Source organism: Epinephelus lanceolatus, chromosome 9, assembly GCF_041903045.1.
Source record: "Epinephelus lanceolatus isolate andai-2023 chromosome 9, ASM4190304v1, whole genome shotgun sequence".
NCBI classification, from domain to species: domain Eukaryota; kingdom Metazoa; phylum Chordata; class Actinopteri; order Perciformes; family Serranidae; genus Epinephelus; species Epinephelus lanceolatus.
In genome coordinates, this window is record NC_135742.1 from 9,330,079 (window position 1) to 9,435,930 (window position 105,852).

General features: G+C 42.5%; 1 protein-coding gene across 2 annotated transcripts; it reads left to right on the plus strand.

Moving 5' to 3' along the window:
• The first annotated feature begins 11,040 nt into the window (after positions 1-11,040).
• kremen1 (kringle containing transmembrane protein 1) lies at positions 11,041-103,380 on the plus strand. 2 transcript variants are annotated; one of them, XM_078170524.1, is made up of 9 exons: positions 11,041-11,419; positions 41,016-41,178; positions 54,983-55,074; positions 79,803-79,927; positions 83,365-83,518; positions 86,582-86,914; positions 95,265-95,504; positions 96,100-96,184; positions 98,295-103,380. In XM_078170524.1, exons 1-9 carry the CDS (start codon positions 11,335-11,337, stop codon positions 98,452-98,454), a joined length of 1,437 nt encoding a protein of 478 aa, XP_078026650.1. In that variant the 5' UTR covers positions 11,041-11,334; the 3' UTR covers positions 98,455-103,380. The 2 variants fall into 2 exon arrangements, with proteins under 2 accessions (XP_078026650.1, XP_078026651.1); XM_078170525.1 differs by having other exon boundaries at positions 95,265-95,462.
• Positions 103,381-105,852: the final 2,472 nt, after the last annotated feature.

A 105,852-nucleotide genomic window follows, 5' to 3' on the forward strand; every position in this document is an offset into this window, starting at 1 on the left:
ACCTATGCTCACGAGCTCTGGGTAGTGACCGAAAGAATGAGATCGCGAGTACAAGCGGCCGAAATGAGTTTCCTCCGCAGGGTGGCTGGGCTCAGCCTTAGGGATAGGGTGAGGAGCTCAGATAGGGTGAGGAGCTCAGACATCTGGGAGGGACATCTGGTAAGGATGCCCGAACCACCTCAACTGGCTCCCTCGATGTGGAGGAGCCAGTTGAGGTGGTTCGGGCATCTGGTAAGGATGCCTTCCGGACGCCTCCCTTGGGAGGTGTTTCGGGCATGTCCAACCGGGAGGAGACCTCTGGGTCGCCCCAGAACACGCTGGAGGGACTACATCACCCGGCTGGACTGGGAACGCCTCGGGGTTCCCGTGGAAGAGCTGACAGAAGTGGCAGGGGAGAGGACTGTCTGGGCTTCTTTGCTGAGGCTGCTGCCCCCGCGACCCAGACCCGGATAAGCGGAGGACGACGACGACGACGACGACGACAACAACGGCGTGGCTCATCACATAAAGGTGTATAACATCTCAAGGGTTTCACCCATCACCACGCAACTTTGTAGGCATATGACCACACATAATCTGAGGGGACCCCTCCATTATTGACCCCATCAAACAAAATGGGGGCGCTAGAGAGCTCATTTCTTATCTAGGCCTAACCGCCATATGGATTTTTACTAAACTTGGTAGATATGTAGAACAGGACGTCTCAAGGTGACTGGAGAAATTTAACTCTAATTGGCAACTGGGTGGCGCTATAACAACAGAAAAATGCTTAAAAATGGCTAAAATGCTTGTTTTGTTTTTTTTTCCTAATTTTTGGTATGACTAAGTCATGGTATGGTATGCTGTACATAATCAAGGAAACTGTCAGTGTGTCATTCTGTCTGTCCCATGTGTTTCAAAAACTCTGTCTGAATACATTGCTCTTCTTAATGGGTTCAGTTGACTATTTAATCTGCAGTTTCCTATGACCTGTATCCCAAACACACACCATGTGAAACTGTACGTGGGCATCTGTGCACTCAATGGGTATGGACTAGTATTTCATATTTATCATATCAGTGTTTGTAAAGTAATGTATATGAGCTGTTGTTGGGAGTCAGTGGGGATGGTGAAGGGCGTGTCACTTAGGCGAGACACAAGATGCCTGCCAAGCTGCAGACCACTGTTCGACACCAACAAACAACAAATATGGTTATGATCTAGTGATTCATTGCTGTGTCTTCAGCAGCTTTTTAGGCACCAAAAATGTGTGTATTGTAGTAACCTGTCGTGGTGTTTCCACCAAGGAGAGTGCCATTAAAACCGGATGTTTTTTGCCAAGTCACTGCTACTTTTCCAGCCGCAATTGTGCCCCCAAAACGAGGTATTTTAAATGTCAAGTGCTTATGGTTGAGGGGCATGTAGCAGCAGAAATGGTATACAGTTTTCATAACCAACATATCGTTGTATTTTGTGACCTTAGAATGACCTTTTATGTCTACATACAGTCCAGGTCTTCTTCCATGGAGTCCGCCATGTTGTTTCTACAGTGACCCAGAGCCGACAATTCAAACACTGGCTCTAGATAGGGCCATTCTCATTTTTTCATCAGCCACCATAGTTCTCCTACACGCTCGGCACATGGGAGAAGTTTTAGTGTTGCAACTTCACCACTAGATGCCACTAAATCCTACACACTGGACCTTTAAGGCAAAACATGATCTCTTAGGCCTGTAGACTGTAGTGAGACCGTCCTGATGATGTGAGCTCAACATTCTGTTTTGCTCTCCACATGTTCAAGGGATAGTGCACCCAGAAATGAAAATTCAGCCATTATCTACTCACCCATATGCTGAGGGAGGCTCAGATGAAGTTGCGGAGATCCAAGGGGAGAGGGGGTAGCAACAGAGCTCAAATGATGTTTTTCCAAACAACTTTTAATATCGGGGCTTCAGGACACTTGGATCACTACGGACGAGCAGTATGGAGATATTTTGTGGTTTCAGTTATGTGTTTTTGGACGTTTGAATCTGGGGCGCCGTCAGCCTCCATTAGGTGGAGTTGTGTTGCTACCTACTCTCCCCTTGGATCTCCGCAAGTGTTGTGAGGACACTAAAACTTCACCTGAGCCTGCATCGGCATATGGGTGAGTAGATAATGGCTGAATTTCCATTTTTGGGTGCACTATCCCTTTAACCACAGCATTGTTGAAATGTTGAATTTAAACATATCCACTACATAATAACCTACAAATATAAAGTATTTGGGATTTGCAGAGACGTACAATACCAACATTTTTCTGGTGATTTGGTTGATCATAAAGACTGCTGTATACTACATTTGATAGGCCACATTTTGCGTGTTTTTTGTTGTTTTCAGACTCATGGTTTCTTAGAGGAGTTCTCCATTGGGACTTCAATTCAAAATGAAATCTAAGTAATCAAATCAAACAATAAATCATTTGTATCATTTTATTTTCATTATTTTTCTATATTTTTTTTAGTACTACTGCCACTGCTGCCACCCTGTTTCACATAAATTTTACTGCATCGCCCAATAAATCAGTCACTTTTATAGATTTCCCCAAAATGGAATGATCTCTTGTCCAGGGACCAGGCTCTGGTTTACAAGGACTGAGATGCCTTAGGTTTGGTTTTTGGTTTGGTTTTGGAACTTTTGAGGCCTTTGGTATTTTTGCCCTCTTTGATGCTGGTGGACAAAGGCGTAAGAAACATGAATGGCTGGTGTCCACTGTGGTCAAAAGATGGCTACTGGGTCAATGCTCTACCAGTCATTTTCAGCTCAAGAATTTCCTCCTCTTCCCCTCTGTTCAAACTACATGAACACGACAACCAATGCAAAGTAATCGCATCAACCCACACATGCTGCCTGGTATGATAGGATAAGCCAAACTCACTTATTTAAAAGCTGCGACCGTGTTTTTTATTTGAACTCACCAAGTTAACTGCTAAGATCTCAGAGCACTGTCTGTAACTTTGCTAAAAAGAATTCTGCCGGGACAAGAAAGGCGAGCAGTTGAACCCTGAGGGCAGCCAGGAAGAGAAAACAAGGGCTAACCGTAAACTTACCACTCAAACTATCCTTTGCAAACATCCATTGGTTTACAGACAAACTTTCTGCTTCAGCTTTGACCTTTGAACATACTGACAGAACCATATGTGTGCACACTGCGCAATGAGAGATTATTAGAGACAGTTGTAACGCCAAATAAAGATCATCTAGATAAACTACCTGTTTGATTGCCGTACTGCTTGTAATTCTTTCCCATTTGATTTTGCTGTAGCACTGACACCATGTTGCCAGATCTCTGCTGTAACTTTGATAGATAGAAAAGACGGACAGCGAGACAATGCAACCCAAGTTGTGATAAACTGTAATGAAGTAATTTAGTCCTGATAAATATCTTGGTACATACAGAAAGATGTTCCATCCATTTCTTGTCATTTCTCTGCTTCTCGGTCTGTTTTCTATTATTTCTCGTCTCTTTTTGTCTCTCTTTTAAAGGACTGAGCAATGCAACAATAAACATTCCAGAGGGTGTCACCCACCCGGAGCCTAATTAGAGACCCAGGAGGCCGAGCAAGATGGATGACTGCTGTGTGTGTCAGTGAAGAGAGGCGGAGGAGGAGGGGTTGTGGTGCTGCAGCGGCTGCTGGTTACGTGCAGGTGGCTGGATGTAAATGTTAGCTTTTATCTTGGCTTTGAACATGGGTAAGCTCAGGGGCCTGCACAGGTGTGTGTGTATCTGTGTGTGTGTAGGGGAATGGAGTTGAGAGAGAAGATGGTGGTTGGGAGGGGGGTTGTTAGCAGTACAGATAGGGCCAGAGGCAGTCATTTGTCAAAGGGAGTCCACTTCAACAAAGCTTTGCTGGGGTCAGAGAGTGACACCATAATGTGTGTTGTGTTGTGTGTGCAACCACTAATGATGTGGATCATATAGACACTGATGTGGCCGCGTGGGGGGTTGTTGGCCGGGTTGCACAGACTTCAGACAACAACCAGATGCTTTGGTTGAGTAATCGCATTGACTCACTGTGTCCCCCATAGGAGTAGATGCAAGAAGTTGTGCGTCAATGTGTGCCAGCGCGTTTTGTTTTTAATTAATGTAATGAGCCGAGCGACGGCAGAGATTATTTTGGCACTGAGGAGAATGATCCCGACACCAAACAGTGACTCAGTGGTGATGTCAAAGAGGAAGACAAAATCGGCATCCTAAAACAGACAGACAAAGAGAAAAACAGTCAGGGGGAAAGACTCATGTCCACAGTCCCCTAAATTTAGCCTCAGATGCCAGGTGGTCCATATTAGTTTTAAAGGATCAGTCCACCTAATTTACCAATGCACATGTTTTATCACTTTTTATCTGCTCAGGTTTTAGAATCTGAATCTGAGTCTGATTTCCCAACGTCTCTGTTGGAAAAGTTCCCATTGCACAATGATGAGGAGTCTTTCCAGCAACAGTATCTTGGTATCTCTGAATATGCCTCAACAACCTGATCATCAGAATAAATATTGGCATTGTGCTTTTCTCCAAACCACAGATATGTTACATTCTTATGTTATCATGTAGCCGATATGTTGAAACTTGACATCTCTTGACATTTCAGCAATGCTGTGGTTAACGTGTGGTTAAGTTTAGGCACAAAAAATACTTTGTGATGGTTTAGAAGAGATCATGTTTTGGCTTAAAATACCTGGTTTTGGGTGCACTATCCCCAGTGGAAACGCAGTGATGTCTTGGTAAAAAACAACTGCTTTTGGTGGCACTATTCCCCAGGACGGCCCCCGACTAAGAATTTTCCAAGACGACCGATTGTCATTATTGAGGGCCATTAGTCGACTTGTCGCCCGCATGTTCACGATACTAATTTAATTATTGAATTATATATTTTGGGCGGGGCAACACAATGGTTTGAGTTGAAGGTGTGAGAAAGAATAGTATCAGTAACATTGTTAACACTGTGCTACATTACAGAGAAATACAAAACCGTACTAATGAACCTTCATTAATATAGGCCTATATTTTATCTACAAGTGCACGTCACACACTGAGCGAGCCGCCTGTTAATGACGCTGTGGGCTAATGGGCATGTAGCTACTTCCATGTTTCAGATGATACGTCATGTTTGTAGTCGACCAATGAAGATGAGTTTACATATCACCTTGGGTTCGTCCTTCACCTTCTCAAAATGATCCCACACTTTGGATTTCCTGCCCGACATGTTATTAACTAGCCTGTGGAATAACTGCAGGTACCAGCCCTGGAAGTTAGGGGCCGTACACATGCTGTGTCTTTACCTGCTTTGAAAATGCGAGGTCTGGAGCAGGTTGCGTCTGAGGTTGCTATGCAATCTTAACAAGCATCGTATAGCCTGTGTGCAGAGCTGATCTTCTTCCAGGAGCTGTTTATAAGTGTGTAGGCCTATCGTCTGTGGGACAGATGTAAAGCTCTGGGTAGCCCTGCACTAACATGATCAACTTCTATTTATCAGACTGAATATTTACAGAAGAAGGGAAAGATATCTGTCAGCTGTGATTGGTTTGTAACCTGACTCCTGTCTGACTGCTGAGCGTGGCCACTTCTTGCATCTGTCCTTTCAAATGAAATTCCCACATTGTCCAGTCATATAGGCCGACTAATGACCTTTCTGGTCAACTAACTTTTGGTCAACAAAGCGGTCAAAAAACGACTGCTTTGACGGTCCCCTGGCAACAGCTGAAGTATCCTCTTGGTACAAGTACTCCACATTTGGAGTCACTGCCATAGTGTGCCATTCAAACAATTAATTGATCATCAAAATAGTTGCAGATTAATTTCCTGTGAACACTGCTCACAGTTTGATCTGTGAATGATCCTCAATAACCAGGAAACCGCTTCTGGAAAAACACGCCGCTGTTGAGTTTCTAAATGTCATTTTTAATGCTTTGAGCACCACAAATGAGTTTGCCTTCAGCTTTTATTGTATTGAAGTGGTTGCTGAAATGTCAAAGACTTAAATCCTGGAATAAGAAACATTAAACCGATCTGCATGGTTTGATACCACTAAAGGAAAGTGAGGAAAAAGTTATTTTTTTCTTTTTGGGTAATACAGTGTAAGTGACTGACCCTTTAAATTTTGAGCCTCTCTCTCAGATGAAATGAAACAAAATGACATCTCAAAAAAGCCCTTTTCATGCTTAAAAAAAAGGCTTGAGAGCTTTAGGTACAATGCAACCAAAGATTCTTTTGGATGCCAAGAAGGCGAGAAAGCGAAGCATACAAGGAGACATAGTTTTGACCACAAAGGAGAGAAATGTTGCATTAAAATTCATGGCCTGGCGCTCATGTTTACTCAAGAGAAAACAAGGACATGACATAGTCTTGGCTCCTGAATTTGTGAATTCAAAGCATCTGGGCCAACTTCTAATTCAGCTATGCATAGCTTCCCATTGGCAGGCAGGTCAGGGATGCCAGAGTACTTTCTAATACATCTCAGTGGATTATTCTTGCTGTGACCTCCAGCCTCTGTCTTGCATAACTCAGCAGGCAGGACACACCGGCAGGGTGAAGGGCTCGGTTCTCGCTGCGGCCACCCGTGGTAAAAATGTACATACATGGTACCGTGAAGGACTCTAGATACCCGTTATCTGATGTTCTCAACCAAATGAAAAACAGTCGGACATAATAAAAGGCAAAATGCCAAAAGAATTAAGTGTGAATGTCATGTGTGGAAGTGCCGAGTTTTATCTGGAGAGAGCAAAAAGACAGAACAGAATTACAGTAACTCCAGCAGACCACAAGGAATGTGGCCAGGCGGCGTGTACAGACAAGTCCAACATGTGATCACACACACACACACACACACACACACACAGAGGGAGACAAAGAAGACAAAGGAAGCTTTGCTACCACAACTGCAGCATCACAGACTGATAGCAGAGAGATGGGAGGTAATGACAGGACTCCAACTCAGATTAATCTTCATATGGACACAGTAGTTAATGCTCAGTTTGAGGGCACTGAGACTGCTTTGTATGAGCGCATTCTCATGACATTTCACATACTAAATAATAATAGCGATGTATAGGATACAGCAGGGGTACATTTATATATAGTGTATTATATTCTAGTCCTGTGCCCAAGTAAAAGTACCTGATGTAAGAATACTCAATGACAAAGATGCACTTCTGCATTCAAAATCTTACTTCTAGGTCCAGCGTGTAAGATTCAGAGGCGTATTTTGGTAGAAATGGTATATAGAAATGGTATGTAGCCCTGAACAGAAAAACCAAACACTGGCTCTAGATAAGGGCATTCACATTTTTGTGTTTTGCCTTTCCATATTTTCGCAACATACTTTTGCATTTTTGAGTTTCCATGTCAACCTCCGTAGCTCTCTGTCATGGTTGGCACACAGAAGAAGTTTCATTTGGTTGCAATCTGCAACCACACCACTAGATGCCGCTAAATCCTAAACACGAGATCCTCAAAACTGAAGTGCGGGACTTTTACATATAACTGAACGTCCGTTACATTCAAGCCTTTGCCAAACAAGTTTGCAGATTTCTCACTGAGCCTATCACTGCCAGGGAAAGCTCTCTGTATTTCGGAGTATGCTGGAGTTGTGGTGTCCGTGGCGGCTTTCTTGCACTGGCACACCCAAAGTGATGTGTGTTATTTCAAGATCACAGATCACAGATCACAGAATTGTCAGGCTGCTGTTAAAACAACCAAAGAGCTACTGACACAATGGCCAAGCGTCAGGCAGAGGAAAACACTGAATTTGTAAAAAAAAAAGAGGCCTATTAAGTATGTATGATTGGTTAGAAAACATATACAATACACACATCATGCAGACAGCAAAAACTATAAAAGGTTACCAAAAATATCAGGAAAACGAATCTCTGGTGTAATATTCACAGGAAGTCATCTGCTCAAAATCAAAATTTCCTACAGTTATTGCATTAACTATTTGGATTAATGGTACAGGTTATTAGCTGGTCTGTGCTGTTATGGTAATATGTCTCTATAGCCCTTTTTAAATAGGAATTGTGCAAATTTGCAGGAAAGCCCAATCAGTCTTTTTTCAGCATTGGCAGTATAAAACAAAATTGGGGAGTGCAGCAAAATGCCGCCTGCCTACTTTTGTCTATACAGAATGCGCCTTTTTCGGGGCAATGGGGGGCGTGAGCAAGTAACAAAACGTGTAGCTCAGTGTGTGACGTAAACAGTGACGTGCTCCAGGGACAAGGAGGGCGCGCAATTCCTTGTCTCCCCAGTTGCTCATCTTTACAGTGTCTGTCAGGTTTGTGTTTCCCTCTTGCTACTAGCTGCTCATTCCTGCTATCAGGTGTTTCCTGTTTATCCACCGCCAGTGGCTCGCACGTGCGGGTCTTCAACAGCCCCTCCTGTGGCGGAAGGGTGCCTCGGTCTGTTTAAACCAAAAAGGTTCCGCCAATATGTCTACCCTACGAGGCGGAAAATTGGGCACCCCGGATCAACTCGCCAATCCGGCTCTGTGTGTCTAAACGCTCGCAGCTTGCCGGCAAAGCGGCCCAACATTTGCCGAAAATCTGGCAGCGTAAAAGGGGCTTTAGTCAAGGGTCAGCAATTTACTCAGTAATAGAAAAGAATGTTTAATCTGTAGGATTTAGGGGGATATATTGGCAGAAACTCAATCTGATAAATTTGTTTTTGTGAGTATATAATCACCGTAAAATAATAATTGTGTTTTTATTGCAGTAAAATGAGATGTTTATACCTAAATAGGGAGCGAGTCCTTGTCCACAGAGATCACCATGTTACACCACCATGTTTCTACAGTACCCCAGAACAGACAAACCTAACTCTGGCTCTAGATAGCTCAATTGACAGTCCCTAGTTAGCAGCCACTCCAAGACGAGAGCATTGGAAAACCATTGATTTGATTTGGTCTCATTTATAAACATTGTATATGCACATAACTAACCCTGAAAGAGGTGTACGCCACTTCCCACAAACAGACTTCGTAGCAGAAACTTTGACCCATGCTTACAAACAGTTTGGAGACGGAAATTGCCGATGCAGATGATGAGGTGGAAGCCTGATTGTAGGAATTGTTGAACGACATTTTCTGCTTACAAACATTTTTAATATGGATCCTGCGCGCTGTTTAATAAATGAGATCCCAGGTCTGTTTGTTTTAGAAAGGAAGAGGCCATTGCAGATATTTCGGCCCCCTGTTAAAACCTCCTGAACAATAAACACTGAAAGAATTCTAACCAGGAGAAGTTTCAGCTGGCTGCAATCTGCAATCCTCACCACTAGATGCCACTAAATTCCCCCTAATCCTACACACTAGACCTTTAATGACAAAGGTGGGAAGCCACTGTTGTAGATAATTAAAGCTGAGCTTATCGAAACTACCTTACATTCTGTCTAATCTATAACAAATGGCTGTATTTCCTATATTTTTGTATGTAAATTTCAAGTTACAAATTAATTATAGCGGCAAAATAAAGTACAATGTTTCCCTCTGAAAGGTTGTAGAGAAGTATAAAGTACTCAAGTACCTCGAAACTGAATAAATGCATGTAGTTCTTCCGACACTGGCAGGACATCCAGTGTATATAATTAACTGAATTACTGAAAACCAGCTGTCATGCAGTTTCAGAAAAGATTAGACATCACAGTAAAAGCCACAGTAAACTGACAGTGGGTTAAATTATAATAAATCTCTTTCTCTCGAACAATCTCGCCTCCCACTGTAATATAAGTGGAGTTTTTACCAGCCAGTATCTTCAGGCCACACAGTTACATTTCTCAAAAGGGCACACGTCATGCTAGATTACTTTCCCAGCGCACCCCATCTCAACCCCGTCGGTTTTGGCAAAATAAATGTTGGGCTCTTTTTTTTTCTTCAACAGTGGTGAGCTCATACTGGATTTTCTATTTTTAGGCGAACTGGCTGCTTGGACTCTTCTTTACAGTGCTGCATGGTGCTTACATTAAACACATGAGGGTGCTGTTTCACACCAAAGACACCAGTCTGAAGTGGCAGAGGTGAGCCGCAGTGACAGTGGGGTCAGTGCACCTGTTTGTATCCAGTGAGTAACATAAGCTTTGATGGAAACATGTGCAGGGACAGTCAGCAGAGAGGTCACATCACATCCTGATTTTATACTCTAATCTGTTTCCTCTAGGAAGAACATTTATGCCGACATGCTCCCAGCTTTAACATCTAAACATACTGTGCTGATTTGTGTTAGTTTTCAACTCAGTTTAGAGATAAAACATCTCACACATTCCTGTGGATTAGAGCGATCTTGTACAGGACATCAACAATTCTAACTCACACAGAGAAAGAAGTCTTTGATTCCCAAAACTCTGCCCAGGGACTTGCCTCTATTTATTAAATGTTAGCAAATACAAGCAGCAAAATAACAGAGCAGAAATAGTTTGTGATCACATGTTTGTTTGATCACAGCTCCAAATACTGATAATTTCCCTCGCTTCATCCACGTCTCCATTGTATCAAACCACAGGGTTACCTCTTGTAACCACTGCTCCATCAGGATCATGTGCAAATCCTTCTCACTCACTTTCCCCCTCTTGCATAATGTAGCTATTAAAATGATGTATTGCTGGGAGCCTTTGACTTCCCTTTGTGTGCAGTTTAGTATGTCCTAGCTCAGGGGTTTCCAAATGTAATGGACCCCAAATTAGATTATCATAAAAAACAAGACAATCCTCCCATAATATTCCAAGAGGGACTTATATTGTGTGTCTGTGGGACTGCAGTGAACTGTCATGCTTTATGGTGTGTGTGGCTTCTGCGTGCACAATGACTGCATGGTGCGTAAAGTTTGTTATTAACATCTGGGGTAGTTTTTGAGCAGTTTTGCTGTAATATTAGATGCATTTTCAGGTTGTTATTGTGGGGAAGGTGTTTTGAATTCTGTCTCTGATGAAGGAAAATCAGTTTGTTCTTCATTAACCTGCTCTTCATTGCACCACTGAGTCCACCCTCCAGCTCCAGCCCCAGCACCGTCACCCTCCCTCCCTCCTCCTCTTTTCTTTCTGCTGCTTCCCCAGCGCTGCAGGTTGAATCTATTGCCCCTATTTCCTGTCACATGGGTTGGAAATAGGATCCCTGCTTTCTACTATCTGTTCCCGTCTTTGTGGTGTCAGTGTAGTAGTGGCTGTAGGACCTGCCTTGAAGTTCAGGGACTTTTAACGCCGGCGAAAGAGCGACTCCTGCACAGACCCGGACAGTCAGTCAGTCAGTCCGTCAGTCCACCAGCTCCGCCGGTCTGCGCATCCGTCCGTCTGGCTGCACTTCACCTGAGAGCCAGTTCAGACTCTTTAATCACACGATGGATTCCTGGACAGTCACCTCTGCTCTTCTTCTTCTTCTCGCTGGGGTTATTTCTTCTGCGGCTTTTAGTGTTTTCGACACCGGTGAGTCAAACTTTTCTACTCGCCTTTTTTTTTCTCCGAGGATGCATTCCGATAAATACGGTCGGAAGCGTCTCCAAAGTTGCTCCTTTTACGCACTGCGTTGTTGTCATGTCAGAAACTGACAACACACACCAGAAAGTGCGTTGATTTTAATGTTATTGTGATATTTTCTTGTTTGGTTTATCGAACATGTCACATATTGCAGTCGCGGTAACTTCATTCATAGTTCGTGGTCCAGATCCCACAGTGTTTCCCAAACTGCGTGATGTCTTCGCTCGGGGTGTTTACGGAGGGCGGCTGAAGCAAAAAGGAGAAAATGTTTGTTGTTATTTGATTTGTGTGAAGACAAGAGCGTGAGCGTGAGCGGAGCGACGGGTTTGATTACACTACAGTTTCAGAGTTAACTCCACACCTACAGGGTAAACACTTGTGGTCCAGACCGTATCCAAAGGTGTCCTCGGACCTGTGGAGTCCCCGCGACAAAATCCGACCAACAGGGTTCGTGTAAATATGGAAAATGCTTATAAATCATCTGGAAGCGATGGTGTGTTGTTCTGGAAGCTATGTGCTGATGTAGTCAGTGAAACGACCGGGTTGTGAGCCAAACCAGCAGCTTTTACGCGCTGGACTCTCCGGCACATCCTGCGCCTTCAGACCTGATGTGTTTACCTGTTCTGCTCCAGCTGCCTTTAGCTGATTAATCCCACTTCAGTCAGAATTTTCTGATTTTGGCACAACATCTTTGTGGTGTTTATCATATCACTGTGGTCTGCACTGCATTACTGGCTATTGTGTATTTTATTGAACCACGCAGACATCAGTTCCCCCCCGAAATGAACTCGAATCCCTCAGTCATCTGATATCATCCATTTAATTTACCATCAAATCCAGATTAATACGCAGGGACATGCCTGCGTCTCCCTGCAGCACTTCAAAGTTACAGCCGGATTCCCGTTCAAAGCTAAATATTTTTGTTTTAATGTGAATATCTAATAACTATGACCACACAAACCGAGCTTCTCCTTGCTGTAATTTGTGCCGCGTTTCATGTCGGAGCAGCAAATCCTCATGCTTTCCTTTTTAATTTTTTTGTCTCTTAATTATACCCTTGGATTTCAAATTAGAGGGTCCGCCATCTGGGCTAGTGCGTAAGTACTCCCATGTGTACCTATGTATTAACAAAGTATTTAAAGCAATGGTATTCCCCCTCATAACACTGGGGAGAAAAAAAGGGCAGAGTTTATGTTTAGTTGAAGTCAGCTGTGCCATATTTACTGTACAGTAAAACAATCATTTCATGCGTCTACAAGAAGAGAGTGTCTTGTTGTAAATGCAAAGACTGTTTGATGCTCTCTTTGCTCTGTTCTCCCCTAATATGTTTGGACTGTGCAGGTCAGGCTGGATGTGAAACCTCAGAACAACTAAAGGAAAAACCCTGAAACCCTCTTGTCCTTATAGTGTTAGCTTTTTATTAAAATCACAGAGTATTTGCTGAATGTCTGGAGCTACTAAAGAGCTTAGAAATTAGAAAACTATGTGTTCGGTGTGAGTGGAGACAAGCGGAGATTAAGTTTATGGTTGATGCAAAATGTTCATACTCTGGAGACTGGTGAAAGGCATTCTGGTAAATGTAGGAACCTCAGGGGACATAGATGAGGCAGATTCAGGGGAAGTGGACAAAGGGCTGCACATTACGGAGAAAATCAAATATCATGATATTTTTGACCCAATACCTCGATGTCAGTATTGCAGCAATGTTGTAAGTTTAACTATTGTTGCTTAAACAAAACATTTACAAAAGAGATTTCTGATAAATAACCATGATAATTTGGATATAATTACTAAATGCGACTAATTGAACAGCTACAACAGTCAGAATATTACATCAATTTACTGTGATGCAGCCTTTGAAACCAGGAAAAGAAAACCCCTATGATATTACAATATCCACAAGATGATATCTAATCTCATATCATGATACTGATCGGTACTGATATATTGCCCAGCCCTAGTTGCATATTACAGCTGCAGTTGCTAAATGTTTGGAGCTGCTAAAGAGCTCAAAAGCAGGAAACAGGTCATATGTTTTTAATGTGAGTGGAAACATCAGATTCTCCTCATTAAGGGGGTTCGTCCCAGATGTATAATTTGTGCTCATTAACAAGAGAAATCCAATCAGAGGAGATTAAGTTAATGGTTAATGCAAAAATGTTCGTGCTCTGGAGACTGGTGAAAGGCATTCTGGTAAATGTAGGAACCTCAGGGGAAATAGATGAGGCAGATTCAGAGGAAGTGGACACAGGGCTGGGCAACATGGAGAAAATCAAATACCTCAATATCGATATTGGGATGATATTGGAGGGTGGACTATTGGTGTGTTCAGAAAATATGTACACAATGAGATTTTTAGCCTTTAAAACCAGGGAAAGACAACACTTACGATACTACGATATCTATCATGATACTGATCAGTATTGAGATATTGCCCAGCCCTAGCTTCATATTGCAGCTACAGTTGCTAAATGTCTGGAGCTGCTAAAGAGCTCAAAAGCAGGAAACAGGTCATATGTTTTTAATGTGAGCGGAAACATCTGATTTTTAGTGTCGGGGCCTCGGAATCAAAGATAAGGAGGTTCTTTCCAGATGTACAGTTTTGTGCTCATGTGTAACAGGAGACACCCAATCAGAGGAGATTAAAGCTTTTTTTTTTTTTTAGCAATTATGACAAAAAATCTATATTTTTAAATAAATTGGTCACTAAATCCAGACAGTGTACATGAGGCAGATAATCTGTGACAAAAATCATGCACCTATGCTTCCTCATAGTGCTCTCAGTGGCATTTGCATGAATCACGAAAACGACCAGTGAGTTCAAAGGAGTCCCCAACGCAGCTGCCAATCATGTCGATCACTAGTCGTCAACTGCAGTCCAAACAGTAAGCGCTGATCTAATAGGAATCCACATTTCTGATACTGCGTTGCCTCTCAGAAACAAATTTTAGTGAACTGTTTAGCTGTAAAATGAGAATATTTATTGCGACCAGTGGGCGGTGCTTCGTTTCAGCTTGACTGTTTTTAACATGGTGGCCGGGTCACAAATATGCTTCTAAAAACATTTGAAGGAAGAAGTAGGCATTGCAGATCAGCGCTGCCTCTTCCAACACCTGTGACTGGCCCAAGTCTCCCATCACTAGCTAGATTTTCTAAAGCCTGAAAACAGAGCGAAGAGGAGGTGCAGTAATCTAGTGTTCTCTCAGACCACTTGAATTACAATATACTTAAAAGTTATCATGGGATATTTGCCCAGTGATGCCAAAATTAAACTGCCTACCCCAGCTTTAAGTTCACGCTTGAAGCCAAATGTTCATGCTCTGAGATTGGTGAAAGGCATTCTGGTAAATGTAGGGGGAAATACCCCCCTCATGTATTTCCCCACAGGGGATACATGAGGCAAGTTGAGGGGAAGTGGGCACACTGAAACAAGTAGTGCTGCAAACAACTCCTGGATTGCATTTAACATGTTTATTTTGATATTATGAGTGTGCTTATTCAACATGTTCCATGTTACTCTTATGGTTTAGCATCGTCCAGATACACTTTATGAATGTCAACTCGATCAGAAGAATCAAAGGCACATCTGTGATGTTATTACGAAGGAAATGTGCAAATATGAATTCTTAAAAACAGCAGACTTTGCCTTTAAATGCTGAGCCAAGGTCATGCAGTAGTTTATTAATGCTCTGCAGAAAGCCAGCCACTGTTGCTTTTGTGACAAGTGTCTAGAATAATTATGCTGGAGTGCTTCCACTGTCCTGGTAGACTGCAGCATCGCATCAAGCAGGAGTGTATTAACAGCAAAAGTGTTATTCATCTTGTGCTGAGGGATAATAATGCGCTGAGTGATACCGCTATGCACACACACATACATACAAAGAGGGAAATGTAGCTCAGGGTTAGAGATGGCATATGTCGGTTGTAGTGAGAGCAGCTAAGTGCCTTTATGCAACTTATAATATGAGAATGGGCTCTTCTTCTGTACAGCACCCTTCATGCTCCCGGTATAGAGTGTTAGTTAACCACAGACTCTTATCTTTAATGTGTACGGTTTCTCTTGCACCTGAACTCAGAGGCTTTATAAAGAAACCCATCCAGACTCCCACATGCTGTTTTGTCTGACTGCGGCCTGCCGTTGCTCACTTGGCAGCTGCATAGGCCCTTCACACAAACGTACACACAAGTGGAAGCTGAACCCTGTCAGAGCTGTCAAGATGAGGCGTAATTGAGTTGCTCCGTAAGCCGGTAATGATGTAGCTGATGGTGTTGTTGTCGTGAACAAGCTGAAGCTGGTTAATCAGCAGGGAATTATTTTGTGCTTGATGTTCCTGGTACCCATGAGCGGCCTCACTGGCAGGTTGACAACGGGGGAGCCGGTGGGGAGAGTCCCACTGTGCACCTACTTGTATGACTTCTCTCTATGTAAATGATGCATCCTCGTATGTAGGCTGAGGCAGCTTCTCCATGAAGCTGTGAGGTGTTGTAACTGTGCAGTGGCTCACCTTTAAAGTGATACTTTTAAGATTCAGTGGAAGGGTGCGCAGGCTGTTCTCCTGTTAGTACATGCACCTACAGTCTATCTTCCCCACCGAAAAGCGGGGGATGATTACAGGAATGGTCTGATGCTTATTGGCTTTCTGCTGAGAGTAAGATGTAAAGATCAATACCACTGTCATGGTCGTCTTTTAAAGAAATACTTCACCCACAAATGACCATTTGTATATTTATAAGTCGCGTTTATAATAAGAATTAGTGAAGAAAACTGTTTCTCACATGCCTTCATGGAAAACTACAAACGATGTGATTTATTGATTGGGGACCACCTTTAACAACTATTGCTGTGTCTCAAATCGCGTACTTCTGTACGTACACATAATATTTGGAGTGCATAAGTGCGTTCACACTGAGAAGTATGGAAAACTGCAGTGCACTATGAGTACCCAGATGGTGCACTCAAAATGGTCAAGAAGTTGAGTGTGGAACTATGGACACTTCTCACCCTCAATGGTCGCCATCTTGGCTACGTAGCGGAAGGGGAGGGACCACTTTTCAAACTGGAAATAGTGGCCGAGGACTGTGCAACCGTGAACATCGCTGCATTGTACAAATACATGTGTTTTTTGCACTAAGCACCACTAGGCTATACTGTTGTCGGGTATAAGCCAGCAGTATGTTTATTGGGTTAATTTAGCAGTCTGTAATGATTTGGTACCGCAAACGATAACGCAAATGCTAATGCTAGTTTGCTAACTAGCTAATTTGCGGTCGTCATTTCTGGTGAGTGCACAACGGCTGTGTTTGGTTTTAGACAACACTGCCCTGTCGAAATTTGCGCACTATGCCAATGAGTACATAGTGCACACAGTATACTACATAGAAGTGTATTAACGGAAGTATGTGATTTGAGACACACCATAAGTCTAAGGGGGTGATCACACAGAAATGAGACGCTAGAGACGCAGACGCTTCAAAGACGCTTGAAATGCTGGAAGCGCTTATTCAATGCGCCCTAGCTACTGGAGTCTGACGCTCAAAAAAGGTGAAAATATTATAACTTACCAGCGTCTACGCGCGTCTAAAAAGAAGCGTCTACAAAAACGCCCGTCTAAAAAGACGCCGGAAAAATGCCCGTCTAAAAAGACGCTTGAACGTCGGTCAGACGTGTCGTATCATAGTAAAACAATGGTTTTACTGGCGTCGCGTTTCTATCGTTTCATCTCAGTGTGATCGCTCCCTAAGCCATAACCTTAGTATTGTAGTCTGGCTTTGAAGAGAGCATAGATGAGTTTCACCTTCAGTTCAGTTTTAATTGGTAAGATTTAAGCAAAAATACATGTGTTTGGGAAGTACTGAGCATACAACCAGATACATGAGACTAGGATTATACTGCACAAGTGATGTGAGAGTTTGTAAATGGATGTTTTGATTTAGTTACTGTTGTTAAAGTGGTCCCCAATCACTAAATCAATATGTTTGCTGTTTTCAGTGAACGCATGCAAGAAAATATTTTCCTCATGATTTCAAGGTAACACAATATGCCACTGATCTACAAATGGACATTCTGCAGGTACAGTGTTCCTTTAAATGTAAAGCTACAGCCAGCAGCTGGTTAGCTTAGCTTATCTTAGCTTAGCTTACCACACCCCTAAAACTTGCTAATTAACATGTCATATTGCAGTTGTTTAACCTGTACAAAAACTAAAGTGTAAAAATGACAACTTCAAGGCCAAGAAGCTGTCAGGTACATAAACCCCCACAAAACTTTTACAGTTTAGCTTGAATAGGAAAAATTGTTGAGAATTTCACAAAATTTTCTCAGTCTGGAAGACTGGAGAAAGATTCACTCCTACAACGGTAAAGTCGCCTGATAGTTCAACATTTTGGGAAATTCGCTTTTTCAGTGTCTGGCCAAGAGGTAGATGAAGAAGACTTACAGTATACCACTCTTGCATCTCTTCATTCATATGAAGCTACAGCCTTGTTAGCTTATCTTAGCACAAAAAGTGAAGATGGGGAAACAGCTACCAAAGGTAACAAAATCTGTCTCTGTCTATATACATACACACATTAGGCTACATGAGACAGTCTGTGAAAAAAAGCATGTCCCTCCTCCCACTTGTTTTGCTTTCAATGGCATTTGCAAGACTTCGCCACGGCTGTTGGAAAACAATAAAGGCCGAGGAATTTCTAATGTCAGTCATGTCCATCACTGTTTGTGAACTGCATTCAAACTGTCAGACTGTCAAACTAGGCAGCGCTAATCAAATATGAATCAAGATTCTGTCAGTACATTGCTTATTTTTTCCCTCAGTTATTTTTAGAAACATATTTTAGTGTACTGTTTAGCTGTAACTTGAAAAAGTTTGCTCCAGCTGGTGGGCATTGCTTAGTTTTGGGCTCTACTGTTTCCAAAATGGTGGCTGGGGAACAGTCTTTCTCCTTTCAAAGCTAAAAAGTACACTAAAATATGTTTGTGAAAACATTTGAGGGGGAAATAGGCAATGCAGTAACAGAATCTTGATTGATTTTTGATCAGCATTACAAAGTTTGACAGTTTAAGCACAGTCCATGAGCAGTGATTGACATGATTGACAATCCTTGGCTCTGATTGGTTGTTTTCCTACAGCAGCAGGGGAGTCTAGCAAATGCGATCAGAGGCAAAACAAGTGGGAAAAGGAAGGACATGATTTTTTTTTTTTTTTTTTTTTTTACAGACTATACCTCACATTTTTCTGTATGGATGTAGTGACAGTTTCAGCAAATATGATACAAACTTATTTTTTATAAATGTTACCAACTGTATCTTTGAAGAAGTTATATACAGTGTGATGAGTTGTAGAGGTGTTGGTAGACTAGGCCTGCAGTAATATTGAAACTGAAATTGAAAACTACTCTTTCGTGAGCTACTCATAGTCACATGCAATCTGTGACAAGGGATTGCAAGATTGATTTAGAAGTTCACAAGGCAAAAAGGTCAGCAACAATTGATGTGTCTGATCCCACTTTTTGCAGCCATGAATAACAGCAACATGAAACAAGTGGAGTCACAACCTGTGTATCGCCGGACTTTCTTTCTCCTGCCTTTAAGGAAAACAGTTAGCTTTGTGTGTGTCAAGCTGAGGCTTGAAAAGGGCAGGCTGTGACATTTTGGCAATATGGAATGCGCTGTCATTATGTGATCACTGAAGACAGAGCTGTCAGAAATAAGGCCAGATGAAGAAAACATCAGGTTAATATCAGGCTGTGCACGACCGACTGAATCTTGGGACTGATCGGAGGAGGCGAGAGGTGCCTTATGGGCTTTCTTTTCATCTGCAGTCTTTGCCAAGTCTCTCTCTACTTAACTAGGCATGCATGAAATAACTTGCAAGGCCACACTGGGAAGATTTGCAAAGGCTGAGCTCTGTGCAGTGAGGTATCTTATCAAAACTAACTTGCCGCAGGTAAATCGGCTCGATTATTTCCAGACCAAACGGCAGTTTTTTAAGCTTTTTACCCTCCTTCAAAACTGGCGCTCTTCTTTATTCCCTGAAGCATTGCAGGCCCCAAATGGAGTGATTTGGGGATGAATGACAGCTTGTGTTTTGATTTCTCTTTGTAGCCTGACATGCATATAAGCTGCTGCACAAACTGGCAACCCTCTGTTGTATCTGGCAACCCGCTGTTTCTCCTGCTCCCTGTCTGATCGCTGTCCAGCAGGGCATGATTCTGGCCCTGGACTCTGTCAGAATCATCTCACCCAGCCGCAGATGGAACTGGGCGATGCTGTGTGGTGCAGCAGGCGAGGCGGCGGGAGCGTGGTGTAATACGCTGCACGAACCCCTGAACAATAGCTGACACAGAGGTCTGGATTGTAGTTTTTGATGCTGGCAACAGATGTGCAGCTTCTGTGTTCACGAGGCTGACGTGTGATTGATAGCAGTCTATAGTACACGGGCTGTGTTATTCTCAGATGTGTCCCCTAACATCAAGTCAGAGCGTGTTGATGTTGTGTGTGTTTGTGTGTGTATATACTCACCTGTCTGTGATAAGCAGGGGAAAGGATGCCAGAAGCTTTTCAACATTTCCATGCATGTGATTCCAGGATTAGAGTGTGTTTTTGTGTGTATTTCTGCTTCTGTACCTGCCCAAGTGTGATTGGCTGCAACTTGGAATATCTTTACTATCAATTACTGCAGTCTGTTTACGTTCAGAGGTCTTTTTTGACCTTGAAAACACAGTTGAGAGAACAATTCCACGGCAAGGTCCATTAAGAAATTCTTCTGGAGCCTTTGATCATATCATATGACCAACAATCTTGAAATCCATCTGCTATCAGTCTGACAACGATAAAGCCTTTTGGGGCGAGGGCCAATACTTTTGGCTGATCCAGTGTAACCAAGCCAAGACTTCCTCTTCTGTGTGCCAGTCATTCTGGCTAATCTCTATAAACAGATATCTGCGTATGGATACAAATCAATTAAAATAAACAGCTGATATAAAGGAAACGTGTCATCGTGATTATACCAGTGGGGTCTGAGCAGAGGTGTTTTACTTGAGTCAGACTCACGTTTTGACTTTCAAAGACTTACATCTCGACTTGGACTTTAGCACCAATGACTCGTGACTTCACTTAAAAATACTTGATGTCTTCCCCCCAAGCCTAAAGATTAAAAAGTTCAAAACATGCGCCACAAATTGATTTATTTCGCTGCATTTCCTGAACCATCTAACATTAATGCCGCTCATTCTCAGCAAGGCGAAACTTAATTCTCCAGATCCACTTTGTTGAAGCCAAACAGACAGCATCCAATTAAGTTGCATGAGAAAACCATGACAAACTAATGTTATGTCACTGAGCACCAGTGGGGAAAAAATGATACCAAAGATAATTTTGTTTGCATACAAAAACTACCAGGGGGTCAATGAAAAAAGAATATGCAAAACATGTTTGTCAAAAATTACAGAGAGACACAACAACTTCCAACTTTGTTAGTCATTTGAAGTTGCACAAAAACCAGCAAGCCATAATGTTAGGAATAGTTAGCAAGCTAATGTTAGCTTAACAGCAAAGTATCTTTCAAACAAATTTGTTTAACAAATGAATGCAAATTTTAAAATATAACCATAATTTATGGGAATGTAATCTGTTATTACTGTGTTGTTAAAACGGCATTACATTTGGTGAAGAGTGCAATATGTTTTGTTTAGGATTCGAAACTCAAAGTTTAGGATTTGGACTTGGACTTGAAAGCAAAGACTTGAGACTTACTTGCGACTTACAAAACAATTTTGTGGTCCCACCTTTCATTCTGAGATTGCATTTTGGCCAATGCACTCCAGCTTTCTACATGGACTGATTATATGCCCTTCAAACATGACTGATTAATACTACTCCGACTACAAAGAGACACCAGAATATTTCCAACTCCTAAGTCTTGTCCTGTCACCCACAGATTCTGCAAACATATGCAAAATCTGTTTATAGAGATTACGTGACAAACTTTGTCAGTGGATAGAGTTTATCCAGTTGTCATAGAAGATGTTAAATTTCCATTTTTTCTTTTCACATTTATGACTTCTGGCCAATTTTGGATTAAAAACAGAGGTTCAAAGTTGATTCTGTCAATTGTGCATTACTATAAATCAATTAAAAGGTCCAAAAATTGTCGGAAAATACTAAAAAAAATTGTTATCATGGCTGGTCAGAGCCCGATGTAACATCTTTGTAACCATCTCAAATGATATAAAACAAAAACATTAGCACATTAGGTAACTAAAAATAACAAATGTCTGACAATTTGCTTTAAGAAAATGCTGATTAATTTCCTGTCATTTGCCCCGAATCAGTTAATCACATAATAATGTCAACACTGCTTGTGTGTGAGTGAAGTTCAAATGTGAGGCAGCCGTTGCCATCTGGAGCCTCAATAAACTGCCAACGTTCCTGCTTTCGATTTTAAAGGGGCCACGTCAAGTGTCAGACCAAGAGGTCTCACATCCTCCATCTGAGGCCCCTCCTCCCACACTCACACACACACACACACACAAACAACTATCTGTCTTTGCCCAATCCACAACTCTCCCTCAATCAGCCAATCACCGTATCTGTCTCGACTTAATCCACTCTCAACTTGTAAACGCAGTCCATACAGTGCAGTTTATGACTGGCCTCCATCAACCTTTCTAACCCCTGAGACAGAGGGATCTTTGTGTGTGTGTGTGTGAGAGAGAGAGAGATACTCTGAATCGTCTGCCTCAGAGGAAAATAACAGACCATCTTCAGCCACGATCTGAGGAAACACGAGCTTGTGTTGGCAGAGGTGATCGCGATGGAGCGTTGGTTTGAGGAGAGACAGCGGGCTCTTAAAGAGTTTAACATAAGGGCTTTCGGTGTGCGGGTAAACACTCTGTACTCAGTGTGGGGAGTGTCAGAGGGCATTATGGGAAGAGGGTGCATGGGATCTGTGTCTCAGATGTGGGCCGTGTGGTCCCTCCCGCTTTTCCGGTTCAGAGATGGAGATGGAAACCTCTCCTACCCTGGTGAGCTTCTGTGCTCCAGACGCAAGTCCAGACAAACCACTTGGGTAGATTACTGTACTGTACTGTACTGTACTGTACTGTACTGTACTGTGTGTGTGCGCAGAGCTACACATCTAAGTTACTATGTTCATGATTAAAACCCAGGTCGGCATGAAACTGGAAAAGAAAAAGAAACAAAAGGCAGAGTTTAAAACTACACCTCTTACAGCTCTCTCCTCTCAGTCCTAAGCCCCTCCCACCAGATGACCACAACCATATGCGTGTGCATCACACAGCAACCCAGTGTTTCCCATACATGGATTTTTTTTTAACCTTATTTCATTGCAGAGTTGCGCATAGTGTATATCTTCAGCCCCTTCTCGGACCACTCTCTGTCTCCGTTTATCAGTCCACATATGAGAAAATAATTAGCTAGCTAGCCTGTCATGGTACCTCAACCTCGCTCACCACTGTGGACCGCTTCCCCAGGGGGAGAGTGGACGGCAGCTCCAGAAATGGAGCTCTGGTTGGCAGCCGTAGCAGCTCGAATTCAGCGAAAGCCCCCCAGCCCTGGCTGATGGACAGAGTCTAACCTGTGTAACAGCAGTAACAGAAAGTTTACTGATCCATTAGGGAGTCTGGTCCCCCAGAGCTGGGGTTTGTGCTGGCTGAATTCGGGTTGCTGCGACTGATGACTGGGGGTCTGCCTAGCTACACAAAGGTGAACTTGATGACGCAACTGCTGATATTGGTGTATTTTGTTGCTTTTATTATCACAGTCTCTTTTTGATAAGTGGGGTTTGGGTTGCATCGCAGTGTAGGCAGTTTTTGACGATGCTGGAACAGCAAATTTCTTAGTAGGATTCTCCACCTCTGATAAACTGGATTCATTGATATTCTACATTAACAACAGATTAAATGATCACCGTTTTGAAGCTTTGATGCCCATTAGTGTTGTTTCGGCTGCAGCTGTTTACATAAAAAGCTCTAAAAACCAACTGTACGCTACCTGTTACACCAAACGCAGATAAAGTTAGCCACTAGCTGGTGAACACAGCGGAGCATTTAGCCGCTAAAGAGGCAAATTATTCCCTCGGGAGTTGATGGAAATCAAATCAGAGCTAAAAGAAGAGTGAAAATTGGGCTAACATTTATCAGGTGGCGATAAGCATGACTCTAAATAAATGCTTATGTTGGTCTGTTTCTGCTGGATAAATAGGCAAATGTTAGCTAACAAGATTTCCATAGCTTCTTGAAGGTGATAATATGTCAATGTTTAGTTTGCAACTTTTTCCACTGATCCAGTGGACAAAAAATTGATCAGTTAATAGTGATGCCTGTATATAACATATATTCATTTTGCTTGTGTGTAAAAGTAATTTTATCTTCCTACAGTAAATTGCTGTGGTTCTTACTTTTGCATTTCTTGTGTCCAGTGACAGTCAACTATTAGCAAGGCTGATATTTTGGTAATTCATCGCATTCATCTCTATCCCACCTTTGCAAACTAAGAGGAAACATCAGTTTTGTGGCAGTTCTCCTTTCTGACTGTTGAGATAATGTGAGTCCTTTGTCTTTCACTCAAGGGCACGCAAAAGTGTCAGCATCAATCACAGCACAGAACAATCTACCGGGGACACATGGTTGCTTTTACTGCTCATTTTCTCATCAGTCATTGGGATCATGAGTAAGCTGACAAATGGGCTAATCTCCCTAAAACTTTTGTACACTCTGTGAAACTTTATACTCCCTTTAAATGTCCTGCAGGTTGCACACAGGTTCAGTGACTATGTCCTGGTTGTTTTCACAGCAAACCCAGTCAGCATGGCTTCTCTTTGTGTTGCGTCCATGCATAATCAGCTCCACACCAGCCCATATGGAGCCCTCATGAATCTTCAATGGAATGCCCCAAGAGGTTAAGTTTAGCGAGACAACGAAACACATCAACAAAAACCAACTGCGCATGTCGACCTCAACCGACACTGGGACTGCAAGGTGACCGACAACAGACCGGGCTAGTGGAGAGATGCTAAAATGCCACTTTGCCCTCAGCTCTCCTTGCTGAGGGGATATGACATGCGCTAAAGCAGGCAGCTAGGACACTTTGCTAACAGCGTCACCCAAATGACAATGGCAGGAATTTGAGATCAAATCATTTTAAAGTGTACCAGAAACATGGGTGCTTAGACAGTTGATTTACAGAAAATTTATTACAGTTATAATTTTGATAATTGACTCATTGTTTATGAAGCAAAATGTTAAACATTTAAGGTTCCAGCTCTGCTGCTGCTTCCCTCAGTTTTATATAGTGTGTCTGCAGGGCCTTACAAAGACTGTTCTTAATCTGTAAACCTACCACTGAACTTGAAACTGTCTTATTACTTTATGCTTGAACCTACCTGTTGGCAAAATGTAGATTAACTCCCTCTAAAAAAAACCAAACAAACATATTTCCTCATAAAACCTATTTCTGCATGGGACCACATATTTACTACTTACCTTGATACTTACCTGCAATGCTTGAGTAAGAAAAAGATCATTTGTGCAAAAATACATCTTTAATTCAGTAAAAATAACTTTAAAAGGTCTTAAAAAATATTAAATTCAAGTGTCTGATACCTGTAGACACCCTGTTATATTATTGTGAGTTTAGGTGAAGGACTGTTTGTTGGACAATACAAGCAAAATGTGATGGGGTTTTTAACCTTTAAAGGGATAGTACACCAAAAATGAAAATTCAGCCATTATCTACTAAAAACAGAGTTCAAATGACGATTTTCCAAACAACTTTTTATGTCGGGGCTTCAGGACACTTGGATCACTACGGACGAGCAGTATGGAGATATTTTGTGATTTCAATTATGTTTTTTTGGACGTTTGAATCTGGGGCGCCATAAGCCTCCATTAGGTGCAGTTGTGTTGCTACCCACTCTCCCCTTGGATCTCTGCAAGTGTTGTGAGAACTCTCAAACTTCACCTGAGCCTCCCTCGGCATATGGGTGAGTAGATAATGGCTGAATTTTCATTTTTGGGTGCACTATCCCTTTAAGACATTTAAAAGACTGAACAATTGTTCAAATAAAATCTGAAAAATATCGCTACCAGGTTCATGTGAAGGAGGAATAACTAGAAAGATTGTCTTCCGCATCATTCAATACTGTTGTACGTTTGTATCGTACTTAACTGACAAATAGGTAGATTAAAAACTAAGCCGCAGCTGATTATACAAACCTCCACATCTAGTGCTCCAGTGCCAGTAACACCAGCTCACAGCAGCTAGCTCGCAGTGATAGATGAGGAGACAGAGAGAGAGTTGCTCTCATTGAGAAACCAGACATACAGAGAAGAAAGTCTCAAATGGAAGAAAATAGAGCAGAGCATTTTCCTTTTTGCATATCCCAACACTCATGATACTCAGCATGTCTTAACTTGTGAAGACAGGCCAAAGTTTTGAAGAATTCCCTCATTTACTTGGCCGAAAGTAAGTTGAATCTGGCTCACAGTTGGCACCAGATGAAGAAGGAAAAAAAAAAAAAAAGAAAAGAAGCTCTAGGTCAGAAATGTGTGCCGCTGCTGCCCATTTACTTCCTGTTGACCTCTGGGTGGTGCCCTGCGAAGGTCAAGTTGCGGGCAACGCCCTTGTGCTTCCATGCCAGGGGATTGGACCGCCCACAAAACCACCAACCACTAAGACGGAGAAACAGACCTAGTTATTATAAACACAATCATGCTTATTATCGTGCCACTGTGATTCGCGTCCTGTCGTGTTCAAAGGCTCACATTTGTTTTATCAAAGGTACCTCTCTCTGTGTCCTTCCCCGCTCTCTCCATTTCTCTTTTTGAACTTCCGCTGTGTGCAACTCTTTCTTTTTTTTTTTTTCTCTCACCTTGTGCAAATCACCACCTGCTCAGGCGGTTGGTCGGACAACCCAGCATGCAAAGCAGCCAGGCCAGTTCCAGCTTCAGGTTCAGCGATGGTGATGGTGGTGCATGGGTAGCCCCACTCAGAGGTGATGAGGCGTGACGGATGCGATAGTCGTGTAAAGCACAGAACAGCAAGAGAAACGGGTGTCACCAAACAAAGTGGTGCAAGGTTGAGTGTGTCACTCCAGTCCCTGATCCTCGGAGGCGGTCCCGCGAGACAACATGGAATTAAGCTGTCAAGCCGCTGCTGGCTGTACACAACTGTCAGGCTTGAAAGAGATAAACAATGTTTAGGTGGGAGAGTGCACTCATGTGGCCGGTATAGTGGTTTGTGAGGTTTTGTTACTCAAAGGTCAGTCAAGACCAGTCAGAGTATTTTTCTGAATGAGCTGTGACATGTTGGTTTTGGATGGAGCTCTGTAAAGTAATGTAACCTCTTTACATATTATTTCACAACTCTCTTCATCTCAGACTATCTAGACAGTTCTCCAAGTTTTCTTCCTCCCTCTCTTGCATCCGATTCACCTCTCTCTTGCCTTTCCCTCGTTTGCACATTTTAATACTATTATGCATGAGCTGTGTTCCCTGGCCTCTTCGTCTACCTTGACATTTGCGTATGCATGAGGAGACCCACTCCAGTCAATGCCAAATGACATTCTCTCTCAGCTTTGCTGGTGCTCTCTGCAGCAGTCAGAGCCCATCAGCTGGAACACACTCCAGGGCAAGGGGGTAAATCAAATAGTGAGGGAACAGTAATGAAATACCACAGAGCCTTATGTTCCTCTATGAATTCTATTAACTCTCAAACAAACAATTGTTTTCATTATCAAAACTCAATTTAATTCAAAGAGAATGGAATTTTAAAGGAGGTTTTTAAGGCCCCAGGCAGGAAGTGGCTGATGCATGAACACATTACACAGAATATAACTTTCTTCCTCAGCGCTGGATTTATACTGACGTGAAATCAAAGTAGAGTGTTATCAGCTCTGGGCGTGTTGATAAAAGGAAGTGCAGCTTTGCTATTCCTTAACAGCTCATTGGCTGGTGTATTGTTTCAGCATTTCAAGGGGAACAGGAAAAAAACGATTAGACTTTGGTTTGATTTGTTTTGGTACACGCTCAAAACCATTCTGGCTTCCTGTCTCTGTATTTCTCCTTTTGTACATGCTATTAATAAAGCTTTTGACATAGTATGATTAAGGTAAATTAGCTGTTATTCTTTCTTTGATTCAAACATGTAACATGTTCCAAACACCTCGCCAGTGATTGGTTGGGTGTTTTTGCAAGAATCTCCACAGGCTGAGTTTCAAAGCAACCATGTATTTTTGTGGTGTCACATGCAATTCTGAGTTTTGAGAAGCGTAACCAAGAACATAACGGGAGGATATTGAATTGCTACTGTGTGAGACATGACCTGTCCGGCGAACCTAGTTCTTTTTATACTGCAGTTATGGTTGGGCCAGGGCCACTGAGGTCTGTGCGCTACTGCGGTAGAGTAATGGCAACCACTTTAAATAAATGGAGAGTAATTTCGCTGCTGAGCCCCAGGGTCTGGTTTGTGTCCAGCTGCAGCAGTTTGTGGCCGAAGAGGCAAATTGTCGCCTTTCCTCCTTCGCAGGAAACGCCCACAGACAGCACTGATTTGACAAGGCCAAGCAAGTGGACATGGCTAAGTGGACAGAGCAAACATTTAGACAAGTGAAGGGAGCAGACGTAGCTAAGTGGACAGCAAACAAAGGAACAAAGCCAGTAGCGGGCAGAGCTAAGAAGCCGTGACAGGGAAATGTGCAGTGGATCAGAGAGCGCAGATCAGGGTTTGGGCAACAAGTTTCAGTATGGTCGTTTCTGAACGAATATGGAAATAAACGTCCATTAACTGGAGCTGTGATACCACGGTGATAGTTAACTGAGCTTAACAAGTCCATGGACCCTACTTTACAAATGCAAAGGAACATCCCAGTCATCCATTTTCACAAACAACCATTGTCCCTCAAGCTGCGGAGCCAGTGATATCCCCTTGCAATGTGAAGCCTTTTGAAAGAGGCTTGAACTCAAAAGGGGTGAAACCCAAGTCACCAAGAGGCCCTGATTTAGTTGTCTGTCCTGCATCGAAGGTGAATACAGCTCCCCAAGGTGAGCACAAAAAGGGCTGGGTCTGCAGCAGCCTACGTGGCACCAGCCTATGACCAACGCCAACCGAGGGGTGGTCACACTCGGCCGATGCCATGAAACAGAATCTGCCGGCCCTCAATAGATCCTCCGTAACGGATCCCCTTCTCAGGGAGGCCGATGGGATGCCCCCTGTCTTTTACCAGAGCCATCTGGTTCCCAGTACTGCTGCTCTTCCCACAGCCACACAAACCACAGTGAAAAAGGATCGCTTTCACAATCAAGATCAGGAACTGGAGATGTGGCTGGTTAAAAGGGGTCTGAATGTTGAGCGCTGTGGTCCCCTCTGCAGCAGCCTATTGTGCTGTTGTTATTGTGTCCTTAGAAGTGTACTCTGTTGCGGTTTATCTGACAACCTTTTGTGATTTGATACAGTGGAAATGTGTGCTCCGTTTATGTCCTGACCAGGTCACACAGACAGGATAATAAAAAAGAAAGATTTAAACATGTTAGGGAATAAAAAAGTACAATCCACAAATGTAGATGTTCACTTTAGTGATAATGATCGAGAGTTGTTCTAAAGCCAGCAACAGGCATAAAGCGATTCACTGTGGTGAGAGATTAGGGGAAAATGTCTTGACGCAAAGGAGATTTTCTCCACAACATACGTGGATTTAATGTGTAAAAAAATCTAAACAAGCCAAGGAATGCTGGGGGAACAGACCAATGCCTCCATCTGTAGTTTACAAACTTAGACAAAACAAACACGCTGGGGCCTTTTTTCCTGATGTGTTTGCCACTCTCTCCAAATGAGCACGCCGGAGATTCATTGGATGCAGATGGGAGCGTATTTGTACTCCACACATTGGGTCTGTTCCTCCACCACTGCAAGCAGGAAGTAAAAGTTGATTAAACCGCAGCATTCAATATACATCTATTACTGCTCTTTCGATGTTGCCTCCCGTCCATCTAATTCCCTGCACTGCCTAAAGGGTGAATGAAATTCCACCATTGGTCTGCTTTAGTTACATTTAATCACAACGCATGGCTCTAAGCCTCACCCAGACATTCTATCAACTTAAGCCCAATTTCCAGTCACCATGTTGTTCCCCTTTCTGAAAAGGGGCTTCAAAGCTACCTTTAAAGCTGACGATTCCCAGGCTGGTGTGACGCTTGGCCTCTGTGATCGGATTCTAGAGAATAGTCAGACAGATTGAGTGAAGTCTCATTGAGGTTGTTATTCTTCTAGTTTTTACCATTTATAATATGATAATAATATACTTAGTGATGTTTTAAAAATGATTGAAAAAGAATTTCTTAAGTGTCTGGATCGATATAATTCAAAGGCGGATGTGAAAGAACCTTTTTTGTGAGTCCACAAAGCGCACACACATGAGCGCGGTGCACAGAGAGGCAGTCAGAGCTACAGGCTACAATGAGGCTAAAAACAGAGTTCAAATGACGTTTTTCCAAACAACTTTTTATGTCGGGGCTTCAGGACACTTGGATCACTACGGATGAGCAGTATGGAGATATTTTGTGGTTTCAATTATGTGTTTTTGGACGTTTGAGATCTATGAGTAACATGATGTCATATCCATTCCAAGGAAACAAAACCCAAGCAAGAAATCAGAAAATGGTGCTTTGAGGACCGTGACCTTCATCTGCTCAACTAGCAACTCGAATTCAGCCAGCCCAGTGCAAGCTTCCTGCCAGATATTAGCAAACTTTCTGTTGCTGCCATTACACAGATTAGACCCAGCCAGCTGTGCCAGCATTGGGGTTTCAAGTAACCAGAGTTGCTACTAAACTTCTGTCCCCGGAACTTCAGCCCACTCTCCTCCCGGGAAATAGTCTCCTAGCACCCAGTAGGAAGGTGGTGGAACCATGGAGTGGCTAGCTAGCTAATTCTTGTCTTACTGGTTGCCTGGTAAACATAGAGACAGGGGCATGGATGTATAAAGAGAACTGGGCACAGCGTCAGTGGCAGGGCCCCATTCATTCCTATGAAAGTCCCAAAAGTTTGTCTTGCATGTGTAAAAGTAACCAGATCTTCTGCTCTCTTTCTGCATCATTGAGCCTATAGAGCAGGCGCACTGGGGGCTTTTGTCAAGCCAAGCAGCTAACTTCCGGTTTGGCACTCAACTTGAATGGAGATAGAATGATTTCATCTTGCAGCTGTTCTAGACTTTCATAACTTTACCAGACTGGATGGATGAAATCCTGATAGTATACAAATTGATACATGAGAGCTATGATGCTCAAAAGATGTCTGCACTGATTTATTTATGCACGTCTTTTTAACATTGTAAGTTTATGGAAAAACATCTTTTGGGTCCAATTGCATCATGTGACAGACCTGGATGATACAATTCCACAGTTTGGCCACTATTTCAAATTTGCTTCAAAGCCCAGCCCTGTTCCTGGAGGGACTGAGCTCAATGTCCTGTGAGCAGCTCTACAGTGAAATAAGATTTTACCCATTTAAATGATAAAATAGAAGATCAATATGTGGTGGGCAGTGTTGATAGTGTTGCAGCTGCCACAAATAAATCAATGTATAGAAAACACTGCAGGTCTAAATGTAGATGTGTAACATAACTTCAGAAAGTATATATCTTTATTTTAATTTTTTTTGTATATGTACATTTAAGAAAAGTTTATTTAATATAGCAGCTTCCTCAGAGCAAGGTCACAAAGTGCTTCATGGTAATAAATTGTTAAAAAATAAGACCATAAAAATGTGTTTGTGCTGAAGTAACATTCAGAACGACTGACTGACATGAGATGTATGTTTTTGGACATATGCCTCATGATATATAGTCTGTGTACAGTATGATTCAACTTTTCCCCATGGTCCAGTGTTAAAAAAATCGCAATAAAAATCAAATCGGCACCCAAGAATCGTGATAGTATGGAATGACTCAGCAGATGAGCATATTGTCCTTAATCGTCCACCGTCAACAGCAACTATTTCGATAATTAATCTTACAGTTTATTCATTAAGCAAAATGTCAAGTTTTTAATGGTTGCAGCCTCTCCCCTAGATGAAATGCCACTAACAATGACAGTTGGCGGGAAATCTCTGCAACAGGAAATAACTAATCAAACTCTCTTCCAAATAGCATCTAATGGGAACTGAGAAAGTTGGATAGTGTTTGAAAGTTCCTCTAAAATGATTTTCAGCAACACCTGCACCCTCATCCGCTGCTAAAGCCCAGAAATACACATGAACATGAACATGGGAAGTGTGCAGTTTACTGAATGTTCAGATCCTCAAGACCAAACAAAAAAAAAACGCCATCTGCGAAAGTACTTTTGTTATCAGATCCTCTAAATCTCTTTTACACCACGGCTTCAGCTTCTCTTGCCTGGAGTCTTGTTATGATTCACTCAGGCATCATTCTGTTTTAATAATGATGTCTGTTAAACAGGAAAAAGAGCTGAGCTTTTGATCTGGAGCTGCAGTGTGTTTTTTTGTTGTTTGCACTAGCCGGGCAGGTCACATCGCTCCCTCCCCTCGACCCCGAGGCCTTTATTTATCCAAGTCAGACCTCACCTTCCCCGCAACCCTGTATTCACACAGGACCTCAGGAAAGAAGAGACAGAGGAGGTGGTGTGTGTGTATGTGTGTGTGTTGGGGGGGGTGTCTATAATGGTTGCACTCAATCCCCTGCAACAGCACTGACAGAGCTTCAGTCGAAACCACATATAATTTACATTCCTCAGATAGCAGCTAACCTGAGCACAAACAGGACGATCGAAAACAGGTGTGTTTAGCGACAACCCCTTTTCTTTCATGCTTCACCTTTCTTTGAGGTGCTGTCCAGCTTTCATGTTATAGCCTGAAGTAGCTTAACATGCGGGGCAGAGGGCCTACATGTTGATCTGAGCTCCATCGCTGTGTGTTATCAAAATGTTATCATCGCAGCTACGGGAAACCGTCCTACGAGAGAGCAGACAGGAGGCCAGCTGAAGCCGTACAGGCTGCACGGCTTACATAACGTTACCTCAAATTGATTACTGCCTTTGAGAGGCTGGCCCATTGTGTGGAGAGGAGTTAGGGACTTGACAGACGTGCACTCACACACACATGTAAGCTCACACACACACAGCCAGTGGGCGATATCAACAGTACAGTGATGAGTGGGTGAGAATGGCATCACCACAATGACACTGGCCCCACCACTGAGGGAACAAAGGAGCCTGTGTGCATGTCTATGTGTGTGTGCGTGAGTGTGTGTGTCCTTTCCCTCCACATCGGATCCATCTTAAAATACTGCGGCTGCTCCACTGATGAAAATTGCTCTCTTTCATTCGCACTGTAAGTGCATCTCAGGAGGGGGGGGGGGGGTGTATGGGTATGAGGGGGGAGACGGAGAGAAAAAAAAGAGCTGGAATGATGTGGGCAGGAGTGCAGATTAATGCATGTTTTGTCACTGCATATGTTTATCAGGACATCTGACAGTGCAAGTTGACTGAGAGATCATTTTACCATCCATTTGCAGGCAAAACAAAAAAGAAGAGAACAAGCTTAAAACACCCCCATGCGAGGCACGCACGGCCATTAGCAACGGCGAGCCATCATGACTTGTATCACAAGCCGTAGATCCTCTGGTTATCAAAGGCTGCATGCGATGAGGAACCCATATGGGGTTGTGTTATTTTCTTCACAGAAGACACGCATTAGCAAGACATATTTTCTCTCCCTTAAGCCCTGCATTGGTTGTTTGTTTGCTGGTGAAAAGGCCCCAGCACACAGCTGTGCCACAGAGCTCCTCTGGAATGAGATTTGTACCTTCATGGCGTTGGAGACGCTTACTCCATGTTCGCTGTTAATTTTACAAGCCCGGTCTTCGTCGGCCTCGTCTGTAACATGGGGAAATGTGCAGTGTTCACTTCATTGGTGCAATGCACAAGAAGGAGAAAATTAGAGCCTGGGTTAACAATCTGCGGGATCATAAAAACGGTCTTTGTCCCACCCTGACTCACTCTGTGTTTGCCTCTCTTCTTTCTCTTCAGCTTAATTTTGCTTCCCCTGCCATCACTTTGTCTTTCACAAGCTTTTCCTTCAGTCTCAGTGCTCCGCTCCAATTTGTAGTTAGGTTTAATTTAGGATGGATCGATCCCAGACACTAACTGTGCACCTTCAATAGCTCTGAACTAAACACCCTGAGCCCATCTTGGCTTCTCTGTCACTGCTCCCTCCCTCCTATCTCCACTTATGCTTTCTCCTAGCTGCACGAGCCTTGTTTACTCTGGTGTCAGAGCTGGTTTAGAGCAGGTTCAGTGACATGTGTTGAGTATGCAGGAGATTTCCCCTTCTATTTGTTTAACCCCGTCACCCCTGTCGTCTTGGTGTGTGACTGAACATGTGTGTGAAACTACAGAAAAAAACAAGGACAGTGCTGGAGGTGAAGAAGTTTTAATCATGTTTAGAAATATGGCCTCCTTGTTGGCAGATGTTGATTATGACTTGAGGAAGGAGGTGCCAGAGGGACGTAATTGAACGCGACACCTCGTCCGCCCTCATGTCAGGTTGGCTGGTGGGTCTCTGATGTCGATGTTTTTGCCAGCGGCTTTTTTTCCCCCAGGGGTTGAGCAAGTCCCTGAATGTCCTTTACGTCATTGTCAGAGGCTGCAGCCCATCAGTCACTCCCTGAACGTGTGCCAAGTAAAACTCGCAATCGTCCCTCCTTGTTCCATCCTGGTCCACTCACAGAGCCACCCTTGGTCCATCTGTGCTGTGATTTGTCAGAGATCATGTAGGAAATCCCACAGAGGTCAACGTCTTATCTGCTCCGGTAAGTTTGCTGATTGATTTTTCAAAATCCCTCAGGACATAACACTTAAATTTAGGGCCAGAGAGCAGCTTGTGGCGAAAAACCTTTTCTGCTTTCCATTTTTGTGACAAGCAACTTCAAACAGAGGGGTTTTTTGGCAGCGCGTTTAACCCACAGCAGATTAGACTCTTTCCATTACGGAACTAAATAATAGGGGCCGCAGTAGAACGAGATGGGGCCATGTTTTATAGGTGCTACCAAGCAACTTTGGCAGGGAGTCCTGTGGGCCTGTGGCTACTGTGGTAGTGAACTCAGGAGGTGGTGCAGCGGAGGGTTTTTGCAGGGGAAGAATGGTGGTGATGGAGGCTATTTTGGGACTGAATGAGGTCTTGGTTTATGGCCTGGTTATCAACCTATGACAAAAGCATGAAATGAAAAGAAAGACTGTAAAATCCCATTGAGAAGTCATTGTCTGCAGATTTAACTAGTTAGACGCATCTGTTTTCATCACAATGGGATCACCGTTGCTTTTTTTGTTGCACTTTCAGTGACCCTCTTGCATGAGGGCACTGCTTAAAAAAAAAGCTTTTACAGGATAGGAGAGATCAGAGTAGCAGGGAGGAGAGGTGTGGTCCATTAACTTCCGAGTCCCACCCTCCCTCTCTGAGAAATCACTGACGTCTGCTCAGCGACTTCATTAAAAGAGCCTCACTGAATCTGTGACTATCTGTGAAACCTGGATAATAAATGTGAAGCAGTCTTTCCTGTGATCCTCTGAAGTCTGATGTGGTTTTGATGTGGAAATGGATGCTGCTGGGGAAAAGGGGAACCAGACTTGTGTTGCAGCCAGCTGTGCCCCCCTCCTACCAAAAAAGAAATCTCTAACCCGCTACATCTGGCCTGGTTTGGCCTGGCCCTGGCCTCCATTCTTACTACACTGACATTAATGAGCCCCACAACAGTAATGGCTACCAGGACACAGTGGAGGGGAAACATATTGTGGCAGGTTGTGCATTAATAATCTGCTGTTCCTGTCATCTTTGTTTGTAGACTTTGGAAGCTCTCTGAATCCTCAGCGTGCAGCCTCCAGTTTTCGGTGGTGTTAGTGCCTGTACAAATTAAGTTTTTTCATGCATAACACTGTACATGCATGCTTCTATCATGGACTCATTCTGTGTAATTTTATTATAGTGGAAATATTGCCCATGCACTAAGCCTGTTTTGCTGTCCCCAGAGCTCGAAGCATATAATAAAGATGGAAGGAAGCTCTTTATGTCAGCCCTCCGCGAGGAAGCAGTCGTCTGTAATTATCGCTGCTTTTCATCCCTCGTAGCAAACACAACAAATAAGTGCTCTTGTGTGACCTGGCAACGCGTCTCAGGGAAACCATTTGTTTTTAAGCGTGTTTGTTTGTGTTCTTGACATCACATGACCAAAGCCCCATACTCTTTTCCCTCGCTCTGTCTCTCTTTACCCCCCCTCTCTTTTCCCGGAGCATCAAGTGCATTTGAAGTTGCAATGTGGAAGTCATTAGCCACAAATCCCAACAAATATAATAACAGGGCGATTAGCTCTCTCTCAGCGATCCTCTGCTGTTTTTCTTTTTTTTTTTTCTCTCGTCGCCGGGGTGGTGCAGTATTCTGTAAGCGCAGGGCTTGGTCAAGGGCGAGTCCTCCTCTTCCCTTTCCCGGACTTTTTCTATTTGTAGATCTGCATGTATTTTATAGGAGGCTTTTTCCCCCCCCTTCTCTCCGTCTTTCATGCGGTGGTGGCTCTGTTTCCCATCACGGCCTATGATGAAACCACAAGAAAGCCCAGGCCCATGTGACGAGAGCGCAACAGTTGCTTGGTGACAAGGAAAGGGGTGTGAGATGGGGGGGGGGGGGCTGACCATGTTCGGAGGGGAGTGGGCCTGGAGTGGTGACGGTCCAATCAGCAGATGAGCTCTTCATTTCCTCCAGGACAAGGATAAAATGCTCATATCCACACCGCTCTTAAGTAAAATTGTCCTTTTCTCTTAAGCTTGATAGATGTGTGGCCGTCCGCAGGGCTCTTAAATGGACCATTCATCTTTAACGATGGCCTCACTTATCGCTGAGTCCTTGCAGATCTGCTACTTCCCATTCCCACCACAAGCAAATGGTGCTTTGAAACCACCTGGAACACTCCCCCCTCCCCTCCTCCCGGTGGCAAAACGCTGCCATATTTACCATCTCATTCTGGAAACTAACTTGGCCGCAGCAGGGCGGGATGATTGCCAGCAGCAGCTCGTTCCAAGCGGACCATGTGCAGACGAGCCGTGCTTCATCCCGAAACTCCAGAGAAAAGTTTCCTGAAGGAGGAGAGGAGACATTTACAAAGTCATTTGGCTCTTTCTTTTTGATACAGTGCGTTGAGCAGCGCTGCATGCAGCCAAGTTCAGTCATTTTAATACCCGCTCTTTTTGAGGGGAAGATATTTGAAGGACGTGAGCTCATTTGGGATGCAGTCGGCTGCCCTGTCCCTGCCTGATGTTATCCTCTCTGACTGGGGCAGTAACAGTCGTGATTGCTTTTGGGGAGCAGTGACTCATGATTGTGCTTGTGCTGCTGCCAAACTCTCAATAGCAGTGTTTCCTTCTCTTTCTTTCTGTTGCCGTGGTTGCCGGCATCCAGCAAAAATGTAGATGCACTAAAAATTCATCATCTGATTCCTGTCTCCCCAAATAAGTAGAATATATATATCATATTATACAAAGCATATTATATGCCATCATTCTTGGACTACACCAGAACAGCTGACACTAATGTCGGTATAAACAGCACCCTCTTATCTCCAAAGTCCTCTGCAGGTTAAACGTCTGCATCCTGTGCACATTGCAACATCGACTCTTTCCAAATGTGCATTATTTAACACGCCTCGGTTGTCCTCTGGGTATCAGCCTGATGATAACGTGTGTCCTCCACCACTCTCATCGCTCCCACGTGTAAAGGTGGCAAGAGCATGACCCCTGTTGTAACACCATTAAGCTGTTTTTCCAATTTTATGGAGTCGTGTTCTGCCTCAGACACTCTCAAGTGGATTTACGATCCGGTGGTTGATATCCTTGCATGCCGACGTGGTATTAATTTGCTAAGAGAGAGCGAAGCCATTTACTGACAATAGAGTGCCATCATAATTGCAGGAACCTGACACCCTGCAGCTCCGTGCTGCTGTCGAACTCCTGTCAGCCGGGCGATGGATGGCTGACAAGCTTGACTGAACAACACAGCCGAAACAACTTTAATTAAAAGCAACTCTGGCTGACACACTGAGAACAGCCGGGGCCTTTGATTTACTCTAAAATTAAGTGTTAGCAGTACTTTTGTGGTGGATGCAAGAGAGGCTGGAATGTGTGTTTGCGTGCAAGCTAACTGCTGTAAATATTGCAAAGCATAGTCGAGAGTATGGGAAGCTAATTACTAAACACATGAAACTTGCACAACATTTATTTCTTGTTTAGGCCCCACAGTTCCACAGTATGCACTTTGTGAACAGATGTTTAATTTGGGAGTTTATTGATCTTGAACAAATAAAAAGAACAAACATTTTTAAGTTTTCTAACTGCCATTATTGATGCTACCTGGCTCCTGTAGACCTGTGAAACAGCATCTAGAGGCTGCCATGTAACGAAGGACCTGGCAACAGACTACAGAAGTTGCATAACTGTGTGGCTAAGCTATCCCCAAAGAAATGTTTGTCTGTCTACGAGTTGAAAGGGGATGACAGAGAAAGGCAAAAGCAGCAGAGGGAGGAAGAGTGAAGGATGGTGAGAGAACAGATGATAAGATAGAAGAGAAAGAGGAAGTTGGGAAACATTCTGGACTCGAAAGAGAATGAGAAAGAGTCTTGGAGCACAGCTGGCTCACCAAGGGGTGTAATGACTGTCATATTGCAATGCATTAGCTCATACTCAGCCCCGACAGCTTGACTTGATGAAAGGGGCCGGTCATTGGCTAACCGCGTACATAGCAACAAGACCCCATGGAGACGAGCCAAACAAGTGAGTATTGTTCTTTTTATTTTTCTTATTAGTGTTTGATTGACAGGTGTGAGGTAGAATATTTGTAACACTTCCATGTGCTCTTGCCTCACATTTTGAAAAGCAGATAAGTCAGCACTAGAAAGTGTTATTGCACATACTGTGTGTCGGAACTTCAAACTGGTGCACTTGATTTGCATATTATCTTTGCAACTTAAAGAGGACCTATTGTGCTCATTTTCAGGTTCATACTTGTAGTTAAGTGCTTTCGTGTGTCAGAAACACTTTACCTCATATTGTCTGTACTGGAACCATAGACTGTATAAGATGGAGGACTTGACCACTCCATAAAAGTGAAGCCAAAACATCATCAGCCTCCTGGCAACTGGCTGCATCATATGTCTAAACTTAGTTCTTATCATGCTGATGGATGTCCAAATGTTCATTTTTTTATAAGTTTAGTTGCAACTAGTTACTGGATTCTATAAAATGGGGTTTGACATTATGGTTGACAGCTGTGTGTGCCAATCAGTGTGCTTGTGGTCAAAGGTGTTGCTTGCAGTTGGTGGGACGGTTGTATGGGCGAGAAGACGATACTGCAGAGATCTCTACTGCGCAGACTCTGGCTCCAAATTATGAGGGATATTTTGGCTTCATTTTTGTACAGTTAAAAGGAAGTGGAGACGTGTCGTACATCTTTATATTCAGAGTGCTTTCAGACCTAGAGTTCACTTGCTTTGGTCTGAATCAAGGACTAACTTTGTTACAAAGCTGTATCATTACCTTGGTTCATGTTCTCACGGCAGCATTTACAAGCGGACCAGATCAAATGCCTTGCGCAAGAAAGCTGCTCTTGATTGGTCAGAATTTCCATGTGGGAAAAATCCAGGAAGTAAAGCAAACGTTGAAGAAGAGTACACTTGCAAGATAAATGTGACACTTTCTAATGTCACAATGGAGGGACAACTACGCAGGTTGATTTTAGCGCTGCTCATCGTGGACTATATTGCTGTCATTGTTCATTTTAGTCAAACCATACAGTTTGAAAACAAGGCGCGGCTCCAACTAGAAAACAATGTTTTGATGCATTGGATGTGCTGAATGTGCATATTAAGGCAGTACAGGAGGAGGTGCACATTAATAATCCTCCAGGACTGTAACATGCTCATGTTTAACCCAAACAATGTGTCATGTGACTGCAGTTGGTTCAGATCCAGGTCGGAACATGTTCTCACCACAACGAACCGCACCAGAGTTCATTTGTAACCGGACTGAGACCTGATTGCTGTGTTCACACCTGCCCAAATGAAACGCACTTAGAGAACAAATGAACTTGAGTTTGATTGAACCGAACCAAACAGGGCAGGTGAGAAAGCACCATCAGTCTATGGCTGGAACACCTGTGTTCACCCTCTGTCTGAGATGCTCTGTTTTAGCACCTGTCCCTTTAAGCGCCCTCCTGAAAAATCCCGGTCTAGTCTGATTGGTGAGTGTTTCCAGGTCTCCTGTATCTTGGTGTCTCTGCACCATCATTGCAGCTGAGGAATGGCTCTAACAGAAAAAGAGTCATTTTCTGCCGCAAAAAGTCCCCAATAAAATCATCTAAACACAACCAGACATACAACAGCAGGAATATCATCCAAAATCAGGGAGAAATTTACGCCATCAGCAACCAAGTTTACATGTTTCCCTGACATTAGCATGCAGCTACATGTAGCAATGTAGGCTTTGTAATATAAATACTTGCAACAGTGTGCCTGGAGCAAAATCCGGCACACTATGACTCCATACTGTAGCCAGAGTATGCATCTACCTCATTATTTTAGACTTTGGCAACATTTAATATGAACATACTTCATTGTAACACTACGAGACACAAAATACAGAAAGGCATAATAAGTCTCCTTTAATGACATATATACATGGTGAAAAGACTGTTTTGATCCCCGCTGTTTACACTGAAGGGTATCCTGCTCTGTCAGCAGTCGCTGCAATTATGAGCACCTGCAGTATGAGTAATCATAACAGTCACATAATAAATTAATATTTTCCATCCTAATGCAATCAAAAGAGGAATTCAGTTGTAGCTGTTAAAACTCTCTTGACGGGAGCCCCCCCCCCCCACCCCCGAGGCTGAGAGCGATGAGCGGTGATGGCTCATCATGCTCCCATCAGCCATTGTTTATTTGAATTCCCTCTTTCAGGGAAGAAAAGCCCTCCACCAGCCATTGTTTTGCCTTGGGAAAGCAGCTCTCTGTCTTTCTCACTCTCTCTCTCTCTCTGACTTGGCCATATGGTTGTCATACCCTTCCTGGAAATTCAAGCCATGTTTGCTTTTGGTTGTATATCTGTGGGCCATGTTTTTTTTTTTGTTTTGTTTTTATGTGCTCCTGCATTGACATTAATTGAAACAATGCCGTGATTGATCTTGCTTTACCACGTTTGGCCAGAGCTGAAATGAACAGAGCCTGGGCAAAGAATACAATTATTCCAAACGTATCGTCTATGATCATTCCAAACACATTAAAACATTTTAATAGCACGAGAGTATTTCACTGAATCCAGATTCTCAATAAAGCAGGTCACATATGTGGCTGCCTTTTATACATGCCTGTTTGAAAGCTCTCGCCAAGCTTTTGATTTCCATCGTAATGGACGTCTAATCCCTTATCGCAGACACCAGTGATTTTTTCTCATTTTCTCCATTTCATTTCTGTCTTTGCAGAGTGCTACACTGCCAACGGAGAGGACTACAGGGGCTTCCAGAACCAGACCAGCCTGCACGGTGGTAAACCCTGCCTCTTCTGGAATGAGACGTTCCAGCACCCTTACAACACCCTCAAATACCCCAATGGAGAGGGTGGTTTGGGCAGCCACAACTACTGCAGGTGAGTCCTTTTTCAGATGTTTTAACCCATATAGACCCCAGTCAGACAGAGCACATTTTAGTTTTCGCCTTTTAGTTTACAATGAGAGTGACATCTTTTGCTCGCTGTTTTTGAGTTACTGAGTGCCTCACATTTTTGCAGGAGCACCCTGAACAACTCGAGTCGGAAAACTTTCAATTCAGAGTGTAAAAGCGCCAAACTTCATTGCCGTTTTTTTCTTTTTCCATTGTCCAATCGATGAATTGAAAGGCGGGCTTTCTGTGGTGGCAGTGACAACAAATGGTAGCTTACAATTCATGGTTTGTGTTAAGCTAACGTTAACTCACTTTTATTGTCACCGTACTAGGCAATATGCAAACTGTAGCCTCAACTACTTTTTGAAATTTCCCACTCCTGGACGCAGACTGGCCAATCATAACATAGAATCGGGCCGGCTCATACCAGTGTCCGACAACAACACAGCTGTGCTCCATTGTTTTCCGATTTCCTTCATTTTCAGGCTGGTTTTGTGGATTTGGAGCTAAATGTTGTGCCTGGGGCACGTCGTGTATTAATGATACTCGTTACCTGGAGAGGTTGGAAAAATACGTTTCTTCCCTGTTCCAAAACCAAAATCAAAGCCTGAAAAGTGTAGGGTTAGCTAGCTAGCTACTGAAGATATAGCCTACTGAATGTATACACATGCTGCTTTTGCTTTTTAATGATTATAACAGTGGACCAACCCTGCTGATTTTCAACCAGCTGTGTGTCATCGCATTGTGTGCAGATGAAAGTTGTTTGATTTCCCCCAGAGATCCCTGCCCATCCAGCGGCAGAGGTCTGAGTGCTGACAGTGGCACGTGGCAAGCCAAACACCGTTCATCTGCACACACACAGCTGGTTCAATAATGGCAAAGTTTCCCTTTATATTCATTGTCTTGTGTGGCGATCAGCAGTGACGTGGTGGTTCACTTTTACAATGTGATCTGTAGCCTATAGATCAGAGCTCCATTTCCTTGTCACCAACGTACTATTTGGGAACCGAGTCTCATTTTCAATCAGAGCCGGAGCCAGTGCCCTCTGCACGTCCGTTTTTAAGCTAAGGACAAGACATTCTGTGGCTGCCTTGCAACAAGAATTAAAAAAACAATAACAACGCAGCAGGTTGCAAAAACTATTGGATCGGGACAGGCTACAACAAAAAAGGCGGTGGATGTGCCTTTCATTTTGCAACCAGTAGAACGTGCTCTGTCTGATCAGGGCCCTAAGCGTTTACTTTTCAAAAATCATGATACCAGATGTTAATCAACCAACTGTTTCCTGAGTTTTAATTTGATAGTGTGGATGACCTGACATGACTTATTTTAAATCTTGTTTTTGCTACAACAACTTCAGCTCAAATTGTTTCAACCAAAGGGTTTTCTCAGCAGTTTATGGGACTGAATATTTGAACTTAGAGCTGGGAAACAGGACAATATTGTCTATAGTTACTAACTATAGTCCATAAGTTAAATCAAGGGCAGATGCCTCTAAAGCAGAGGCTCCTGATCTTTTTGGCTTGTGACCTCTTTACGCAAAGTGGAGCCAGTTTCTGGAGGCCTTTAGAGAAACAGCTGTCCAGCGTTTCACAAGGAAACAATCACAGATTAGAGAAACGTGGAAAAACCTTTTTGGAATGTCAGAGACAATTTTTAAAACGCAGCATCAGATTACTTTTCCTCGGAGGTTATACTCAAGAGTTACATGTAGCATTTTAACATTTAATGTTTTTTTTTTTTTTAAATTGATTGGATTGTGTTAATACGATTCCTGTAATCAAAGAGACCGTCACCGCTAATATCTCACAAAGATCGTACAGTCTGACCTGCTGTCGCTTCTGGGCATATTTTCACAGAGGCTACAGATACAGCTAAGGGTGAAAGTTTAGTAAAACATTATTCTGAAAGCGTTTCATTCTCTCTGCACTGGAAGAATAACTTTTCCCTCTCGATTTTTATTGTCAAGGCTTTCCCTTTGTGCTGGAAATCCATCCAATTTACCACAGAATCCTAAGCAGTGGCTCATGGTGTAACGCTGACAGTCTTTTTAGCAGTTATCTTGTTTGTTTATGACAAATATGATTGATGTTATTGATGTCAAAATGCTTTGAGTAGCACCTTTAAGCTCAGATGGATACTGATGTTTGACAGAGCTTTGAACTTCCCAGACAAAGCATTTGACTTCCTGAATAATTTAGAAGCAGGTCGTTGTCGTTTTTGCAAAGAGTTTGAGCACAGGGGACCTGCTCAGACATTCGCCACTGAATATTTTATTGGTGGTATCCAAAGCGAACGTTTAGCCCTGTCATCACAAGGACGCAAACATGCTTGAAGAGTTTGTGTAAGCAAATCTCCATCCCTCATCCCTGGAATGTGAAGGGACACGGTGGCTTTGGGTGTCTAGAAAACCCTTTCTATCCGTCAGTCACACTCCAAGTACGACTGTCAGTGTTGTATGCGCGAGTGTCAAACTTCTGTATTTGCAGGGATCCACTCTCTTTCGTGAGTCAGTTCAAATTCACCGAGACGTCCAGAACAGTGGCTTGGCCCTGATCGCCAAGCCGTAAGAAACAGAACACCCCCTCCTCCACGGCCCAAAGCCTCTGAAACATTTCTCTAAGTCATGGTTGTAAACTCATAACGCAGCAATGCTTTGAAGTGGCACTGGGCAGATTTGTTTTTACTTGAACTGGATGGAGATTCGGAAGATTTATGAGCAGGATACATGAAGAGGATCGTGGAAGGCTTTCCCTGCACATTAGGGGTGTATTATGTCCAACAAGCGATCCAAAGTGGACATCTTCATTGTTTGGATTTGGCTGTTTTCTTGGCCACAGATGCAGCTAGCTTTTCTAACTCACTGACAGCTCCTAGCATTGTTTCTTCCTGACAGAGGGATTTCTGTCACTTAGGGCTGTAGCTACAACTACTCTCAGTCTCTCTCAGACATCCTCCTTGTAAAGAGTCACCCATCAGCGGGGCTATAGGGACCAAAGTGGCCGCTTCATTGTGAAAGATGAGGGATGGCATTTCTGGCATGTCTCCACAGGGTCAAGTATTTGTGCATGCGTCCACCCGCGTGTATGTTGGTCTGTGCACACAACATGTATGTCAGTGCAGAGTAGATGGCTATCCCACCCAGGGTTTCCAACACATTCATTTATTTGTGGTGGCTGCCACAATACCAACATTCGCTGCCACATTTGATTTTCTATTATATGAGCTGTACCCCTCTCTTTATCTTGCCTTATTAACTCTAAGCGACAGAGCACACTCACCATTTTGTTTTTTTTGGAGCTCGAAGTGACCATATTTGGGTGAGCGGCTGGCACTGTGGAGTAGCGAGGGGTGGATCTGACGGAGAATTTGAGGACACTATTCGCAGACATCCCGTCATTCAAAGTGGCCCTTCCTTGATTATGTGTAACTTTAAGCCTTAATAAAATATTAACAGGTGAGTTCTATTAAAATTTGCCCCCGCACAGTTGTCATGAATGGCGATAGTAGCCATAGAGAGCAAAAATCGTTTTTGTATCAGTCTGTAAACATGTTGATTTCTGCTGTAAAGTTGGGCATTTCAACATGGGGGTCTATGGAGACTGTCTGGCTTTTGGAGCCAGCCTCAAGTGGCCATTCAAAGAACTGCAGTTTTTGACACTTCCACGTTGGCTCCATTATTCAGCCCCTGAGGCTGCTGCTTGGCACAAACTGGACTGTTTATTCAGAGCACGGTCAGAATATTTATACTGCTCTGAGCACCACCACATACAGCGCTCTCATTCAAGTGTTGTCCATCATTTTTTCAGCCTACTTTAGATGAAACCAGCTGCGTTTTCATGGTAACTGTGCACCCTGCGGTGCAGCGCTGGGTCTAACCTGTTTAACGTCAGCAACAGAAAGCTTGTTTTCACTCGCCTTAAGTAGCAGCTGCCACTCTAACCCATTTTGATCTGATAAACTCCGTTTGACTTGACCAAAACTGATCAGCTGACTCAGAGAGAGTTCGCAGAGTGAATACGCCCCCCCCCCCCCCCCCCCCCCCCCCCACCCACACACACACACACATACACATACACATAGAATCCAATTCTGTGGGAAACGCCGCACCACAAAGCAGGATGTGTAATGTTTGATTTTTTTGATCACAGAAAGTTGGCTCATGAGAAGGCCTGGACGTTGTTGCTCAATTTGGATTGCAAATCTCTTTTTTTCACATGAAGTGCATCTTGCAATTCAAATTCTGTTTGTTGAACCTCAGAGTTCTTTCTCGTCTTCCTACTCATGCTGTATCTGTCTTTCATCTGAGGCTTACATTTTTTGTGTCTGAATAGAGCTCCACAATAGGTGGTAATTCTGAGACAGAAAGGGGAAGCAGCAGAATAAAAGGAGGGCTTAAAAAAAAAAAAAGGAGAGCCAGGGCAGTTTTTTGGCATGTCTGACCCTGAGGCCAATTGTGGTTTTATGAGATGAGAGCTGAGGCCAAGGCACAGGTGGATAATGTGACGCTGCATGTCTTAGCTTTTACACATGGCTCTCAGCACGTATCAGATGTTGCAGGGCAGAGGACTACAAGCTCACTTCTTGTCCCATCACTGGTGTTTTCCCGGTGGTGATTTAGTCGAGAGGGCATCACAGTGGGGCTGGAGAAAGAGCCCTAACAGCCCCCACATTTCATCTTTATAGCCTGCTATAAAAAACCCCAGTGAAAACGGGAAGAAACTGGGCAGAGGGGAAATGTCACATTGTTCCCCTGCAAAAAAGAAGGAGCACAAAGCCTCAGGAAAAGGACAACGGCTCTCGTGTCTAAGCTGAGACTTAGCAAGACTCATTTCAACAGTGAATATCGCATTACTGATCATCGACTTGGTTCGATTCAGAATTCATTTCATGGTATATAATGATCCACTCTTAAATCTGGTATTGAGCTATAGGACGTTGCTCAACAGTCATTCTGCAGTTTTACACTTAAACAAGACGCTTTTTTTATTCCTTAAGTACTTGTTTGACCTTTTCTGAATACTTCACGACATTCATAAGAAGAACATCTCACAAGTCAAAGTCCTGATTTATATTTCATTTATTGTTCCTTCCAATCTACTGTTCCTACAGGCTGATATTGGACTCTCCCCCCCGTGCATTAGTATGAGGGCGTGAAGTGCATGACGGTTCAGTGGGTGGTTGAATAGCTTTGCCAGCCATTTCCTGGCTATTTATATGCAGGTGTGTGTGTGTGTGTGTGTGTACTGTACAATTTATGAGTGTCCACTATGGCTTCTAATGCTTTTTCCCTACATAGATGAGATAATGGAAATGCCAGAGTGAATAGTGTTCCCCAAGTTGATTGTAATTGAATCTCCATGATGTCAGGTGCAAATCTGAGGTCAGGCAAACTGCAGCCAAGTCGTCCACCATTTGTACGACTGTATTACAATCCCAGTGCGCTGCTTTGTTAAATTGAAGAAGTTAATAGAAGTGTCCCGCGAGAAGATGTACTATGTGGCGCCACATCATCCGCCATCAACATTATGGTTGGGACTAACTTCATGCAAGACAATGTACCCATTATATGTTTGTACATTTGTCTTTGAAAGGCCGTTTCACCCAAATTATGAAGGAACGTGTTTTTGAACTTGGATTTTAGTCATGCTAATAGTTTAGGTTTTATTTGTTTACGTTTGAGGTATTACTTTCTGTTGCAGTTGTCATGTTATGGAACATAGAAGATAAGAGTCTCCATAATAGTGTAACGATTAAATAGATATATACGAGGGCTGCCCCGAGAGCTGAAGATGTGTATCATCAGTCGGAGACCCCTCAGTCCACATTCTACAAGTCAAGCAGTCGTGGGTTTTTGTCAGTCAGTGTGCAGTGTACTTCTGGGATGTTTCAGTCCCTAGATTTAGCTCCTCAGTACAGGCAGTTGCAGACATTCAGACGGAGGCAGCTGTCCAGAGGAAGAGAGACTTCTCCTGATGAGGCTCTGACACAACATACTCTTCTGCCTTCTGCTTCGAAGTGCTAAATCTACAGCTCACAGCAACTCAGTATAATACAGTCTCTGGCTTTTCTTTGATATCTAGTGTCGGCAAACAGTGTTGTTGCACATTTCCGATCCGTCGTTAGCGTAGTTAGCACCTATTTGCTAAACGCTGCTGTCAGCCTGAATGTCCCACTGAGCCCTGCTCAAACTTTCAAACTATATATGGGAAAAAAAGGAACTAACAGTCAAATCTGATTCAATTGAATTAATTCTGAGTCGGGTACAGCCCTAATATATACTAGTAAATAAGAACGCACAATAATATTGGCACATCATTGGTATCGACAGTTAAAGAGGCAACAGATAGGATTTGGGTTTTTTTTAGCTTGGCGCCACCTAGCGTCAGTGGTGTTGCGTCGCACTGTCGCAATGACCAAATTGACCATGGGGATCAGAGATAATCAATAAAATGTAGGCTGTAAAGCCTAGCGATGCTGGCCAGCTAGTAATTAACTAGCAGCCAGAACAGTACAGTCCTCTCTCGTCTAGCTAACATTTAGCTGTGTTACTGATCCATTAGAAAGAAAGCTAGCTGGACATCGGTTTTGAAGCCTCTTTGGTAACGGAGCTCCCTCCATCTCTTGAACGCCTGACTGAGGTTTACTCTTGTTTTTCCTCTTCTTTTATCACTCTCCTTTTTGCTCTTCTTTGCCTCCTCACACAGAGGAGCTGGTTTTCTTTTGCTAGGTCGTTTTTCACTTGTTTCCAAACTTTGTCTGTCTGCCATTGTGCTTAACTATCTCATGCCCAACTCCTCATAAGGACCAGCTTCAGTCCCTGATTGGCTCACCGACCAATTTCGCAATACATGACGCGTTTCCTGCCGTAAAGCAGATTTTTTCCGCGAAATTTCGGCACCGGTGGCAGAAGCTTATTGCAAAGCCACTAAGTAACCTATGTAAACGCTGATAGTCTGATTTTACTGTGGCCACTACCCTGTGCAATCCACTTTATTTTCATAATGATATATTTAGGAAAAGATGCTATCTGTTGCCTCTTTAAGGCTTTAAAATTAAAATCATCATTGGCCCAAAACATTTCTGTCGATACAACAGGGCGATAAGATCACGCATCAATTATGGGACTTTGATTAGTTCAAATAGGTCAAATGTTTTCTGGGTGCGGCCATTGTCAGGATGGTCTCAGGAAACGCATCATCCGAGTGTGTTAAAGTAGGATAAACTTTATAGTTCTGTTGGAAAATGTTACATTCAAATAAATAGCATGTTTTACACGTAATCTAAGATGAGACAGTTTAGGCATAGTCCTAGGCATAATCATAATATGTTCATCCTACAACAGGAGAGAGTTAGAAAACATCGGCATATTGGCAAAAATACCCATGAGCCTCAGCTGCTGTTGAATTTGTTGCTTGTCGTTGATTTTGTGAACAGAACAAGGCCCCATAGTAAATCCAAAATTGGTGCACAATCCAGAGTCATTTTTCTAAACAGTCCAATCTTTAGGTTTCATCCACCAATACTCTCTTACTTGCCTTTATGAAAATGCAGAGAGCAAACACGCATGAAGGGAGATATCGTATTGAAAGTGATGTCCTTCCGTCTAACCGCTGTGACCCCGGCCATCCAACGCTTGTTTGTTATCATCTCTACCTGCTGTCCAAAGCTTCTTTTCCAAGCAGGAAACCTTAAAAATTTTACATTGTGGTCAACTTTCTTTCGTGTGACTTATTATAGCAGTCTTTCACACAACATGAATGTCCCATTTCACCAAAGGTAATGCTCTCTGTTGAGTTGTTTACAACCTCCAAAATGGCAATTCGACCCACAATACACTGCAGCTATAGTGAGCGTTACGTCACCTGACAACGACAGATAGTAGGACACATCACCACGCTCTAGGGTTTGTGTTTGGATGTTGTTTTTTTTGCTGAAATCCACCTTGGGAGACGTAGTCAACTTCTAACTTGAGTGTAAACCTCAGCTTTCATTCACTGTTAGCTGCACACGTCACCTACTTGAGTCGATATTTCTTGCTGAAATGCATCTTGGGAGTTGTAGTTAACATCTACCTCTGAGTTTTTATGTACACAGTCTTGTACCTTCGACTCTTTTTCAAAGACATAGACCCGATATGTTCAGATGGCGATCTCTAGGAGAGATTTATGCCAGTCCAAGCAGTAGAAATGCTCAGACCATGAGTCATACCATGTTGTCTTTTTACTTTCTGAACCAGGTGTGCCCAAAATAGCTCCTCCCATTTCATTTGTTGTGCTGAAAAAAAGTCAGTATTATCTTCTCTTCCCATAAACATTGTCCTGGTTACTGTTGATTATCCTCAGGCCTCAACAGTTTTCACCAGGCTTACTTTCTGCTGAAGAAATAGTTTCAAAGAGAACTTAATAACAAAATTAGGATAATTTATCAATACTGTGAGTGCTCCAGATGAAATTTAATTAATCTCCATTGTATTGTGGTGGAGACAGGAATCTCATAAGCAAACATCTGAAATCCTGAGTGAATGAAACCATAGTTATCGACATGGCTACATACCAACAGAGGTAGGTGAGAAAAAGTCTCTTGTAATTTAGGTGTTTTGATTCTTTAAAGTCGTTAGTCAAGAAACGTAGTGGTGTGTAGACGAGCCACGCATGACACTGTAACATGACAACCTCCTATTTAGCTCAAGTGGACCGTAAGAGAACAACAGCAGACAGTAGACTCTACATATCAGCCCTCGTCCTCAATACATGCATTCATGCAGCGCAGCAGCAGGCAGCAGTTTGCATGCTAAATCATCCAAGTCAATTAAAGAGTCTTCTCTCAGGCAGTAAATTGCCAGACTCTGATCTGCTGTTGACCTCAAATCCCAATCCAGACAAGCCTTTCACCACCACTTTCCAATCAACATTTCTCCTCTCCCCATTTCGGCTAAATTAGCTTTCATCCTTTTTGTTTTTTTTACGCGTCTACTAGTTTAACTAAACAAAAGTGCCGCTAGACTCTCCCTCTCTGTTTGACTTGTGAAAAAAAAAACAGCTAGGAGCATGTTATTTCCAGCATTTGCACACATAGTTCCATGTAAATGATTTTGAGGTTTTTAGATGTATTTTAACAGTGCCAGGCTTTTTAAAGGTGATCATAAATTTTCTGATTAAGGTACGTGGAAAATGGTTATTAAAGGAAACCTTTTGAACAGCAGCCAGCCAAGAACAGCTGTTTTTCTCTGTGCTCAGATGCAAGCCACTCTTGCCTCCAAGTGCAGGACTGTAGAGCCTCTGAGGCAAAAATGCAATGTGGCTATAATTGGCTCTGTACCGGAGTGTGCGGCTTACTCCGAGCAAAATGAGTCAATCAGCGTAATTGTGCCAATTAAGTGTCCAAACATCTTCTGTGATCTACCTCTGGGTATGGGAGTGTTTCAACAAGCTGCTCTACTCAGAGCCAAGCGGGCCATCTCTGACGCACATGGATGTAAATGCAACCCCCCTGACACACACACATACACACACACACACACACACACACACACACACTGACAGCAACTTTTATCAGAGCGTCACCACAAGGACTGAAGTCTTTCTCTGTGCTGCCGGGTTAAATGAATGGATTTCCGTCCATTGGGGTCTGCTCTTATCTGCGCTGTGGCACCTCGGCTAATCTGACACTGTCTGCTTTCCACCATCCCTCCCCTCACACACACACACACACAAACACACACACACTCTGGCACCTCGGGGCAGGATTTATTATGTTTCTCTGTCATGTGGGCTAGTCTGCTCACCTTAGCCCTGTGGATGATGTTCCCATGCTTCTGCTGAAAGGGTGTGTGCAGGTGGGTGTGTGTGAAAGAGAGGGATGAAACACTATTCCGAAACCAGGGACTGGTTGCACAAAACACCTCAAGTTTTCTCCTTAAGTATGACACTTAAGGATTAATGTCTCCATAGGGATTTACAAAAGGGTAAAGCACAGAATCCCTTAAAAGATTGCCTTACAAAAGGAAAAACAAGGCGTTGACTGCAGTGAAAGACATTTTACAACAGTAAAATTCTGCTGTTTCCATGGAGATTGTTTGTTTGCTTGTGATACCTGTTGTCATCTCACAAATTCCTTGAGATCCTTAAAGGGAAATTTCGGTTTATTTCAACCTGTCTCCTATCGTCCTAAATTTGTTTCAAGTGACTAGTGACATAAAAATAATGGTTAGCATGTTAGCCGTTAGCCTAGATACAGCTGGGGCGCAGAGTAGCGTAAGGTAAGACGACACGTTTCCATGTCATTTTCTATATGTTCTCTGACATTTATCCTAACGATATGAGGCGGTCTTTGTGGAAAAAAAGCTTGTTTAGTGGACTAACTTTGCACTTGAAGTGTTCACTTACGTTTTAACAGGTCTGACGCTACTATGCGCCCTGGCTGTATCTAGGCTAACGGCTAACATGCTAACTATTATTTTTATGTCACTAGTCACTTGAAACAAATTTAGGACGATAGGAGACAGGTTGAAATAAACCGAAATTTCCCTTTAAATGAGGGCAAACAGAAAACAGAAAAAAGGAAATTGAAATGAAAATTGATTTGAGTTGAATCTAGTGTTAAATCACAAGCGTATCCCTTGGGTTCTCCCGGTCGCTGAACACTCATTCATGCATTCATTGTCTTTATTTATCGCCATAACCTTGGCCATGTTGCGGTTAGGATGAAGTCATAAATACAACTTTTCCCCCTTTAGTTTGCTTGTAAGGCCTTCTTTGCAATAGTTTTTAAATACACAGCAAAGGCTCACTTAAGCTCCCTGTATGCAGGAAAATAGATGGCAGCGTTGTAGACGCGGTGGTTGAACACAGAGTAGGGATAGAAGCCTCCATCTGCGTCTGTGTACATATCCAACGTTTAGCATAAATGAGCCGAGATAAGGTGAAAACCTGAAATACGTACTTGAAGATTTAGAGGAAACCTTAAGGAGAAGACTAATGGGTGTTTAGTGCAACTGATTTTCTTGTGAGGCAACCTTAACTCTTAACCAGACTTTCAGGTGTTTTATGCAACTGGCACCATGTGTTGAGAGAGCTTAGAGGGACACACCACGTCATTTACTGATCAAAGATGCCGGTGGGTCAGATGTGGGATGGGTGGTCTGCTGAGGATGTGAATGCTGATGGTTGTAATTCATGTCTGCCTCCTTAGGGGGTGATTAAGAAAGTGCAGTAAATTACATAAGTGGCTATAGATGAGCTCTTAGGAGTCTTATTTCAAATAGGGCCATTACACGTTGACAGGCATGAAAAAGAGAAGGGGAGAGAGAAATAGAGAAAGGGTATATAATCCAATGTTTTGATGGTTGGACCCAGAATTTGCTCTTTTCATTTCAGCAGTAGCCTCAGGCTAAACAAACAGGTGTCTGCCTCCAATCTGGGTGGAGCAACAAACAGATCTGGGCCTGCGATACGGTGTCGAAATTTACTGGAAAACAAGGCTGGATTCCTGTGAACATGGGAAAAGTTCAGGTTGAGTTCTGGGTTGTTTTATGCAAGAATAGTAAAATGAAGAATGAGCAAAACTGCTTTCAGGTTGATGACAGGCCGCAAGAAAGAGAGCGATAACTGTTTGCCAGATATCAGTAGTGAAATGCTTTTAGGCACTTAAACTTGAGTTCAACCCAAAAAAGTCTTTACAACGACATCTTTGTCAGTGCCTCATTCTGAGTGTGAAAAGAGAGGAGGAAACTCAGGATAGTGTTTTTGATAGGGGAAGAAAAGAAATGGAAACGCCCTTCACAACTTTGCTCACAATAGGCGAAACGGGATAGTGCAGCACCTCAGGGCTTTTTCAAGATGCTACAATGAGGTGTGTCAAAAGAGAAGAGAAAAGGTCTCTGGCAATTATAGTCAGGCCTGAAAAAAAAATAGCAATGTCATCTTAGAGGGCTTTTTTAGTAGACAGGCTGTGTATTTTTACAGTTCAAACTAATCCTGAAATAGAGCTTAAAGCGCTGAAACAGCACCAAGAAGATCTCCCTCTGCATACTACCTGCTTTGATATCATTTATCATCAGCAATTTAGAAGTTGCCATAAGGGTCATGATGTACAAAGTTGCACGATCACCCTGGAGATATGGAGCCTGCACAAAGCTTTTAGGCATTTCCATCTTCAATCCCACTTCATCATTGCTTTTGTCAGGGAGACTGAAAAGCAAAAGCACCGAGGGGCCTGTCAGCCTTATTATGATGGGTTAAAAGTGCCTTGATGAGGTTCAAAAGAGGCCTCAGACAAAAGCATTGCCCCATCATCCCCTTTTTTTTCAGGTCTGTGTCTGGCCCCGGAACAAAGAGCCCCCCGCCCCGACCTCCAACCATCTCCACCCATCAAAGACCCGTTGGTCTGGCCCTTGACTGACATGCATGGTCAAGCCTCCAGAGCGCAGAGGAAGAGGCTAAACCATAAAGCGCCGAGGGGTGCTACTCAGGATGATTGACACAGCCAAGATAATCCCCCTCGGAAACATTATTGAGTATTCAGCCATCTGCAGCGCGGTTTTCAGTTGATAGCTGGGCTTTGTTTAGTTGTTTGCCCACATATCCCTGACATCACCCTGTCTTCCTTTCCTGTCATCCCTTTTCCTTCTCTTTCTTTTCTTTTCAGCTCTTATGTCTCCAACACATCTTTGCTTCCACACTGAGACAGACTAATCTAAAAAAACGATTTGCATCTACACTAGTTTTTTTTTCATGTCATTTTTGTAAAGAGTTCTATCCACTCTGAAACCTCAAATCAATTGAAAAATGGCTAAATCTTGCCCTTTATACCAAACAACCAACCAACAAAACAGACACAAACCTGTTCCTCTGTTGAGTCTTTGCAGGTAAACCTTTGTCCCCTTGAACACAGCTGATTTCATGAGTTTGTTTTTCCAGTTTACTTTGTTTTCCACCACTGTTTCTGTTGTCAGACAACTAAACGAGCAAAGAAGAATAACATCTTCACCTTTGAGAAATCTGTGTATCTTGTGGCCTGAGGCGTTATGTTTTCAGGTCATCCGTCCGTTTGTCCCATTCTCATGAATTTGATATCTCAGGAACGCCTTAAGGGAATGTCTTCAAATTAGGTCCACTCAGACTCAAGAATGATGAACAGATTAGATTTAGGTGGTCAGAAGAAAAGGTCACGGTGACTTCGTATTCTATTCTATTCTCGCGAACGCGATATCTCAGGAACGCCTTGAGGAAATGTCATTATATCTCGGACAAAGGTCCACTTGGACTCGAGGATGGACTGATCAGAAGTTGGTGGCTAAATGTCAAGGTCACTGTGACCTCACAAAACATGTTTTTGGCCATAATGCAAGAATTAATCAGCTAATCATGATAAAAAAATTTCAGACAAATTATGAAGTGATGACATTTTATATCCAAAAGGTCAAAGGTCACCCTCACTGTGGCCATTATTCAACCTCATATCTCAGGAACTTGAAACTGTGTTGATTGTATGGTCTGTGCTGCCGGGTTGAAGGTGTGTGTGACGCATCCATGTTTTAGCATTCCTAGCTTTTTTGTCGCACATCCATATTTGAAGCATTGTCTACTGTCATGGCTACATTTAAGCCTGGATAGACATGGATGTAAACTGCAACTTGACTGGTTGGGGGAGGCATTCAACCACGTGGTGTGAAAACTCTGCCTACTTTTAACCAGAAGCCAAAATGGCAAGAAAAAGATGCATCATCAGATTTAACCAGCGTAGTTTGGAGTGGACATGGTCTAACATTTACCCCTCTGTGTCTGTAGGAATCCTGATGGGGACGTTCAGCCGTGGTGCTACATTGCAGACCATGAAGACGGCATCTACTGGAGATACTGCGACATCCCTACATGCCAGAGTAAGAGCTTTTTGCCACTCCTCTATCTGTCTTTCTCTCTGTTCTGCCCTTCCATGCCCTCGAGGCCATATCATGGGCACACGGACCAGTCATTTTCATAGCTATGCTCATCTGCTCGCCTGCTATGAATAGCTTTTATAGGCTGTATGGCTTGTACACAGCTATTATCATCTAAAAAATGCCTCTAATTGCCTCCCGTCACCCCTCCTCCTGCCATGCCCGGGCCTGCCCTCACTTTAATGCAAGCTGTCAATCACTGCCTCTGCGTCTGTGTGTGTGCATATATGTGTGTGCGTTCCTCATATGTTTCCCCTTTGGCTTTGTAGCTTGTTTTGACACGTTTTTTAATTTGAGTGATTATGAGCATCTACCTGATTGTGGATACATTTGTGTGTTTTGTGCACATGTGGGCATGAGTGTCCCTGTACAGTAATTCCTGGATGAGTCGTGTGTGATGTGACTGTTTAAGTTGGGAGATTTCGCGCTTCTGTCTTCTCTACCGGTTTGGCACACATTTACAAAGAGCTGCCTGTCTTTAATCCCATTACTTTCATTCCCTCCACCTTTTTAATCACGGCTGTTGAAAACCGACTCAGGTGGATCAGCCTACACTGTTTTGATGCCAGAGATCAGGATTCCTGCAGAGGAGGTTCAGATATAGAGATCTGCTGCCAGCGTGTTTTTGTTTTTTTAAAGTAACTGTCGCACATGCTTTTATTTCTGAGGTAATTTTCACTTAATGTTATTCCAACAATTTCCATGTGCTCTTTACTTTACAAGGCAGATTAGGTCAAATGTGTTTTTGCATACTTTAAGTAACTGAAAGAAACCGGAGACTGTACACAATGTGAGAGATAAAGGAGGCGGCTGAAATTCAGCCCAGCAGAACTCATATATTCTGTTTAACTGGAATAAATATTTCATTTACCTTTTCAAACATGAATTACATTCCTCTTTCTTGTGTAATCAACCTCTACTTTTTTGCTCTGAGGTTAGATATTTGTCCCTGTCCTTATCTTTCTACAATTCTGTTTCTTTTCCAAACCCTTATCTGTCTTTTCTTTGTTGGTTTGCTTTTGTTTTTAATCTCTGCCTGTATGGAGGATGGAGGTGGCCAAAATCATAAATAAAAATAAGATAAGATAAAATAACATGAAATAAAATTAGAAATAAATAAATAAATTAAGAATTAAACATGTTTTAAAAAATATATTTAAAATAAATAAAAAATAAATACAAATGAATAAATACTTATATAGTAAATAAAAAAAAAAATTGCTAAAATAAATAAATAAATTCAAAAATTAATAAAAAAGAAATAAATGAGAACATTTAATAGCAAAGTAAATAAATAGGGTAATTAATAAAAAGTAAGAAAGAAGCAAAGTAAAACAGAAAAATAATTTTTTGTCACATTTTATCAATTAATTAATGCTTATATTTATTTTTAATATTATTTTGGTACATTTAACAGCATATTAATTTCTTTATTGAGTCATTTATTTTTATTTTATTTTATCACCTTCTGTCCTGCATACACCTGACCCTTGCATTCTTAAATATTTTACGTAGAAATTACGCCTGGTCTCAAAGCCTGAAAGATAAAATGCAGCATCTGTTTGAACTCGCGGTAACCTGGTGGACAGTGGTGCTCAGACAGTGCAGGTGCAGAGCTGAGGTTTAGAGATGCTGTGACGTGTCACTGCAGTAGGTACCACCAGGCCTCTAGACCCTCCCAGCCCCTCCAGCTATCCCACCATTATCCTGACTGAGCAGCATGCTTGACTAAAGCCTGCTGTTTGAATAGCTTGCGTGTTTATTTGTATAGGAGCTCGTGTGTATCCCATTAGACTTGTGACTGACCTATTTCAAACAACTGTCCATTTAGCTCCATTTTTCTAGGCCGATATCCCGAACCTTTGTGGTTTGGGAGGAAAGAGGAGAGCAGCCCGCACTGCCTCCGTGCGGAGCCGGGCTTGTCCCTTATCTTTGGTGAAATTAGGCCAGCTTTTGTTCCAGATGGGTTTGCCATGTGCTGGTTCAGCCTTGTTTTTGTCTAGGATCCAGTACTGTGCAGCGTGTAACCCATCCTTGCGACATGTGGCCCATTTCTAACGGCTGAGAGCTTCGCCCGTATCAAATGCTGTCTTACATGAACGTTCTTCTTTCTGTTTGGGTATTTAAAGTTATCCAGAGCTCTGTAATGTAAGAAAGGGAGATGAGGTTTGCTGTGAGACAGGCATCCAGTGTCATGAAAACATGCCTGCTCAGTGGAGACAGTTTCTCCCTGCAGGGATACCAGGGAGCTTTCAGACACAAATGCTCTGTCTCATCTATTGTGAAACCACAATCGCCACGTGGTGCCTCACCTTCTGGCGGTGCCTGTTCTCAATCTGCTGCGTTTGAAAGCTTCAGCTGCCAAGTGAGAGAAGGCTGATGCTCTCTCAGTGTCAGTGTTCTCAGTCTGCGGCTGGCAACAAAAGGCTGAAAAACACAGTGGTGTGCCAGGGAAAGGGCAACAGTGGTCTTTATTTTCATTTAGTCTGGCTCTTGTTTTGTCTGCGCCTTTCGTTTTGTCTACTTTTTTGCTTACGTTTGATGTCGCGTGGTTGGTAGTTGGTGGCCAGCTCGCCGAGGCACCTGGAGCCTGCCAACGGTCGGCCTGTTATCCAGCTGGGTTCCCTGTCATCTAGGGTCATGCCACCCTGGTGAGGGTGACACACCCTGCTGGAGTGTGCACTGCCAGGCGGGTCACATGAGGCCAGAAACACATAGTCTGACAGGGTGGATTATAGTGTAGGTCACGACTTTTGTTGATCCTAGTAATCCCTCATGGCAGCGGTTATCATGTGGTGGAATTATGTAAACATTTCAAAAAGGCGCGCTGTCAAGGCACATCGACTACTGTACAAATTGACATTTCCACAGTGTGTCTGGTTTCGAAGCCTTTCTCATTCCCATGCAGGCCACTAAATGTTCAGCAAAGCGTAACCTCGTCTCGAGTCTTATCATTTATTAAGGTCTAGTTCCTGTGTTGCAGACTAAACACTAACAGTTTTATTATATTTAACTAATTAATTTAAACTATATCAAAAGGGAAATTGTTTTTCACACTTTTATTAATGGTATAATTCAGTTTTCTCTTTACTGTGGGTCAGATTAATACTGATTTATCTACATCCAGCCTCAGTGTTTAGACCAGACAGGGCTTAATGTTGTCTGACTGAGCAGAGTGTGAGGATTTGGAGCCTTTGGCCAAACCAGTAGGTCTGAAGGGGTAAAACTCCAGCAACACTTGATTGTTATGTAACCGGTGGATTCTAGTGATGTCTGCATTGTGTAGATATAAAGAGGCCCAGACTGTGGATTTCTTCGGAGGCGATCTCTGTTTATTCCTCTCCTGACTGACAGCAAGTGGCATAAACAAAATCCTCCGTTATACACAGCCATACAAACTCCAGCCCCTACTAAAATTAAGCGACACAAGATTATGTTGGCATAAAATGAATTTATGAACATAGCTTAACAGCACTAAGACACAGAAGGGAGGAGGCAAGGCGGGAGACACTCCTTTATAGGTGGGACGCTCCCAAAGGTGAACATAGGGGTACAAAAACTGGAGCTCTAAGTATGTCAGGTATAACAACTGGACCAAATTTTGTTATAAGTGTTGAGAGTTATAATACTCAACATTAAAGATGTACATTTGACTTTTCACTCATATTACTGCTGTATAATTGACCCTGTTACAGTTAGACCAATGCCTTCCAGCTTGCAGCCTTCATTGGGGTCACTGTGGGGAAAATCAGTACTCTGCTTCTACAAACCAGTAGGTTTAGCAGATAAAAACTAGAGCTGACAGCTCAATTCATAATTGAGGGACTTTTAGTTGAGCTGAGTTTTTAGTGTTACACAAGTTCAGAAGTCAGATGGTTCCCAGGAGGTCTCGAAATTCAGTTCTGTGGTTACTTGTTTTGAGGCCAATTCCTCTTAAAGTAGCTCACTTTGAAAGTACTTGTGATAAACTATCCGTTGATTAACACAATTGCAAATGATTTGTTGCTGAGATTTTAAAGAAAATCCAGTTAAAAGATGTTTAAAAACATCTTAAGTTACAAATTCCAAGCATAGCTGTACTGTATGTCTCACTGCTGTGACACCCACAGATGTCAAAATAACTGTCGACTTGACCGATGGCAACGCGCTGGTTTCTTGTTCCTTTTTCAGCGTGTTCCACACTGGAAGGACATTTTGTTTTGGTGTGGCTCCTTTAAGCTGACATGCATTTGCTTCACGATTTGCCCCAGCTGAATCTGATTGACACAGAGTGAAACTGTCAGGGTGAAGTCCTTGAGCGTTTGCCAAGACAAAGACGCTTTGATCTGTGCGGGGGGAGCTCATCTCTCAACAGCGTACTGTATAACCAAGAAAAACTTGTTGTTCCACCGTGTTTTTCTGCAGAAAAGAGACTTGCAGCAGCTGTGAGGCTTCCCCCTAATGACACAATGCCTTTTAGGAAAATGCTAATTTGGAATATATATTTTATGTGGAGGATAATAAAAAGAATTGTTAAGTAAAACCCAGTAATAACAGTGGGTGATAAAGGCATTTTTATCCTGCAGGAATCAAATTTAGCAACTTTTTCAACATCATTTTTTATGGCTTTAAAGCAGCACTCAGCAAGATCCACAAAAGAACATCTCAGAGTTCTCTTTTACCATTTACCTGACAAAATGTTGATATTTCTGGCTTTCAAAACTCACTGTACATTATATCAGTCAATAACAAAATTATTTAGACACAATAAACACAGGGCCTGTTAAAAGGATGGAAAAAATAAACATTTTCTATTAAAAGAGTGTGGTGCCATATGTTTACACATCGTTATTGTGGCTGACAATACCTGCTGTGTTGGGTAATGAGTCTCATTATCTGTATGCCAGAATTCCCGTAAGCCACTTTGTGATATTTAAAGATGTTCCTCTCTTATAGTGCTGTCAGTGTGTCCGCACCTTCAGTTTTAAAATACTTGATGTATGACTTGAATACCTCACTTCCAGTAGGCCGTTCTTCTATTTGAACACTGTAGGGAACGTCTGATTAACCTTGTCTGTCACCGTGGCACAATAGTCTCAATAGCAGAGGCACCACATCCATCTGGCAAGCTAACCAGCCACACCTTGAAGACATTAACACAAAGTAGTTATGTGTTTGGCTCAAGGTTTTATCACCGAGCGCTGAGGAAAATATGCAGTGATGAGATATTGCCTTCATTAGGAGTGATTTATGAAGTCGCTAAATGGCACTTTGAAGTTGTGGGACACCTAAGTAGAATAGATTATCTTGAATGAATACAACCAGATATCTGTGTCCAAGTTGTTCATGTGCAACATTTTTGGATGAAACTGAGCAGTTTGAGGGTCAGGGGGTTACAAGGGTTCACACAAGTCTTTATATTTCAAATTCACTCCACCTTGATTGCTGTGAATGTCCATTTTCTTCACTTAAACACAAGCTGTTAAATTTACAGCTTTATGAAATGCCATGTTGGTGATGGCAATGATCAGTTCTCGCCCCTTTATAGAGCCTGTTCATGGTGAAAATGTTGCACCTTTATTCCACCTTGCTGCTCTGTATAAAACAAACAAACACAGAATGGGAAGGCATGGTTGTTCTGCAGTTAAACCAGCAACAGAGGTAGTGGGTCACCACACTAGACGCCAAAGCTGTTGTGTTACACGTCACGCCTTGTTTGCTTCATCAATCCGCGGCATGCCATTTTTGGCTCAGTGTAAAAAAACAAAGCCTGCGTAATGGCAGATTTTCCATATGATAGCAATGTGGAATCACTGTCTCAAGGGCTATTGACTTTGAAGATCCCTTGACTCTTCTCCACCAGCACCGTGAGGTTTATATGTTTGATGTGTGGTGAAATGTCAGTTCTTGGATGGATTGCCATGAAATTTGGTGCAAACGTTCATGGTCCCCACAGGAGGAATCCTAATGACTTTGGTGATCTCCTGACCTTTTCTTTAGCTCCACCACCAGGTCAAAGCTGACACTTACCCAGTGAGATTTCACAATATCTACAGATGGATTGGCAAAGAAGTTTGTATGGCATTCATGTTGCCCAGAGGATGCTCCCTAATGACAGCAGAGAAACACTAAAGTTTTGCAGCGCCACCAGCAAGTTGATATTTTTGGTTGAGTGAAATATCTTGACAATTTTTGGATGTAGTGCTTAGAGGTGGTTTGTTTCCCTCGAGATGATTAGTTATCTTCATCTAACTTTATGTAGCGCCAACATCTCGGTCAAAATGTGGCTATGTCTAATGTTATAACCCGACAAAGGAAACATATTCCCATCAACCTCAGCTATACTTTATCTTAAAGGAAATGGGCACTTTAGAATGAAAATACAGACAGTACTTACTGACCCTCATGCCGACAAGAAGTCCAGTGTCGTTTTTTAATCCACAAAACTCGTTCGGGGTATCGGAGGATAACAGCTAGCCGGAATAACAGCTACACTTGAAGTGCATGGAACCCACATTTTGAAAATGTTATAAAACTCCACTAATGCATTTCAAAAACGCAGCGGCATGCAAAAATTGACTTGAAAAGAGCATCATTTCTCTCTGTGGTCAGTTGGCCTGCCCTGCAAACGTGCTGTGTTTACATGGCAATTCATGCGAGACTAGCTGAAGTCTTTTGGTTGTGCTAGTTCTCGAGTCTCACACGAGTTGCCATGTAAACACAGCACTCCTGCAGGGCAGGCTAACTGTCCATGGTGAGAAATGATGCTATAAAAGTGGAGTAAATTACATCTTTTCAAGTCATTTTTGCATGCCGCAGCTTCAGGACACTTGGATTACGATGGACGAGCCGTTCTGATGTTTTTGAAATGCGTTAGCGGAGTTTTATTACATTTTCAAAACATGGGTTCCATGTACTTCAAGTGTAGCTGTTGTTCCGGCTAGCTGTTATCCTCCGATACCCCGAACGAGTTTTGTGGATTAAAAAACGACACTGGACTTCTTGTCGGCATGAGGGTCAGTAAGTGCTGTCTGTATTTTCATTCTAAAGTGGCCATTTCCTTTAAGTGCTGTCGCTTAAAAATTTAGTTTCTAAACCCGAAAAATGACCGTAAAATTGTCTATAACAAGTTTCAGAACCCAAAGTTATGTCCAGAGTGATTAAAATTCTTGGCATTTAGTCTTGATAAATGACTCAGAATTGTTGTCTTTCAACTGAATATTTGGTTTTGTTTGTGCACCGGGCAACACCAGGCACCACTTCCCACACAAAAGTTGTGATCTATAAAAACAGACATGATGGCAGAAACTTTGACCCATGCTTACAAACATTTTGGAAACTGGAAATTTGCGACACAGATGGGGAGGTGGAAGCCTGATTGTAGAAACTGTCGAATATTTTTTGGTGCACGGCAATTTTGGCTTTTAGTATGGATCCTATGCACTGTTTTATAAATGAGACCCCAGATCAGTTCCAGGGTCAGGCCTGGTGGAGCTGGAGACAAGAACGGGTCCAAGAGGTGTCAAGACCAGACAGAACAGCAATACCAGTCAAGTCAAAACCAAAATGGCTGTAGGCATTACCCTCTTAAAGGTGGTGTCTCTGCACCAGCGAGGTGCATCCAACCAATGGATACACTTATTGTCAAATACAAACAGGTGTTATTCCTTAAATTGCAGTGCTGTGGTTAGGGATGGGTGTTAAACCAGATATCATTTTTCAGTTATGATTTCAGCTTCCAAAGATTATGTAAACTAGATAATTTAGATAAAACCATTATTTTGCCACGTTTCATTTCGCAATCATCCTCTCATTTTGTCTTGTGTTATTAATCCGGCACACCCCTTTCCTTTACAGCGGTGTTCTCAAAAGTCCAAACTTGCCCCTTAAGAGCTCAATCTCACGCCAACGCTTCCTGTTTACATTTTAGTTTAAAAGCCCTCTGGCATTTCTGTGGACAGAATCTCTTCATTTGTTAACACAAGGCTTTTATTGGAAAATATTTGCAGGACCATGTTGTGGGAAATGCAGAGACTTGCACAGCTCTAAAAGGCAAACTCAGTATACAAATACAGGGCTGGCAGAGGGACGCATCAGCAACATTGTCTGTATGAACACTACAGGTGTGCGGACTGCAGCAGCTCAGCAAGGTAGCCGTCATGCACAAGCAGAGGTAGGCCCTGTGGTGTCCAACCTTTGGTCAGTGAGAAATCCTGTTGAATAATCGTGATCTAAATATTAATCTTTGAAGACTTTATTATAGGTAGGAAAAGTCAAACGGCTGAATGAGGGCCTGACACAAGAACAAGTGCAAGTCAAAATAAGCAAGAGGCCGAGACGAGCCGAACATGTCGGACATGTGGTCTGGAAACCGAGCCCAGACTGAAGCACCACAGCCCTGCCTCGTGGCTGTTGTGGTTGCCTGAACCAGGGATGCTTTCAGGTTCTGTTATTACAGTATTTATCTCGCTCTCTGTCATTGTTTTCAGAGGCGGAATATTTTTCCTAGGTGGTCTTGTACCAGCTTTCACCACAACCAAGCCTCCCAACCAGCACACTGAGGCAACTGAGGCAGGTTCAGGCATCACTGAGCGGAGAAGGGGGTGTGTGTGTGTGTGTGTGTGTGTGTGTCTGTGTGTTTCTGGGTATGTATGTTTGTTCTGGTACATTTGACGGGGTAAAAAACGGTCAGAGATTGAGGCCTTCAAAGTGAGGACATTTTTGTGAAGTGAGCTCATTTTGGCCATTCCATTGTTTGACTGCTGCAGGTTAAAATTATGAGGATTAAGGGTTAGGTAAGGTCGTGTTGCAAATCTGAGCTATAGGAGATCGTGCTGTTGTCTTTATTTTTTCCCCACACATTTTAGAATGGTTGAAAAATAAGTTCTGCTTTCTTAAAACTCAAAGACAGATTTATAATAGATGATTCACTAGGACCAAAAAAGATTATCATGTGCCTCCCTGTAAAAGAGCTGCATTCATAAAAGCTAATGAATGTAGTTAATAGAAAATATGTGTGTGCACCTGAATGCAACCAGTATCCAAAATGATCTTTTTGGTCTCACTGCCCCGGGCTTGTAAATTAAAGAATTACCTGGTGAGATTATTTCCGACCAACCAAATTAATTATTATGCATTTTTCATAGAAATATGCCAACCTCCCTCTTTTAAGAGCTATTTTATGTATAGAATTACCACAGGTGCTGTGTGAGTAGATTTAGAGGTTTAATTTAAAACCTGCACACTCACACAATGGAAGTTTTTGACTAAACGTTACGTACCATTAGACTTGTTAACCATTCACACACTGGAGACACAGGAGAGATGTTTATGCACTACAGATTTAGAGCAGCGATTCTGGAGCCTGTGATTCATTTGAAATAAAAAATAAAGATCATTCACATTTTAGCAGGATTTGGTGCGTGACAGGTGCTAATTTTGGATGGTTTGTGGCGCAGATGTCTGTCAGTTTGACGTGTCCCCTTTCACCTGCATTAGGCCTGTCCTAGTTTGGGAGCTTTGAACCAGCTCATTGTTATCTTCCTCTGACCTCTGACCTTGTCACAGCTCCACCCACTCCTCCCCTCGGGGGAAATACCTGCCTGCAGTGATGTGAGAAAACTCTCAGACAGAAACTAGAGAGTAGAGACTTTTGCAAAAACGAGCCGCAGGACATCAGGTAGATTTAATCTCTCAGCCTCTCTCCCTCTGGCTCCTTCCTCCTCTCAGCATGGCTTGGGTTAAATCAGCCTGGGCCATTAGGGAATTAAAGGTATTGATTACGAGGCGAGCCGGTTGTGTAGAATGTTTGCTAATGAGTACAAGTAGATGGCCATTGTTTAGTGCTTGTCTTGGGAAAGAGGAGGAGATGAATAGCGGGTCAACCAATTAAGCTTTGAGGAAGGAGGGCTCACAGCCAAATGTAGACCCGCCTGGCTCTGCACAGGTTCAATAAATGTAATGTTATTTTTGGATATTGTTCAGCTAGTGTAAGTTTTGTTTTCAGCCTAATGTGAGCAAAGTGTTCTTGCATAATTAATGTGATTTTTAATTGTGAAAGGTGAGACAGCGATAACACAACTCTACAGCAATGCTACCAGCTGTGAGACTGTACTGAGCTGTGTTTTGAGCTAAATGCTAACACCAGCATGTTAGCATGCTCACAGTGACAATGCTAACATGCTCATGTTCAGCTGTAACAATGTTAAAAATATTCACAATCTGAGTTTAGCATGCTAATATTTGCTAATAATGACTAAACACAAGTACAGCTGAGCTAGATGAAAAGTCTGGGATACACAATTTTTCAGCTCATCCTGAGTGGGGAGGTTGGATGTGTGTACCAAATTTCACGACAATCCATTCAAAAGTCACCAGAATCATTAGACTTCATCCTCTTGATCATAGCACTTGAAAAGTTCTCTTGCAAACTGTCTGCAGAGTTCTAAGAAAGGCACATCGGATGTTAATGGTTTAAAGTAGAGAGTCATTTTTGGTGTCTTCCTGACGAGTGCAGCGTGCAGGCCCAAATTTCCACGAAAGACACAAGAAATATTAATGTCTGTGGCACGGTGGTGCAGTGGTTAGCATTGTCACCTTCAGCAGGAGGGTTCCTGGTTCAAACCCCGGGGTGGGGGAGCCCTTTTGTGTGGAGTTTGCATGTTCTCCCCGTGTCAGCGTGGGTGCTCCGGCTTCCTCCCACAGTCCAAAGACATGCAGGTTAATTGGTGACTCTAAATTGTTCGTAGGTGTGAATGTGAGTGTGAATGGTTGTCTGTCTCTATGTGTCAGCCCTGTGATAGTCTGGCGACCTGTCCAGGGTGAACCCCGCCTCTCACCCAATGTCAGCTGGGATAGGCTCCAGCGTGGTTATGGAAAATAAAAGAATGAACATCAATATCTGCTGGTTAAACTGCCATTCATTTTTTTCTTGTGCAACCTTCAAGGTCCAGTGTGTAACATTTAGGGGCATAGATAATATTCATAACTATGTTTTCATTAGTTTATTATCATTTCAAAATGCGAGGTGTTGTGTTTATCTACACACGGAGTCCGCCATGTTGTTTCTACAGTAATCCAGAAGGGACAAACCAAACACTGTTTCTAGATAGGACCATTTGTGTTTTCATGTTTTCATGCCGCCATCATAGTTTTCCCACGTGCTTAGCACATGGGAGGAGTTCCAGTTTTGCAACTTCATTGCTAGATTCCACTAAATTCTACTCACTTGACATTTAAACCAAAATGTCAACTGTTTACCCAAGATGCAGTTTGTAATAATATAATGGGAGGATTTGTAAATGTAATTTACAGTGCACTTCAATACTCTACCTTCTAATAAGGCCCTTTGATTAATGATCACATACCTTTTTCTCCTGCCCTTTCCTAGGAACAAAAAGTTACATGTTTAGTTTGAGGGCTAATTAGGCTGTAAGAAAACAACCAGCATGCTGTTCTGGTGCTCACTGCCAGTGCTAGTGTTTTCAGCAGCTGGTCACGTGTTACCTACACTCACCATCGTTTCAAACAACGTCTGGAACAATGATTTTTTTCCCCCTCACTTTCCACTGTTGTGTCTCAGTGTCCTTTGTGGTAACATCTGCAAAGCAGTTTTCATGCCAGTTGTCCCAGATGAATGATGTAATAATGATGCACTTTTACTTTGTGATTTATATTGTGCAACTTGCATTTGAATGATCAAATGAAAGCTGTGTGTTTGTTACATCTCCTAATTTGAATTCCAAAACAAAAAAGATTTGAATGTAAGTTTTTCTCTGGTTCGCAGTGATTAGTAAACATGTCACATGTGAGGGTATTTTCAAGCTGCTTTGTCAGTCGTGACACATTTTCTATATTTGGCAGACTGTGTTTGCATGTTGCTTGGGACTTTACCGCCATCACTGACATCCAGATAACCAGGACAACCTGCGACAGTACGCAAACAAGAAGTCGATCTCTTTATGAGTGAATGATGATAAATGGAAGTGCACAGCTGCACGTATCCAGCGCCTGAGGTGGTCACAAAGTGTTTGCTTATCTTTTCATCTCTCAGTCGCCCCGATATCAAGTCCCCTGGGACTCCTCGGGACACAGACTATTTGGTTTGTCGGCGCAGGCAGAGTGATGCAGTGTGGCGGCCATTTTTCATCTCGTCCCCGCATTGTTCGGCCCGGTCTCTGAGGAGGCACTAATTATTCATTTAAGGCTCCGGCTCTTCCCTCTTCCCTCTAATTAGATGGTTAGTCACTCTCCCAGGGCCCCGGGCTGGGGCATTGATCTCCTCCATCTCAATCTTGTTGTAACACAGCCTCCACCACACACACGCACAGAAATCTTTAAATGGGATAAAAGAGGACATACAGATACAGTAAACATGCACGTGGTATACAACATACAGTAGAGGCCCTCTCTATCTCTCACACACACTCACGACCCAGCGTGATTTGAACATCCCACTTGCAAAGTCAGTCTGTTGAATACAAATACTTCTCTCATTCCATCCAATAATAAGTCCCTTATTGTCTGACTGTAAACTGTTCCCATTTACAGGCTGGATAATTTATGATCTTCACGGCAAAGCAAAGCATAAACCCCAACAGAAACACATAACAGCAACTCCCACCTCCTCACAAACAATACTGAGTTTCCAGAAATGCTCCTCCGGAGGGAGTTCGTGGCATATTTCTCTGTTTCTCTTGTGCTTTCGCGGTGCAGTCGACAAGACTAATCACAGGCTAGATGAAACGCAGCAGCTGTATTTGTTTATGTATTGAATATACTGTACTACAAAAGGGGTAATAAATGGAGCTGAGACACAATGAAAGGGAGATGGAGCGAGGAATAAAGGCAGAGAGACAGAACGTGATGGAAGTGGGGGGAAAAAATTCACATAAACACCGACTGTGATAAGTGTTGTTTCCTTGCTTTGTTGCACTTATCATTCCTGGGAAGGCAGCGCATGTTCCAAGTGGTGTGCGCGTGTTTGTGTGTGCGCGTGCATCTGAATTGTTAACCTGCTGGCGGTGCATTAATGGCTTGGTGGGAGTGTTTCCAAGGCTTCAACATACCTGTGTTTTAAATTACTCGCATCAAGGCTTTTAGCACTTGAGGAATGTGCTTATAAAATCCTGCTTCTCTTTTGACCTCACGGCTTTAACAGTCCTTCTCTAATGTGGAAGCACTAATGACTTTTAATGACTAATGTCTCTGGTTACAGTGTAATTGGATGTTAATGAAGCAGTGGTGCTGCTTAAAGGATGATTTTGGCCGCAGTGAATCTGAAGGTTTATCCATTTATTCCTTAAAAACTTTTGGTTGGTTTGGTTTCTCTCGTGCTTCTACCAGAGATACTTAGCAGAGATTCCATAGTATCTAGATGCAATTTACACCCTTTTTCCTCCAAAATTAATGTGTGTATGTGGGTTTTTTAAACAGGAAAACCCGCTAAAAATAGGCGATAGGCTTCTTTCCCACTGACAGTAGACTGGAGCTGTGTACACGGCTCAACAGCACACGAGTACGTCTTTCAGATTCTTTTGTTTTTGTTTTTTAATTTTCTAGCGTGTCAAATTCAACGTCACGCCAGTGTTGTATCAAAATGTGTTCCCCCACCGAATAGTGTTTCCTTCCTCTTAATGTGCAGCATCTCCCTTGGTGGACAGGGTCAGGGCTGAGGGTTTTGGTGAAGGTTAAGTTGGGGGGAAATGCATATCAACAGGGAAACAGACTTCAGCACAACACCGGTGAGATACAATGACAAGTCGCCACAAAATACCATCCGTCTCTGTCCAAGCCGTGCTCCAACATTGTTCCAAATTACTTGGCACAGAGTTTGAGGGAAACTGAGTAAGAAGTCTAACAGATATTTCAATGGCCTCAATGCTGCTTTCTGCTGTTTACTAACCTGTTCTCCAGTGTTGTGTTGAAGTCTGTTTCACTGTAAACGTGTGCTACACATTAACAGGAAGAAAACACATCTCGGCAAAGGTTGTTGTATTTTCATCACTACCAATCGGAGCCAATAAACACCTTTGACTAGTGACTAGTGACTAACCTTTTCCATTGAATGAAAAAGCCAGATGTTAGCGGGTGTTTTTTGCGCAGTGGAAAAGGGGCTTTGCTGTATATTTACACACAAGCGACATCAAAACTAAATCTCTGAGATGTCAAACTCTATGTGAGAAAAACATGAAATATACTATGAAAGAAATCTTTGTCTACAAAAAGCTTTAGGCATAAAAGAAAAAACCTTTCCATGTTTATGCATTCACACCATCAGAAGACAAAGCATGTGATGCTGGATATATGTGAAGACTCCAAGAAGAAGAGGGCGAGACATTGTCGCAGCACTTTGGGATTGATGTGTGACTCTCTGCAGGAGGATGAAGAATGAAAATATGTTTTCCTCAGCTTTGCCTCGTAAGTTTGAGACATGTATAAGTAGATATGAATAACCAATAGAGGAAACTTGCCAAAAGGTTCAACATGAAATAAGAAATTTCATCAAGTGTGACATAAAAGCTGGTGAGGAAGATAACGATTTCAGTGACATCCAGATGCATCGATCCAGACTGATGTATCTAACACCCATAATTCTCAGTTGACAGTTTTGTCAATAAGATGTCAGAAAATCGGGGGGGGGGGGGGGCTCTTAAAATTTCCCAGGGTCCAAAATGATCTATGTTGATAGCTTTTTTGTATTCGACCATCAGCCCAAAACCCAAAGGTGTTCAGTTTACAGTAATATATGACAAAGAAAAACATCGAATTCTGACTTTTTAGAAGCAATCCAGACTTTGAGACGCTAATACAGCAAATGTGAGGCAACAATCAACTTTCAAAATAAGTGGCAATTCATTTAAATGTCAGTCGGCTACTCAATTATCATTGGGATTCTATATGAAATGGATCAGCGCATATAAAAAGAAACAAATCAGCAAACATCACTAAAATGTAAAATAATTTAATGTACAAAAAAGACAAGAAATTGGGAATGCAATGGAAAAGTTATTCTGCGTCATCATGACTGTAATCATTCATTAAAGAAAACCCACACCTTCAGCGACACAGTGAAGCCACAGTGGCGATATCTTGTATGATCTGCGTGGGCTCTATCAGCCAGCCCCTTTAAACTGACCTTTCATGCGCCCACGTCCAGAATTCATTAGACGGTAACTTACAGCCCAGTCAGTGTTTTCTCATTTATAGAACAAATAAGCATCTCAATAAAACAACATCACCTGACAGGAATCGTTTCTACCAGCCCAGATAAGGAATATGAATTCATTCAGATGTATGTCAGTGAGGGGAGAAGACGATTATGGAAGCTTGTGTAGTTTGCTCAGTGCAGCCTAATAGGCCACCCATGTGTGCATTGTTTAATTGTTTATGTTGATTGGCTCAGCGAGTAGTGGCGATTCATCAGAAATATCCAAACAGTAAAAACTGTTAATAATGGCTACAGAGTGAGAGCCAGATGGGATAGAGTGACGAACACAGGAGAGCCAAAACAAAAAAATGACCATCCCTTGTCCTGACTTTGTTCAATTTAATCTTTCATATTAAAACATTAAAAACATGTGGATGATAATATACTTATTTCAGCTTTAATTTTGGAAAGAGTTTTGGGTAACACTTTACTTGAAGGTATCTACATAAGGGTGGCATGACACTGTCATAACTATGACATGACACTGTCATGAACTTGTCATAAACATTATGTAAATGCCATAAATGTTTATGACTGCTGTCATTAAGTGTCATTCGGTTTTTGTAATGACAAGCTGACATTGTTTGGGTTGTCTTGATTATGACAAGTTGACATTAATCAAAGTGACATTACCAGAAGTTGTCTTTGTCATGACAAGTTGACATTAAATTTGTTTGGGATGTCCTTATTATGACAACATGACATTAACCAGGATGACATTACCAGAAGATGTCTTTATCAATCATTATGTCAACTTGTTATAAGCACAAAAAGAGGTGCATTTCTTGTTAATGTCAAGTTGTCATAATAAGGACACCCCAAACAAATTTAATGTCAAGTTGTTATGACAAAGACAACTTCTGTTAATGTCACTTTAATTAATGTCAACTTGTCATAATCAAGACAACCCAAACAAATTTGATGTCAAATTGTCATGACATAGACATCTTCTGGTAATGTCATCCTGGTTAATGTCAAGTTGTCATAATAAGGACATCCCAAACAAATTTAATGTCAACTTGTCATGACATAGACAACTTCTGGTAATGTCACTTTGATTAATGTCAACTTGTCATAATAAGGACATCCCAAACAAATTTAATGTCAACTTGTCATGACATAGACAACTTCTGGTAATGTCACTTTGATTAATGCCAACTTGTCATAATCAAGACAATCCAAACAATGTCAACTTGTCATTACAAAAACCGAATGACACTTAATGACAGCAGTCATAAACGTTTATGGCATGTTCATAATGTTCATGACAGGTTCATGACCATGTCATGTCATAGCTATGACAGTGTCATGTCACTCTTATGTAGATACCTTCAAGTAAAGTGTTACCGAGTTTTGCTATAGGTAGATGTTTTCTGATACTAGTGTCGATACAGTACATGTGATGTGATACCAAATGAATGCTTTATTCAATGCCTTGCTGTAAGGAATTTAAAAAGACAAAGTTCTCAAGTGTTAAATATTATCTGAAACTGGTGATTATGAATCTGACAAGATGTTCGCTGTCAGTTTTCGACACTCTGTGATACAGAGACATTTGAGTTTGTACCGAAACAGTGATGCGGTTTGATGTGCACCAAAGCCACCAGACTCCGTTCAGAAAAACAGTAATTTTAGTTTGCTGCACACAGGAGCTGCTGGTCTACTGCATCCTCATTCAGTTAGTCAACTTGTGTTATTGTGTGACTTTGGTGAATCCAAACTAACCCTTTACAACACCAGAGTCACACAATAACACAAACAAAGCAATAGTTGGAGGCAGCGGTAGACCAGCAGCTCTTGTGTTCAGTGATGTTAAATCACTGTTTTTCTCAATGGAGTCTGGTTTTGAGGAGAGCGATTAAACAGCTTCACTTTCCCATTGCATATCACTGTCTGACATTATGGTACATTAACATAAATATATTCTTAACGTAACATACACTCAAACTAATACTGATTTTTTTTAGGTGGCTGAAATTTGTTTTGTGCTGATCCCTTCACATCAGTACATTGCTTAGCTTTAGTGTCAGACTCCGGCCTGCTTCTCCAAACTGAGGGCGTGCCGACTGATATCTACTGTTTGTAATATACTGTCTATGGAGAAGTACCCCGTACAACCTCACTTCAAAAAATCTGAACTATCCCTTTAAATTTGGAGCTTTAATAAATGTTTTTTTCTTTTTGGTGCAGGCTCTTGTATTTACATTTTTCAGTGTTATCATGGCTTCTCTTGTAGATTACAGGATTAGTTTCTCTGCTGCAATCCCTCAGTGTATAACTGTGGTTGTAAAGCAGAGACTTTAAAGGTTCATTGTTCCTCAAGGCTTTATATTCTCTCTCCCTCTCCCTGTCTTACCTCATCTTTTAAGTAAAAATGTGGCACACTGTGCTGGGTGGATGCAAGCAGGCAGAGGGTGGCTGTTCACAGTGAAGAGAGAGAGAGAGAGACACCCAGATTCCCATTAGAAAAAGAAAAACATTTCTTTAACTCTCGCTCTTCATGTCTTTCAAATGTTTTTCTTAGCTTTCTTTTGCACTTAAGATGTCATAGAAATTTATAACTGTAATTAAGTTTCCTTAATTACATGTTTGTCCTACCACCCCCACACCCCCGCTCGTCAACCTGCTCGCATGCGCTCCCTGCCAAGTGCACTTGCCGAAGCCTGCTGTACATGTTTGATGTTGTTTGTTATATCCCTCTGTGTTGTTCTTTTCTCTTTCTCTCTGATGTGTTTTGGGTCGGCGCTGTTGTTGTGTCTGCTGCGTCAACAGAGGTGTCTCCTTTTCCCTGCTAGACAGACACCCATGAACTTTGTTGTTTCGCCGGCTGCCTCCTGTCTGCATTGCACGGTGTTGCATTGTGGGAAGACTAACTAGCTGCTCCTTTCCGAGCTAAGGCAGCAGGCTGCCAGGTTTGTGATGATTCTGGTTGCAGTCAAGCCTTGTTTAGCTCTCTGTGTCTGTTTTTTTAACTTTTTTTTTCCTCCTTTGTGGGAGTCTCGCCACCCGCTGTGATCTCCTGAGGTTTTCAGAGGTCTGGTCTGGGCTGACTGGAGCATTTATGCACCTTGTGTTTCCTCCATTTCTCCCCTCTGGCTCGTTAAAGTCTAAATTCCACCGACAGCTTTGAAGTGTGTTGAATGTGTTTGTGTGTTTTTTCTTTTATTGTACATGGAGATATTTGCACTTGTTGCGCCTGCAAAGCAGATGTTTTTAAGGAACACTGCTTTGCTCAGGAGTTTTCATTCAATTTGACACTTTTTTTGATAAACACTGCATGAAGGGAGTGCGCAGTGCAGTGGCTGCAGTCTTCTTCGTCTTCGGTTCCACACAAACCTCCAGTGCTCTGGTGCGATACGATCCCACCACCTGCTGCTCTGCAGCCAGTGCTTCACAGCCCTGGGACGAGAAGAGGGCAAAGGCTGATAAATTGACTGTACTCTGCAATCTTCTTGTCAAAGCAAAATGAAAAAGGAGCACTGCTGCCTTTAATCTGGTTGTTGAGCCCTGCAGTGGCATTTTCTCCTCCGTTTTTCAAAGGCTCCATTGAAGTGGTACCTGCCTGCCTTGCTCGGAGGGAGGTTGCTGGTTCCCAACCAGGTGTTTATCTCTCCTCTCTTCTCATCTCCCCTCCTGCACACTACACTGAGGTTAATCCAGTGTATACTTAAATCAGGGATAAAAAAGAAACTGCTGTTACAGCACTGCCCTGTCTCACCCTGAAAATATGAAGTACCTCGAAGATTCTTATTACCGTCATGTTTGCCTTTAACCTGTCACATAATCCAGCCCTTAATTCTGCGGGTGTGCAGCGTGGAGTGTTGCTAAATGATTCAAACATGCGTGTTAATCCATTTATAAAGCTTTGGCATGGTTGTTGCTAAAGGAGGGATATTGCACATGATTTATTGCTCTTCCGATGGAGTCTGAGGACTTTGTCTTCAAGTGTTGAGTCATCTGTCAAACACAGTTCTGCGTGGCAGCGAATCATGGCTGCAGCCAAAATTTCGCCGGTCACTTCACGGTCAGCAAACGTGGGTGAAACGTGGGTGAAACGCAGGGAGCGGCCCTCTCTCTGCCAGCCTGTTTCACTTCACTTCCCCCTCTCCCCCTCCCCTCACTTCTCCAGTCTGTGGCGGACATTCTTGTGGACAGCAATTTGCATGGAATCTAAAACATGTCACACTTTCCCCCCAAAAGCCTTTGTGCCTCACTCTTACATAAACAGAAAGAATCTGCAGCATCTGTGTGCATGTAAGGGAGCTTTCGTGCCAGCCAAAAAGTTAACACTGGCCACAACTGGCACCCCAAAAACAATGCACATGTGTGGTCTTTATCGAGGTTACCTCAGTTCATGAGGGTGGGTTTGAGTGATGCCCCTCTACAGTGATGTTATTATGCATAATTCAAACTGAGGTTGCATGCTAATCCATACTTCTCTCTGTCTTTTGCAGAATACCAATATATTCCAAACTGTAATCATGACAAGCTTGTAAAAACGGATGAAGTGTTTTTCTGTTTCTTGCTGCCAAAAACTGGGTGCCAGTTGTTCACTGGTGGAACTTGCTGTCATCCGACGAGCAGCTTTCAATATGCAAATGTTTGAGAAGACACACAACAACCGAAAAGCTCCAGAGATATTCAGTTCTAGGACAGCGCTGGTACACAGAATCAGGGGACGAACCGCTCAGCAGTCTCTGTGCTTGTTGTCAGACTTGGCAGCAGCCACAAAAGCACACAAATAGACAAGACAAACTGCTGTGCAATATCAAACTTATGATCGAATGCTCTCTTTCACCAATATGTGAGGAAACTGCACTGCTGAGTTCTCTGCTAAATTGCATTTATATTTAAACTTTGCAAAGTAACTCAACACATGCAGTTAGCTCCTGTCATGGGCTGACTTTTGTTGTTAAATTTAACACGTGTAACAACTATAATTTTCAATGATTCCAGTATTGTAGAGTCAGTACAGAATTAAATGCCTGACTTGACCCTCTCCTTTAGTGATTTGATTTCCAGTTCTGAAAATTTCAGTCATTTCGAGTTTACAAGACCGCAAGAAATTCAATTTGAAACAGGAAGCATCCATCAGTTTGACCTCTGTATTAAAGCGGTTCTTTGCATCAGTTAACTTGCATTTGGAAACCCGCATGAATTTGGAAATCAGAGATGCTTGATAAAGAACAAGGGTGTTTTGTAATGTCACATGCTTTTGATTTCTGCGTCCGTGTTGTGTCTCAGAGCAACGTTGACAGCTATTTTGGACACAGTCTTGTCTGTGCTGTCTTTTCCTAATGAGCGTGTTTGTGCCCTACGGTCAGATGACACCACTTCCTATTAGACTGAGGAGGTTTTTGGGGTGACTTTTTTTGTACTTGCAGGGGAAATTACTTTCAGATTGTGCATTTACTTCTGTTTGTCAAATTCGTTTCACCTCAGAAAATGGAAATGAAACAAGAGTGAGTCTGTTTGAATCGCAGTGAAAAACAAATCACAAGTGGGAGATAGACTGCTGGAGGCTTTGTTGGCACTTCCTGAGCTATTACGTTGAATTTAAAGGCTTTGGAGTGTTTAATCACTGCGCTGGATTCAGAGAGATTGCATAGTATTTGATGAATACACAGCGGATTAAGGGAGGTGGTTCTACTCGTCTGACTCGAATATGATCTGAAAGTTGTCAACATCCATCTTCCATCTGTTTGGTTTATGATCCATCTGCGATTGTTGGCCTATTTGTGTCAAACATCCCCAGGTCTCACCTAACAAACATTTTAATGTTCAGTACTTATTGATGTGATGGGTTGCAACAACGGTCAAACCAGGAGGGCATAAAGAAGTAAAACTGACATGTAGAGAAGTTGTATGTAGTTGCTGCTTGTTTGGATGAAAGCCTGACCAAAGTAGGTCTCACGTAGCAACCCCCGAAACCGAAAACTTTGGAGCATGAATTTTCACTTATGCACTACTCTCACTTTTGTACGGAAGCCCTGAGGGGCAAGTGAGATAAAAAAGTTGTAGTGATCCATTTTCTAAGTCTGCTTTCTGTCCTTTTTTTATAGTCTGAGTGGGCGGAAGTTCGCTGCATAGATCAGCCTCTCATTGGGCGGAACGAGCCACCCGCTGAAGTCCCGCCCTACCACCTCCGGTTGTGTAGCAGTTTTCAACCATTTTCAACACGTCCTTTACTAACTTTTGCGGTGTTTGATCTTGCGGGGATGTAACCATTTTTCGGCCATGGTTCGCGTCCTGTAGGTGATATTTTTGTTGGCGTGTTACACCAAAACCTGTTTCCCCCCGGCAATTTTTTTGCAAGCGCACCGTTGCTGTGGCACCGCCCAGAACGATTGTGATTGGTTGAAAGAAATACAAGCAGCCGGGGCGTTTTTTTCTCCAATCTTAAAGTGAGAGTCGGCCCAGCCAGACCTTTGTTTTCTTGAGAAAGGTCTGGTGAGCGAGACTATTTTTTTATGACTTAACAGGTGAAAAAAAAAGTTTTGCCAGGATTTCTTTGTAAGCGCCTTTTTAAAACTGCAAGAAAAAAAGACAGGAAAAAAAAAACGTTTCACTATATGGGAAAAAATCAATTTTTTCTAAATTAGTATTTTCATCTTTGAAAACAGGTGGAAAAAAATGCTTAGATCATGTTTTTGTCGGTGGTTGTAATATTCATTTCGACCACAAGAGGCATCACTGCCCTTCATTCTAAAAAGGACCAAAGATTAAAATACATTTCTAACCAAAGAAATAAATGGCAGTAATGTTACATAACTTACTAACACACAATATATGTACATTGGGTCCTGATTCAAGAAATGTTAGTAAATCTGTGTGTAGATTTGCACATAAAAACCTTGGCAGCTTGCTCCCACTCCTCAGCAATTAGCATGCATTCTCACCCATGAAAAGCCTGTGACCGCCATATATGGAGGTGATAATTACTATGGATTGGTGCATCCTGTAAACCTGCGAACATGGAGTAAGCAAAGAAAGTGAAAGAGAGACAGAAGAACTTTTCTGGCTCCAAGATTTAAGTTATTTTGGATGAAGTGGGGTTTAGAAAAACATTTTATTTTCTTCTGTTATTAGTGCTGTGACAGGGACAGGTAAAACAAATGCCTGGAAGGAGGTAACGTGGCTGTTAACTGCGTGTCATCTGTTGTAAAAACCATCCAAAAAATTAAATGAAAATGGTTCGACATGAACCTTGCAATGCAAAAAATACACGAGCACACACAGTCACTTCTCTCCGCTGCAGACGGGCTTACTTGTTGTTAAGTTTAACAACTAGTGAGACAGTGTTGCATAAAACCACACCCTCTCCCTCCAACTCTCTGCCAGATTAGAGTTCAACAGCTGCCCAGTGTGAGCAGAGACAGATGCCGAATTGCTTTGCACGTCCACAAGTCTTATTAAACCAAAAGTAAATTTCAAATAATGTTTACATCTCCTACATCGTGTCTCTGATAATTAAATTAAACAAAAACGACATGCAGTTTGGGGCTGCGGTGCATAAAGATTGCAGAGGAGGAGCGCGTTGGTTTGTCATTTTATTAATTCAGAGAACAGCATTTTCTGATTTTGGAATCACGTTTCTAATAACCCTCATCTGAAGCTTAAATCTGCCAAATGCCGACAAACTAAATGTGTTATATTTTTAAGCTCTTGTCATATTTAACTCACATGTTTCAAAAGCATCTGCATATTGTGAACATAACAGAGCACAATACGAAATAAAACTGTACCTTCTAATTGTGACAAGCAACATTAATGTGCAATATCTTATTTACTCAAGCACCATGAGCCGTTAGAAGCAGGTGTAGATTTTGATAGTACCTACGAAAAGATCGGAGCTACTAACATATTGATGAATACCGAAATGCATAGAAATTTTACACAGATTCGTCCTGCTTATGTTTTATGAATGAGACCCATTGTGTCACCAGCAGAAATTAAAACTCACCTGGAGAAAAACACGAATGCTTTTAGTCCTGGTGGTATGGTATCACAATAACAAACACAATTTATCCACACAACTTACAAATAAACCTGCCAAAACGTCATTCCACCTGTTGTCACGGATAAAAAGTGACTGATTATGAAAAAAAAAAAAACCTGGCAATTCTTTCCTCATCTGTTTCACAGATGGAAGAAAAATAAAATAACAAACTTAACTTTTACCTGTTTTTAAACCCCAGACAGAAAACAGGGAAGAAAATAACGTAGATCAGATTTTAAAGAATAGATCACCACAGTTTGTTTCTCGCTTGCCCTGCAGGGCTTCCGTATTTTTGTGCTCTCGACGGGTTAAACTTGAAACAGTGTTTAATGTAGACCTAAGGTGTTGGACTTGGCCTCCTTCCAGACATTGCAATTTGTCAAATACCTTCTGGAAAGGTGCAACATAAGAATTTCTTTTTCAGCTCTTGGCACATCAAACTCTCACCACACGCACACAGTCACACATGTAGAAAACGTTATACCCCTAATCTGATGCAACTTGTGCTCACATCTGACAAAGTACATTTTCTAGATTCCAGCTCTCTCTCTCTCTCTCGCAATGACTCAAACATCCATGTCCCCTTCACCCCTCTTCCCTCTCACCAACTCCTCCTCCTCCTTTCCTCTTTTCTTCAGAGGCCAAATTGTTGGCTTGGCTGTTGGCAGTTCACACCAAAACATTCAAACATTCTAGAGGCCTGAAGACTTTTTGAGTATTTCATCACAGATTGTTCTTTGGGGGCGGGTCTTTGAGGCAAAGTGTTAATCACAAACATGATTTTAAAGGGATAGTGCACCCAAAAATGAAAATTCAGCCATTATCTACTCACCCATATGCCGAGGGAGGCTCAGGTGAAGTTTTAGAGTCCTCACAACACTTATGGAGATCCGAGGGGGAAGTGGGTAACAGCACAACTGCACACCTAATGGCTGACGGCACCCCAGATTAAAATGTCCAAGAACACAGAATTGAAACCACAAAATATCTCCATACTGCTCGTCCGTAGTGATCCAAGTGTCCTGAAGCCCCGACATAAAAAGTTGGTTTCAATTCTGTGTTCTTGGATGTTTTAATCTGGGTCGCCGTCAGCCGTTAGGTGTGCAGTTGTGTTGCTACCTCCTCTCCCCTTGGATCTCCGTAAGTGTTGTGAGGACTCTAAAACTTCACCTGAGCCTCCCTCGGCATATGGGTGAGTAGATAATGGCTGAATTTTCATTTTTGGGTGCACTCTTTCCCTTTAAGACTTTGACAAAGCTATAATAGCGGTTCAAGGCCTGCAGCGTATGATGTGTTTCATAAAATAGAAACCAGGAAGTGATCCCTGCAAAGGAACTAAGAGGAAACCTGGATGTGAAACTCTAAATGACGAAAAACACCTTTATATTTGCACAGGAAATGCTCATAATCAGCATATGATACCGATTCCAATCAAGTTGTGTGTAACTGATTGTTTTTTTTCACCCTCATCTTGTCTCTCTACAGTGCCTGGGAACTTGGGCTGCTTCAAAGACAGCGGAGACCCGCCCACTCTGTCCGGCAGCAGCGAGACCTCCAACAAACTCACCATCCAGAACTGCATTAGCTTCTGTAGGAAGCAGAGATACAAGGTGAGTTTTGACAACCTGGTGTCATTCCCAACTTGTCAAATATCAGTGCTTGGTCAGTGGCCTGTGGGTGTCAGACACTGATGCACAGAGGCACCCTTTAGCAGCGGTTTGAGACGCCCTGGTTGGCAGCATTTGTTGACCCTTCAGGCATGTACCGTAGTATAAAAAGTGAGAAAGTCTGAGAGGTTAGGCGAGAGGTGAGGTGAATGGGTCTGACAAACTTTGGACTTTTATCAACCAGCCGGCTGTACGTGTCCCATGTGAAACCAAAAGTCAATGAGTTTTTAATAACGATGTAGTGTGCTAGAAAGTGTAAGCACACTATGTTAATCACGTAGGTCACATGACATTATATCATATCATTACAAACAGTTATTTTAAACCAAACCATGATGTTTTGACTGTATGAATTTAGTGAATGGAAACTGTATATTACCTGTGGAAACTGAAGGTTAGTTTGAAAAGAGACGATGCATATAATGAGCATAAGATGACACGCCATTTAGTCCAAAACTGACGTAGGAAGGGTGCCTAAGGCGTCATGTTTTGACGTGACAGGCCACTGATCAAATGTCCATATTTGAGGAGGTGTGAGTGAGAATGTGTTGGATTTGAACCTAAAGTTGAAGTGTATAAAATGAAAAGAAAACCTGTACCTTAAGAGCACTGTACAGTGTTTTAACTTAGATTAAAGCTGGCAGCTTCTGTCGGAGAATTCATTCAAAACTAAAAGAGAAAAAAGACTGCTTTATCTGAGCACTTGTACTGGAAAGTTAAAATGTGTTCCCCCATTAGTTTAAATAAAAGTGTCTAGTCAGTTGCCCGTGTCAAGTCTAAAATGGACATGAGCTGGCTCTCGCAACAGTCAAGCTTTTATGCAAATCATCTGCATTTACGGGCAATTTCCTGACAGTCATCACCATGATGTCCAGTGCAGTCTATGCCCTCTTTATTCAGCCATCAAACGTCGTGTTTCAAACCAACCAGCGGATGACAAATCATCACGGCAATCAAGGCTGACAGCTGGAAATGAACGATTATTAGCCCAGTGGGCACCTCCTCTTCAATGCATTTTCCTCATCTCCGTGTCTGGCATGCCATTGTCCCAGCTATAAACAGTGCCAGGTGTTCATTTTCTGTCTCGGCAGATCCGGTTCAGCTCTGTCTGCACTGACAGATACTGACAGCTCCCTCCTCCCCTCTCAATTCAGCAGATGTTACAGGATGTGGCGGCAGATTGGCATCCTCTGCCTACCCTTGGACTGTCACTGTCCTTAATGCACGTGTGAATCGTCGGTGCTCGGAAATATGGATCCCGTGTGACTTTTTGACAAAGAGCATGCCTGATGAGTGAGACAGCGATCCATCGCTTGTTTGCGTCTGCCAGAAGTATTCACGTTGGTGTTACTTCATCAGATAGAATAATGCAACAAGGACGGAGCTTGATACGTCTTGGCGAGAGCACGGGCTCCATAAATTCCTATTCCATGAGAGAACACGCAGAGTGGGAAATGATGCAGTACCTTCAGTTGTGTGAATTCATTTAGGGCCCGAATATTGGACAATGGTGTCCTTTTGAATGAAGGACAATAGCTCTTTTGAGAACAAGCAGCCAGCGGTGGCGAGGTCAAGATGTGTGAAGGTTTCTGATGTTTTGCATTCCTGCTCCGACGCCTTCAGGAACAGTTTACTAACAGTTTTGATTTGGAAGACAGATAGGTGCTATTTCTGTGAGGTTTACTCTCTACACCCTGTGTGCAGCTGTGTGTTTGAAAGGAGGCTTCTAATCAGCTAAGAGGTTGTGGTTATCCAGACTCAGGCTGCAGCATCTTGTAATCATGAGAGAGAGAGCAATTAGGGTGTTTTAGACTCAAGTCAATGCAATTTCAAAGAGAGAAGGAGCTCCATGCAGTGAACTGTTTACTAAATGTTAACACAATGTCACATAGTGCTGAGACAAACAACCTATAGAAGTAGCTTTATTTGAATGTGTTATGTGTATTTGCAAACTTATTTTATTAATGCAAACTTTATGTGCAACAAGCAGGTAATTACTGTGACATAAATCTGGACGGGGTGATTGCTTCAGTTGTTCTATCACCCTGAAGCAAGGCTGGGCGATATGGAGATCCTGCTTATTACACAGCTTCTCACGACATTAATTAATAATTTGACACAGTATTGGTTTAAAAATGATAAGCTTCCTTCCACTAATACCCTTTTTCCACGCGAGCCAAGCCATGCCTCGACGATTTGTGTTTCAATTGCCAGTTTAGACGCATCATGCAGCGCCAAGCCTCACCTGAGATGGACCTTCTTAGGAGTAGATCCAAAAGCTGAGCCGCCTGCCCTCAAGCGGGTAGCGCTGACGTCTCGCCAACCGTAGCTAACCCCCAAAAACCTCCCTTCTCCCCCCAAAACAAGCATGTGTTATGAAACTCTCCTCCCCTCTGTCTGCAGGAGACCAGAGAGAAAGTTGCTTTAGAAGTCTCTGTGTTCAGCTCTCAGTAGTTTAGTAGCTTCCATCTCAATCTCAGTTTAGTTTCTCTCCTGCGTCCTGTTTTTACTTAAGATATCTGCTTTATTTTACTGTTTCATGTTCACTTTTCGCCGTATTAGTTGTGCAAAGTTGCTGCCCAAAAACTCAACAATTCCTTATTTTAGTGCGTCACAATAAAGGTTTATACATAACAAGCGGGAGGACTTTTATTATGAAGAATCTATGAAATGTGTTATTACTGAATCAGCAGAAATTTGTTAGCAGCTTCTCTTCAGTAAAGGCAGGTCTAGTAGTACGGTAGGAAGAATGAAAGCATAAACAGCCACAGTGAGATGTTGATGAAGAGCTGCAGACAACAGGCTCTTACCGCACCTCTGCAAACAGCTCACCTCCAACAGGTAAACTTCTTTTAGCTGCCCTGCTTTACTTTTAGCCGTGGATCGTCACTCTGATTTTAAATGTAATCACCCAAGACAAGCTGTCAACAGTTTAAGACGCACCTTCAAGTAGGTAGCCCTGTTGTGATGGAGATGCAAATCCTTGCTGTGCTGAGCTGACGGCCCAAGCCAAGCCAAGCCAAGCTAAGCCAAGCCAAGTCAGCCCATGACTGTTAAAAAGTGGTATAAGCATCTATGATCAGAACTGCGTCCATAGCAACGCTTTTTATCCATCCAGCAATCTGCTGCTCAGAAATAACAGACCATAAAATGCCATAATTGACCAATTACAATCGAGTATTCAACAAAGCCGTGTAATAATCGTCTAGAATTTATGGGGGAAAATTGCCATTGTGAATTGAGAATTTCCCAAATCTTCATGTTTCCTCCACAGAGTTTGTTCTCTCAGTCGTTGGACTTTGGCATTAATGAATAGCATTATGGGAAGTGTTTTGAATTGCTGATGCGATGATTTGCATAACTCCTTTTGTGTTTTGCAGCTTGCCGGCATGGAGTCAGGATATGCCTGTTTCTGTGGCAACGAAGTTGACCAGCCTGACCACGGCGAGTCCCCTAGCATGGAGTGTAACCATGTTTGCTTCGGCGACCACACCCAGCCCTGCGGTGGAGACGGCTGGGTCATCATTTTCGACAGTGAGTGTTAACTAGTGGCGCTCTGGGTCCGACATCTGTGATCTTCTCACACCTGTGCTGGGATTTGGTTTGAACTTTACTGAATTCTACGGGGAAAATACTGTGAACTTGAACTTTCAGATTTCCAAAGTAATATAAGGTAAATCACTTGAACAAATAGATCTGTATCTGTAGTGCTCTGTGGGTTAGTGCCTGCAGTTATAAACCTGAGGTGAGGGCAGGTCTGTCACTGGTGTTAATGCCCTTCATCAAAGATGTTTTGTTGAGTCAGGCTCCAGTTGATCTCCAGAAGGCACACAAATAAATTTGCCTGTCAGTAACATCCATGGCTGCCAACACCCGGACATCACCGGATCAGTTGTCTCGGGCCCTGAGGGCAAAGAACCTTTAAAGAAGCTGCTGGAATAATATGTCGAAAATACATATTTGTGATGGCCAGCTGTCAAAAGTCAGGTGCTCAGAAAAAAGAGAGAAACAAAAAGGAGAAAATAAGCAGAGGTGTGAGGGACTTTATAAGTTGTGTAGGATCGGGTACGCTTATTAGAAAATATCACGGATTCAGGCAGGCATGCCAGGGACTAAGCAGTGTTCCAACAGTTATTAATGACCTACATACATAAACATTGTGTGCAATAGTCCACCTTCTACCTCCCCTCTCACTTTCACTCAAAGAGACACACACACACACCCTGGAGAGTGCTGCAGCTCTCAGTCCTTGTCTCTATCCTTTTCAGTCCTCTGTCTTGACAGCTCTAGCTACTATAATGCATAAAGTTGGCAGTTTGTTTCGGGTAGTTGATTAATGCCTATCTTTTGGATATCATCTTGATCACACGAGCCAGATACAGGCGCGCCTGCCAACACCCCTCCTTTCCTCACCCACCACTGTGATCAGACCTCAAGCTTTCCACATTGCTGCTCATTAACACTAGTTTTGATACAGTATTTTACATATTTTAACATCTAATGTGTAGGATTGTGTGGCTTCTAGTGGTGATGCTGTAGATTGCAGCCAACTGAAACTTCTCCCATGTGCCAAGCATGTACATAAACTACACAGGCCGATGTAGATCTTGAACCAGTGATTAGTTTGTTTATTCTTGGCTACTGTAGAAACAATATGGCGAACTTCCTGGGCATGCTCCCTGTGTAGATATAAACAGCTCGTTCAAAGGTAACAAAAATACAGCAATTCTTAGTGTCAGGTGATTATAAACTAATGAAAACATTGTTCAGTCAGGAACATGTCAGCCAAAGAAAACTTTATTTCCATTTGCAGTATTATATTTGGTGGTATGGCTCTGTTCTGGGGCCCCTTTCTGCCCTTCCTCGGGCTTACACAGAAAGCCTCTTTCACAAGCCTACGTGGAAAGCCTAAGGCAGAGAGAGAGCACACCTCCCTGCCCTTCCACATGCAAATGAGGAAAGCCTGAGACACAAAGAACACACCTCTCTGCCCTTCCATGTGCAAAAGAGGAAAGCCTGAGGCACAGAGAGCAAACCTCCCTACCCTTCCATGCGCCTACATTGAAAGCCTAAGGCAGGGAGAGCAGCAGCAAAGACCCCTGGGAACAGAATGACAGAAATGAGTCAGACACAGCATGAAAAGGAGGAGCTGGGGTTGAGGTGGGTTGCAGTTGGGCTTGCAGAGGAAGCAGGAACAGTAGGCAGGCCTGAATGAGATTTGCCAATCGGTTGCATAGAAAGGAATCGTCTGATCTATCAGCTGACTCCCTTCCATCAATCAGCTGCTCCATCAGTTGATTTGACTGTTTGAGATCAGCTGATGTAGCTGGGATGTGAGCTGAGCTTGACATCATGTCCTGACTGAACTAACGCTATGCTCAATTTTTGAATATTATATTACATTTCTGCCGACATATCCCCCTAAATCCCACACACTGGACTTTTAATATATGTATGCCTTAGAACTGTACTAAACAGCTTTTTAGTCTAAAGAGCATCTTCACTAGCTGTCCAGCCTTTTCTCTTTTGATACCAACTGTGATTCCTTAAAGGGAAATTTTGGTTTATTTTAACCTGTCTCCTATCGTCCTAAATTTGTTTCAAGTGACTAGTGACGTAAAAATAATAGTTAGCATGTTAGCCGTTAGCCTAGATACAGCTGGGGCGCATAGTAGCGTCAGACCTGTTAAAACGTAAGTGAAAGGGCAACCTTCAAGTGCAAAGTTAGTCCACTAAACAAGCTTTTTTCCTACAAAGACCGCCTCATATCGTTAGGATAAATGTCAGAGAACATATAGAAAACGACATGTAAACGTGTTGTCTTACCTTACCAGTGTGCTGCCATGTTTGTTTACCATTTAGCTCTGCTCTCCAAAGCACGGCCGAAATATCGCGAGAGCAAGCAGCAACAGCTGGAAGGCAGAACCGGACAGTAGCCTGAAAAGTTCATTCATTTTTTTTATGAAAGATTTATAGAATAATGGCTGACTTTTTGCCAGACTTCGACTTTGTGGAGGAGGAATTTGATTTTGCTGTATCTAGGTTAACGGCTAACATGCTAACTATTATTTTTAGGTCACTAGTCACTTGAAACAAATTTAGGACGATAGGAGACAGGTTGAAATAAACCAAAATTTCCCTTTAACTCAAGGTATTTGCAGATACTGAAGAACTGATCTCATACTTCTCTTCTTCCCAAATTATAATCTGTGTACCTCACTGGATGGAACGCATCGCAGTCATTTTTAACTCGAGCTCAGCCACTACTGTGGTGCTAAAATGAGAGTCAGCAGGTCGCTGTGACCTGAAGGAAAGTAACTCACAGTAAAAACACTGAATTTTTATGACAACATTGACAAAGAAACTGTACTCAGTGTGGATCAGTCACACCATGGCTCATACCACATCCACTTAATAAAGTCATTAAGGAAACCGATACCAATCTGGTGTACCGGAATGATGCATCCCCATTCAATACCATGAAATCCTGGGACAAAAATAACCCAGTAATCAGTTGTACACTGAACAATCGTAAAAAGCTTTTATAGTAAATATTACTGACTATCTTTTTCTCTTTTTTTGTGCTCTGTCTTCCAGCCCGAGTCGGAGCCTGCGGAGGAAACTATTCCGCTCCATCAGGAGTGATCTACTCACCTGATTTTCCCGACAAGTATGGAGCTGGCCGTGTTTGCTACTGGACTGTTCAGGTTCCTGGAGCCTATGCCATCCTCTTCAACTTCACCTTCTTTGAGATCTCTGACCAGACCGACATGGTGGAGCTACTGGATGGCTACAGCAACCAGGTGGTGGCACGCTTTGACTGGCGCAGCCCGCCGAGGGAGCTGGTGAACATCACCGGGGACTTTGTCATACTGTACTTCTACTCAGACCGCACCAACCAGGCCCAGGGATTTGCTCTGCTTTACCAAGGTAGGATTTCACTGTCTTTTTATCCCTTTGTGCCAGAGATAGTAGCGGCCGAAGGCTTTTTATGTGTTCAGGTTTCTTCAAATTTGGCACAAACTTCCACTTGGACTCAAGAGTGAACTGATTCAAATTGATTAAATGATTAAAATTGGTGATTTGATTAATAATGTTGGTGGTCAGAAGTCAAAGGTCAAGTTAGCTGTGACCTCATTTGTCTCATTCTCATGGACATGATACCTCAAGAACACCTTGAGGAAAAATCTTTAAGTTGGCACAAACGTCCATTTGGACTCAACTAAAAACTGATTAGAATATGGTGGTCAAAGGTCACCGTGACCTTGCATCCATCCCACTCTTTTGAACACAATATCACATGAAGGCCATATTTGGCACAAACGTCCACTTGGACTCAACGATGAATTGAGTAGTATTCGGTCATCAAAGGTCAAGGTCAAAGCGCTCTTGTATCTGTCTCATTGTCATGAACACAATATCTCAATAACGCCTCGATGGAATTTCTTCAAATTTGGCACAAACGTCCATTTGAACTCAACAATGAACTGATTAGATTTTGGTGGTCAAAGCTCAAAGGTTAAGTCAGCTGTGAGCTCATCTGTCTCATTCTCACGAACATGATATCTCAAGAATGCGTCTGTGGAATTTTTTCATTTCAGTTTAATTCAGTTTTATTTATAAAGCCAAATATCACAAATCACAGTTTGCCTCAGAGGGCTTTACAGCATACGACATCCCTCTGTCCCTTGAACCCTTACAGTGGATAAGGAAAAACTACCCCCAAAACCTCTTTAACAGGAAAAAATGGTAGAAACCTCAGGAAGAGCAACTGAGGAGGGACAGACATGCAATAGATGTCAAGTGTACAGAAAAGATCAAATGATACATGAAGAGAGACAAACAAAGTGAGACAGAGAGAGATGCAGCGTAAACAGTAATGACAATAGCTACAATAACAATAATTTTAGTAATATAATAATAATAGTATTTTGGTAGTATATATGTTATTAGTATTTACTAATATTTGATAGTATACGTATGTGACAATAATAATCATAGCCACAATTGGTGGGAACCTGCGAGACAGTGAAGCACAAAGGCTCCGAAAAGGAAGCTGAGTTACTGACATGCAGTCACAGGACATGAATGTTAGCAGATGAAGAAGAACCAGCTTCTCAGAATCTGAGAGCGTGAGAACAATGAATTGATTAGAATTTGGTGGTCTAAAGTCAAAGGTCAAGGTCACTGTGACCTCACAAAACATGTTTTCGACCATAACTCAATAATTTATATACTAATTATGTAAAAAAAAAAAATCCACAACTGCCTATTGGAATAAAGTGATGAACTGATGTCATTTCATGTCCAAAAGATCAGAGGTCAGCTTCACCGTGACATCATAATATTCTGCAAAAACACATTTTTGGCCATTATTCAGCATCATAACTGGGAACAGATGGCGAGGCATTTGGTTGAATACTAAATTGTTGACACTAATCTTGGGTGCCCATCTTGAATCTGCGATGACTGTACAGATCTTCTGTGCTGCGAGGGGGAGAGAGGATGTGTGTGAAGCATCCATGTTTTTAATTTTGTAGCTTCTTTGCAGCAGCATCTGTATTTGCAACATCATTAACTGTCATGGTTACATATGGTTTTGGACAAACATGATTGTAAACTGTGACTGAAACTTGACTGGTTCAAGAAGGCATTCGACTGTGATGCGATAATTCTAGTTGGTGTTTATGGTGAGGAAGGTTGTGTCGAATGAAGATTGGTTTTGTGAATTTGCTTTAAAGCCTATGACAGAGTATCACGTCTAGCAGACATCCTGAACCAAACCCAACAAGAGCCATGTTTGCATGATCATGTGCGTGCTGGCTCGCTGGCGTTTTGCATGGCAGCCCTTGTTTCGTAGACTAACGCCTGTTAGCTGTGGTGAGGCTGTTGTCACGCCACTGGCAGGCCCTTTTCTCTTTTCATTTGCTAGTCAATGTCTCACAGCCCCGGGTGATTCTGCATATTTAAATAATGTGTTGTTTTTTCTAGGAACTCACTCTCTTATCAAGCTGCAGCAGGCTGCTTCGTTTCTCCAGAGCGTTCCTTGGTGAATTCCACAGCGAGTTTTTATGCCACCTACATACAAAATACTACGATGCATCGCACACTCTGATAGCATGATTTGACTGGAGCAGACATATTGCTCACAGAAAGTTGAAGACCTCACGGCAAATTATTTTTTATCTCTTCAGACTAATGTGGAAAATGTAGAAAGACTAATGTGGAAAAAGAAAAGCTGTCCTCTGTTGTTTGGCTGTGCGTTATCTCAGGAGTCTCTGCGTGAACGCACCAAAAATGATTTAATAGATTAATTTGTGGATGCATGAGAGAAGCACACCCGTATATAATTCACTGTAGGTGACATTCAAGCTCACAGCTCGATACACTGGGAGGCAATATGTCCCCGCTCCTCCCTCTCTGCCTCCATTTGTAATCCTCCGTCACTTTTTTTTTCTCGCCAGTGGCATTACAGTAAAAACAATATATTGGAAGGTCAGAATCCTCTGACCTCTGGACAGGCACGCTCCTCTCTGTTCACGCCTTGTTTTGTGTAAGGCATCATGTAGCCAAGAAATGAAATCTGAGATATTATATGAGAAAAGGTCACCTCCTGAAGTAATAGCTTTTTTTTTTTTTTCATAGAAAAGTAGTGAGAAAAATACATAGTGACGGAGATACAGAGACAAACAACAGAAACAGAAAAGACAACCGCATATCAGCACTAAATACATCTAATATGTCCTCTGTGGCACACTGAGCGGTCGAAGCGGTGATTTCAGAATAAACGCTCTCAGATGACGATGGCGGAGCGTCTCAGCTGAGCCCGGGTTTGAAGCGTGGTATTTTGTTTGCAAATGGGGAACATGTGGGAAGTTTCTGGGAACATCACAGTCAGATTGAACTGTTATGTGAAAAGAGAAAAAAAAATCCCACGCTGCTTTAACATCTAACCACCATTCATGGAAGAGTGGAACAAGCCTGGATCAAACAGTACTTAGAATTCGTTCTGGGTGTTTGATTTAAACTACGTGGGATACAAGATGGGTGGGGTTAAGCATTTAGTTTGGGGTGCAGCTTGTCGGTCATTCTTAGTATCTTACATTACTACGAGGCCTCCTACATGGGGCTAAAGTTTAAAGCTATGAGTTCCCTCATAGGATCTTTTCAGAAAGCTGTGTGTTTATTGGATTCAGAAACTACAACAAAAAACAAGTACAAAATAGAACATTCACTTAAGGTATCATCTTCATAACAACTGCTACGATAGGGCAATACAATGAGTACTTTTCCAAGGTTCAAAATAAATAATCAGTGTTGACAGTCTAAAGGAAAGAAAGAGAAAAAAAGTACATTAATATGTTGCGTTCAAGAGACGAGTAAACTTCTGAAGCCTTTCCCCCTCTGAAAATGTTATAAAACATCCCCGTATCCTATCAAAAGTAGAATAATTACCCTTAATCATAAAAGTAGGGCAACAGAGTGTGAGAGTGTGAGTGTGTCCGGTAAGCCAGGCTTGTAAACTTGATCTAATAGTGGATTTCCAGAATCTGGTTATGGTGTGTTTTGCTTGTAACAAGCAGCAGAGTTTCATTTTCTTACATTTTCATTTTCTTTTGATTACACGTGCTGTGTCTCAAATCGCATGCTTCTGTACTTACACTTAATATTTTGAGTGCATAAATGTAGAAGTATCATAAAAGTATGGAAAACTGCAGTGCACTATGAGTACCCGGATGGTGCACTCAAAACGGTCAAGAAGTTGAGTGTCGAACTATGGACACTTCTTGCCCTCAATGGTCGCCATCTTGGCTTCATAGCGGAAGGGGAGGGACCACTTCTCAAACTGGAAATAGTGGCCGAGGACTGTGGGACCGTGAACATCGCTGCATTGTACAAATATACATGTGTTTTTTGCACTAAGCACCACTATACTGTTGTCGGGTATAAGCCAGCAGTATGTTTGTTGGGTTAATTTAGCAGTCTGTAATGATTTGGTACCGGGAACGATAACGCGAATGCTAATGCTAGTTTGCTAACTAGCTAATTTGCGGTCGTCATTTCCGGTGAGTGCACAACGGCCGTGTTTGGTTTGAGACAACATGTCCAAATTTGCGCACTACGCCAATGAGAATGTAGTGCACACAGTATACTACATAGAAGTATACTAATGGAAGTATGTAATTTGAGACACACCAACAGTATCTTGCGACATCAGCTGATGTCATATGAGCACACCTGAAGGTTTGCAGTGGAGCATCCTGGCTTCTTTCTTCCCTTAGTACTCCTTTTATGACCATTTGTAATTTGATTCAACTGTTATTGTAGAAATATGTGCGTCTTTGTGGTGCAAAGGTGGTTACATCGCCTCTTAATGTATGCTATTTAAGGGTTAATGTAGGTAACAGTTCAGAGCACCTGACAAGCAGAGTAAGCCCCAGTGCTGTCGTACTCTCATGAAATGCCTCTTGTCCAATCAATTACTTGTAGACGTAATGGCTAGTTTTAGCTCTCAAAGGCTTTCAGACAAAATTTAAAGTTAGGACTGACATGTCTCTGTCTATGTTTTGTGAACACGGTCCCAAGCTCACACTTATAATTAAATTCATTTGAAATCACTAATATCTTAATTATTTCTGCTTCCTACCAACTCGGCAGCAATTGAAAGAGACGCAAACATCTCAGCTCTTTGTGAGATGTGTTTGAGGCAAATTAGAAAACCACATCTTACTGCTAATAGACTTCCGAGATGCTTCTCTTCACCAAACCTCACTTGCAAATCCACATGTCAGAAAAGTAAGAGATTAAGAAGTTGAGCGAGACAAGAATTTCAGTGTGCGACATGCCACAGTTTGTTTCTCAGAAGCAAGAAGGTAAATTCTCCAAATCAAACAGTGATTTTAAATAAATCATGTCAGTGTTTACGAGAAGTAAATGAAAGGCAGATGAGATCTTATTTAGGATATTGTTTTCCTCTGGGAACACATAAATGAGACGAATCCGTCCAGGCTCTTTGGCTCTGTTGTTTTATGAAGCAAACTCCGCCACATCTGGTGCTGTGAGCAGGTTAAAACAAACAATTTATTGCAAACACTTTGTGAATGATGTCTGGAACGGACAGAAATGCTACGACGCCACATGTTTACAGCACGCATGAGTATTTCTGCAAAGTCAATCTGTTTCTTAACAAACACAGTTAGTATTAAATATTCACTCATGACCGTATATACAGCACTTTCAACAACATGATCAACGGGATGTATCCTGTTACTGCGTTCTTGCTGCAACAGCCCTGTTTGCCCACGGGAATAATTAAAGGGGCGTTAAGTGATATGTGTCCTCAACTTGTAGAAATTACAACAACATGGCAGAGCTTTTTCCTCCTTTGTGTCTCTGGCACGACACACAGCGCTCACCACTCCTCTCCCTGGGAGCTGTGAACGTCTATAATACACAGAAATAGTCCAACTTTTAAGAGGTGATATGTCACACTGCAGAGAACTCTAACAGTAGTCCAATTAGGGCTGGGCAATATGCCTGAAATAAAGTATATCAGCAAAATTAATAAGAAGATAGAAAGACTAACTAACTAACTAGCTACTGAGCGATGATTCATACATTTCAAGATGCACAAAATGAATAATAGATTTGTTTGAATAATGAAGCTGGCAGTTGGTTTGCCTCTTCCATCTTCTCTGAACTTATTTCGACCCTTTTTCTTTTTGTTGTGTGTTTTGCTGTTCATGGATAATTATATGCAAATTACATAGAGCTAAATAAAGACTTGCTGTTCACAACTGTCAGTGATTGTAGTATAAGTAAATGTGATGGTGTTTAGCAACAGTGTTGTGTTTTTTTTTGTTGTTATTGACAAATATAAAAGTATATTAGTGGATTTTAAAGCAGCCATAGGCAATATGTGTGAATTAACAATAGATAGCTTGACTACTTGTATGTTAAAGAGGTCGCTTGTAGTGATGAACCATAGACTGTTAAATAATGGACGTAGCCACCCGTCGGTTTGTGGACTCCTGTTTTGAAGCCTTGACCTTGGCATTTTGGCCGTCGCCATGTTGGATTTTTGGAGCCAGATGTGGCGACCATCTGTGTGTTCCAATACCCATACTACCATACTATATAGTGTGCCAGAAAAAGATTAAGTATGTCCCAATACATGCTATGTCAAAGTAGTATGCCAAAAATACCAGGATGTTCTTCTACATGTGGCCGGATTTTGCAGTCACAAGCCAGCATGCATTCCTGGCTATTCTGACCCACAATCCTCTGCAGCAAAAGATACGGCACATCAACTGTGAGAAGTCACAGTGATAGATGACAGCGCATTCAGGTGAATGATGACCAGTTGATTGGTAATAATAGGAATATTGATGGTATTAATGGAGCTCAATGAAGGACATTTTGTTTTCTCACCATGGTAACAGATATATGAGTAAGAAAGCCTAATGTTATGAGGAAGCAGTATGTCCCAATTGTGTGCATACTACATGTAACAGTACGTTCTTTTTAAGGGCAGCTGCAATATTTACTAAAAGTAAAAAGAAAAAGTATGGCATTCAGAATGCACCCCATATTTGGTCACCACATCTGCATTTAGCCAACCCCAATGCTAGCTGCTAGCATGGTTAGCACAGTGCATGTACAGCTATGGTTAACTGTGATCATGCTAATTCTAATTTTTGCTATCAAAAACAGGCTTAAAATCAGTAAAACAAAAAAAAATGTACCTGCTGGAAAAACTGAACACCTGACTCCCCAGAGGATCTTTTAGTTCATCCAAACGCTGAACTTTTTAGGCAACCGGAATAATACAGTTAACTTTCATAAACTGAAAACACAGAAGAAGCGACGGCTACACTTACACTCTGAGAATCTGCGATTATACTATGGTTACATTATCCTAACCAATACTGCTGTTGTGATAGTGACTTGTCAGCAGACAGAGCCCACCTTTCACTTAAAGTGTCCACGCCCCTAATCGTGCATTACATTAAGCCTTAATGACACTTAAATGGGTGAGTTATATAAAAATTCATGCCCTGTACAGTAATGGATGGGGAAATTAGCTACAGAGACCAAAATTGTTTTGTTTTTTTGTGTGTGTACCAGGCTGTAAGCATGTTTATTTCTGCTGTAAAGTCAGCATTTTAGCATGGGGTCTACTATATGGGGACTGACTCGCCCTTGGAGCCAGCCTCGAGTGGCCATTTGAGGAACTGCAGTTTGTGGTAGCTTCATTTGTGATGAAGCCACAAAGAAAAAGTCACCCAACTCTGAGTTTCTGCTCAGCTTTATAAAGCATTTAAGCATCTTGTAGCTTATTGTTTTGGTTTTCCGGCCCACTTCTTTACTGTTTTGATTTATTGCTCTGCATTGTTTTTGGCCACAGTATGCAGCTGTTCTAGGCTAAAATGTCACTGTATGCCACCTGCCTTGCACCAAGCGGTAGACAGACAAAGTTAGCAACTAGCTGGTAAATGTAGTGGACAGCACGGTCTCACTCCAAAGTCGTCATAATCCGGCGCTCGGGCAGTGACTTGCAGCATCGGATACTGACGAATAAAGCTGTCCTTTAACATCGGCATGATTTGCGGCTGATTGTCGTTATAGTTCAACGGCGCTCGGCGGCGTCAGGGAGAAATGCGCCGGACAAAGTTAAGGCAGCAAAACTGAGTAGGGCAGGAGGGAGGGGTGGTGAATGGGTCCAATAAACACAGACCTTCACCTGGGAGAGTTTGCATCCCATAAGATTATAAAGCCAAACCCTGTTCTTTTTTCCTAAACCCAACTATGTGCGCTAGTTGTTGGAAGAAATAAAATGTCAATTTGCGTTGATGTGCTGTACGTAAACGGTAAATTGCCTGTGAAAAAGGAAATGTATTTAACAGGCTGAACTTGAAATGGCGTCCCAGAACGTCAACAACCAACATACCCAAGGTACCTTTCAGATCGTATCTGAAAGTGGAAGGTCCATGACCAAACGTCAATATGTGATGAGGTCGGAGTGAGAATGTGTTGTAGTAGAACAATTAGCTACTAAAGATTCAGATATTTCCCGCAGCGGCAGGTGGAGACCAAAAGCAAACAAGCAATGAGTGAATATTGGACTTGCATGTGCTAGGTGGCCAGAAACACAACACCAAATATGTGATAATGTTGCTCCATATGTCCTTGTTGTATCAAAAAGTAGCCTTGACAGTGTAAGGAACATCCAACTGTTCATAAACAATTTCTAAATCAGGTCTTATTCTTGCTTCCTCAGCACTGAGAAGCCAAGACACCAGAACAATGGAGGCTGAAGGAGATGAGGAGGATGAAGGAGAGGGCGTCTCCAGCACGGCGGGGCCCCAGGTAGCTGGTGGCGTCACCGAGAGAGCCAACAGCACTTCTAACGGACGCTCCACCCAAATCCTCTACGTGATCACGTCCAGCCCCGGTAAACCGGAGCACAACATGCCAGGTCAGTGGGCTGGACGCGGCGAGACCACCGGCCACAGCGCTAGTATGTTAACACCCATGATACACTGCACCTACTGCACCTTTCTCTACCTCTGCAGGGATGTTGTGGGAGCTTTCTGGGAGCTCAAGCTCCCATTTTTGCATGACCTGGTTTCTCTGAAAGTATTAAAATCATCTTAGTTTGATGAGAGGCTTCTGGAAGCTTCGACCCAGAGTGACTTCCTGTGATCACATTTAGAAGTAATGCTGCTTGACGCTTGTTTTTTCCTGTCAGTGACTCACAACTGAAGTTACTTTGGGTCTCCCTGCTGATCACAATCAGGCCTCTTGTCAAAGCTACGCAGGGTGGACTGACGTGTTCTGTGCTTTTCTACTTCTTTCAAATATTACTCCTTCCAAACTCTGAGCGCTCCGTCTCAAAGGGATATCTGATGTGTTTCTCACCCAGAAGAGAACAGATGTGCATTGAGAATGCATCACCATTTCTTGACAATTTGCTGGCTGAACACTGCTAACAGGTGTGCCAGCAGTGCTTGAATAATCTTTCACTTGCTAATCCTTTCCGTCTGCTTCAGTTCATTTTCATTACCGTGATTCGATATCTGATGTCTTGTTACCGCGCTGCTCCCTCTCTACAGTGTGGACCATTTACGCTCTGGCTGCTCTTCTCATCCTGACAGTCATAGCCATGGTGGCGAAGCTGCTGCTGCATATCACGGTCAAGTAAGTATGAGGATGTTTGAGGTGTGCGTGATCGACCAAGCATCAAATGTCGAAGCATTCATCTGTGGTATTATGTTTCATTCATGTCATACTGGAAAAAGATAGAAGAACAGGATGACATTCACACATTTAAAGTTGCAGTGTGTTGGGTTTTTATGTATCATAGCGTCTTACAAATGTACAAAATGAGATTTAGTGCTTTCTCCCAGTTGCGTTCAGCCAAGCTTCAGCCCAGAGTGACTTCTTATGATCACACATAGAAGTAATGCTACATGACGCTTGTTTTTTCCCTGTCAGTGACTCATAACTTAAGTTACAGCTACACAGGGGAATTTCAGAGATTCCCCTCGTTGTAGTAACACAGGAAATACAAAAGAATAAAATTAGGAGAGAAAACTTCTCTATCGACAAAAGACATAATATGTAACTTTTATACACATTAAAATGTCTAAAAAGGTTAAAATGGGAAATAATTTGTTGTTTTGTGTCATTAAAAATAATCCCAAATGTTTCCATCAATTTTTAAACCCAGAGGAATCTTCAAATTTAATCAAGGACACGTGTCATTTGATCGCCACCGCCTGTAAGTGGCGTCATATCCCCTTTGCTTATGCGTCAGGATTGTGGTTGTCTGCCAGACGCTGCCATAAATTGTTGTATTATACAGTTTTAAGCCACATTTTAAGAGTACACTTTGTACATCTTGGTTGTTTTTAACTCTATGTGTTAACCGGAAAAAAGATTTTTAGTCATTAGTTATCTGAATCTTAAGTCATATGAGAAACAAGCAGAGCAAACGTAAGCTGCAGCTCAGCTTCAACCCCTGCTGTGCCGAACAGTGTTGGAGAAACACTGATTTTTAACATGGAACTACTTTATTTAGTATTTTAACTAGTTTTAATTACCAGGTCCGTTTGCATCTGGGGCGTCGGTGGCTTAGAGGTAGAGCAGGCGCCCCATGTACAAGGCTGTTGCCGCAGCGGCCCGGGTTTGACTCCAGCCTGTGGCCCTTTGCTACATGTCACTCCCTCTCTGTCTCCCGCCTTCACACTTGTCTGTCCTATCAATTAAAGGCAAAAATGCCCCCAAAAAATATCTTTAAAAAAAAGAAAGAAACAGACTGCATCTGAGGACAGCATTGCTCAGTGTTTTGTTAGTGTCATGATTACGAGACCCCCAGCAGCAGAAAATTACAGTCTGTTTTGAATTCTTGGTAATTCTTTAATCCTTTTCTTCAAGTAGAAAACCTCCTTTTTTGTAAATAAAAATAATAAAATAAATGTAATAAAAAGATTTAACAAATGAATAAAATAAAAAATAAATAATTGAATAAATAATAATAAATAAAAATAGATTTTTGTCTCTCAATTTCTTATTCCCCCTCAAAATGACTTAATAAATACAATACAATGCTTTATTTTTGATTCCTAAAATACACTGGGGACTTAAACTTTTCCACCAAAAGACACAATATTCAATCTTTATTCAAGATTAAACTGAAATCATCTAAAAACAAAGCACAATCTATGTTGCCAGCTGAGGTGTAGCTGCTGTTTTTTGGTGAATAAGACTAAGACTACATTTTGACCATCAATAGTCGTAGATGCAGTGCGATAGACATGTTATCAGGGCAGCACGGTGATGCAGCAGTTAGCGCTGTCGGCCTCAGCCAGTTCTCCAGCTTCCCCCCACAGTCCAAAGACATGCAGATTAACTGGTGATTCTAAATTGTCCGTAGGTGTGAATGTGAGTGTGAATGGTTGTCTGTCTCTATGTGTCAGCCCTGTGATAGTGTGGCGACCTGTCCAGGGTGTACCCCGCCTCTCGCCCAATGTCAGCTGGGATAGGCTCCAGCCTCCTGCGACCCTAATGAGGATAAGCAGTTATGGAAGTTGAATGAATGAATGGAAGTAAATGAAGCCTATAAAACATCCACCACTGTAATTGCCATTACTTTGTGTTTATAATAAACAGGCATGAAGTGAATGCATCATTAGGATTTAGAAGGCAGTTTGACACCCTTTGTAAATCTTTCTATTACTCTCTTTCCTGATTCATGTTTCCCTCCCTCGTGTTCCTCTCATCTCTGTCTCTTTTCCTATTTTCTCAGGTCCCCAAACATCCCAACAGTCAGCGGTTCAGACAGCTGCAGCCAGAGCACGGCATCCTCTGAGCCTTGGATCATCCTCTACCGACCCTCCACCATCTCCCTCTTCAAGAAGAAGCTAAAGAACCACCACGGTGACCTCAGCCCCCTGGTGGGCAACTAGCGCCACTGTCGCGCTTCACCGTTAACCAAATGCTACCGCCACCCACCGCCACTCTGTACAAGGGCCGTCAGATGCCAGGCCCTCAGACAATGAAACTATACGAGGCGCTACGCCAACAAGCCAACAACTGAGTGGCTAATGACAACTGACTGAGTGACTGCTACTAAACGGCCCGTGGGCCAAAGTGGCCGGGCCCTCCCATCCTGCCCAGCACCAAAGAAGAGGTGGACAGGCAGGGCTGTCAGTGACCTCAATGTGGGAAAGGAGGGCAAAGGAGTACAGTAGATGGAGGACAATCTGCAGCTCTGACAAAGATACAAGGACGCTTTTAACATGCGGGAAGCTTCTCTGCTTCAGCGAGGCTCTTTTTCCATCACCCACGGTCGTCCCTAACAATCAACATACCTCCAAAAACCCTCCAGACTGCAGGCTCACCAGTGAAAACACAACCTAGCCCGGTGCAGATTAATGGCTAACTTCACTGTCTGTGTTCAGTTTAGGAAACAGGGAGGCTTACCTCTTCCTGGTGCTTCAGAGTCACAGCGGCAGCCAACTCTTCATCAGTACCAAGGAGAGGATGAGGAAATGGATACACACACACATATGGTGTAACACTTAACAGCTTAACAGTTTTGTAGAACTCTTCTAACTGCCTCACGTGGACGACAAACACTTGCAGCCAAAAACCAGAATCCTCCCATCCAAAGAGTTATATATTTATTTGTCTTTTTGATTCCATATGCAAAGTGCTAATGTTTCTTTTGATGTGTTTTACGTGATAACAAGCTTTCTGAGGAGCGGGAACCGGGACACGGAGCCGTCACACACAAGGTAGATATCAGAACACTTTGGGGATGAATCACTCTCCGTAACACGAAAAGATCAGAGAGACAGAGAGACAGAGAGAGCGTGCGCTCGCCCACGCATTCACTTGGTGTTCATGTGGATTTGGGTGGAGAGATAAGTAGCGTCATTCACTTGGGAGGTTGGGTGGTGCAGTTTGCAGACAAACTGCCATTTAGGGAGGCTTGGGAAGATCTGAGGGCTTTTTCTGCTCGGGTGTGGGTGGGAGTCTTTCCGGTTTGATGGTGTTCAAGTGCCTTAAGGATCTCCTCTTCGTTTGTCTCAGATGCATCACATCTGTTTCTTTCACGGGGTCCCTCACAAGAGTCTGCACTTCTTTAAAATTAGCGTGGATGTGAGTTTCATTCCAAAATAGGATTTCCACCACTTAGATGTAATGTAAAAAAAATGATGCCACATCTTGTACAGTGATTGAAAGCATTTCACATTCGTCTTTTTAGTACACGCAACTAAACACCTCTCCAGACTGGATCTTTTACATTTTTATTACATGATGGACAGTAGATGATTTTTTTTGTTTTGTTCTCCAAAATGAACACATAGCCTTTTGGGATAGAGCTCTTCATGTAGTAACGGACAAGGCTTTAAAAGACATTTTTGTTTCTAATTTCTGTGTGTGCTCTTATGTGTAGTCTTGGACATTTACTGAACATATTGTTCACATTAAGTTGTCTTTTGATTACAGGGGGGATGAATATTGTTGTATATTATGTAATTCAGTGTGGGAATGATGATATTTATGTCCACTCTTTCATTTTGTGTTTCAGCAAAGCATTTGAGAAACCTGTTAAAGCACTTCCTTGTCAACTTAAAGGGTAATTTTGGTAACTTTCATCCTGGACCTTATTTTTCCATGTTTCTGAGTCTACGTGACTAATGGAGATGAGTAATTTTAGAACAGGTCCAGTATGGAACGGGAGTGCTGTCGATGGCAGAAGCAAAACAGGCTGCAATGTAAGCATTCAGGGCAACTGTGCACCAATCAATTATGTCCACTAAAAGAGGCTCAGATTGTAATTATACGTGTGATAACAGAGAAACATTTTCGCTTGAACCATTCTGTTTGTTATTGTGTTTAACCAAGTCTCCCTGGAGGAGAAGTCTCGTTCTGTAATCTCCTGAGAGATGACTCATTGCAGGAAAAACAATGGTTAAAACTTTAAAGTCTGTGTCCGTCCAGGCAGCGCTCGAACTTACCAAATTAGTCGGCAACAAGTTTTAGAGAGAGACTTAAGTAAGAGATATAAAAAAAGAGAAGTAATGACCGTAACATTTTCACTGGCCTCCCTGTTGCTTTCTACTGTTTGCTAACCTGTTTTCCAGCCCGTCTGTGTAGTCTGTCACACATTAGAAGGAAATAAAAAGCAAAAACACACAGAAAGACACTGGCATGGGAAAAGAGTCTATTGCCCATATTTAGCAGGTTTTCCTGTGTTTAAAAAACTCGCATACACACGCTATATTTGGTTGATGAAAGGGTATTAGTGTTATCTTAATGATTTTCTAAATATTCATGGCTGAGTTTTTAGCTTATTTCGACAATCTGAAAATGTCAGCGAGATTTCAGGAAGTGGCTTCTCCTTGAGCGAGACTCTTAGGATGCATTCACACTGGCTCTATTTAGTCCGCTTTAAACAAACCCTGGTCCACTTCCAAGGATAGTTCGGTTCATTTGGAGTGGTGTGAACGCTCATTCAAACTCTGGTGAAATGCAAACAGACTATCCAGCGAACCAAAGAGAGAGCGTAGAGTGCAGTGCATTTAAAAAACAAAGCCAACAGCGCAAACCGGGAGAAGCAGAGGTAAAAAAAACACATTCATTCATTCATCTTCTAACCGCTTCATCCTCTTGAGGGTCGCGGGAGGGCTGGAGCCTATCCCAGCGGACACTGGGTGAGAGGCAGGGTTCACCCTGGACAGGTCACCAGACTATCACAGGGCTGACACATAGAGACAGACAACCATTCACACTCACATTCACACCTACGGACAATTTAGAGTCACTAATTAACCTGCATGTCTTTGGACTGTGGGAGGAAGCTGAAGTGCCCAGAGAGAACCCACGCTGACACAGGGAGAACATGCAAACTCTGCACAGAGGGGCTCCCACACCCGGGATTGAACCGGCAACCCTCTTGCTGTGAGGCGACAGTGCTAACCACCACACCACCGTGCCTCCCAGGTAAAAAACAATTAAGTAAAAAAAAAAACAGAAACCCCAAGACTGCATAAAATTGGTGTTGCTCCATTGTTTCTGTGGCGACCAAGCCGGCTGAAGGGGATGGATTTCCGTTTTTAGTCCTGACTAATCGATGAGCCGGGTTTTCTTTTTCCTCGTGTTTTTTTTTCTTCCTGTTCAGTGGACGTTTCGGGTAATACTGCCCCCAAACGAGCGTTGTCCAGGAGGTTTGGTCCGCTTTAAAAAGTGCAGTGTGAAAGTGAACCCAACCAAATGAAGGTGTCAAATGTTTCAGCATTCCCCGCCCAATCGAACCCGAGTCCCCCGAGTATCCTGGTGTGAATGTGCCCTTACACACAATAACAAACAGACTGGATCATGCAAAAGGAAAACAAGTGAAGAAAAATGTTGAATTCCTCTGTAGGATCATCCAATAATGTTGTCGGACACTTTGAATAACAATCTGAGCCTGTCAGTGGCAAAAAAGCTCTTTAATGGATGTAAATTGACGATGCTAAATGCCCTGAGTGGCTGTTTTTTTGCCGCTGTCAGCTGCAGCGCTCTCTCTTATTTAAAAAATAGTTGAACACTCAGACACCAAAACATTGTAAAACAGGGTCCAGGTTGGCAATACCAGACTTTCCCTTTAAGGTGGAATGCATTTTTTCCTTGGACAGCAGTAAATTGCCTAAATTCTATAAGACGCTGCAGACCTGGGAGCTTTTACTTGTCACCTTGATTTCGGGCCAAAAGGTCAAGCGCAAACAATATACCCAGACAGAAATATAACCAGAAGCTCTCAATGGCACTATGCACAACCTGACAGCAGGTTTGCAGCTGTGACGGTTTTCTGTGCATTTCTGTGACATTTAAACTACTTGTAAAAGGTCAAAATCTACTCGTTCGCCATTGGCATAGTAATTGGGCTTTCCTGTCTTGGGACGAGATGTTTCTTCAGATGGTCAACCCCAAAAAATTTGTCTAATCGCTGTCAGGATTAATAAAGGAGAGGTTCAAAACGTCAGTGCACTTGATGAAATAGTACTTATTCACTTTTGCATTCAGTTTCAGTGGAAAAAAAAACGTACTTTGTGCAGCAACCTGAGCACTTGAGACAAAAGGTTATATTTTACACATGACGTAGCATCATAGTGACATTCAAGTTAAAGGGTTTAGCGTTTTCCAAGAATCAGACTGAATTTAAGGCCTTTAAAAAAAAGATAGAGAGCCTTTCTTTCCCACTCAGAAGTTTGTAAAAAAAAAAGTGACTCTTTGCTATATTCTGCCTGTCTGCTCAACTGTAACTCATGTTAATTATTGCAAGACAAGAGCACATGCCCCTGGGTCTGTGATGTTCAGAGGAGACCATGCGTAGAGGGAGGGAGGGAGGGAGGGGAATAAAGAGCAGAGATGTGAGAGCGATGGGAAATTAATGTGCGTTCAAATCAAACACAAGCTAACGAAATCTGACAGTTAAAATCTAACAACGGCATATTTGTTTGGATAGCCTGGTGAATTATGCAAACTCCCATTTTCTGTCCCGTCCTCCAGTCAATCGGAAAATTCCACACTATCTTCTGAGCGGTGGAAACTGTCTTTCCCCAAACTGTCGTTGATGTGAATGTCCTGTAGTGCTCCATGACGTGAAAACACCAGGAGCCCTGTGGGAAATGATCTGGAGGGGCCCAAACACATTGTTTTCACGGAATTGTAAATAGCAAAAAAGAAAAAAAAAATAGTGAAATGTTTAATTTATACAGTAAATTATTGTTATTTTGTATGTGAATGGGATATAATCTATCTTTTGTATAAGTGAAGTATCTTTGTAGTTTTATTTAATGTGTCCTGGTTGCAAAATAAACACTGTATGCATGTTTCTTAAACTCGTGTTGTGCTTGTTCTTTTGTTTTGTTCCATCCTCTTAATAAAACGCCATTAATTCCATAATCGCACACAATATTACGTACCCAAGTGGCTGAGAAACATATGGGCCACAAAAACCGGATCAAGCTAATCCCATTCACTTTTCCATTTGAAACCATTCCATTACAAAAAAAAGAAAGATTCAGGCTGCAGTGTTTGCATGGTGGGACATCTGCAATCCCCTCTCCCCTTTTTTTTTCTCTGTGCAGCTAAATACTTATCAGATATGCGAAATGACTCCCAGACTGTTTGGAGATGCACACACACGGAGGGAGGATTTGGAGTGCCATGTGTAACCCATTGGTTCCCCTCCGGGATGAGGTCAAGCATGCAACCTGCACATTTTAGAGGGTAACAGCAGGAGTTCAGCTTTACAACTGGAACACCGTGAAAAAAAGCAAACATGGAAGGACGTGTAATAAGCTGGAACACTCAGTATGTTTGCAGCGATGATTCCTTAATTCATGAAAGGTGTTTCTGTGTTTCTTTCATCAAGCGCACACTCTGAAACCGTTTAAGGGCTGCTTTTGTGTCTAAAGAACTGGGCAGAGCAGCAGTGCTCGCTGTTTGTTGGCTTCATGACTGCAACTCCACGGAGAAGCAAAATGATGCTTGCAAGTGCCTCCGAACAGGCTCCTATGGAAGTGCATGTGCAATAACAAGGGCTCACAATTTGTCAAAAGATGCCAAGGTGAAGCTGTCAAGGTGTCCTGAGAAATGTCTTTGCTGTTCCAAAAATCCCAAATTGCGTTACCTGTGAACCTCAGACGCTTCTGACTGAGCCTCATGTTACAGCAAAAACCCTGTGCAGAACTTGTTTGATGATATAATAATGCCACAGACGCTCTCAAACATTCAAAAGTCATTTAGAAGTCAGCACAAACACAGAGCTTCAGGCAGAGAGGGACAGGCTTATTCTTCCTCAGTCACTGAATAATATAATCATTAATATTATTCAAAAACATTGCAGAAAGTATGCCAGCTGAATCGCATTAGAATCGTAGCACTTGCTAACACTTCACAAGTGCAGAATATTCATAAAACACCACACCCAGCCCGGTGTCACTGTCACTGGCCTTTACTACCACTCCACCAACTATCCCTGTGGAGAACATTCTGCTGGAGCTAATTCAAAAGCGGACGCAGTCAAATGTATTCTGCAAATCATATTACTAACTTCATTATTTCAAGCTAAATGAATTATACAATGGTAAATATATTACACAGTCCATCAAAACAGTGACGTAAAACAAAGGTCAGGGGGCCTCTTTAAGGGGGACCAGACGGACAACACTGTGGGAGCATGATGATACAATTAAATGTGAGGTGTAGGAAAACAGCAGACGCGTTGCTTAATGTATGATATGAAATATGATTTAAAATTATATTTTCTGCCTCACAGAATACACTACTGTTTTAAAATAGTAAAAAATAATTTGGAAAGTAGGGTGAGCTTTTATGGGCTCCTTAATTGAGCCCCTCGGTGAGTGTGGGCCTTGGGTCGACTGCAGGAAACTGGGGAAAGCAAATTGTAAATGCTCCTCTTACTCCCTCTACTGGTGATGCTTGAGCACATGTCTGCAAAAATACAGCAGTCATGATACTGGGTGACAATAGTATTCGTTTTTCACTTGCTATGGCAATAAAGTAAGTTTTATCAGCTTCAAACAGACAGAAATGTTTCCAAAAAAGCTGAGTGAAGGGTTCATTTCAAAATAAAGCTGAGGTTACAAATGTTCTATCACCCGTACAACCAAAGATATCAAATCTTCGTGACCTTCTACGCACCCTCCCATTGACCTCAAAATGTTTTTCTCAATAGCAATTGTGAAGCTGTAACATTAATCCTTTGCAAGACTCGGAGCTTTATCACCACTCCTCCGGGTCCCTGTGAAAAAGGCTTGGCCTGCAGACCCCCCCCTTCGGTCAGCCTTCCCATAGCCGGGGAACAGAGAGCGATGTAAGCCGAGTCCGCTGAACCCAAGTCGACCAGTAATTAAGGTAACAATGGGACAATGCGTGGCAGTGTCTGGTTACTGTCAGAATGAGAAAGTGAGAAGAATGGAAGACAATACCTGCCACTTTCTGCACTCAGGGTACTGAAGTCAGGTAGACGAGGAGGGAGAGGCTGTGAGGGGAGGAAAAAAGAGCAAGTCTGTTTTGATGGATGTGAAAAAGACTGTGTGAGAGAGGTTTACTGGCTGTGCAGGAACTTGTCTGTTCTGATCCGCCTGACTCTGCAATATCGTCTATGACCCTGCTGCAATTAAGGCGCTCTCATGCCCTTCAGTGGTTTACAGTACATGCATTGGCCTGTTTAATGCTTGAGATTTCCCTTCTATTATTGTAGCTTTATGCCGCTGAAAGCTGTTTATGTACACTACCTTTTCACCTCTGCCTTCAGGACAGTTGATTATAACTGGAAAAACAAT

Excerpts from the sequence above, each read along its gene's own strand:
- kremen1 (XM_078170524.1), top strand. The coding sequence starts at position 11,335 with ATGGATTCCTGGACAGTCACCTCTGCTCTTCTTCTTCTTCTCGCTGGG. Across the intron at positions 83,519-86,581 it reads CTGGGTCATCATTTTCGACA|CCCGAGTCGGAGCCTGCGGA; the intron begins GTGAGTGTTAAC and ends TCTGTCTTCCAG. Across the intron at positions 95,505-96,099 it reads GACCACCGGCCACAGCGCTA|TGTGGACCATTTACGCTCTG; the intron begins GTATGTTAACAC and ends CCCTCTCTACAG.